Here is a 144,179-nt window from a genome sequence, read left to right on the forward strand (position 1 = left end):
TTAAGAATACACCTAACTTGGTATCAGGCATTTATGGTAATGCATAGTTGCTCAGTAAATACTTCTTTCTTTGTTTCAGGTTTTTATAGATAATAAGGGCACTGGACCCCAAAAGGATAAAGTAATTGCTCAGAGCTCTTTCTATTATATCTGAGGCCATCAGCGGTTTTCTTGTTTGGGTGTCGGTTTTTTACAATTGGGTCAATTGAAAACATATCGTCTAACTCTATCCATCGGTCACCTCTCATCCCCTTCCCCTGGCAACATACAGACACATATATTCATACATGTGGTTCAAGAGGTCCTACAATCCAGGAGCAAACAAGTATGTTAATGCTACCTCAGGATTTGGGGGCTTGGACTGCTTAACGAATCCCAGCTCTGAAAACATTCCACTTTGGAGTCCCAGACAATCTATCTACATCTCCTCTGCTATCTCCTCTATCGACAAAATGGAAAAATTCCACCAGAGATTAATTCTTGCCTGCATGGCACTTTAAAGATTAAAATGCTCTACATAAAAAAAGCAAAGCATTAACCATAGGGAGGAATAGGAAAATCACCAAGGGAAGAGGTAATAACAAGGGAATCAACCAGAAGGGAAGCCTTTGCTAAAAATGAACTACACAATTGACATAAACTTAAATTTCCTGTCTTGATTCCCTTGAGTATCTGTAGTTTGCCTGATTGAGACTTAACTAAAATCAAATTTCCAGGCAAAGCTGCTGTGTTTATATAATGGGCAGGCCCATTTTTTAAATTAGAAAAATTCAAGGTAACTTAATTCTTAGGTGAGCATTGGGGCACTTTTTAAATTTTTTAATTTTTTTTTTATTATGTTCAGTTAGCCAGCATATAGTACATCATTAGTTTTTGATGTAGTGTTCAACGATTCATTAGTTGTGTATAACACCCAGTGCTCATCACCACATGTGCTGGGGCACTTTCTCTCTCTCTCTCTCTCTCTCTCTCTCCCTGTCTGTCTCTGTCTCCCTGTCTCTTTCTCTGTCATGTGTTGACCCTCACATTCAAACATGTCACAGTTGATGGTGCTTTCAGTTGTGCTAAATACAGCTAAATATCTACCTGTGAAAAGAAGCTTTTACCCTACTGACAAAAGTGCTTAGGGGCCACCAAATATTTTGAGAACAGAGAATATCATACACTTTTGTCCCTTACTACCACTCAAAGAGTTTCCAAAGTTCCCCCAAATATATTTTACTTGGACAAATACATGCTAAATCAGGTAAATGTTTTCTAGGAAACTGCAAAATCAGCTAGGGGATATTTTTTACTTGATATTGTAAAGCTTATCTTTCCTGAAAGGTCTTCACTGTCACCTGGGACAACTAGATTTCACATTTTCATTACGGTGTGAGCCTAACTTCTTTCCAGAAATCCTGGCTGCTACAACCTACATTGGAATAACTCCTCCCCAAGTTTGTAAAATAAAAGGATAACAATTTTTTTAAACATTAAAAGGCAAATTTGGATATGATAAAAGTAATGATTGGCTGCCATTACCTGCCCGGCGTTGTCCTCAAAGATGCTGGTGGGTGGGAAGATAGGCTGCTTGGAAGGGAAAGAGGAACCTATGCAGGTACACCCATCAGGAAGCAGGGAAGCCAAGGGTGGTCTCCACGTCCCCAATTTCCCTGGATCGAGCTAATGAGATGGGTGCCAAGTATCTGGGAGATTCCTGGCATCACTACCTCTTTTCTGAAAGTCCCGTCAACCACAAGGTCCGGAATCATTCCTTGTCTATTCAAGCTGGAGTGGAAAACTGCCACCAGGTGGCACCAAACGGAGGCCAGGACCAGGATGGATTTAGATGGCACAGACCCCTGGAAGTCCCAGATGGCTAGTTGGGCAACCTTACTCTGGTCATTTCATTAATTTTGCAATATGATGCCAGGTTTTAAGCAAGTGAATTTTTTGGACCATACATCTCATCTTTTGGACCATACACGGCTAGAGTTTTGGTCTACTTACTATTATACTCAATTTTGTGTAGTGCTACTATTGAGTTTTTATGTTCAAGTCCCAGCCAAATTCCAAGTTCCAAGAAGAGAAATCATGTTTTCCATCATTCTTATATAACTCACAGTGTTCAGTGTGGTATGGATTAAGGGTAAAGATTCAACAACTACCAGTGAATTGTCTCAATATGGATTTTTTTAAACTGCCTGGACAGAAAACGGTCTATCATAGGTGCTCCAACCCCGAACACATCCCCACATGCGCAGGAGGCTCTTGCACTTGACTCCACAATTGGCCAGCCTTTCAGAACACAAGCAGTTCATTCCTTTATCAGAGAGGTAAGCAAAGGAGCAAAGTATCTTTCTTCATATCTTTGTGATTCCATTGCTCAGTTATAAACACAACTTACTACTTTTTCTGATTTTCTGGTTTTGTACATAGCTACTTATAAAACTGCTACTTTTCCTATCTAAGCTAAGTGATTGAGGAAAATAGAAAACACACACACACACACACACACACACACACACACGGTGTGTCCTTCTCAGGAGGAGTCAACCAGCACAAAAGTCTGGAATGTGCTTGGCTTTGCACCCATCACAGCAAGGCATTAGAAATATTGGATTTAGTGTTGTGCATCCACAGATATAAAATTAGGCCGACAGAAGTCTGGATCTGGGCCTCGCTCCATACTGCTAACTCGTAGAGCACTGGTAGCCAAAAGGGTTTGGAACGGTTGTCTCTCTACAGATGCTGCCATTCATTTCTGTGGGAACAGGACCACTTACATCTAATTACAGTTTCTGCTTAAATTAACAGGACAGATATGACAGCAAAAACTTCTTCAGACTAACTGGTGGGGAGACCTTTAGCTGACACAGTTTATGAAGTAGTTGGCTTACAGCAAAGTAATATCAATTTTTTAAAGTAATTTAGAATTCATATGATTCCATCTAGCAATTTGTGGCAGCCAGAGAAAAGTATGTGGGGTGGGGGGCTGGGGACACCCGAGGAGGCAGGCAGAAGCATATGCTATTTTAGAAAGAAGAATAGATGATCTTACAGTGTCGACAACTTTAGACAGATTACGTTATTTTACACAGCACCATTATGTAGCTAATAAGCTGTGGAGCTGATATCTGAACCCTGACAGTTGAACTTCAGAACTCTTTTTAGCCTTGACTGCTTCCAAGGATGGCTAAAGCCCCAAGTCATGCTGAAAATGCTACTAACAAACAATTAAATTTTGTGCTGGATTGATGAGTTTTACTGGCCTTCATTCTGGCCAGTCAACTTTATGCTGTGAGATCCAAGGTGAATTGTTCCTTCAGGACCCTACAAATCCCTAGAATGGGTCACTAAGTAACCCACCAGGTTCATTGACTGTAAAAACTGGCCTCTGGCCAGCAAAGAGCCAAGCTGCCCTTGAGAGGCGATGTCCCAGAAGATGCCCAGGGTTCAGAGAACTTGCCTCCAAACTGTCCTCTTGACTATTCTACACCACCTATTACTGTGCCAAACCTCTCCTATCCATCTACCTAACCTGCCAATTCCAGCCTTTGTCTTCCTGACCTGGGGTGTGATTCCCAATCTCTTTACCATCCCTTTGATCAAACAAGTTGGCAAACAATCACTTTGGCAGGCGGCAGCCTTAGAGCCACAGATATCCATGCACAGCCCCCAAAGACAGCTCTCATCTGAAATAGACCAACCCTGGAATCATTAACTGACCTTTGGTGGATCTGGGATGATTGTTTCACTTGGGAATCCGAAGAACGATAAGGAGGGATCTAATCTTATTCTTTGTGAAAGTAGTTACTAAAAATAAAGTTTGAAAAAGTTGTTGTAGGGTTTCACAGCATACTAGATACAAGTATGAATATATTAGATACATAGATACAATATATATGAATAAATATATATGCAAATATGTACATCTATATTTTCCTGAGAAATACACCTCACTTAAAAGTTGTATTTTAAATGAAGCACTTAAATTAAGTTCTCTTAATTCTTTTTTTTTTTTTAAGATTTTATTTATTTATTTATTCGACAGAGATAGAGACAGCCCTTAGGGGGAAAAAATACTGCTTCCAACTAATTTAAATAATTATACACTTAAATAACATTTGATCGTAATAATGAGATAGGTCTGTAAGGTAGTGGTTTCTGCCCCTCTAAAATCTCTTCTAGCCACAGAATATAATTCTAAAACATTCATAATGAACAAAGTAAAACATGCTTTCACCTCTGAACTTAAGGAGGATGAAATAAGGGGCTCCGCAAGACCATACTGTACTGATGTTGAAGAAAGCAGAGCTTGGGAAGTAAATGAAGCATAAGCTTGGCTCCTGACTATGAATAAAACCATCTTCAAACCCTTGGGCACCTGCATAAAAATTTGTCCTCTTTGAGTCCAATGCTTATTTTGTTCACTCTACCACCTTTCTCAAAAGTGCTTCTGTTTTGTTGATGCAAGATCATTATTTGGATTCCTCTTTGGTTGAGGGAAAGGAGAATAAAGTTTGCAGCATCTCTGCTATATAACTGACATTGCTCTAAGTAGAGGTGGAAAAAGATTTGGGCTGGAAATCACAAGCAGTGATTTGGGTCTCATCTCTGCTGCTTTCTAGTCGTGTGATCTCAGGCCATTTGCCTATTCTGTGCCTCGGTTCCTCATCTGAAAAATGTAGATCACAAAAAAGTCCCCAACCTACCAGAATACAAAGCTGCAGGAATAAAATGAGGTAGAAGATAGAAAATAATTCTTTAAAAGCTAAAGTTTTAATAAAAATTAGCATTTTCTCCCAAGGGTATGTTAGCTATATTTTTAACTCAATTTATCAAACATAAATTGAATATTTTCTTACCTTGAGTGTGCTGATAGTCTTAATACAGAAAACCCTAATTAATTTGCATGCACCAAGATTAGCAATTGACTTCTCTCTTCCTCCAGCCCTCATTCTCAAATTCTAACTTTCTGTGGGGAGGGTGTGAAGCTTTAAGGGAAAACACTGGGAAGCAGAGCAGCAGAGCATGGAGCCCCACAATCCCATATCTTCCCAGCCCAATCTCTCACTATTAGAGCAATGCAACAGAGGTAGTTATCTGGGAGCTTTTTGGAACTGCCGTCATTGTCTTGTCAGTCCCAGACAGCCACAAGACCCAGAATTACCCCCACTGAAATAGAAGCCAGGGTGAAAAACAGCCACAGGTGGTGCCAACCAAAGTTGGGAAAAGGATAGATTTGAATTGTTCATTTTCACCCAGTACCCAGCAGCTAGCTGAACATGACTGCCCTGGCCAATTTCCTTGTAATACTGTCATTCATATTTCAGCCAATTTATTTTTTCAGCCCCCACTCATCACATTAGGAATAGTGATGACAAAAATTGACCTAAAATGGGGTGAAAGCCAAAGATCACTAGCCCTCTTCTGAAGTATTTGGTGGTAAGAAAATGAAAAAATCTAGCATATTGGCTTCACTGATAAAGCTTTGGTGAAGAGCTCATTGCTACACAGTAGAATCCTGAGTTCATGAACAAATGAAGAGGGGATCTTGTTTAATAGGGGACCTCTCTCCCTGGATCTTAGAGTTGAAGAGCAGTCGGAAACCACCTTTGAATTTGTAGTTCCCGGAATGTCTCTTTCCCTTATCAATTAGAACTGCAAAACAACCTTTTAGGGCTCAAGACCAATAACAAGGCAAGGAAAATAGTTTTCCCATGTCTCCCTAATGTGACTATTCAGGTATTAATATCATAATGGCAATCATATGCAAAACAAGAAAATATCCATTATTGGCGATTTGTAAAAAGTGCCATTTTACACTGATTTCCAGCACATTTTGAAAGCAGAAACTGACACAGAACCCACTTAGACAGTATGACCAACAGTCTCAGATAGCCACTCCAGTGGGTAAAGAAAAAGTGATAGAAATGGAAATTTTAGCCTTCAGCACACTGGTACTATCCTCCTTCAGGCCACCAATATGCGTTATGATCAAAGGAAAGGCAATTTAAATTTGTTGGGCAGAATTTTTTTCCCCCAGCCTATGGGTAAGGCTGTTTTATTTGCTTGACCCTCTCTAGTCCTAAAACTATTTATGGTCAGATATTACCAAACGTGTGAAGAGCCACAGAACAAAATTATGTTTCTTTTAACCAAGGGTAGGGGAAATAAGTTAATTTCATGCTATTTCTTGAGGTCAGATAACAAAATGCACATTTACCCAGGCAGAGAAATTGTAGGTCTTTCTTCCCAAAATTGTTAGGGCTGAAAGTAAAAGCAGCTGAATCCAGGAAGTTGATGAAGCAAAGATCTGAGAGTGCAGCAGCTGATTGCAGAGCCCAATGGCAGCCAGTTAAGCTGCTTTCAGAGCACAGGGCCATTGATAATGACTCTTTCACTGGGTCCCTACCATGAGGGGACCTAAGAGAAGCCCCTCAAGGTCATCGTTTCCACTTCTAATGTACCCAGGAGAGAACACAGGTGTCACAGCTTCCTAGGTAGCTGATTTCTAGACCAGTGGTTCTCAAAATTCAGTGAGCATCAGAATCACTGGGGGGTGGGAGGAGGGTTGCTTATTAAAACACAGACTTTAGGGACACTTGGGTGGCTCAGCTGGTTAAGCACCTGCCTTAGGCTCAGGTCATGATCCCAGGGTCCTGGGGTCAAGCCCCACGTCAGGCTCCCTGCTCAGAGGGGAGTCTGCTTCTCCCTCTGCCTACCGCTGCCCCTGCTTGTGCCATCTCTCTGTCAAATAAATGAATAAGATCTTAAAATACGTAAATAAAACACGGACTTTATATTTTCTATTGAATTGTATTTGTATAGCGGATTCCATCATACAATATTGATGAACAACCACAAGTCCTACTAATGAAGTTCTAGCTCTGAGGTTGCCTTGGATTGATGTTTTTGGGAAACATCCCCAGGGAATTACAGACAAAGAAATGGGCCCTTTAAAGGCTGAGAGATGGGTGGACCCAAAGCTACTAAGATGGCTTGAGAGGAAACTCTGGTCTTATATCCTCAAAGCTCCATGGCTCACTCTGATTATCACAAACTACAGTGGCTTAATTTGGAGCCCTACCCAAAGTCAGATCCACAAGTTCAGGAATCCATACAAATCTTTCTGATGCCAGATTCTAGGGCAGAGCACTCAGTGAGTGATATCACCAGAAGCTGCTGACAATGACTCTTGAGTCGAGGCCTCAGGCAGACCAGAGGATGATCTCAGCACATTTGTTCTGAAATGAGCCATAGACCAAGAACAGCTACATTAAAAATATCCCCCAAATAATCCAGCCTTCTTTCATGCTATGCTGAAGAGTTTAACAGGCCTTTCCTGGAGGATGGGCCAGAGAAGGAGGTGGAAATCCCTTGCACAGCATGTTATAGGTTACAAAGCAATTTTCACATATATTGTCATTTAATTTAAATAATTCTGCAAGGGTATTCACATTGTTCCCATTTTACAGATGAGGAAATGGCAATCAGTAAGGTCTGCCCACGTTGAAGGGCTTGAGATTCAAACCCAGGCCGCACAAGCTCGATGCATGATGCCACACTGCCTCTCAGAGGCCATGAACAAATGTACAGCAGCAGCCCTGGAAAATGTTCTAAACCACTTAAAATTCTCCAAGCCTAGCACAGTGAGAACTGAATGGGGCAAGGGGCAAGCTGTTTGGCCAGCAAACAATGGAGAGGCAAACAAAAATCAGATAAAATTGGATTGCTGTTGTTGTTGTTCTAAAGACATTTACACAGTGATTTCACCATAACAAAAGAAGACATTGCTTGGAGGGCACACTTCAAGGTTCTTACATGAACTATCCTAAGGGATCCTTAAGCAGATCTCTTACTCATCACTATTCCCATAGACATATTTAATGCTCAATTTTGTGATAGCTTTTATTTTAGATTTTCCGGGAAGACTCAGTACGACAGGAACTAAAACTGCTTTTAGAAGTGGCCAATCTCTGAGAGCCAGTGATGTTGAGAATGCTTATTGAGACAGTTTTTAAATATGTATTCATGAAGATGCACTTCTCCCATAAGCTCATTCTCCTCCTCCCTTCTTATCTCTCTAGGTCCTGGGTCAGAGCCAGCCCGAGGCAAAACTGACAAATAGAAGTTTATTTTCAGCACCACCTCCTCATTCCTAATCTCCACTCCCCCCATCTTCCTACAGAAACCCCAGGTACTTCTTCCTGCCTCCCCTCACCCAAGGACTCAGTTTTCTTTCCTTCCCAATCAAAATCTGCCCTCCAGAAAGGACAGGATCAAAATTTTCACCCTCTAGACCAATGGTTCTCAACTTTGGCTGCACACTAAAATCACCTTTTAAAAATAAATAAATAAATACACACACACACACACACACACACACACACACACACACACACCCCTCAGTATCTGATGTGTGTGTATAAATGTATGTACATACATACATCACTATATATATATATATACACACAATATATAAAAATATATATATATTATATACGTGTGTGTGTGTGTGTGTGTGTGTGTGTGTGTGTGTGTGTGTATACCGATGCCTGGGCTCCACACTGGACTAACTGAATCACAATCTCTGACACATAACTCTGGCTTCAGTATTTTTAAAAAAATCATCTCCAACTGATTTTATATAGCCAGGGTTGAGAATCACTATATATACATAAATGGAAAGGTTTATTATATAAGCCTTTCTGGAGATTTGTATTTTATATTGTAACACAGCTTTAGTAGTGGCATTTTCGGGAGGCCCTAGGATTAATGCAGAGTAGAAGGAGAATTAAAGGAAGAGGAGAAGACCCTTGTGTTGAAATCACTCCGTGTCCCACGGTTGTCATCTCGAGACCTAGCGAGCTTTGTGGGACTGGTTGTTGGAGGGTCCTTCAAATGTGTATTTGGCTTAGCTTCGTTCTGTCTATGGCTTGCCTCTCAAGCACACTGCCCTTTGACTGGTGTTCACGTTGCTGGCACTCAGAGCCCCTTCATTTATCTGTTTTTCCTCCATGCTGTCAGATTATTTTCTTTCGTAGGCTTGATTCAAATACCTGCCCGTGATTTCCAGCATTTGGCTAGAGTAAGGGGCCCCAGTTTATTTAACGTGGTAAATGCTGTGGCAATGGTCCTCAGGTCTTTCTGTAAAGAGAAAAATTAAAGCTGGCTGTCACTTTCTGGACAAGTCTCATGAGGTGGCAATTTGGTAGAAAGCAGGGTCTGGTTCTCAGCTTTGTGGGCTCTGAACCACAGTTTTATTATTGCACCTGAGAGTGATCAGGCCTTCAAGAGGTGGCTCGTACTAATTTACCACACAAGTCATAATCCCAATGGACTCATGTTTTAGATATTTGATTGCTAAATAGACTACTTCCATTGTCCAGGCTATGCTTAGAAAATTTAATTAAGGTCAAAGGCTTTATTAGCCAGAATAAAGGTAGAGCCAAAGTACATAATAAAGCAGGGCCTCCACAACGTACTTCCTGAGATTCCATCTGGAAATTCTAGAAAACATTTTAGCCATACTCACTGCCTCTTTTTCTCCTTGTCTTTGAAATAGAGACTTGCTTTCTGAAAGTCAAGACTTTGGGAGTGGCAGAAGGATCAGTGTAAGAGGATTCCTTTGTTAAGGGATATTGCCAAAGAGAATCAGTTACTTGATGTCTGACATAGTCTCTCCAATCAGACCAGTGGTTCTCCAAGTCTTCTGCACATTAGAATCACTTGAGAGCTTTAAAAAATCCTGATACCTAAGCCACACTCTAGACCATTAGATCAGTGTCTGTAGGGGTGCGAGCCCAGGACATCAACATATTAGGGGTTCTAAATATTTTACAGAAACGTGTCTACAGTGAACTCAGGTTATTTTTTTTAAACTCCTCCAGAAAAGCCAAGTTTGTGAACCACTGAACTAGGTTAAACCAATTGGCATATCCACAGTCAGAGTCCCTTCCTCCTCAGACAAGTTTGGAAATAACCCCCTACTTCCCTTTTCTGTCTGCCATCTGTTTAGGAGAGTTCAGGGTAAGGAAAGCTTATATTTATACGGCAGACACTGCAGAGGAGTTTACATATGTTGTCTCGTTAGTTCTGAATATAAACTGCACATTCTAATCCACAGGGCTGAGCTTCCTAAAAATGCGTGTGTCAGCCACAGCCCTCCCCAGGTCTCCTTAAGCAGAAACTCTGAGATTGGGTGCTGGAAATCTGAAGATTTTTCAAACTCCCCAATGAGCTGTTTCAAAGCCAAGGTTGAGAGAATCACTGAGCCACATAGATCACCTAGATCTTTTGGCACTTGTCATAATATCAATGTTTATACAAAACAGATTATGGGGTGGCCCAACCAGACAACCACCCATGGTACCAATATATCAGAAGTGTCAAAAATACCACAGACTATACTGCCAGTGAACTCAGGTCTCTATCCATACCTCCTAACGTACAGGGCAAGATGCAACATGGTTCCCTTTCTACTAAAGTAGATGACCCTCCAGGAGAAATTAAAAAGGAGAAACAGAAAGGAAAGGAGAGGAGAGAAGACAGGTGGGGAGGGGAAGGGAGGGGAGAAGAGGGGAGGGCAGGGGAGAGAGGGGGGAGGGAAGAGGAGAGAAATGAAAAGAAAAAGGAATAGGAAAGAAAACATTCTTGCCAGTATTGGCCCACATCACTAAATAGATGTTGAACAAGTATTTTTGACAGCCACAGTCCTCACATAGATCAATCCAGCCCTAATTTCTTACCAGATTTTCACTGATGCTCTTCGGGTTGGTTATTTCCAGGTAGACCGTATGATAAAATAACAAAGCCAATAATGTTGCCATTTATTGAGCACTTACTACACTTCCGGCGCTAAATCTTACTATAACTTTTTACTTCTTACTAAAACTCTTCCACACAGGGAGAGCACCCATTCACTCATTTATTCATTCACTCAACAAGTACTGACTGCCTGTTGCAGAAAAAGACAGTGAGTGTCTGATAATGGTGAGTACACAGGCTTTGGAATGACACAGCTTGAACTTGAGTCCCTGCCCGGTAAGATGCTGGTCCTATGCCTTTGGACAAGTGATTTACTCCTTCCAATCAGAGTTTCCTCCTATGTGCAATAAGGACGATGTCACCATAAACAAGGAACTCATTAAAATACGGAACACAATGTCTGATAACTCTTCAGTAAGAGTAATAAGCATCGGAGACGGTTATTATTGCTACTGTGGGTATGAACTGTGGTGCTAGACACCTTTATCTCATGAGCAAATTCACCCATCCATTTGTTTATTCATCTATTTAGTAATTCAATCAGTCAACAAATCATTCTTTAGTGCTGTGCTAGGCTGTGGGAGCCCACAGGAAAGGGAAACAGACAATAAATAAATAGTGACGATTACTACAGAGAAGGTGTGTGTGAGGCGTCCTGGCAGGACGGAGGGAGGGGCCGACGACCTTGCCGAGGGCAGCAGGCATCGGTTTCAGGGCGCAGGAGATATCAGAGCAGCATCTCCGAGGAAATGTGCAGTCAGTGATGTGAGGGTGGGAGTTAGGGAGGCGAAGAGGATGCCAGGCAGAAGGAAAGCCATGTGACAAGGTAGGCTTCTGGGATCATGGCCATTGATCGCTGACCAGAAAGGAAAGTCCTTGACTTTACCCTGGATTTGGCATTCTGAGAGGCTGGGATTTAATTTTTGAGCCTGTAGACTTACGTTTACCTACTATACTTCTCAGAAAATCCTCATTGATATTTGATGAGTTACCTATAAATTGAGCAAAGCTGCAAGCAAGAAGTGTTTCCAGAAAATTTTTGCAATCACTCAATCACCTACTGGCAGGAGGCTGCAAGACCAAGGGCAAAAAGGAAACTTGGGCTTAATAACTGTTTGCAATGGATATTCCAATATGATTTTCATACAATTTTTCTATCACTTGGATTTATTTTATTAGTCTTTAAATATCAAACACATGATTCTGCAGCAAAAACAGGCTTTTGAAATGTTAACAAAAAGAAGTATTATCAACATTCACTTATTAGGTTAGAATATATTCTAAACACAAAGCATCCCATCACTGGGGTTTCTATGGGAAGCAAGCTCTGCAGATGCAGCTACAAACCACAGACCAAACCTGTAACACTTTGTGTCACCCAGCCCCACTCCAGAGGCTGCAAGGCACCCTTCCGAATTCTGCATGCTCCCAGCAGCCAGAATGTCTCCCGGGAAGTATATTTGAGCCCTTAAATCTGGATCTTTGCAACACGATGAGGAAAAAAAAATGATGATTATACACCAGAGTGACTGTCTCTGAAAACCAGGATTGAAGGCAATATTTACTCTCTTTTTATACTTTCCTGTACCTTCCAATTTTTTTTTTTTGGTAATGAATGGGTTTATTTCTTAAAACTTTCCCCCAAGTCATAATTTAAAATATCATAATGAGAACACAGGTTAAACACCAAATCACTTGGGCTTCACAATAGTTCTCTCTCACTTCTTTTGAGCCCATTTTGCTTTGTTTAAGGCAACTGTGACAGAGACATTAATGTTAGGACTTAAATGCCTTGATGAAAATTGCTCTGCTGTCACTGTCGTAAAATTCACTTAACTTTCACCCTCGCACATTTTCTTGTCTTAGTTATATTTTGGTTTGGAGTTTATAATTAATTATATTTTAATAATGCATGCTTTTAAATCAATTTATTATCACAACTGATAAAACAATAGGAATTCAATAGCAGAACACTGATGTATTCCTTACAAAGGCTTTGCTAGAAACCTTTAAATAGGAGCAGGAGGCTTAAAGGTAATTCCTAAAATTTCTCGCAAGAAGCTATAGCAAATTGCATGAAGCCAATAATGACAACATTTTGACCGTTTGTAAATACCAATGGCTAATATTATAAGAATCGAATCAGGATTAATATAATCTTACAGACTGCTTCTTTCCTCAAGAAATTAAATTATAAGGGAAAAACATCATCGCCTGGTCATAGTCTTACACAGCAAGAAACATTTTAATTGTAAATGTGCCTTTTAGAGCCTTTAAATTTCAAAAAGATGATGAGGAGGACGGATCCTGTGTACTTACTAATCTGTAAATAGAGTACCAGGCCAGAAATCAATTCTGAAATGCGGCATCAATTGCACAAGCTTCCACTTAGTTTTAGTTGAATAAAAGCCCTACTAGATACGCAAATAACATCAAACTTGCCAGATTAAAGAGAGGCCCCTCATACTCTAAATCATGATTGTCAATCATCACCCAGGATTAAGGGATATATTTTAAAAACCTAAAAGCAAGCGCTTCCTTTTAACTTCTGCCTACTGCGCATTTTGGATTATCGCCCAGAAATAGTATTACTTGAAACAAGACTGCCTCCCTCCTACCATCTATGAGAAGTGCATTGTTACCATCTGCTGTTGTCTATTTGGAATAAAACTCGGCAAGGCATGCAGCTTAATGTTCAGAGCCCTTCGGCAGACTACGCCGGTGTTTAGAATGCAGCTTCACATTTAAATGGAGCTGGTTTTCAGTTTAGTCAGTGTTTTCTCAACGTTGCTATCCTCCCCACCAGAAAGAAGCAAATTAGTCTAAGAACTAAGACGACCACAACATATTTACATTGTAAAGTGGAAACTTTAAACCCTGCAGTGAGCAGTGAAGCTTTACTTGTAAACTCTCCAGGTTTATTCAGGTGAATAATTTTCCCATTTTGCATTTTCTCATTAGCATTACCCGCTCCAGACATTCATATGACTTTTACTATTAGAAAATATTCTTTTAAAAGGCATGTGTTCTTAGTAAATAATACCCAAAAGATGTAATCATCAAAGGGTCTTAAATATATATATATATATATATATATATATATATATATATATATTGTAATATATATATTAGGGAACCTTTAAAAAGAGTTGTAAGAGGTCTCAGAAAACAACAGATTCTGTGAATTTGTATGAAACAGATGTGCAAATGATATCTCTAAAGAAATACACAAAATCTGATAACTGTTTTCTTCAGTTAGTGGTGGGGAAAGACTGACAGTCTGGAGTGGGAAAGACATTTACTTGTCTATATTATTTTGTGCTTTTTATTTTTAACATGTAAATGTATTAAACATTTTTTATTAATAACCAAGAATGTGGTTATTTAAAATGGTGAAATAAGAAAAAAACATATCCTGGTTCTTTAAATGTAAAACAAAATCATATTCCAGGACTAATCTGATCAAAAAATAACCTTTTAATAAGATTATTAAAACAAAGTGTTAACTTATGAAAAGTTCAGCATTCTATTAAATCGCTAACAAAACACTGAATTACAACCCAACAGGTTGCTTCATTGAATTCATTCATCTACTCCTGGCAAGGACATTCCAAATTTGAACTAAATTAATATTCCTTCTCCTGGTTTCCATAGTTTCTTTTTAAACATGAGTACCAGCAGAAGCTGGCAGTAACTTTACCCATATTCTCAATAATAACCTCCTCTGGCTGTCAATATGTATGAAAAGGAAAATTTTTTTTTTATACCAGAAGAGCCTCCATTTTCATGTCTTTTGTTTAAAAATATGCTGGTAACATTTCTTTCTCCTTCTTTCTTATTTTGTGTATGCTGTTTGACATACTTAACTCTTACCCTGCCTGTGGTTCACACAATGCTCAGCTGAAAAATGAATGTTAAGAGTGGTGTTGCCATTCTGGGTCCGAACAACAGCCTCCCATTCTACTTTCCCATAGCTGCAAAACTGCAGCGGTCTGTGAAACTGGGGCCTGACAATTAAGTGTTCCGGTAGAAATCACTATCATGCCTTGAAATTTATCTGGGTGTAGGAGATTCTTGTTTCTTTTTTTTTTTTTTTTAAAGATTTTATTTATTTATTCAACAGAGATAGAGACAGCCAGAGAGAGAGGGAACACAAGCAGGGGGAGTGGGAGAGGAAGAAGCAGGCTCATAGCAGAAGAGCCTGATGTGGGGCTCGAACCCATAACGCCGGGATCACGCCCTGAGCCGAAGGCAGGCGCTTAACGGCTTTGCCACCCAGGTGCCCCGAGATTCTTGTTTCTATTCTAACACCTGAATGAAGATCTCCTCAGCCTCTATAAACAAAGAAATATGAATTGGTGAGAAACTACCTATATGTCTAAATGGCACATGGGTCCGCTAAAGTGGGTCATCTGAGCACAACTAATTCACTGTATTCCACACAATTTCTCTAAGGTTAGGTATTCTCCTATAGCCCAAAGTGGAAAGAAGCAGTCTCAGACCTAGTCTCGATCCTCCTCTCTCTGCCTCATCTCCTCTTGGATCCATGCTTGTCCTGGCTGGGCTGATTGCCTTCTATGAATCACAATGTCTCCAGCAGTACGCTGCCGGGCTGTTGCAGTCTGTCAAATACTTCTGTGTCCACTTCTTTCTGCCATGATGCTGTTATTTTTCACATTTTGCTCTTATTTTTCATCTAGCTGCTCCATCTCCGTGTATTTGTGTGTTGTACACTGCTGGTGAAGATACTTCTGCTGATTAAATGTGTCTGTTGTGGTTTACGATAAGACGTATAGCCTTATTGATCTGGGATGAGTTCCATTATCCCTGGTCTGCACAAATCAAGCCTGGACCACACATCATATCAGCCACTGTGGTCTCTGCTTTTGTTGCTCTTTGCATTCAATCCCCACTGGCCATTGGTGTCAACAATACATATGTAGACTCCACCCAAGAGGCCATGGGGTTATTGACCTCTCTAGCTACTTCTTTTTGGTCTTACTGACAACCATAGCTATCCCCACAAGTAACCACAGAGCAGTCTGTTCTCATGGCCAATATAGACCTTGTCTTGACCACTACCACTCTAACTTTCAGATCTGTTTTCTCCTGAAAGGGATTATGTACCTAATTTCAATGAGCTTCAGAATAAACTTGCAAGCAAAGGACAGCTAGGAATACAACATGCGAAGAAACATGTTTCTAGTTGTATGTTTCTCCAAAATTTTCTCTCTTCTCCTATGACTGATTGTAAGTAAAAGGACAAAATATTGGATTTTTTAAAAAAAAGTTTACTTTTACTTAGTTAAGTAATTTCTACATCCAACATGGGGCTTGAACTCACAACCCCGATATCAAAAGTTGCACGCTCCCCCAACTGAGCTAGCCAGGTACTCCCAAATTTTGGGCTTTTAATATGAAAAAGATGTGCCTTGTACTGAAACTGATGTTCTCCCAGAAAAGTCCTAGGAATAATTTCATATACAATTTAAATAAATTAAAAAAGAAAGTGCTGACCCTAAATAGAAAATACCTACATAGTATCACTTAAAGACATAAAACCAGAAAGAAAAGCATACCATCTTCTTGAATGGAAAGAACTTAATATTTTAAAAATACCAATTCTCCCCAAATTAATACGCCAATACACTGGTTTCAAGTAGAATCTCAACAGACAAAAAAATTTCCTCTGCTTATACTCCCTTGTCCCATCAGATTTCACTTAAAAACCATGAGTTCAAAGATAAAATCAAGAATTTCAAGATGTCATCAGAACATCAAACCAAGGGCAGTCCTTTCTGAGCATGGGCCATGTGCAATGCAGATGGCACACACACAAAGCTAACCCTGCCATCCTGACCTCCATATTTAAAATGGAAACTCTTCCCTGCCGAGTCTTCTTTTTCCCTATATCCTGATCCCTTTCCTTCCCCAAAGCACCATCACCTTCTAATGTATTTTAGAATTTAATTAACTATATTGATTGAAAAAAAATTATATTGGTTGGCTTCTGCTGCTAGAATGTAAGCTCAACAACAAATGAGGTTTTTTTCACTGATATGCCCAAAACAGTGCCTAGTGTATAGTAGGTGTTCAGTAAATATTTATTGACTTGAATGAATGATAAAATAAATCAAGTGCTAATAGGGCCTCTATCCTAGGCTAATAAAACTCTATGAGGTAGTTTTGTGGTGATTCTTCACTAGAAATGTGCTTTGTTAAACTTCTGAATTTTGGGCACCCTTCCACAAAGAGTGGAGGAGACACTGGGACCTCTCCACTCACATACTTGTATTGCTGCTCATTTGCAGATTTGTTAATTGGGTAAAAGTATCCTTAAAATGGGCCTAAGGTGTCTTTGCTACCTGTCTTGGAATCTGGACCACGAACCAAGCTTTGGGTCTGGCCTAGACTAACATTTAGGCAACATTATCAACTGGCCAATGAATTCTTACCCTCTGGCTCTAAAAAGAAAGGCAAGGCACACTCTCCAACCTCTTCATATTGACTTAGGTATTTCCAACCTCTGCTCATGCTATGAAGGGCCACATTAATGTTCAATCTGCATACTGAAGTGTGAAAAATATGAATTTCTTAAAGGGTAAGAACAAGTTTGAAAATTTATACCAATCAAAATCCATGGCTTGATTATTAACAGAGCTGAACTCTGAGCAGTATTATTGGGATTTTTCACTTTTCAGTGTTCTGGTTCATTCATTTTGTAAATGATCTAGCTTTTGGGGGTTGCTGGATAGTTTGGATTCCTGTTAGTAGATAAATCCATTATAATCTGAGATGTACCCTTTGTTTGGGGAAAATCATCCAGGATAAACTCTTCACCAGTGGATCCTGAAGAAACATGTGAGGTCATCAGAAGTCTAAATTCAGATGTTATAATCTGAGCAGCTGATTTTCTCAAAATGTAACATGGTAGAGTTAAGAGTTATGGGCACTGATGTCTCACTGCCTATGTTCAATTGTTGATCTACCTTCCCCTACCTGGGTAAATTTGCGCTGGGTTTCTCCATGCCTTTCATCTACAAAATGATAACAATATTACTATCTATTCACAGAGTTTTTGTCTAGATTGGAGATAAAATCACTAATATAACATCTGGCACAAAGTAAGTGTTTCGTGAGTGTTAGTTATCGTTAGTACTGTTTAATAACTGAATGTGGTTGGTGTTGGCTGTGCTGGGCTCCTGGAACATTGGCAAATGCTTCCCTATTTGTAGATTTAGATAGAGGACTCTCAGTGCTCCTGTGTGGTGCTATTAAAATGAACTGACTTGGGCTTTGAGAAATCCACTCTACTGTAACTCACCTTCTAGTCCCTCTCTCAATCATTTTAAAGCAGAAAAATGAAGGGGCCTTGGAATTAGGAGTGTGGGAGGGGGACAGGAAGAACTTTGGGTCTGGATTTGGAGCATGAAAGGTCTTAGAGAATTTTTGATGGGCATTAAATTGGCCTCAACATCTGGGAGCCTGATAGAAACTCCACAGGGTCCCTGGTATTGAATTTGGGGCTCATGAACCTGAGAAAAATTACTGCCAATGGCAGAGTAAATCACTTTTGGAGCTGTTCTTTGGTCATCCACCAAGCATGCAGTAAGGCTTTATTAACACTACAACTTTAGGTTTGGGGGGGAACTGAAGGTGTTGGATTGGAATTGTTAGAATTTCAATATTTTTTAAAAATTGACCTTCTGTAGACCAAGCCAGGAAAGCAGCACACTACACTATATATTTCTGGTTATACTACATTGTATATTTCTGTAATGTTTGGAGTATTTATAGTATATAAACATTATTTTAGAAATGAGAAAAAATATTATATATACAAAGGTCTTAACCACCAACGAAGGAAATATTATGGTAAGCCTTATCTTTTGAGGTCAGATGATGTTAATTATAGAACATGTAAATGATCCAACCACAGGAAGTCATCTATATACTTCCCAATTTAAATTTTCTAAAGGACTGACTTCGATGGGGAGGGAGGGGGACAGGTGTCATTCCATTTGAGTCTACCCAATATATCTATACACTAAAATGCTAAGAATTTTTTTTTTTTTTGCCTAAAGTGAAAAACAAAAACTCAACAACTATATGATCATCAAATATTATTATTCAGATTTCAAAATCATTCCCCTATGTTTCAAAGCCAATGGAATTTTTTTTTATTCTGCTACAAGTTCCATTATTTCTGAAAAAATACAGATTAAAAAGTTCAAATTTTTTATGACCTTAACCAAGTTCTCCTGGTGAAAGAATAGATGTTTTTCTAGCATTCTTTGACTTTCCCTCTAAACCTACTTTTGCTAATGTATATGATATCATACATTATTCTGTAAACGGATAATGTTAGCATTCACCAAGATACGTAAGCTAAGAATCTTGGCATCATCTTTGATTCCTTCTCTTCCTCGCCCTCCACATCCAATAAGCAACAACAGATAGGTCCTATTGGTTTAATCTTCCAAGTGTTTCCTGAGTCATCACCTCCTCTTCACTCCTTTGTTACTCCCTAGTTCAGGCCTTCACCTTCCAGATTAAAGCAGTAACCTCACTTCTGCTCTTCTCCCTCCCTCATCCACTGCATACATTCCTATCAGTGCTCTTTTTAGAGCTGTTCACGTCATTTACCTGCTTAATCATCCATGGTTGGTTCTGTCATCTTCATGTTAAAGCCTGAACAATTAGCATAACATTTAAGATTCTTAATAAGCTAACACTGACCCAAGTATTCCACTTTTATTTGCCTTTTTTTGATAGACCATACAGTGGGAACTCTACTCAGTCTTCCCATTCAATAAATATACCAGTGACTCGTGTGCTACACCCTTGAAAGTGTGAGCCACTTCTATCTGGAATGCCCCGTCCCCTGCTCCGTATCCTGAAATGTTCCTTGCCTTTTAAAGCCCAACTGAAATGTAACCTTCTTTTGTGAAATTTTTTTAGAGGTAATAAAACAAAGTGGTTAAACCATTGGATCTGGGAGCTTGTGGGTACAGTTTTAATTCTGACTCTATTACTTTTTAGATATATAACCTTGGTCAAGTTACCGAACTTCTCTGTGCCTCAGTTCCCTCATTTGTAAAATGGGGGTAACAGTACCTACCTTGCAGTGTGAGAATTAAGTGAAATAACAAATGTATTTATTAGCAAGGCACTTGACTTAGTAGGTATTTAATAAATGGTAATTTGCGTAGCTTTAATTACCTACCTCACCCCCCCCACCAGCCCACAAATTTGGAAACAGTTCATTTGAGCTTTTGCAGCATCTGGTTCCATGCTACGAGTACTGTACTTATTACAGAGCACTGTGATTGGTTGCCTACATTCTCTCACTAGGCTAGACTCCTGAGGGCAGGATCTTTTTATCTATATTAAGATATAAAATATAACTTTTAATGCTGTACCTGGCAAAAATTGAATTTCAAAGTTTATCAAATGAAGAACGAATGAAGTGAGCCCTCAGAGGATTAGAAACTCCTTTAAAAAGCTCATAGAAATTAGTGAGAATGAAAAATAATCACAAATATCTCTTCTCCCCACTTTACAACATTTGTGCAAGGTCACAGAATTAGTAAGTGACAACGCCAAGATGCACATCTGCCATTTGTCTGATCAAGAGCCTTAGTTCTTAATCACAATGGTATATGGTCATTGCATGCTGGTAGCATTAGGGGAGGAGGTGGCTCTCACGTATTCTCAGTTGGGCTCAGAGGTGACTTCTTGAGCTATTCTATTTCTGACATCACTATAAGCTCTTAATAGAATGCCTGCATCTTCTTGCATTTAGAATTAAAGAATTTTGGTAATCATAGAGACATAACAAGGAAACTGAGAGTTGAGTAATTTGTCCATGCACAGGCTCCTATTTCACATGAAGTTCATCATAACAGGTATTAAATTCATCCCAGATATTGACCCTTTTCTCACATAAAGTCTATCTTACTTAAACATACATATAAATATTTAAGCCTACAAAACGACAACTGTATAATCATTTCCCTCTGAACTTTAGTAAAAATATCCTATTGGTATTCAGTCATCAGTGGACAAGTTTGCATTCACACAATCAGTTTCTTTGATGTACTCTTATCACTAATTAGCAACTACTCATAGTAGGAAAAAGAAAAACATATGACATGCATTTCAAATTTAATTCCTTCAAAATGAGAGTGCCGTGTTTTGGCTTAACACTTGAACCGTTCTCAATGTGACTTTACTAATTTGCTCACTACAGTAAAAGAAACCACACCAAAATATAATTGTTTCTGAGTGATGAAATTATGAGTAATTTTTATCTAGAATTTTTACATGTTTTCTGTAATGACCATTTTCATTCCCCTTTGTCCTAAAGCCAAAGCTTTGATGGCTGAATGGGCTGAGGAAGCCCTCCTGAGTGGGAGAGGCAAGAAACCCAATATAGGTGTTGGAGCTCAAGTGGAGTGAGAAGGGTGTCACGTAGAAGAGGGAGTGTATGTGTGTTTGTAAATTTTAAAAAAATATATGTGTGTGTATAGACACACATAAAACCCCCAGCACTATCCATTAGAGAGGGAGTAGTGACAGTGACATCTCAGTCACGATAAGCACATCTCATGCACAAATCATGGCTTCTAAATACCAACTCCCATTAAATGGTAGAGAAATGGCTGATTCTAGGGCTGTGGCAAGGCAAGTGCAAGATGAGTTTGGAAGTCCTGTGTGCCTAAAAGTAAGAAAGTGCTTTAAAAAATGATGGCAACATATCAAAAGGGCATTGGAGCCAACATGAAGGGGTTCACACTGGCGAAATGTGGGACAATTTGAAATTCAAAATAAGTAACAGATTATAACCCATTGACTGAAAAACCGTGAATTTATACTGGTATCAATAAACTGAAAATTTGATTAACAGGATATATACATAGCTTTAACTACTTCCCCCAAAAAATACTTACAAAGAAAAAAACAGTAACTTTATAGTGGAGAAGCCTGATAGGTAAACAAGTGATCAAAAGGAACATCATCAGAAATGGGGCAAAATGAAATTGTGCACTACCTAACAGAATACATGAGAACACAGAATCACTTCTGCAATATCCCTGCTAAAGAAGCAGTTAGAATCTAATCATAAGGAAACAGGTAAATCCAAATTTAAAGACATTTTGCAAAATAACTGGCCTATAATCTTACAAAAGTCGAGGGTAGCAGAAGTCAAAGAAAGACTGAGGAACTGCTCCAGAGTGAAACAAGAGCTACTGCAACCTAAGGCAACATGTGATTTTGAACTGTATCTTTATACAACTTTATTGGGACAATTAATGAAAATTGGATAGGGTTTGAGGGAGTAATATGTGTTCATTTTCTAATTTTGATGGTTGTATTATGGTTATAAGGGAAAATCTTTCTTTTTGGAAATATAAAAGTACTATAAGGTGATAGGGCATCATGACAGCAACTTACTCTCAAAGCGGAAAAATTTTATTTGTACAGTATTTACAGCCTTTCTGTAAGTTTGAGATTGTTTCAAATTTTTTTCTTTAAAAAGCAGAATGCAGAAAACTAATCAATAGATTGTTCTTAAAGAGCTGATTAAGTAATTCAATAAGATATATAACTCCAAAAACATAATTTTAATTATGATGAACTTTGCCCAATTCCTGTGTCCACTGTGCACATACAGGTTCTTCAAAACTGTTTGTTTTATGTCATTAATTGACCCAGAAATTTTCCACATGACTTTCACAATCTTATTTAAACACACATACACACACACAAACACACATTCTTCCTATTAGTTAGGATAGTGATATGTTCATAGGTGCTGTTCAAGAGAGAAGCTATGTGAGTTCTATTTTTAAAATCAAACAAAAATGTAGGTATTATTATAAAAATAACTTCTCCCCCTTGTGGCAAAAAATGAAAGTACATTTTACTGGTGAAACCTAATATAGAGGCACTTAGTATCACTCCTTGTAAAGTATTTTCACAGAATTTCATGTGAATCCTCTAGATAGCACACAGCATTTGCAAACAATATTAGAGGTAGTTTCACAGTTCTCTTTAGGTCAGCATTGTCCACATTCCATTTAGGTAATATTCTCTATAGCAAAAAGCTGTGGATTTGCTAGAACTACCACAACAAAATACCAGAGTTCAAAGGAACCAAATTTACCCACAGCATAAAAGATTAAAATGATAGGCAGGTAAAAAAGGGATGGTCTCACTTAAACGCACCTGCCTATTTAAGATTACAGGGGCATCAAGAAGGCTTCCTACCTCTCCAAGTTTAATCTAAAATATTTGAAAGTCCACCACTGGAGATTAATTCCTTGGAGTTGGTTCCGTCCAATCTTCAGACTTAGAATATTAGTACGAAGATACTCTGGAAGGGATAAAACATTTTCCTTCATTTAAGATTGCTAATAGTGAAAATAAAAGGAAGTCACTCATCTGAGCTATAAATAAATGAAACTTAACTTATTCATTGCAGATTCCTAACCCTATTCTTAAGCCTCCACCCTTCTTCCTGTTAAGTTACCAGTCACTGATAATTCTATGCTTTACTGACCTTCCCATGATTATAAAGTAATTTAAGTGGTTTTTCAAAGTAAATGTAATTCCAATTTCAGACTTTTAAATTAAAAGCGGCTCAGTTGGATACTGTTTCTTCAACATAGTAATTATAAATATTAGTATCTTGGCTAAAATGAATTATTGACAATTTTAATACATGTTGCACAGTACATATTAATATAGAAAAATACATGTTATAAGCAGCATAATGTTGACCATGTTCTAATCCATTCCACCTGCTCAAATATTAGTGCAAATAATTATATATTTGTAATGCATCACTGCTGTCTAACACAAATCTATGCCTTCTGAATAAATGACTTTCCTCTGAGGTTGTTTGCTGTTTGGAGTATGATGTGATATATTCATATTTAAATTGGCTTTGTATGGTGAGGCAGACTGCAACCATCTAAAACACTTAGAAAATGAACAAGTATGGTTAATTACTTTTCCCTCCCCTCAAAAGTGATATTTATCACAAGAACTGAAGTTTACTGTTACCACCCAAATAATAGTGTTAAAGTATACAGGGCCAAGATTAAAACTATCAATCTTGTTAAGCCCAGGGTTATCAGCCTAACGGCTCCAAATCACCAATTAAAATTCTTACACTCTAATGTGTCAGGTTTCTCTCCCATATATACTTGAGGAGTTGTTTCTCCCCTAAATTTGGAAAGAGAAAGGACTGATCAGTGGTAAGAATAAAAATTAAGAGTTAAGGCAATTTTTAAAAGATTAAACATGCAATTTTTGATTACATGAAAATGACTACCTATTGCTAATACACTGAGGACATTTTCCCTATATTTTCACTCCAGCATTAGTCATTTAAAAACTACCAAATGCATTAAATAATTAATAGAATTGGCAAACTTATGACATTAAAATAATCTGTTTTTGAATAGAAATACTGATTTTCTCGTATTTTCCAAGGTAGAGTTGTCACTTACTCTTATGTTATAAAATATGATACAAAATACCTAGGCTTTCTTCTATAAAAATTACTGAGCAGACATAGTACTATAATTATGTAAAATAATACTCACTAAAGAGAACTTTCTGACAGAAAGATTTCTATTAAATACAAACTTCATATTAAATTAAAATTTCATGACCACTTATAAAATTTTAAAAACCAAATTTAAAAAGTATGATCACACACTGGCACATTAAAAATTCCAACAGTAAATTAGATACTGATCCTCTGCATCAACTTCATAGTCTAAACATCACAGTGAGAACCAAACATTAGAAGAGAATTAGATTAAGCAAAAACTAATGAGCCTATCAAAACAAAGGATCTATTTAAATGTTAAACAAGAAGAGTGTACAGAACATAAAGAGTGAGTGAGAAAGACTTAGGTTTCAATCTGAGCCTTTTATTAGCTATAGATCTTGAGTAGGTCTACTTAACGTTTTTGTGGCTTAGATGTTTCATCTGTCAAATGGAGATAATAGTACCCAACTCCTAAGACTGCTTTGGAATCTAATGAGATCATGTATACAAATGGTTAGCATAGTACATGGGACATGAGTAGATAAACGTAGCTATAATTATTTTTATTATGCATCAAAATTTTTAAATTGCTGTTTTTACTTTAGGTAGAATTATTTACTCTAACAACATGGACTGGTCTTTTCCTCCAAAGCACACAATGTATTTCAGGACCGAGTTTCTCAATCAGAGAGAAGTACCACAGGAATTGAATATAGTTAAACTAATTGGATAAAAGCATAAAGTGCTTTCGATGTCAGATTCTCCAACAGAAATCAGAAGAATTCAGTACATTTCTAGGAAACATCTCACATTTCTAAGTCAATGAGTAATATGTGGGTAATATGCAGCATAATTTCGTATTAAAAAATTAAATTTCCAGAGGTGAGCTTTTTAAGTCAATGACAAATTATGCACTGAGTGAAACTTGCTTACTCTCATATAACAGTTGTTCAAGCACGTCTTAGCCACTACCTTATAAACATGACCACCTTAAAAGGTTTTGTGGCATTTCAGGAACCAAAATCTCTTTATGTGGATACTTGTAAATATTCACCATCATAGATGAAAAAAAGGCATTTTAAGGAAGCAGTAAATTCTCCACTTCAAGTCAATCTGATAATTCAATTATTTCACTGTAAGTCAGAAGGCTGATATTCAGATAGTGAAATACTTAAAGTGAGAGAGGAAAGAAAATCATTTAAATATATCATAAGTTAACATACTTATTAGGAGCTCTTTTTTTAAAAAGGGAAGGTGCTAGGGACTTGCAACCATGGTGAGGCTCAAAATGAGGCTAATATTTGTCTTGAAATAGTCAGATAGTCAGCTATCTAAAGATCCATCCAAGCGTTATTTAATCATTCTTCATAGGGACTATTCATCTACTCTGGTTGACTGTCATTTTCAACATCATAACTTATATATGCTAGACTTCTTAAACTTGTGCTCTGTATTTCACTTTCTATACCATTTTATGCAAACATAATATACTCAAGTTGAAGAAAAATAATTTGCAGTGTTTTGGAGCGTATTTTCAACTTCAAAACATTATCTAAATATTGCCTGTTAGTGGAACTGCAGAAAACTGTATAAAGATTGTCCTTATTCAATGTTGGCTAAAGTTACTAATATACAAAGTTCCATTACTGCTACCCAAAATTTTTCCACGTGCACATGAAAAACATCTTACTTATTGATCATCTCTTTTGAGTCATAAATTGTGGGCAAAATTTTATAGTGGCCACAAATATAAAAAATACTTTAAAAACTGGAATACAAAGAATGCAAGGAATGCACAGGGGTTTATACAACAACAAATTTTTTTTTTCTTAGAGAAAGAGACTAACTTTAGGTTAAATTTCTAATCTTAGTTCTAAAGTATTTTTTTCTGCTTAAAAATGGAAGTGAGAAGACCTATGCTATAAAAAATAAGGAACATCTTGAAAACTTAAATAGAAATAATTTATAAAATTAAGTACAGATATCCTAAAGATGTAAAAATGGAGTGAAATAAAAAAACAATTGCAGGGAATTTGTTTATTAAGCATTAATGTTAACACTTCTAAGTTAAGTATTCACTTATGAGTTCTCTTTGTCACTGCCTTGGTCAATGGACATAAAAATATTGCACAAAACTCAAGCATGGAAATAATAATTAACAAAATATCTAAGCAACATGTATATGTTTTACATTTTAAAAATTAATCCAAACAAAATAATGTGAAGCACTTCTCTGATTTGGAAGTCTTAAAATGTTCTCTCATGTTTTATTTAAGATTTTTTTCTTTTTTTTCTTTTCTTTTATTTTTTATTTTTATTTTTTTTTACAAATTGACACTGTGTACAAAGAGTTCAAATGGCCAGTAAAACTACTGTTTTAAAATTGTTGGCTTTAAGTAACAGAGGTATAATTTGAATTCACATCAGAGCTTTCTAAAATGGCAATAGTATAAGCATATGACTTTCTCTAGTATCCAAAATCTGTTCTGGCTCTCCCTTGGCTAAAGAATAGAAAACTAGACAGCCTTCTAAAACTGCCACGATTTACTAAAATGCTTTGATCAAAGTTGGCATACTTCATTTCTCTTCCTTACCTTGATAACACTGGGCTAAAAAGAAAATGAATATTTAGTCAATAGTAATTTAAACAGTAGCTAGCGCTGGACCTCCAAATTTAGGTAAAATTGATGACCATTCAGAAACATAGTCTTAAAAGAAAAGTAGTTTGCCAAAATTAGGCCAAAAAGGCTACATTAAGGGGGGAAAAATGCCAAGAATGAGCTGAACATTAAAGTTTATCTGTTCCTAGAAGATTATGAAAAACACAAAGGAAGCTGAAACACTACATATAGATAAGAATGAACTCTTTCAGAGCAAGGTTATAGAAATTGTAGAGTAATAGCCTTTCTAAATTTCCACTTGATGTTTAAAATTTTATAAGTGATTTATTATGTCACCATATTAAGCCAATTCAATTAACTCCAATCAGTGAGAACTGCTTCAGAAACGCCTTGAAAAAGATGACAGAAACTATAAATTTGAAAAGCAACCGGTTTTTACAAAGCTCATCTCCGGACTTAGAATATATAACACTATCTATCAATTCCTGATTCCCCTTAAAATAGATTACTTATGTTTAGCCATTCCATCTTATTCCAGTTTAGCATTAAGAAAGAAATCTTAAAGGACTGCACTGTTGCTAAACACTGTCAATATTTCTCATATTCACCTTTAGACTACACCTCATTTTACTTCCCTTATAATATTAAAATAATGAATAAATATGGTCCTTTAGTTAAGGTCCTCCACCTTATCTTAAGTGAAATATAAAGTAAGGTAGACTCATTAATTTCTTGCTAGTATTGGCTTAAAATCTGTTTACGAAATAAGAAATAGTAAACTTTTAAGTTTTTTTACCCAGAAAGCAGATGTATTCTGATCCACTCCTAATATCTACATAAAACATTTCATAATTTTAGTTTAGTTTATAACATTTTTCTTGGAATATTATTGTTGTACCTCAGGAAAAAATCCAATTAACCAACTACAGAAATTATGCTCAATTATTAACCTTTTGAAAGAGGCAAAAGTTCTCTAGGAAAACATAAATTAACCTGTTTAACAATTACCAAGTGCTGAAAAGGTCATTAAAAACTGGTAAATAATAAATGCAGTTTTGGTATATTTTACCATTAATGCAAAATAGGATGGTGAAATTTCCCAATAGAATGTTAAAGAACGTCAACTGGAACACTGAGAACATCTCATTTGTCTTCTGACACCAACATTTTCCAGGATGAAAAGAGTGACATGTAGTTTCACAGAATTTGAAATTTATAAGTTCAAGAATGGAATTAAAATTCAACTTAAGGGGAAAAAGCAAAATATGGCTGGTAGTGTCCAAATTTCAAATAAAATCTCAAGGGCAAGTATGGCTGCTGTTTCTCTAAACAGTCATTTTTCCATAAAATGTTGGCTGTGTCATAAGAAATCTCCTGTGCTTTCTATCAATCAAGGCCTGCTGAAGTACAACATGTTTCCCTTGTAAATTAAACCTCAGCTGAAATGTCGAGCAAGGCGGGCAGATCTATAGTCAGCACGAAGTTGTACGAAGGAGTGAAGAATGTTCTTGTCCAGATTAGCAAGTTGTTCTCCTGAGCAGACTTGCTTTAAATTATCTGGGGCAACTACCAGAAGATTGCAAAGTGCATGCAGAGTATCAAAAAGCTGTAATACCAGTGGAATCTGAATTAAGAGAAGAAAAAAAATAACATTGAAACAAAATAATTTCTAGTTTTACAATTAGTTTATAAACTCTTCTCATTTACATACTGTTAAGACTTACTAATGTGGGAGAGTTCAATATTAAAAATTGTAAAAGCTCCTGAAAGTGTTAAGACTCAAATATTTCAGACATTACATAAACTTGGTATAATTTTTTTGAAAAGATCCATGTCAACTTCCTTCAATAGTAACAATCATTTATACTTCTGTGGATTAGAATTAGTTACCATTAATTTAGCACTTTTCTTAAATAATTTAAGCCTTAAGGAAAACTGATTTCAGAGAGATGTACATGAAGAAAGAACATATTTTCCTGAAGAATTATGAAAGTGAACAATTTGCACTGTCGAACTGAAATATGGCCTTGTCTAAAATACAGCAAACATGTGTTAAGACTGAATATATGATTAGAACAATACTTTTTCAGTTAAGAAATGTTAGATCTGTCTCACTACAATATGGCAAGTTTTAAACTTTTCAGTAGTGATTATAAGTCAGCATGCATTTGTAATGGTCTGACTTATGTTCTTGAGCCTATTTACAAGATTAGTATTTGTGAATACATACCTTGAAGTCTTTGGCACACTTCCTATATTCAGCTACGTCACAAATTGCTAACATGCCACCCATACAACTGTAGGAATATTGCTGAAGATGCTCATAAATAAGTCGATGAAAACGTACTCCAAGTTCCATCAAAACTGTATCCACATTCTTCCCATCCATGGAATTTTTAATCTTTTCCACTTGCTTTCTTACATAAGCACAGACTTTAACACAGGCCTGTAAAATTTTTTCTACACTTATTACATAGAAATGTGTATCAGCTTAGCTAAGGAGAAAATACATATAGTGTCTCATTAATTTCTAGTATAAATGAAAAAAATCTTAGAGCACAGTAAGATACACCAATGAAAATGCTAATGAAAATATTAAGCATAGCAGATATTCTCACTAGGATACTGCATTATTATACTCACATTAGTATATTGAATCAAAACATTGTTTTCATCCTCTGGCTTAAAATCCGTTTTCTTTTGTTCTGCAGCCAAGATATGCTTCATCTGTCCAATCATACAATTTAATGTCCTAAGAGAATTAAGAACACCATATATTTGACCCATTTATTTTAAATTTACTTTAATTTATATTATTTATACTAAATTGAAATTATTTAACTTCAGACCACCATAAAATTATTTACTATTGGTAGACTTCAGATTTTAAGAAAAAATAAATTCTAGACCTTGCTATCAATGAACTCTTGGTTTTACTATCTTCCTGCTCTTGCCCAATATTTTATTTAAGGTAATCTTAAAGATCTTAAAAACCTGTTACTAACTTATTTCCATAACCACCATATATAGAGACTGGTTAGGAAGAGGGGAAGATAGCGGGTTTAAGTCCAATGGCCAATATCTGGAAGAATTAGTGAATAGAACAGGAGTTTCACGGTCTAAGAACAAGCAGGAAGCCGAACAAATGGTACTAAAGACTCAGCTGAGAAATGAGAACACGGGTTTGTAGTGGCACCGATAATGTTCAAGTTATGTGCTATTCTCCAACAGCAATCAGCCACCCAGTTATGGGAATAAAAGAGACTGCACTGATCCAAAACCTTGGATCCATAAGATAGTTAAGGTTGATGGAAAGAGATTTTAGGGTCGTTATAAGGGACGAATTTAAGAGATGGATCAAACAACCTAAGCATAATAATGAATAAAGAAAAGGATAGCAGATTGGAAAAAGATAAATGCTAGAGTTCCTGCTGAGGTCAGAAAGCAGGTTATGGAGTTGGAAGAACAGGAGGTTGTGAACAACGAGTGGGATATTCAAGTTCGAGGTTTTTGGTACCAATGATAATGAGGTCTAGTAGGATATGAGAGTAGGTAGCTAAAGTGAAGATGATCAAGAAAATGAATCAGTCACATACATGGAAGTAGAAATAACCTAAGATTTAAGGTTAAAAGAAAACTATAAGCCAGATGCCTGAATCCTCAATAAATGTAGGACACTAACATAAATGACTGAGAGAAAACAGCAATAAGAAAAGATGAAGTGAGTTTCAAAGGCAAAGGGGTTCCGACCTAACACCTATAGATAGATGGGTACTGGTCTGAAAAAATCAGAAGGGATTGGGTGAATGCTCTGCTCACCTCTTGGCCCCATGGTACATGGGTGAAAAATTAGAAGTTGACATTCATGAGACCACTACAGAATACTGTGCCTTCAATTAATCAACTAGTGCAAAGACTCTGAGATCAAGGCTTATAAAGAAAGATATTAAGAAGACACCAAGGAAATACAGCTTTCCTGTATCTCTGAAAGTTTAACATATCCAACCTCCCCATGTCCCAAATATGATTTTCAGGTATTCTGAGGTAAAGCAAGAGAAACAAATTAAGTTAATATCGGGGATTTAGGTTAGGAAAATACATACTTCTTCAAGTGGTGATTATAATGTGTACAATATATCATGCACATTATAATTATATTAAATGAAGCTCTATGTATGTATAATCTCATACGGACCTGACTATAAAAAAAGGGAGAGACCAGTTTTAGGATTATTCTAAGCATATTAATTCAGTAAATTAGTCTCAATAATTAATTTTATAACATCCTTATTTTTCCTAGTTTTATTCTTCAATTTTATTTTTCTTTCCTTCATTATCATATACTCAATGGTAATTCTTGATGTTAGTGAGAAGATAACTGGGAGGTGAGCTGCAAGTTTGATTCTACTAATAAATTAAAAATTATTTAATTTTTCGTAAATTGGGAGTAGATTCCAGGCTATCCTTATAACAGCACTGAAACTAACTTGCACTCAAATATGCTTTCTTGAATAGAAGAGAAAGGAACAGAATTACAGTAAGTGAAAAAGATATGCCCAAATCTAGTAGCATGGGTTTTAGAATTTGAGTTCCAGCTCTACACCATTAGCAGTGTAATCTTGAGCAAATTACTTAATTTCTTTAAGCCTCCATTTCCTCATCTGTAAAACAGAAATAGTATTTTCTACCTAATAAATAAAATAATACAGATTAACAGTCCTTGCACTGTGCCTAGCACACACCAAATGCTTGATAAGGGGTAACTACATCACCATCAATATATGCCCAACACATCATCTCAAGAAAAGATGAGACCCACTGCTCTACACAATTAACAGGTAATTAACTACAAAAAAAGTTACAAAAATTTTTGAATGAAGAGTTCGTATTCGGGGCACCTGGGTGGCTCAGTTGTTAAGCGTCTGCCTTCGGCTCAGGTCATGATCCCAGGGTCCTGGGATCGAGCCCCACATTGGGCTCCCTGCTCAGTGGGAAGCCTGCTTCTCCCTCTCACACACCCCTTGCTTGTGTTCCCTCTCTGTCTCTCTGTCAAATTTTAAAAAAATTTAAAAAAAGAGTTTGTATTCACTTAATGAAATTTACTTACAGAAAACAAGTATATTTATTTAAAGCATTTCAGATATAAACCTGAAAATTCTAAATGAAAATAAAATCCTCTATGTTACATACCATTTTTAAGGAGTTTCGAGAGAGAGAGGGAAAGGAGGAGGAGGAAGAGAAAGTGGTGGCCTACAAAAGTGGTTTTCACTTGAATCTAGTTTAAAAGCATACCTAAACATACTGAAAACCATTTTCATGATGCATTTATAATGGTATTTTTACAATTTAAAAAATGTAAGAGAAAGGGGGTGCCTGGCTGGCTCAGTCGGTGGAGTGTGTGACTCTTGGTCTCAGGGTTGTGAATGCAAGCCCCACTTTGGGTGTGGACTTTAAAATAAAATCTTTAAAGGTGTGCCTGGGTGGCTCAGTCGGTTAAACATCCAACTCTTGATTTCGCCTCAGATCATGATCTCAGTATCATGAGACTGAGCCCTGTGTCCAGCTCTGCACTAAGCAGGGAGTCTGCTTGAGATTTTCTCTTTCTCCCTCTGCCCCTTCCCCCAGCAGTCTCTTTCTCTCTTAAAATAAGTAAATAAATCTTTAAAAAGAAATCTTGAAAAAATAAATTAATTAAAAATAAACATAAAAAATATAAGAGAAAAGGTAAAACTAACGACTTGCCTATCAATGCCAGTATCCAATTTCATCTCCATCTGTTCAATTATTTCTTTTTTCTTCTGAAGGCATTCAGATAACTTAGGAGAAGAGCTATTGAATGTTTAAAGGGAAAAACAATCATATTAGCAGCCTTATAAAAGTTTTTCATAGGCATGTGTATTGTTATAAATATTTATAAATATACATATATTATTTTAATTTGCTCACAAATCCAAGAAGTACATAAGTAGTAATTATTATGCCCAATTTAATACTAGGAAATTACGTACTATTACTATGCCTAATAGTCACACTAAGAAAAATCAACCAGTTAAATGAGAAGGAAGAGGAAGATTTAGATTTTTTAATTTCATCTAAAAGAGGATATCCCTTAAGAATATAAACATATGTGATTTTGAAATTTTGGGATTATTTGGTTTCCTTTTTAATTAAATATCTGGATTAACAGTAAAAAAAACAAACAAAAAAAACCCAAAGAAAAGAGACTTAAGAATATAAATTATACTAATTAAAATTTGAAGACTAATAGCCAATCCAGTTGTATTTAGCTTTCCTATATTATAAAAACAAATTTGACAATCATATTTGCCTTCTGAATGCCATCTAAATGTCAAAAACACCTAAACTATTAAGGAATATGCAACCCTAATAGTTATGTGAATTCTACGGCATTATTATGTGAATGCTATGTGGCATTACAGCTCTTAAAATAGTACATTTCCTTTTAAAGTGTGATTCAGGGATCACAAATGATCTTTATCTTTGAGATTGTTTCTGAACTAATTTCTTGGCATATCAATGCATACAATAAAATGTTTAAAATTTTATCTTTTACATATTTTTCCTCTTTTTAAAAAATATTTTTCCTCTTTAATAATAGTACACATACAATTTTATAAGGCATGTTCATGTATACTCTACCTTATTTAATCCTCACATACTTTAAAAGTTCACATAAATTGATAGGAAGACATAAACCAAACCTTATTTAATGACTTACTGAAATCTGTCCTATTAATCTTATAAAATTTTTGTTGCATATCTTTATATATAGAGCATTATAATAGTCACCGAAATAAAAACAAAAATCAATTTGACTAACCTTATTAGTGGCATAAGGTGATCATTAAACTGCTTGTCAAAAAGATGAAAAATAGTATTGGCCTGTTGCACAACATCCAAAAAATAGAGATTTGCATTCCTAGAATCTGAAGAAGGAATTCCTAAAATTGGAACGCATGTACATATTAGAATCATACTTGAAGAAATTTATCTTGGTAACAGAAAAATGAATATAGCATCATGAATAAAAGTAACTGCTAATTTTAATCAGCAATGATTTTTGATGACAGAAGAGTAAAATTAAGCTTAATAACTTAGTAAAATGAATCCAAAATTTTTATCATCTACTCGGTCTCCATTATTTGCTGAGATAAACCAAAAAATAAATCAATAAATGAATCATCTTGGACTGTATCTTCTCCTTTCCTTTCCCACTCTCATGCCCGGTGGTTCCACAGTAGCCATGCATATACTTCCACCATTTTTCTTAAAACAAGGCCTCATTACATCTGATAACAGTTAAAATAATTTTTATTAGTTTCCTGGGTTCAAATCACTTTATCTTTCCTGCTATATATTGTTGCCAGACTAGCATACTTAAACTTACACATTTCACTCATCTTGCTCTCCATTATTTCCTGAAAAATATTCAAAGTATCCTCTGTGTCTACAAAATAAATTCTTGATTTTCAGCATGGTATTCAGGCGACTCAACATGCTGACTCCAAAAAAGAGAGTAGATGATGAAAATTTTCATGTAAAAATCTTGGATTCATTTTATTAAGTTATTAAGCTTAATTCTACTTTCCAGACTTCAGTTTCCTCTTTTTTGCAAAAGAGCAAGAGATAAACTCTAAGGTCCATTCTAACCTTAGATGTTTATGTTTCTAGCTAAAATTAAAAGGCATTAATGGGCTAGGGAAAATATTCACATATGAGAAAATAAAATTAATACCTAGAATTCTTTATAGGATGATGATTTTTTTTCGAAGTTTTAAAAATGAAAACAAAGGTGTTTCATTTTTCCATAAAAGACAAAAATCACCAACTGGTAAGAAAATTAAAGGCTCCAACACAAACTTACAAGAGAAAAAAATAAAGTCAGTACACATGTGGAAAATCCTTACTATTAATGAAAGATATTAAAATTAAGGTAATATTTATGTATGTTTTTAACCACTAAATTAAAGTTTTTGAAAGAATATTCAATTTATGCAGAAGAACTGGTACAACCATACATGCCAACAGCAGTGTAAAGTAGTGCTAAAAAACCCTTTTGGAAAGGTCTGTAAGTACAGAAATTTTAAAAATTGGCAACACACTTTGTGTGTGTTTTAAAGTAAACTCTACCCCCAATATGGCGCTTGAACTCATAATCTAGAGATCAAGAGTCTCATGCTCCACCAACTGACCAGCCAGGTGCCTCTGGTAACATACTTTGATCTGCTAACTTCACCTCCGGGACTTCATACAGAGAAAATAATTCAAAATAAGGAAAACACTTTAAGCTCTATAATGTTCACTGTGGCATTATTCATATTACTAAATTGCTGAAAAAATCCAACATGTCTAGTAATAGGGGACAGTTAACTTTATAATAAATACACATGACAAAATTTTATACTATCATTAGAAATAATAGCAGTAAGTGTTAACTGAATGGCTGAATGGAAGAAAATTTATGAATGGTAAGAGACATTTTCATCCTACCAGTAAATTTTCTAAGCCCTTCCAAATTATGAATACAGCTACTAAAATGAAGATGCCAGATCTCCAAACAAACTAAATAACAAATCCTTCACACCATATGGATTCAAATTCTTATTACCTTTTTTCATTATCTTCTTTAATCTTCTTAATATCTTTGAGGTATTATTATCCCAATACAAACTGCCACATTAAGTCACTTACAAATGGCAAATGTTAAATACTTGATTCAAGAGTCGGCTGTAATTGGGGTGCCTGGCTGGCTCAGTAGGAAGAGCATGTGACTCTTGACCTTGGTTGAGATCATGAGTTTGAGCCCCACACTGGGTGTAGAGATTACTTCAGAAAATAAATAAATAAACTTAAAAAAAGAGTCTACTGTAATTAGGTTAAAAAAAAAGGATACAAATGCTTATCTACAATCATGAGAGCGAACTAAAAAATGGGTAAGAATAACCCAGAAGTTTACTGAATTATGGGTAATTTTGCTTCAGTGTTAAAAAACTTTAAAAAATGTGATATACAGTCAATAAACATTTTTGAGCATCTGCTATGTGCTTTCTAAGTACTAGATAATCATGATGAACAAGCCAGATACTCTTTCTTTTTGCTCTTTCTTTTTACTCTTTCACTCCATTCAGCTCTCTGGTTCATACACCTCCTCAGAGACGCATTCTCTAAACAACCTCTCTAAAAAAAGTCCTCTGCTCCTGAATTCCCCATCCCACCTCCCAACACTTCTTTTTTTTTTTTTTTTAAAGAGTTTATTTATTTATTCGACAGAGATAGAGACAGCCAGCGAGAGAGGGAACACAAGCAGGGGGAGTGGGAGAGGAAGAAGCAGGCTCATAGCGGAGAAGCCTGATGTGGGGCTCGATCCCGTAACGCCGGGATCACGCCCTGAGCCGAAGGCAAATGCTTAACAGCTGTGCCACCCAGGCGCCCCCCCATCTCCCAACACTTCTATCTCTTACTCAATTTTATTTTTGTTCATTGCACTTTCTAGTCATTTTTCTATCTTACCCCTAAGAATGAAAGCTCCATGAGTGCAGGAGTAGGCACTTAGGTATTTGTTGATGAATGAATTCTGGTAAGTGGAGGCAGACATTAACAGATGAAGATTTCATTGTGATAAATGCTATAAAAAATTAATTCAGTGATGAAATAATGAGTAACTAGGCTGGGAGTAGAGGGCTATCTTAGCTAGGGTAATCCACAAAAGCCTATTTAAGAAGGTGACATCTTAGTTGAGATCAGAGTTTAAAAAGTCAGGCATGAGAAGAGCTAAAGGAAAAGGGATTGGGGGATAGGGGGAAAGCCTGAGTGAGAAAAAAAAAACAAAAACAAATGAAGGCCAGAGTGACTGATGGCTAAGGTAGTGAGAGGAAGTACAATATGAGAAATGGATGAATACATAAAAGGGAGGACAGATCAAAAGCCATGCTTTGTTTTCCCCCTAAAAGTAACAGGAAGTCCCTAAGGGTCTTAAATAAGGAAATGATAATCAAACTGACTGTTATGTGAGTCAGTAATGTGGAGAGCTGAGAATGTACACAGAAAGATCAGTTAGGTATGGATAAAGATGGCGGTATTTAAATTAGGTGGCATTAGTAGAGCTTGAGAAAAGTAGATGAATTTGAGTTATGTTTGGAAGTATACTGATAGGATTTGCTAATAGACTGGCTATCAGGTTTGATGAAAAGGAAGAACTACAGCAATTCCTATGTTTGGGGCCTGAGCAACCGGTAAATAGTAATGTCTTCTAAGGACATGGTGAAGAATGGGAGTGGAACAGGTTTAAATGGAAGATAAAGAGTTTCAGTAGGGATATGTTAAATCTGAGATGCACAATGAACAGGTGGAAAGTTCAAGGACGAAACTACATTAATGCGGCTGGAATTTAGGGAAGAAATCATTATTAACCTATTAATACCAGTAAACCTGAAAGACCAAAAGCAAAAGAAAAATTTTAATATGAATCTATTCTTTTCCAGGCTTATTTTGGAATATTTTCCTTTCTAAACTTTACATTACTCAATTGCTTCAACCAAAATTGCTGTTTTGCTCCTTTGACATTTTATAACTTGCAGCATTGTACCACATTCAGCCATCCTCTGCAGTGTCTTATGTAGCTTACCCTGCCCCGCTTCATGTAAGCAATATGAGAAAACTGAGTCTTTGTGTAACTTTCTGCACCTACCAAACTCTTGCATTACAGATGCTCAAAAAGCATTATTTATTGCACTGAACTGATTTCGACATATAGAGTTAAATATATACAAAACATTATGCATATAGTTAATCAAGCATGATCAAAGGAATTTAACACAAAGTATTAGCACAAATAAATATACTTACCAGCAAGTCCTGTTTCCAAAGCATAATCAATATGCTCAATGCATAAAAATTCCACAAGAATGGTAAAAATTCTAAAGGCATTCCTTGGTAAATCAGAAGGATCAGAGAGCTTTAAAAACAAAAACCAAATAATCATTCCTCAAGTCTATCTCTTAAAAAAGGGCTTTTTTTTTAAGCAATCAACTTTGTATAAGGTGTAGCCAGTATTCAGGTATCGAAATAACTTATGCCTCTTCCTCTCCACCCCCAATGCCTCTCTCACATACATAGACATACAGTTACAATGCTCCATATTTGTCTACAATTCTCCTGGCTTAGACTAGATCAATGTTTTTCTCACCTGGATTGCAATCCATTCGTGGATTGTGACAAGAAAGAGGGAAGAGAAGAGAGAATCAATAGGAAATAAAGTATAATGTACATATTAAAACCAAATACGGTTTTATGAAATACACATACACACAAAAACATCATACACATACATGTAACAAATATCCACTGGACTATTGTGTAAAATCCATTTCTTGTAGGTTGTGGTCAAAGAAGTTTCAGAGCCACCAATTTAACAAAAGTTATTCTAGCAAAACTCAGAATAGAAAGGATTCTTTATTCTATTGGGGGTTGGGAATGGGGAAATTGATAAGAAATGCACTATAAAATGTGACAGGCTCAAAATCCCAGCTTCATCACTTCCTCTTTGAGTAAACCCTTAAGATATTATTTAACCCCACCAGGCCTCAATTTCTTCATCTGTAAGGTGGGAATAATATATATTTTTTAATAATATTTTTTCATTATATCATGTTAGTCACCATGCAGTACATCCCCTAGTTTCTGATGTAAAGTTCCATGATTCATTACTTGCGTATAACACCCAGTGCACCATGCAATATGTGCCCTGGTGGGAATAATATTAATAGTCCTTACATCCTAGTCTTGAGTTGAGAATAAAATATAAAAATGCACATAAAGTATTTTTAGCACAATGTTTGGCACACAGTAAACTTACAATAATAAATGTTCATTTTGCTACTGATATTGCTGATGATTAACTACTCAGAAGAAGTATGAGTAATCATGGTGAGAAAATGAAATCTCTCTTTAAAAAGTTAGAAAACTACCTCTCAACAACTTATAACTGCTTCCTGTATTATTTATCAACTGATTGTTGCCTCTTTGTAGTCTCTATTCATTTACCTTTCTCAGAGTATGTTTGTTACCTAATATAAAGAGCTGGGAGCTGAAGTGCATAATCCCCTTTAAGAACCCTATTATAAATACTGATTTGGTATTACTCAATTCCCTTCCTGATCTTCTTAATACCACTTCAAAGTTTACTCTTCACTCTTTACTAGTCCCTCCACCACAACTTTCACCTCCCTTCTTTGCTCACTGATGCTCAATAGATGCCCTTAACAAGCAAAAAAGAATAAACTTTTCCCCCTCCTCCTGTTTACATTCATATACCCATGCATAATTGATAGAAGAGATAGACAGAAAACTGATAGGCAGATAGAAGACGTAAACAACCATGTCAATCAACTGGACCTGACATTTACAGAATACTCCATTTAACAACATCAGGATATACATTCTTTTTTCAAGTATACACAAAACATTTACAAAAATGGATCATATCCTGGGCTAGAAAACAAGCCTCAACAAATTTAAAATGGATTCACATCATACAAATTATGTCCTCTAACCACAACAGGATCAAATTTGAATTAATAACAGAAAGAACGAAAAAATACCCCAATATCTGATAACTAAAACACTTCTGAATCACTCTTGGGCCAGAAAGAAATCAAAAGGGAAATTTAAAAGTATTTTGAACTAAATTAAAATAAATACAACATACCAAAATTTGTGGTATGCAGCTAAAGTTTACCTTAGAGGGAAATTTATAAGACTAAATGTTTATATAAGAGAAGAACGGTCTCAAATCAATGACCTCAGTTTCCACCTTACAAAACTAAACAAAGAAGGGCAAATGAAACCCAAGTAAGCAGCAGAAAAGAAAACAGAGTGGAAACTGATGAAACACAAAAGAACAGAGAAAAATCAATGATACCAAAAACTGATTCTTTGGAAAAATCAATAAAATTGATAAACCTCTAGGCAGACTGATCAGGAAAAAAAAGATACAAGTTACTGATATCAAGAATAAAAAGGTGACATCACTATTGATGCTACAGATATTAAAAGGATAATAAGGAAATATGAACAATGTAATCCCAATAAATTCAAACATTTATGTGAAATATACAAATCACTGAAGACACTAACTACCAAAGCTCAATTAAAAAGAAATAGGTAACTTAAATAGTTCTGAATCTATTACAGAAGTTGGATTTGTAGTTAAAAACCCTCACAAAGAAAACTGCAGGCCCAAATGACTTTACTAGTAAATTCTACCAAACATTTAACGAAGAAGTAATATCAATTTTACACAATCTCTTCCAGAAAATTGAAGAGAAGAAATATTTTCCAACTCATTCTACAAGGCCAACATTACCCTGATAACCAAAACTAGACATTGTGTGAAAAAAACACATGTATAAGTCAATATCCCTCATGAACACAAACACAAAAATTCTAAACAAAAGTACAGCAAACCTAATCCAACAAAAACACATAGGATAATACTTGATGACCAAGTGGGGTTTATCAAAGGAAATGAAAGCAAGGTTAACATTTGGAAATCAATGTTACTCAGCACATTAACAGAATAAAAAGAAAACACTTGACAAAACTAAAAACTAAAAACTAAAAATAATTTCCTCACTCTGATAAAGAGCATCTGTGAAAAACCTACAATGAATAGCATACTTAATGGTGAAAGACTCAATGCTTTATTCTTAAGATAAAGAATACACGGTATTTGCTCTCACCACTTCCACTCATCATTGCACTGGAGGTTCTGAGCAATGCAACAATGCAAGAGAACAAAATAACAGGTTTCTATACTAGAAAGGAATAAGTAAAACTGACTTATTGGCAGACAACATGACAGTCTATTTAAAAATCCTGTGGAATCTACAAAAAAAAAAAAGCCATTAGAACTAATAAGTAAGTTTGGTTAGGTTGCAGGCATAAAGTCAACATATAAAAATCAATACACTAACAACAGAGTATCAAAAGTATAAATTAAAAAATACCACTTACGTTATATTAAAATAACACAAAAAATATTAAATACTCAGGGATAAACCATGTGTGCTAAAAATTACAAAACTCTGGTATGGGAAATTAAACAAAAAATCAATGGACAGATAAACTTTATTCATAGAGTGAAAACTCAATATTATTAAGATGTCACTTCTCCACAAACAGAACTATAGATTCAATGCAATCAAAACCCAAACATTTTTTCCCCAGGGACTGACAAACTGATTATAAGACATATGAGAATGCAAAATCATCTATATGAAAATATTAGAGGACTTATGCTACTTGATTCAAGACTTAATAATTACAGTGATCAAGACAGTGTAATATTGGCACAAAGACAAATAGGTCAATGGAAAAGAATAGAGTCCGGAAACAGATCCACATATAAATTGTCAAGCAGTTTTCGACAAAGGTTCCAAAGTAATTTAGTGGAGAAAGGATAGTCTTTCCAACAAATAACACTTAAACAACTGGATACCTAAATGTAAAAAACTCAACTTTGATCCAACATCATAGGATATGCATAAGTTAACTCAAAAATGACTATAGACTTAAACGTAAAACCTTAAACTGTGAAACTACTGAAAGAAAACATAATAGGAAATCTTTGTGACCATGGGTTAGGCAAAGTTTTCTTATATATAAAACACCATCATAACGGAAAAGTGTAAATTGGGTTTCACCAATATTAAGAACTAGTCTTTGAAAATACTGTTAAGAGATTAAAAAGGCAAGTCACAGACTGAAAGAAAACTTTGCAAATCATGTATCTGATAAATGAATTGTAACTAGAATATAGAACACTCAAAGGGTAAGAAAACAAACAACTCAATTTTCAAAATGCACGAAATACATCAAAGAATATATACAAATAGCAAATATACACATGAAAAGATACTCAACATATTAGTCATTAGGAAAATGCAAACTAAAACCATAATAAGATATCACTACACACCGTCAGGCTGTCTAAAATTAAAAAGACGGATCATACCAAATGTTGGAGATCACGGAGAGCAAATGGAACTTTAACACATTACTGGTGGGAATGACAAATGAAACAACCTTGGAAAACAGTTTGGCAGTTACTTTAAAAGAAATACCATATGACTCAGCCATATTGCTACTAAGTATATACTCAAGAGAAATGAAAGCATATGTCTGCATAAAGACATATATATCAATGTTCACAGCAACTCCATAATAGTCAAATACTGAAATCAATCTAAATATCTATCAATAGGTGAGTAGATATACTGTGGTATATTCATGCAAGGAAATACTACTCAGCAATATAAAGGAGCATATAATACAACAATGTGGGTGAATTTCTAAATAATCATGCTGAGTGAAAGAGGACAGAAACACATGTACATATTATAACACACTATATACTATTTATAAAAAATTCTAGAAAATTAATGAACCTCTTAAAGACATCCTATTTAGCTTTCAAGTCTCAGACTTTAAATGTCACCTTCTTTTTGAAAACAAATTTACAGTGACATAAAGCTGATCAGTGGTTCTCTGAGGATAGAAGTGAAGGGAGAGGAAAGGGGGACTGTAAAAGGACAAAAGGAAACTTTTTGGGGTGATGTATCTGTTATCTTGACTGAGGTTATAGCTTCAGAAATGTAGACATAACATCAAAGTTATCAAATTGTGCAGTTTAAATATATGCAGTTTACTGAATGTCAAAGGTATCTCAAAGTTCTTTTTTTAAAAAGAAAGGGAAAAAAGCACTAATCTCATTACATAGCCCTTTTTAAATAATCCTTTAAAGCTTACATCATCATCTACAAGGTCAAGTCTAAATTTCTAAGCATGGTGTACAGAGTTTCTGTTTACCTTTTCAACTTCCTTTTTCACTGCTCTCCCATGTACATTTCTATTTCAAGCATTTTATGCCATACAGCTGATCTTTGTATATTACTTTTTACATGTACTATTCCAAGCAAGAATCACCTTCTTGAAGATATCCTATGTAGCTTTAAGACTCAGGCCTAAAAAGTCCCTTCTTTTTGAAACCTTTTCAAATAAATACTTTTCCTCAATTCTTTAACCAGGCAGAGCTGGTTGCATTGTCTTGGTCCCAGCAGGGTATGCCTATTTTGCATTGATTATTTAGGTCTACCTCCTTTCTCCACACTATTCAAAAGTAATATATAGGTCTTATTTTTATATCTTCAATGCCTAGCATAGCAGCTGGTACAAAGTAAACACATGTTTCTTGGATCAGATTGTGCCAAACAAAACTGAATTTCCATCTTGTAACTTTCTAGACAAAAGGTAATGATATAGAGCTAGTTACTATGATTCAAACAACATAATGTTGACAGCTTCAGGTTCAAATGATCTTTAGAAATACTTTAACATATTACCAGCATTCAGAAAAGTAGAGATAGTAATTTACAAAATATACCCATCACCCACCCAGATGTGTCAAACCTTAACATTTTTCCAAATGTACTTCAGATTTTTTATCTTTTTGCGGGGGAGGGAGGAAGGGGAGTTCTACATATGGATAAAGTCCATTAGGTACTCCTCCCTCATGGCAAACACTACCCTGAATCTATCATGCTTATGCTTGGGCACATCCCTAAACAATATAAGGTATCCTTTTACTTTTTGAAACTTTGTATAGTGGTGTTATACTGAATATACCTTTCCCCATCTTGTTCTTTTTCACTCAACACTGTATTTTTGAGATTTATTGTTGATACATGTAACTCTAGTTTAGTCATTTAAATTGTTACATGGTTTTCTAGTGTATGAACAATGTCAGTTTATCAATTCTCTTTTCGAGGCACACTTAATTGCTTCTAATTTTTCACCATGATAAACACTGCTATGATGTTAGACATGGCATGTAGGCCTATGAGTTTCTCTAAGGAAATCTCAAGTTACTATCCAAAGTAACTATACCAATTTTTATTTCCATTGGTAGTGTATGAAAATTTCTATTGCTCCACATCCTTAACACACACTTAGTATCACCAGACTTAATTTTTGTAGACTGAAAAAGAATGAGATAGTATTTTCCCATTTTAAGTTTCATTTTCCTATTAGTGAGATTGACTATCTTACTGGTAATTTACATTTTCTGTATTTGTTTACATATGTTTATCAAAATAACCCTTCCTAACTTATTCCAAAATAACTTGCATATATTATCTCCTCTTTGTAGGTAAAGAATCTGAGCTCTAGAGACATTAGGTAACTGGCCAGAGGCAGTGGTCAAGTCAGGTTTTGAGTCCACCTCTAGCTGACTCCCAGAGATAGCTCTTGGCTATCACATATAATGGAGTCAATGATAGTTACTTTATTTACTGAGAACCCACTATGTGCATTTTTAGTCTTTGTTTTCTACTGATTTATATGTATTATTTATATTTACTGTCCATCAACATAAAATATATAGACTATATATATCAATACAAATAAAAAATTAAGACTGCCTCAACTCTCAGTTCCACTGCTTAAGAAGTATGTTATCTCAGTTTCTTCATCTGTAAAATGGAATAAAAACCTCACAAGGTTGTTACAATGATTAAATGAGCTGGTGTATATCTAAAGTGCTTTGGAACGTTGTATATGCTATACAATTATTTGCCACTGTTACTTGTTTTACATAATCTTCTGCTAGTAACATTGGTTACAAATACCTTCTTGCAGGCTATGACTTAACTGTTTCCTTTGTTAAAGTGTGTTTGTTGGACAGAAATTCTAAAGTTTAATGGACTCAACTTTTCCTTTGTTATCTAGGTTCTTAAAAATATTCTTTTTTCCCTAATGCTCTGTCTCTTTATGAGACGGCTCTAAATCTCCCTTTCATATCTTGATTTAATATATCTTACAGAAGAAAAATTTGGTATATTCAACTTTCAAAATTATATTAAAATATACTTCTAAATAATTTAAAAATAATTCTGTTCTCCAAAACAAAACCTCCATTATTTTTTATTACAAAAAATAGTTGTTCCTAACCAGAGAGCAGGTTTAGATCTTATTATAAACAAGGCAAAGATTAAAAAACACAACCATACAAATAAAATAAATTTATAACTACTCTTACCCTATGACATCTTTCAAAGGCTTGTTTGGTTTCTTGTAAAAGATTAACCACCACTTCTTGAGATAGGAAAGTTTCCCCATGAGTATCGATACTTGGCCCCAGTGGTAAGTTGGTACGTTGTCTAATTCTCTCCTTCAAATCCTGAATACTAATGCATCATAACAACAAATGAAAACACTTTACTATACACAGATTTCAATTTCAAGTACTCTTCAACTTAGTATAAATCAACAGAGAAAAATGGACTAACTGCCAGACCTAAAAGTTCTAATTTCAATAATTAGTTCTGTAAAGTGAAATAAGCCTTAATCTCTAAACAGAAGATTTTCATCAGAAAAATGAGTATATATGGAGTTATGACCTTTAAAGTCTCTTTCAGCTCTTTAATTCTGACTCAATACCCAAAAATTTCTTGTTTGGTTTCCTTATGAACTGGACTATTCCAAATAAGTTAATATAACTAAATCGTCCTACTTAAACCTCAAAAATTTAGTGCTTTTTAAATATATTTAACCATTTGAGCACATCGCACATTTCTTTATCATTATTAAATAAGATACATTAAACACAGTTTAGCTTTTCTTAATGACTGAGGGTTATTTTGAACATTATTTGGTGGTATCTTTAGAAGGTTGGATTTCTTTTGCTCCTATAATATCTAGCTGTAGACCACTATGAACTTTTTTAAAAAGATTTTATTTTGGGGGCACCTGGGTGGCTCAGTCGGTTAAGCATCTGCCTTTAGCTCAGGTCATGCTCTCAGAGTCCTGGGATCAAGCCCCGCATCAGGCTCCCTGGAGCCTGTTCTCCCTCTCCCTCTGATCCTCTCCCTGCTGCTCATGCTCTCTCTCTCCTAAATAAACAAATGAAATCTTAAAAAAATAACATATATATATATATATTTAACGTAATCTCTACACCCAACATGGGGCTCAAACTTACAATCCTGAGATCAAGAGTTGCATACACCACTGACTGAGCCAGCCAGGCACCCAAAACTTAATTTTTTTAAATTTTCATAATTGTTCTTTAGTTTTTCTCTTCCCTTACTTGCTGCTGCCTTTCAGATGTCACTTCTTATTCCTAATTACAACCTCTCCCTGATCATTCTTTAGTATATGACAAACTTGGAAACAAGAAACTGATTTGAGTGTACTCTATACTCTATTCTGCTTCATTTTAGAATCAAACCCAGACAGTTGAGATCTGGATAACAGGTGCCACCAATCCTACAGCAAAACATTTTCTTCTAGTATGTGAATAATCACAGGTTTTAAGGTATTAATTAAATAATTTTATGCCCACGTCATTAAAAAAGCTCAGGGTATCTAAACTGTAAGCTACGTGTTATTTTTTTCCCATATCTGCAACAACAAAAAATGATGTGCTTCCTAGTTAACAACCTGGAATAATTTACTCAGTCTGGGGGAAAAAAAAGGAGACTATAGAACTCTTTATAGTGCTGGTATTCTGCTTTACATTTTAATTACAGTATATTAGGTCATTTCGACATGTGGTTCAAGAGACAGGATTTGATCAATGGTGTAAATAAGCTGGGTTAAATGAGTTCTTCACAGAAAATTCACTGTCATATTTGACAACTTTGTCCAAATATAATAAAGTTTTTAAAATCTTTAGTTTTAACTACAACATTTAACAAAAACACTTACCCTCCTGTGCCAATGGATCTCTTTTGATGGTTTTTTGAGTCATAATAGCGCTGCAGGATCATAGCACTTCTGCTTTTTAAATATCCAGTCTCTACCTCAATATAGTTCTCCAAATAGGAAATGAAAATGGATTTGATAAGCTTAGACAAGAAAGTCTGTTTATCAGTACCTAAGTTAAACTCCATCAACTTGCTGGAAAGATTTGTGGTTCTTTTCATGGAAAGGGGGGAAAAAAGATTAATGTATATTTTAGGTATAGTGACAATACTAAGGAATGTATATTTTTACAATGTGATTTTAATAACTTATGTTAAACCACCATTTCTTAAACCTTGGAAGACACTTAGGATACAGAGAGCAGCTGCATAGGGTAATATATAAAGTAGAATGGATATTACAAGCAACACTATGGTTTAGAAAACTGACTAGGGATAATCTCCTAGGGATCTTAGGAGAGGAAACCAAGGCAACCGACCAGTCTAGAAATGGCAACAGTGGCAGAATGACTTCAATATGTTCTAATGCCATTCATGATATGGTACTCACATCAGAATACTGAGAGATCTACTTTCTGTTTATTTTCTTTGGTTTTTATCCCAATTTAACACAAATGTCCATGTGTGACTTTCCTCTAATTTTCTGTTTCACATTATTAAAGATAGGCTCACAATAAATGTTGTTGGGATGAACTTCCTGATTACAGTTACTTTTGAAAACCCTCCTTTCAAAATGATGACAATGATGAACAGCAACAGGACTGGAAAAAAAACTCCATGAGAAGCTAAGCTTCTAGTACAATATTTCCAAATGTTACACTTTTATTTACAAAGCCCAAGGCAAATTTTCCTATCAGACTTAAGGCTGAAGCTGTCATTTGTTAAGAATTTGTGACTTTCTCAATTTCTACAGTTTTAACTGCCAAATAAATGTAATTATACTATGTCTTAGAGAAAAAAATTAAAGAATAGTGAACTAGCTTACAATTAAAATCAGAAACAAAACTGAGTCTTAAACAACATGAAAAAATTTACATTAAAGTACATGACTATACAGCATAATATCCAATTCCTTAAGTTAGCATGCTGAGAATACTGCTCTCTACACAGTAGTCTGTATAACCAAGCATTTAATGCTAAAATGTATACTGCTATCTGACAAACTATTACTCAAAATACCTGAATACTTCATTTTCTATTAAAAAAAAAAGGAAAGAAAATCTGAGATGTTACTATTTTCCTATTTTCTAGTAATTAAAAGCATACCTTGTATATAAATCATAGAGATTTTTGAGATACTGCTCTGCATCAGACTTCCTACATTCTTCTAACTGGTCTTTCACAAAACTCTGAAAAAAAGTCAACATTCTGTCAATTAAGTAAATTATATATTTTTCTCTAAAATTATTCCACATTCTTGAATTATTCTGATTAAAATATAATGGAAAAGGCAATGCATAGAAAATGTATCAATATAAAAAAAGAAAATAGGTTTTTAATTTTTAATGCTTCTCATATTTACATGTTCATCTATAGCACTCTTGGGACTAAGTATTAAGAATTTCAAAATACCTTTTCTTTTGAAACTGGCCTTATCTTGCCTCATAAAGTACATTTAAAAAACAAAACCTGAGGCTATACTGATAAAGTCAATTCCTTAAAGCAGCATTCCCCAAAATGTGGCCTGGGTAACCCTAGGGTTCCTTGAGACATTAACAGGCATTACTCTAAAATTAGGAAATGCTGTACTTTTACACTGCTTCCAGAGAATCACAATACTTATTAGTACTTTTAAAGGCTATTAAAAGTCATGAATTGTGTTTTAAAATCAAATACTTCTTTAATGTTGCTTAATCTGGTAGTAAACATAGTTTAGAAAATGTTGCTTTAATGTATAGTGCTATGGGAATCAAGGTTGTAAATTAAAATTACTGTTTTTTCTTTTCGTGTTAGTACATATAAAAAATTCTACAGATTGCACTTGTAATTCTTACTCAATTTCACCAATGCCATCTATTGATCAGAGTAAGGACCCAATAAAAATAAAAATGTGAGGCTACCCCTCGACAACCTGTTATAACTACTATTGCTGCTGGAATAAATTTCAAACGTGCTCTGATGATGCTTAGTGATTATGATTAGCACCTTTTTTCTTGATGAACAATATTTTTTAAAAAAGCATGATACTGTCATTTCTTTCCCCTTCACTGAATAAATAGATTACTATCCCAAAGGGCATTACATGAATAAACTAAATTTTTAAAAAACTTTTAAAACACAGAGGAAAAAGAAAATCACAGATTGCCTTAAGAACTATTTAGTCATCGTTTAAAATTACCTGTAGTTTGATTTCAAATACATTTTGAATAAGTTTAGCCAGTACTGTTTCTGGATTACTAAAGATATCTCCAACTTGTTTGTTCACTCGTTGACAAAGTATTGCTGCATCTTCAAATATATCATTTCTCAAGTAAGCACCCTAAATAGAGGCATTTTATAGTGAATATATAATTTCTAAATGGTTTTAAAAACACATAAAATAAAATATAAAATAAAATAAAATCCAATAAAGTGTACTATTATGTTACCTCCTGGCACTGCTTTATATAAACATCAACACAATGGGAATAACCCTACGAAGAAGAAAGAAATACATTACCACAGTTCTGGTTTAACAATAATAGCAATAATCTCAATAAAAGAGTTATTATATGTAATAAAGCTATGTCTATGTCCTAATGAATCACCAGTAGTAATTGTTAAGAGCTTAAATAAAATTAATCACAGAAAACTAATAATATAGTATCTGCTCCCAATTGCTTTCTATGAAATTGATCACCTGGTTCATATCCTTGCAGGATTTTAGAATGAAAGAACACTGAGGTATGAGTTCTGTACAGTCATTTTGCCCTATGATCACCTAGCCATCTCTTTCAACTCTAAAACACATATACGTGTGCATGCACTCACACACAGATTCACAATCTTGAAAAAAGGTATATCTATGTATACCTATGTATGTATTTCCTTCTTTACTCTCTTGGATTCAAAGCATTTGTGTTCCCCTGCAAGAATCTGAACAGAGCTGTACTTAACTGGCATTCTGGAAATTTACTTTTAAAACGGAATCTATTTTAGCAGAGCATATTTAAACAAATAATTTGTCATATTAAGTTCTCTATAATGATTTTTATTAACAAATCATACATAAAAACAAGTAATGCAATGTACACTATTGTCTCAAGAGCCATTCTCAAAACTCTTGCAGGTATTTTACTCTAATGAAAAGTCTAAAAAAATAACTTCTATTTCCCTACTCAGATGCAGATGTAAACAGATTTTTATATATATTTTTTTGTGTGGAGTTTCTTGGGGCACCTGGGTGGCTCAGCTGGTTAAGTGTCTGCCTTCGGCTCAGGTCATAATCCTAGGGTCCAGGGATCAAGCCCAAGGTTAGGATCCCTGCTCAGTGGGGAGCCTGCTCCTCCCTCTCCCTCTGTAGCTCCCCTGCTTATGCGCTCTGTTAAATAAATAAAATCTTTAAAAAAGTTTCTTATGGTTAGACTCCCTCTCTGTTTTTATCTTTTTTTCCCTTCCCTTCCCCATGTTCATCTGTTTTGTTCCTTAAATTCCACATGAGTGAAATCATATGGTATTTGTCTTTTTCTGCCTTACTTTGCTGAGCATAATACACTCTAGTTCTATCCACATCACTGCAAATGGCAAGGTTTCATTCTTTTTGATGGCTGAGTAATATCCCAGTGTGTGTGTGTGTATGTGTGTGTGTGTGTGTATGTGTGTGTGTGTATACACCACATCTTCTTTATCCATTCATCAATCGATGGCATCTGGGCTCTTTCCATATTTTGGCTATTGTGGACATTGTTGCTATCAACCTTGAGGTACATGTGCCCCTTTGAATCAGTGTTTTTGTATTCTTTAGGTAAATACCTAGTAGTGCAATTGCTCAGTCATAGGGTAGTTCTATTTTTAACTTTTTGAGGAACCTCCGTACCATTTCCAGAGTGGCTACACCAGTTGGAATTCCCACCAACAGTGTCCCTTTCTCCACATCCTCACCAACATCTGTTGTTTCCTGATTTGTTAATTTTAGCCATCCTGACTGGTGTGAGGTGGTATCTCATTGTGGTTTTTTTTTTTTTAAGATTTTATTTATTTATTTGACAGAGAGAGAGACAGATGCAAGAGAGGGAACACAAGCAGGGGGAGCGGGAGAGGAAGAAGCAGGCTCACAGCAGAGGAGCCCGATGTGGGGCTCGATCCCATAACGCTGGGATCACGCCCTGAGCCGAAGGCAGACGCTCAACCACTGTGCCACCCAGGCGCCCCTCATTGTGGTTTTGATTTGTAGTTCCCTGATGCCCAGTGATACTGAGCATTTTTTCATATGTTTTCTCCAGAGAAATGGCTTTTCATACCTTCTGCCCATTTCTTGATTGGATTTTTTGGTTTTTTTTGGTGTTGAGTATGGCAAGTTCTTCACAGATTTTGGATACTAGCCCTTTATCAAATATGTCATTTGCAAATATCTGCTCCCATTCCATACACTGCCTTTTAGTTTTGTCAATTGTTTCCTTTGCTGTGCAGCTTTTACCTTGATGAAGTCCCAATAGTTCATTTTTGCTTTTGTTTCCCTTGCTCTGGAGATGTGTTTAGTAAGAAGTTGCTGCATCCGAAGTCAAAGAGGTTGCTGCCTGTGTTCTCCTCTAGGATTTTGATGGATTCCTGTCTCACATTTAGGCCTTCCATCCATTTTGAATTTTGTGTATGGTGTAAGAAAGTGGTCCAGTTTCATTCTTCTGCATTTTGCTGTCCAATTTTCCCAATGCCATTTGTTGAAGAGACTGCCTTTTTTCCATTGGATATTCTTTCCTGCTTTGTCGAAGATTAGTTGACTACAGAGTTGTACGTCAACTTCTGGGTTCTCTATTCTGTTCCATTGATCTACGCATCTGTTTTTGTGTCAGTACCATACTGTCTTGATGATTACAGCTTTGTAATACAGCTTGAAGTCTAGAATTGTGATGCCACCAGCTTTGGTTTTCTTTTCCAATATTCCTTTGGCTATTCGGGGTCTTTTCTCGTTCCACAGAAATTTTAGGATTATTTGTTCCAGCTCTGTGAAAAATGCTGGTATTATTTTGATAGGGATTGCACTGAATGTGCAGATTGCTTTGGGTAGCATAGACATTTTAACAATGCTTATTCTCCCAATCTGTGAGCATGGAATGCTTTTCCAATTCTTTGTGTCTTCCTCAATGTCTTTCGTAAGTTTTTTTTACAGTTTTCAGAGTACAGATCTTTTACCTCTTTGGTTAGATTTTTCCCTAGGTATCTTACAGTTCTTGGTGCAATTGTAAATGTGATCGATTCCTTGATTTCTCTTTTTTGCTGCTTCATTATTGGTGTATACAAATGTAATAGACTTCTTTGCAGTTTTATTTCCTGTGACATTGCTGAATTTCTGTATCAGTTGTAGCAGTTTTTTGGTGGAGTCTTTTGGGTTTTCTACACAGTATCATGTCATCTGCGAAGCGTGAGTCTGCCTTCGTCCTTGCTGATCTGGATGCCTTTTCTTTGTGTTGTCTGATTGCGGAGGCTAGGACTTCCAGTACTATGTTCAACAACAGTGGTAAGAGGGCACATCCCTGTTGTGTACCTGACCTTAGGGAAAAAGCTCCCAGTTTTCCCCATTGAGGATGATAGTAGCTGTGGGTCTTTTATATATGGCCTTTATTATGTTTAGGTATATTCCATCCATTCCTACTTTCTTCAGGATTTTTGTCAAAAAAAGATGCTACACTTTGTCAAATGCTTTTTCTCTATCTACTGAGAAGATCATATAGTTTTTTTTTTTTAAAGATTTTATTTATTTATTTGACACAGAGAGAGACAGCCAGTGAGAGAGGGAACACAAGCAGGGGGAGTGGGGGAGGAAGAAGCAGGCTCCCATTGGAGGAGCCTGATGTGGGGCTCGATCCCAGAATGCTGGGATCACACCCCGAGCCAAAGGCAGACGCTTAATGACTGAGCCACCCAGGTGCCCCAGATCATATAGTTCTTATCCTTTCTTTTATTAATGTGGTGTATCACACTGATTGATTTGCAGATACTGAACCACCTCTGCAGTCCAGGAATAAATCTCACTTGGACATGGTGAATAATCCTTATAATGTACTATTGGATTCGATTAGCTAGTATCATTCTTGTTGAGAATTTCTACACCCACGTTCACCAGGGATATTGGTCTGTAATTTTCCTTTTTAGTGGGGTCTTTGGTTTTGGGTCCAAGGTAATGCTGGCCTCATAGAATAGGTTTGCAAGTTTTCCTTCCATTTCTATTTTTTTGGAACAGTTTCAGAAGAATAGCTATTAATTCTTCTTTAAATGTTTGGGAGAATTCTCCTGGGAAGCCATCTGGCCCTGGACTCATTTGTTGGGAGATTTTTGATTATTGATTCAATTTCTTTGCTGGTAATGGCTCTATTCAGGTCTTCATTTTCTTCGTGTTTTAGTTTTGGTAGTTTCTAGGAATTTACTGACTTCTTCCAGATTGCCAAATTTGTTGGCATATAATTGCTCATAATATTCTCTTATAATTGTATTTCTGTGGTGTTGGTTGTGATCTCTCCTCTTTCATTCATGATTTTATTTATTTGGGTCCTTTCTCTTTTCTTTTCGATAAGTCTGGCTAGGGGTTTATCAGTTTTGTTAATTCTTTCAAAGAACCAGCTCCAAGTTTTGTTGATCTGTTCTACTGTTTTTTTTTTTTTTTAATTTCTATATCATTTATTTCTGCTCTAATCCTTATTATTTTTCTTCTCCCGTTGGATTTAGGCATTAGTTATTGTTCTTTTTCCAGCTCCTTTAGGTGTAAAGTTAGGCTGTATGTACATTTGACACTTTTCTCGCTTCTTGAGGAAGGCCTGTATTGCTATATACTTCCCTCCTAAGACCACCTTCGCTGCGTCCCAAAGGTTTTGGACTGTCATGTTTTCATTTTCATTTGCTTCCATGTATTTTTTAATTCTTCTTTAATTTCCTGGTTGACCCATTCATTCTTTAGTAGGATGTTCTTTACCTTCCTTGTATTTGTGGTCTTTCCAAACTTTTTCTTGTGGTTGACTTCGGTTTCATAGCACTGTAGTCTGAAACTAAGCAAACTCTATTTCTTTTTTTTTTGTTTTTTTGTTTTTTAAAGATTTTATGTATTTATTTGACAGAGAGAGACAGCCAGAGAAAGAGGGAACACAAGCAGGGGGAGTGGGAGAGGAGGAAGCAGGCTTCCCAGCGGAGAAGCCTGAGGTGGGGCTCGATCCCAGAACGCTGGGATCACACCCTGAGCCGAAGGCAGACGCTTAACGACTGAGCCACCCAGGCGCCCTGCAAACTCTATTTCTTTAAGCAACTTCTTTGTAGAAATACAACGCCATACAGGGATTCTTTTCCTAATTCAAATTCTAAGAAGACAATATTCCTTTGTATTACCACCTCAGATCCTCTGAATTTAATTTAAATCTTTTACTAGTTACATTCTATCTACTCTCTGGTTCCTACATTCCACCACATATTTAAGGCTAAATCTTCTAATGACCTAGTTCATAACATGTTTGACTGAAAAAATAAATAAATTAAAAAATAAGAAGATAGTATGATTTTCTGTGTCAACCTACATAAAAATTAACTGATAAAATATTAATATTGAATATAAAATAATATTAAATACTTAAAATTTAACATTATTTATGGAGATTTGAAATGCACAAATTGTTCAAAATAATAAAAATTATCACTATGATATAGTCCTACAACTATAATAAAATCAGAGACTATACTATATAGAATTTATATAATCTCCACAATCTTAAAAACTAAACTTCGTTTTTATTACTCTTTACCTTAAAATGAAGCAAAACTGCTGCTACTTCTCTCATTCTGGAGATTTCACCTCTTCTTTGAGCACTAGTAAACTCCTGAATCAGTTGGCATTCTAAATCATGGTATTTACCTAAACATATAAAGAAAGTCATTCATCTACAATGAGACATTCAAGGTATCCAAGTTATATACAAACATATGAATTATTTACAAATACAATGAGTGTGGATCTACCTTTCTTTTTAAANGGGAGGAAGAAGCAGGCTCCCATTGGAGGAGCCTGATGTGGGGCTCGATCCCAGAATGCTGGGATCACACCCCGAGCCAAAGGCAGACGCTTAATGACTGAGCCACCCAGGTGCCCCAGATCATATAGTTCTTATCCTTTCTTTTATTAATGTGGTGTATCACACTGATTGATTTGCAGATACTGAACCACCTCTGCAGTCCAGGAATAAATCTCACTTGGACATGGTGAATAATCCTTATAATGTACTATTGGATTCGATTAGCTAGTATCATTCTTGTTGAGAATTTCTACACCCACGTTCACCAGGGATATTGGTCTGTAATTTTCCTTTTTAGTGGGGTCTTTGGTTTTGGGTCCAAGGTAATGCTGGCCTCATAGAATAGGTTTGCAAGTTTTCCTTCCATTTCTATTTTTTTGGAACAGTTTCAGAAGAATAGCTATTAATTCTTCTTTAAATGTTTGGGAGAATTCTCCTGGGAAGCCATCTGGCCCTGGACTCATTTGTTGGGAGATTTTTGATTATTGATTCAATTTCTTTGCTGGTAATGGCTCTATTCAGGTCTTCATTTTCTTCGTGTTTTAGTTTTGGTAGTTTCTAGGAATTTACTGACTTCTTCCAGATTGCCAAATTTGTTGGCATATAATTGCTCATAATATTCTCTTATAATTGTATTTCTGTGGTGTTGGTTGTGATCTCTCCTCTTTCATTCATGATTTTATTTATTTGGGTCCTTTCTCTTTTCTTTTCGATAAGTCTGGCTAGGGGTTTATCAGTTTTGTTAATTCTTTCAAAGAACCAGCTCCAAGTTTTGTTGATCTGTTCTACTGTTTTTTTTTTTTTTTAATTTCTATATCATTTATTTCTGCTCTAATCCTTATTATTTTTCTTCTCCCGTTGGATTTAGGCATTAGTTATTGTTCTTTTTCCAGCTCCTTTAGGTGTAAAGTTAGGCTGTATGTACATTTGACACTTTTCTCGCTTCTTGAGGAAGGCCTGTATTGCTATATACTTCCCTCCTAAGACCACCTTCGCTGCGTCCCAAAGGTTTTGGACTGTCATGTTTTCATTTTCATTTGCTTCCATGTATTTTTTAATTCTTCTTTAATTTCCTGGTTGACCCATTCATTCTTTAGTAGGATGTTCTTTACCTTCCTTGTATTTGTGGTCTTTCCAAACTTTTTCTTGTGGTTGACTTCGGTTTCATAGCACTGTAGTCTGAAACTAAGCAAACTCTATTTCTTTTTTTTTTGTTTTTTTGTTTTTTAAAGATTTTATGTATTTATTTGACAGAGAGAGACAGCCAGAGAAAGAGGGAACACAAGCAGGGGGAGTGGGAGAGGAGGAAGCAGGCTTCCCAGCGGAGAAGCCTGAGGTGGGGCTCGATCCCAGAACGCTGGGATCACACCCTGAGCCGAAGGCAGACGCTTAACGACTGAGCCACCCAGGCGCCCTGCAAACTCTATTTCTTTAAGCAACTTCTTTGTAGAAATACAACGCCATACAGGGATTCTTTTCCTAATTCAAATTCTAAGAAGACAATATTCCTTTGTATTACCACCTCAGATCCTCTGAATTTAATTTAAATCTTTTACTAGTTACATTCTATCTACTCTCTGGTTCCTACATTCCACCACATATTTAAGGCTAAATCTTCTAATGACCTAGTTCATAACATGTTTGACTGAAAAAATAAATAAATTAAAAAATAAGAAGATAGTATGATTTTCTGTGTCAACCTACATAAAAATTAACTGATAAAATATTAATATTGAATATAAAATAATATTAAATACTTAAAATTTAACATTATTTATGGAGATTTGAAATGCACAAATTGTTCAAAATAATAAAAATTATCACTATGATATAGTCCTACAACTATAATAAAATCAGAGACTATACTATATAGAATTTATATAATCTCCACAATCTTAAAAACTAAACTTCGTTTTTATTACTCTTTACCTTAAAATGAAGCAAAACTGCTGCTACTTCTCTCATTCTGGAGATTTCACCTCTTCTTTGAGCACTAGTAAACTCCTGAATCAGTTGGCATTCTAAATCATGGTATTTACCTAAACATATAAAGAAAGTCATTCATCTACAATGAGACATTCAAGGTATCCAAGTTATATACAAACATATGAATTATTTACAAATACAATGAGTGTGGATCTACCTTTCTTTTTAAAGAATTACAAAAACAATATGAGATTATAGGCAGTGAATCTAGCCCTTATAATATACTATGATATCTAAATCTATATTTTCAAGACAATAAAATCTTCCAACCAGTAAAACAGCTGAACTCCTGTGGTCTGACTACCATTTACCACTGATAATTACAAAAGCAGCTGACTGAGATAAACCTCTAGATGTCATTTCTGACAGTAAGAGATAGGATAAAATCATAAACCTAAAGCTACAGAAAGGGTGAAGAGGACCATAAAACTCCTTACTAGAGATCAGATATCTTTACCATGAACAATGGTGGATTCAACACCAAATCTCACCTTAAGATAATACATGGTATCTGATTCACTACATTATTGAGGCTACTAATGTTCTGAATGAAAACCTGAACTTTAGACTAATCTTAATGAACACCTGAACTGTAATCAAAAACAGTTCCAGGAAGTCCAACTATCTATGTCATTTTGATGTAACTCTGATGTGGCTCTTTGAACCTTCTATTCAATGGCATCCCAAACATGACTCAGGTTACCATGGCGGCCTGCAAATATAGTGGCTTTTCCTGAAACCTAGACTGACCTACTTAAAATATAATCCAAAGATTGGAAAAAATAAAACTAATCATGTAAGGAGTCATATAGGTACTGAAATGCTCATATGAACTTGGCTTTTAAGAAAAAGAACCTACTTTAGAGATACATATATGGATATAAAACAATCTCCAAGATATATTGTTAAATTAAAAACACATGGTATAAAGCTATTCGTATAGTATGCTAGGCAATTATTTTAAAAAAACTGAGAACAGAACTAAATTCCATACACACACACACACACACACACACACACGTGATTTATGTCCTATGCTTATATATCCAGAGCATACTCTGGAAGAATACCCAAGAAACTAGTAATGACTGTTTCAAGGAAGAGGAGTTAAACTCAGGGATGGGGTGGGAGGATGACATTGTTTCCACTATCTCTCCTTTTACTACTTTTTTTCTATTACACAAGTATTTTTATCATCTATTCAAAACTAAATACTTTTAAATACTATTTCAAATACTTTTAAATACTATTAAAAACTTACTCGCAATTTTGGATTTTACTTCTGAAAACCTAAAAGATAAAAATCAATGATAAGTTTCATTTGTAGTGACAAATGTACCATAGTAATCTAAGATGTTAATAAAAGAGGAAAAAGAATCTGGGGGGTATAAGGGAAGCCTTTGTACTAAAGGTCATCATTGAGAAGGAAGGAAGGAAAAGAAGGGGAGGGAGCGAGGAAAGAACGAAAAGAAGGAAAGAAAAGAAAAAAGATAGAAAAGAAGATTTCAAGAAAGAAAAGAAAAAGAGAAAGCCTGGGGCACCTGGATGGTTCAGTGGTTAAGAGTCTGCCGTCTGCCTTTGGCTCAGGTCATGATCCCAGGGTCCTGGGATCAAGCCCCGCATCGGGCCTCCCACTTAGCAGGAAGCCTGCTTCTCCCTTTCCCACTTCCCCTGCTGCTGTTCCCTCTCGCTGTGTCTCTCTCTGCCCAATAAATAAATAAAATTTTTTTAAAAATCCTTTACCTCTTAAAAAAAAAAGAGAGAGAGAAAGAGAGAGAGAAAGAAGGCCAGAAGGAAAAGAGTACAGACAATAAGCAGACCAGGTAACAAAACTGAATTTGGGCAATTCAGATGGGGTAGCTGGTTCTCATTATGAAATTCATATTGAATAACCAATAACTTCTTAAAGAGGGAGAAGTTCTATATGAGGCATTAACAACTCCACCAGCCCCAACACTGAGCTGCTGTCTCAACACATATTCATTAACATTTTAGATTCCTTGGTAATTGTCTATTTGCCCCTTCTGTTGGGATTTTTTCATATAAAATTTCATTATTTTTATTTAAAAGAAAAACAATGATAAAATAAATATATGAAAAATAAAAGAGAAGCCATAAAAAGGACCCAGCAATGTGTCTTATAGACTGACCATTCAATCTTTGCAAATTCAGAAACTAAAATATCACATACCACCATACACTAGAAATTTTTAAAATCTTAAGTATCAAGGGAGAAGGTAAATCACGGAAAATTAATGTTGAGAGATTCTACGCAATCAGTTTAGAGAGAGGAGGGTGGCTGGCAAAAGAGATGCAAAGACAGATAAAGAAGGTAATAAAAATTTAGAGAGTTATACTAAATTGATGTATCAAAGTCATGGTGGATTAGAGTGCATGTAAGGCCATATGATCTTTCTGAAAAAATTAACTTTAATTAGGATATATATACAATTTCAAGTCTCAGTAGAGAGGCTAAAACAAAACTATAAGTGTGTAACTGAGAAGTGAAAGAAGGTGAGTATATGTAGACTAGGATGGAGAGATTAACCAATAATTATTAAGCACCTGTTGTGAGACACACATTTTACCCACTTAAGTAAATGGTCCAACTCTGAAATGAGATAGAGGTTTTTGTGGGTGATTTTAAAAATCATTACTAATGAAGCACCTAGCTGGCTCAGTCAGTACGGCATGAAGCTCTTGATCTCTGGGTTGTGAGTCTTTCAAGCCCCATGTTGGATGTAGAGATTACTTAAATAAATAAACTTTAAAAATCAATCTATCAATCAAGGAGATAGGGATGATAGTTCCTGGTGAGGATAAAGCAATATACTGAAATATTTATATTTTGACAATCCCATTTCTTTTCTAATTTATTTTTAAGTATGTATTTATTTTAAAGATTTCATTTATTTATTTGAGAAGAGAGGGAGCAGGGGAGGGGCAGAGGGAGAAGCAGACTCCCACTAAGCAGGGAGCCTGACAAGGGGCTCGATCCCGGGACCCTGGGATCATGACCTGAGCCAAAGGCTGACACTGAACCTACTGAACCACCCAGGTGTCCTTCAAAGTATATTTTAACACAAAATATGAGCTAAATCTCTTCAATAAATTGTAGTAATATAACAAAAGTTTTTTCCCATATAACCATGTTTTAATGACTTAATGCTTCTTTAGAAAATAAATGAGAATATCTTTTTAACCCTAGTAAAATAATATTTTAATAAACAAAACAGAACTATTCATAAAAAAATCATGAGTCATAATGCTGGGAAAATGTAAGATTATTAGCAATAGCTAAATGATACATGACCATCACTGCTAATCCTATATGATGATTCAGAGTTGGGATAAAATAAGATATATTTTGGGGGTAGGAAATTCATTCTCACCCTATGTTTGTATTGTTTATATTTACATTCTACTCGTACTCAAGAATCCTCAAGTACTGCCAAAAGTAGTTACAGATATATTGTCTATTACATGAAGACTTATTTTTTTCAGACATTCATATGAGGAAACTACTACTACCAAGATTTTATTAAAAAGTCTGACATTCTATGGACTAAAGGAAATCATGAAAAAAATCTTCTTCATAAAGTTTCTTTTAAAATGAAACCATTAATACCTGACTTAGCAATGGCCCTAGGGCCTTGCATCTAAAGCAAGGTTTCTTAACCTGATGTCCCTAAGGAGTCTGTGGATAGGCTAAGAGCCTAAAATCTCATGAAGATGCACATAATAATCTGTGTATCTGAGTTATTTGAAGAAACTTTATAGCTTTCATCAGTTTTTCTTTTTTTTTTTTATTAATTTTTTTAAAGATTTTATTTATTTATTCGACAGAGATAGAGAGAGACAGCCAGCGAGAGAGGGAACACAAGCAGGGGGAGTGGGAGAGGAAGAAGCAGGCTCATAGCAGAGGAGCCTGACGTGGGGCTCGATCCCATAACGCCGGGATCACGCCCTGAGCCGAAGGCAGATGCTTAACCGCTGTGCCACCCAGGCGCCCCTCATCAGTTTTTCAAAAGTGTCTAAAACCCTAAGAAGTTTAAGAATTCTCATCTAAATATAAGAAAAAAACAGCTGAATGACCCCATGTTTAAATTTTCCCTGTCCTCTCCCACCCAGGATATCAAAGTCCAAAAAATAAAAATTCAAAATATCACGTTAGTAAATTTCAAAATTCTCCTTCAGCAATTTCTTTTCAGAAGAAAGGCAAAGGATTAAAAGTATTTCAAGGTACATCATTACATGCAGATATTAAGAGACCATATTTTTTCAATGAACTACTATATACTATGTGTTGTACAAAGGGGGTATTCAATAAATTCTTGTTGAATAAGCAAAACCATTCAGGGAAAAATACAAGTTTATCTATAAATTACAGCACATATCCAAATTAGCTCAAAGAAATAAACTTGCCTGTCAAAAGGTAACTCCTGGGCAATTAGGTGCAACTTCTGAATGATGTCCGCTGCCTCCTTTATCTATTCAAAAATAAATGAAAGCAGTAATTTAAAAAAAAACCTTATGCATATCAAAAATATTTTTATACTTGAAAATAGCCCATAGACCTTCACTCCAACAATTTTCTTTTAAAATCCACAAAAATAAAACCTTGCAAGCAACAGAAAGACATCTGGGATATCACCAATAATGAACCAATAAAATAAAACATAAACATTTGTCTTTCTGGTATTGAAATTTTGTAACTTTATAAAATGCCACAGTCCCTTCCCAATGAAACCTGCAGTTCAAATTTACTTGGAAAAAATTCAAGCCCTTGCTTGCTGAAAGCAGGAATGTTTCTTCTGGTTTATGAACCCAAAAAAGACAACTAAGATTTATGAAAAAAATTCAGATCATATTGCTGCATTTATCTCACTTTAAGCTAAATGCATAAAACAAAAACACCTGTCATTTAATAAATACGTAACTTCATAAAACTCGTTCTAAAATCAAAGACAGAATTTAATATGAAGTCTCCTCAATGAAATATGATACAAAAATGTGTGTATTTATTTAAGTTGTAGAACAAAAGGACTAAAGTCAAGGGTCTAAAGTTCTTAAAATGCAAATATGTGACACTGCTTATTTACACTAATGTGTAGGGGAGTTATGTAATATTCACTTTTTCTTTAAATGTCACATAAGTACTGAGTTTTAGTTTTGCACACCTTTAGTAACTGATTTTATAATCACTCACTTTCTTTTACACTAAAAAATAAAAAGACATTCCTAAAAACATGAAGGAAGAGCTAAAAACATTACTATAGTTGCAAGTACTCATGTGAAGACTGGCAAGCAACAGTGGATAACAGTAGGGCCAAAGAAAGGGTATCACTGTTGTCAAACAATAGTGAATATAACATTTCAGTTTCAGTTATCTCTTCTCTCCTAGTCAGCATGTCACTGTCATTTTCAGTTGTCAAACACTCACTCAATCCTGCTGCACATGGGCACATGGGCAGGATCACTTTTCAGCATGCCATTTAGTTGGACTAGCAATGTCCATCCTTTTCTCCTCACCAATATCCCTTTCAGAAAAGACCTGCCTGGTCCACAGCCAGTTCTGCTTCCATCAGGAATTTGTTCTTATCTTTTAAGAGATGGAAGTCCCTATTGTGTGCTGTCTGCAAACTCTGCTTAAATGTAGGAGGAGTATAGTAGCAAATAACACTTGATTTTATTGAATTTCTATGGGTAATTATTTTGTAAAAATCACGGTTATCCACCAGTTAAAATGTACTACAACAGTAAGTACAGAAGTTGTCAAATCCACAATCTAATCATTTGCTTACTTCTAGAGTGAGGTGAGACTACCCATGCTGGCAAACAGTGTTAAAGATAAGCAGAGTCATCAGGCATTATCTACATGAAGCACAATAAGCTGTGATTCTACGGAGAAAAACTAACATATTTTGTAAGAACAGAGTTAAGAGAAAATATATAATATGAACATAAAATAGGTCTTCTCTAGAGAAGAAAATCAGAAGATTCTGACAGATAAAAAAACCAAAAATGACTATGGAGCAGGAAGAAGATATGTTGATTATCTTATCCCATTCCAATTCCTTCCACAATCATACACTTCCCTAGCTATGTGGGTGATTTTGCTTTTCTTTCCTTTGGGAAGGTAGAAATTGAGATAACCAGAAGTTTACCTGATAATTAGCAATCTAATAACATATATGAGTTCCTAAGTGTAGTTAACTGTGATAGTACCAACCCAAAAATAATGATTCACAATTAGCAAACAGTAACCCAAAACTTATGGAAGACATGAGAGAAAAACCAGACATTCGGGGAAAAAAGGAAGAAAATATAAGAAAAAAGGAACATAGGCACCTGGGTGGCTCAGTCAGTTGAGTGTCCAACTCTTGATTTTGGCTAAGATCATGATCTCAGGGTCATGAGATTGAGCCCCACCTTGGGTTTCTTGCTCTGCGCTCAGCAGGGAGTCGGCTTGAGATTCCCTCCCTCTCCCTCTCCCCCCTCACATGTGTGCACACTCTCTCTCTCTCCCGAACAAATGAATATTAAAAAAAAAAAAAAAGGAACACAAGATGCAAGCAAATGGGATGTAGAAGAAAGTGAAGCAAAGAAGAAGAGGAACTCCTTAAAAACTATTAGTCTATATTTGCACCTCAAAAATTACAGATAGCTAGGTGACCAAGCAAATGAACTAGCAATATGAAGACTTTTTCTTTCAATTAAAACCTCAAAACTTAAGAGGTCACAATAATACCAAGAACTATACAATTCCCTGAGGATAATTAAAATGTTTTTAAAAAGTGTAAACAACTTAATTTCATGATGTAAAATATTACAAGCAATCACATTCAAATCACATACAAATCACATTCAAAATATGTATGATCAGTCATATTTTTTTCCCTAGATCCTAAATGGCTGCAACAGGAAAACTCACTTTGGATAAAATATCTGTATTTGGTTTATAACAGAATAAAGAGATTACATAATCCTACAGGTATAATTCAAGGTAATCAAAGTTATAAAATTTAGATCATATATAATTTTTCATGTTTAAAACATATTTATAATATGCATAAATATATACTTTTATATTATAAATATATATTAGTAAACATAAAATAAAAGCATTCCATAAACTAACCTGGAAAGCAGTTCATTGTTCAAGCATTGGAGTGTGTGTATGTATGTATATTAACTCTTACACTTAAAAATCACATAAATCTAATAAAAGCTAGCTACTGCCACTGTTTAACAGTGTTTAAGTATGATAATATTCTTAATGTTAATCTTGTCAATTCAACTTTATACTATAAATATAATTGCTTAAACTAATTATTTAAAATACTATCTTTTCCTTAGAGGAATTATGTGTAATATGTAACTGTTTTTTCAAAGGTCTCTAAAAATTATAAATTCTATAAGCTTATATAGTCCCTACTCACAAAAATGTGTAGCTTAATTCAAAATAAACTTCAACAATATTTAACCTTTAACATTCCACTATCAAAAATATTCCATGGAATAAACTTGGAATAATTCAGGAAGACTGTATTCATATATTAGTGGACAATGTTGCCATATGCATATCCTATCTACAAGAGTATCTATTTTTTCATGCATTTTGATTTTTCCCCCTGGGAGGAAGAAAGTCAGCTAAATAACCTCCTTTCAAGATTGTAGAACAGTCAATACCATGTGTCCTTAGACCAGTATTAAGCGACTAGTGCTATGAGAAGGATTAACATAAACAATTTGGATTTTTCAATTCTCTTTAGTCCAAACTATGCTTGAATTCTTTAGAAGAGCTCTTTATTCAAGTAAGAAATTAGAAGCTCTGAATTCCTTGTTCAGAAATACTTCAGCCTGTCAGTGATTCAGGTCAGACTATATCCTCACCCAGTGGAATATAACCATTTAATTCTGTTAATATTAAAAGTCAACTATGGAAAAGAAATACATATTAATACAGTTACTTCAGCATTTTCAAAACATACATAATTTCATAAACAAAAATTCCATACAATGCTGCAATTAAAAATATGAATATACACACTTCATCAGTAATCTGCAGGCAAGTGTACTAATACACACTTCAGAACAATAAAAAGTTTTAATAAGTCAGCTACTAGGTGTTTTGAAAGTAATAATTGGAAAGTAATAAATGTAGTTCATAATTTGGGCACTGTTATTAACGATGCAGGTGTTTTTATCCTTCTGACAGTACTCACCTTTTCAGAATTTGTAAAAACATCAGATTTCAATTCTCCATCTAGAAACTCATTAAAGTATTTCATCAATTTCTGAGCCTCTACTGCCCGTTGTCTAGGTGTGTTTACCCCTTCCAACTGGTCTCCAAGGTGACAGACCTTGGTTGCTACGTAGCTGATGTGCTCATCTAGTTCTTGGAAATGTTGGAAGGCAACCTAGGAAAAATGCACATAAGCATAAAATACAATCAGAGAACACAGTTTATAAGTGAATTCATATCAAGACTAGACCATCATCTCATTCCTACTCTCTAACTTAGGTAACTAAAGATAACATAGAAGTTACATGTGAGCTGAACTACAGAAACAATTTATGCCCATTAGCACTACATGATCTGAAAACTTTTTAACAAAGTTGCACACTTTTATACCTTTAACTATTAAAATAATATTTTATCATGAACATTTGTTAAGCAATAAAACAGCATCCTGTTTAACAATATTCCCAGTACAATTTAGTGCTAAACAATGATTCTGAAATCAATGAACTAAGTATCAAAGGGACCAGTGATCTGAACAATTTGCTTGCTAATACACTGAGTCAAAAATGTCAGAAATAAAAGGCACTAATTAAAAATAGAGCATTTAACATTTATTTTACATATTTGAAGAGCAATGCTAGTATTAGAAATAAGGTAAGATGGTTCTTGCCCAGTTTTGAAAACATAAAAGACTATATCAATCGAAGCAAAGGTACAATACTTCTTAACATATTCTTCCTTTTTTTCCAGGGTACACAGATTATCCTGTGGTATTTGAAAATTATGTACAATGAATGCCTTAGAATTGCCAATAACAAAATTGCTGATAATTCAGTTTGGCACTTTTGTTCTCACTTTAAGTTAAGAGGTGAGGGAGGTGGGAGCTGTAAACATTCACAAGGACTTCCTCTGTGCCAGACACTGTTCTAAGCATATTACATGTCTTAACTTATTTAATCCTTATAACAACCTATTTTATAGATGGAAAAAACCAAGGCACAGGGAAGTTAAGTTGTTTGAGATTATATAGCTAGTAAGTGGCAGAGCAGACTATCTCCAAAGCTTGTTAGATTAACTATTAATACTATTATTATTACCAAGAGAAAACTGCTTTATAAGTATTTGGAATCTATCACTCTGACTACTTAAAAACACATTTTCTATCTTATGTAAATTACTGACTTTATTAAATATTTTTTCACAGCCACATATACTCAAGTGAAGGAAATCAAATACATAAAATTTGAGCAGAAATCAGTTTGTTAATCCCTAACACTAAAGAACAAACAGCCCCTGGGAGGCAGCAATGCTAAACAGGACTTCATGAACTATACTTATCAAGGGCAATCAAGTTCCAGATCAGGCTGAGGCTGTAAAAGGGGTTCACAGGTTCCGGATTCAGTTTAAGACTTAAGAATGGCTTAGAAGTTTAGCCTACTTATCCCAGGGCCAGGCTAGTGATTTGATTTTACTCCAAAATGGATTGAGAAAGAGTTCTGTACCCACTCTCCCCATAGTTATATTACAGTTCTCATGGGGGTATATACCCCAGGACTTCTGTAAAACTTCCCAGATTAGGGAAAATCTGATCCAGGCAAAAGCTGTTCTGGTATTACTTTGTTTTATGCTTAATGAGAATACAAATGACTACCTAAATATCCAAGCTAATCATGAGCCCCTAAAAATGCAGGTCTGCTTAAGTGTCACTCTTCAAAGTTTGCACTGTGACTGTACTGGATACAACTCCAACCCAGGAAGGGAGTACTGTGATCCCAAACCACAGTCAACAGCAAGTCAGTGCTGAAGAGTGCCTGATAACAATTCACTGACATTTTTCCCCAGGGATGGGAACAGCTGAGAGAAACCTCAATGGTTACTATTATTTGACTGGAGTTTTTAAAGAACTTAATAGTGGATGGAAATAAAGATATTATAACCTGTGTAAACTATTCATAGCTTAACTGTTTACCTGATTGCTCTTCTGGAGCTCCTGTACCTTCTTGGCAAATTCCTTGGCTTCTTTCTGACACTGTTGCTCTAGTTTCTCTACTTTCCTTTGAATCCTTTCATCCATTATCTGTAGTTCCTGAATATGATTTACAAATTCTTCTAATAATCTAATAGAGGAAAATCAGAACATGTATCAATCCATCTATGATTAATCATTAGGAACTGGCCAGTTCACTTGTAGTTAAGTATCAATTAGCATTCCTTGAGGTAGGGATGATCATGTTAATTTTCTCAAGAGCATCTTAGGGATTATCTTTGATGTGAATGAAAATCTCACCCTGAATCTCTACCTTCCAGGACAGAAACCACTATTATAGAAAATGGTCAAAAAGATAAAAATACATATATTTTAATATATATAACATAAAAATATTTTTATAAAATATATAAAAATAACATTGTACATTGCAAGGAAAGGTCACTTTCTGTTCCTCTGATTTACAACTATACTTAAAACAAGATATTCAACATGTTTTTATTTTAGAGATATAACCAATCTTCTCTAATTTATTACTAATTGGAGAAAATATCAAATTCTTATAATGCAATAAAATCCCTCTCCTCACACCAGTTAAAATCCTTCTCTAAAATAAAAGAAATATAAAAGAAAATAAACCCCTAATTTCTAATGCTTGTGTCTTTATTGGCCAAGAATTATTAACTAAAATCCCTTTACACATTGGAAGGAATTTCAATAGTCACCTCTATTCCAAACACAAATTTGTACTAGATTGAATCTATGGGGGAAAAAACATTTTTACTTCACCTTTTAGGATCAAAAGCTTCAGGACCCCCTCTAGAGCCACCTCCTGGGGTTCTCCACACAAGTCGTTCAATATACTCATCTGCCACAAAAGGCTCCTAGTTTACAAAATAAATGTTCTTTAAAAAACTTTCACAGATGATAACTTAATGCTACTTGCAAAAATGAGATAGTTTATACTATGTGAGAGCTTAAAATAGAATTAAATTACCATTTAAACACATCGATATTATTAAAATGTACAAGGCTTTTTCATTTTAAAAAATCAACAAATTGATAAAAATTAGGATATTAGACTACTAGAACGGTATTATGGCTACTTAGAACATCCCAAGGAAAAAATGAACAAAGGACACAATTTATAGAACACATACAAGAAACATGAAACATCTGTGGCCTCACTAATAATCAAATAAGGTCAAATTATCACTTTTTTTAACCTCACACACTGACAAAGTGGGGTTTTTTTTTTGGTAATTATAATATGCAATATAGGAGAGGGTAAACTGATATTCACACTCATTTTTATTAGAAACGTTAACAGGTACAATATTTTTGGAGGGCAACAGATAATGATTTGGTAACATCAACAGTATTACAAATGCTCATACCCCTTAACCCAGTAATTCTACTTTTAAAAATTCTAAGGGAGGGGTGCCTGGGTGGTGCAGTCGTTAAACGTCTGCCTTCGGTTCAGGGCGTGATCCCGGGGTTCTGGGATGGAGCCCTACATCAGGCTCCTCCGCTGGGAGCCTGCTTCTTCCTTTCCCACTCCCCCTGCTTGTGTTCCCTCTCTCGCTGGCTGTCTCTCTCTGTCAAATAAATAAAATCTTTAAAAAAATTTAAAAAATAAATAAAAATTCTAAGGGAAAAGCAGATATGAACACAATTTTTGCAGAATGTTCACTGAGTATTCTGTATAATATCTAAAAATTGTTTACATAAATATTAAATAAAATCTTTATTGAAAAATGATGACAAACTTACAGGATGAAAAACTATGTTCCTATTAAAATCATGCTGAAAAAAATTAAATGCAATGAGAAAAATGTTTACATCTAATACTGATGAAAAAAGCAGGATACAGTTCTCTACACTGTCTCAGAAAAAAAGCATTAATTATGAAAAAAAAATATTAGAGTAGAAGACCCAATCAAGGAACTAAACATTCAAATGTTCACCATTCGCTGACAATGAATTTCTTAGACTAATACACACTAATTTACATATTTTTCATACTACCTTCTTTCATGCAAATGGATATCATATATTGCCTCCCACTTAGCATGTAACAAACTAGTAGCAACTGCTGGTGATTTCTGTTTGAATTCTCATATGTGCAAAATTTTCCATTTGTTAATCATATTTTAAAAACACATTTTTATTAATAAACATTCACTGAACAATAAAATTCCCAGTGCCACCCATTCTGTTAAGCTTTGGAATAAAAAGATATATTAAAAAAACTGTAGCCTCAAGAAACTCACAGCCTAATAGGGGAAAAATTACAAATAAAGAATGCAATCATATGGGATAAATACAGTTAAGAACGTGTGCAAACTTTATTATTAACACTGCTGAGTAAGCTGTCACTTCAACAGGTAGTTGGGCAATAGAAATGTGATATTTATTAATTCAGCAAATTTTGCTGAGCAACTGCTATGTGCTGGGCAAAGTGGTAAGCACCAAGAATATAGATGTTAATTCAACAGACAGGGTTCCTGCAAGGCCTCATAGAAATGATCTTTTAGGTAAGGATCCCCACATTAAACAAGTACAGACATAACTAGTTACAACTGTGTAAGTGTAAGCGAAAGAAAAGTCCTGGACCTAAGACTATACAACGGGAACAGACATCATGGGAAGACAGTAAGGGATAGAAGACTGGCAAGAAGTAGGCATTACATCAGGCAAACTTTCTGAAGACCTAACACTTAAGCTGAGACTAGAATAAAGAAGAAAAATCAGCCAGACAATAACGGAACAAATATTTTTCCTGACCATTCATTAGGAGTAGATAGAACTTCATCTATTAGAGGATCTGGGAAGTAAGACGGACTAGATCACAAGAACCACACCTGGAGGAACATGAGAGGTGACAATTAAGCCCAACAGATAATAATCTTGTTCTTTTTTATCATCATCATCATCATCATCATCATCACCACCACCACCACTGGGACTTGAAAGAATCGTTCACCAGTCTGATGTGAGAGGAAGAATGAGAGGATGAATTTCAGTCAGACTAAGAATAGCCATCATGATAAGAATAGGAAGATGTACCAACAAGAATAACATCTCACATGAACACTTTACATGTATTACCTCATTTACTACTCTCTTCATTAAGACCTGTAAGGAAGGGCCTACTTTATCTACACTTTATGATGAGGAAACTAAGATTAAGAGAGGTTAATTACTTAACCAACGTAACACAAGCTGAGTTGAGATTTAAATCATTGTGTTCTACTGCTATGTAAAACTGTTCCTTTAGGTTCCTTGTACCTAAAGTTAGATGGTAAGGATAACAGGTGAAGCTAAAAAGGTAAGAACTGCCACATGAAGGCATATGCACATCACTGATCATGTCTTTTAAAATTTCTACTTGTATTTATAAATATTCTAATCATATGATGCACTAATAATGCAAACCAATAAGTTTATCAGACAACTGATACACTGTCTATGCCTATCTGTAGATAGAATCCAATATCAACTTTTGAACTGGTTCATATTTTATAAGAAAACCATATAATCTTTATGACTATTAAAATCACTAATTGCTAAAAGAAAAAAGTAAACATCAAGTAGCAAGAACACAAAACAACGGAAATAGGTATTAAAAAAATTTAAAGGCTTAACATTTACTATAAAAGTCTCATTCATAGTAGTCAAATAACTGAAAAATAAGAGCCATATTAATGCAGTTTCTCTCATAAGATTTCCATTATAGGAAAGCTATCCCATAGGATGAACGCATAGAAAGTAAACAAGATTGTTAGCTACTTAAAAAAAAAAATCAGTTTATCCATGTGCTGACATGTTTGAGAATTAAGTCCTAAGGGTAAATTAGATATCCCACAAAGGAAAAATTTTGGCCCTCTGAAATATAATTAACTCATTTAGCAAACGTATCACCATTTAAATAATCATACCTCTTCTGTGTCTACTTCGTTTCTGTTGAGACAAAAGCTAGTGTATGTCTAACAATTCCTAATTTACATATATAAATTGGGAAACATTGACTCAAGATAAAGGAATTTATGTTTAGAGCTGCTTAGAACTTTAGAAACTGAGCTACTTAGAAACCTAACAAAATCTGATAAGCATATGAAATACTCCTAAATAATGATGAAATGTTGACAACAGCTAATTTTTAAGTACTTACTATGTGCCTAACACCTTACATACTTAATCTCATTTAATACTTACAAATTTATGAGGTAGGTTTTATCAATATTGATTCATTTTATACCTATGGAATTGTGTGATACAAAAAGGTTATTTAATCCAAGGTCACAAAGATTTATCTGATTTCAGAGGTCCAAATTTTCACTTCTGGTAAAATCCAGAGCCTTTTCTTTAAAAGAGGCTAAATTAATTTAGGAAGTAGTCAGCTCTTCCAAAAGTCCACAATATTCCCATAAATAACTTTACATAGTAATCATGGTCCTTTTCCCTATCACTTTTTACACATGCACACTTATGTAAATACTTAATAATCGTTGTTCTCATGTGTTATTAATTTCACTTATTATTCAGTGGTTGCAATTTTCAACTTTCAAATTTCACTGAAATTTACACTGTTCGTTAATTTCAATATACCAGTTTTACTAAATGATGTATGTCCAAAAATGTATACATCAACAGACAAATATTACTGACATGATAAAAAATAAGCATTTTTTTCATATGAAATATTTCAATTTTCTCAAAATACAATATTCCTTCATTTAACAAGTATTCATGGAGAGCCTACTACCTGTTACTGACTACTGAAGGCAGGAGAAAAATCTCTGCCCCTATGGATGTCATGAAAGGGAGTGACAGACAAATGAACAGATACATGATAAATAAGAAGTATGAAGAAAACTAAAGAGGATACAGAGTGATGGATTAAAGTAGTTATTTTGGTAGAAGTGATCAGGGAAGACCTCTCTAAGAAAATAAATTTTGAACAAAGACCTGAACGCAGCTAAGGAATAAGCCATGTAGGAAAGCAATGTTCAAGTACAGAGAACAAACTTAGTATGTGATCAATGACAAGAGGCCAGTGTGACTAAAGCAGAGTAAAGGGGAGAATAGTTGTAGATGAGGTACAGAAGAGGTAGTGAGAATCCAGAGCTTGTATCAAGGTCCTGTAGGATGTCCTATAATATACTTCCAGCTATTTATTGAAGAAAAGGCCAGGTTCCTGGAAGGGAGGACTCTGTAATATGCTAGCAAATACATGCAGAAATGATTCTACTCTTCCTTCCCTCCAAAAGAGCTAAAGGGGAACACTCAAACATTTTGAGGTCTGTTGTATACAAGGTCCTAGGTAATACTGATACTTGACTGACTCCAAGTATCATGAACTCAAGACAGTGAGGACATATAGGAACCAAGTAATAAACAGATTCCTAGCCAAGATCCAATGGATCCATTAGCCCAACTACTGGACATTTCCCCAGTCTGCAAACATGTAACAGTGATAGACACACTTGATGGCTGATCTAACTCTCATATGGGATCCTTGGTCTATAGAGTAAGAGCTTTTATAGCGGGGAAGTCCAAGAAATCTCTGAAATTGCCACTACTCAGTGTAGTAAATCAAGTGGAATGGCAAAATTTAATGCCACTCTTAAAGCTCTAAAACAAGGATCAGCAATTTTTTTTCTTAAGGAGCCAGACAGTAAGTATTTTAGGCCTATAAGCCATATAGTCTTTCTTACAACCATTCAACTCTGTAGCCATAGTACAAATGTAGCCATAGACAATTAGTAAACAAAAGGGCATGCTGTATATCAATAAAACTTTAAAAACAGGCATCTACCCCATGGGCTATAAGTTTGCCAACCCCTTATCTAAAGAATGCTGGTTATGTTCCCCATTACTTTTTCATTTAATTCATTAGTTTGGGTCTTATAGAAACCAGACAAATCCTAGAAGGTGATTATCCCAAAATCAACCAAAAAGTAGCCCATTACATCTGTCATGCCAGATGTAGTATCTCCCAGCCTCATGGTATATGGTCAATGATTTGGCAAACACATTATTTTCTATCCCTATTAAAAAAGAGGACCAGACAGTTCAGTCACATAGAACTGACCATGATATACGTTAATAGTTTTGCTTCAAGACCGTGTGAACTCTCCTACCTCTATTATAATACAATCTTGGACATTCTGTAGAACATCTTACTGATCCATCATACATAACTGACATCACTGGAGGGGTCTTGGTAAGATACACGCACTCAAGAGACTGGTGTATACTATACAAAGATTCAGGGGCACACTGAATCAGTAAAATTTTAAGGTAGTCAGGGGCATGTCAAGACATCTCACCCGAAGTAAAGGACAATTATTGTACCTTGCACCTTCTACCACAAGAAAGGACCCACAACACCTGATAGGTCTTTCCAGGTTCTGGATGCAGAGCACACATGCTCTTCTGGCACATATATCAAGTGACACAAAAGCAGGAAAGGGCTCTGCACAAGTGGGGGCCAGAAAACCAACCCTGCTGTCTGGGCCATACACTTCACAGACCCTATAGTATTAAAGGAATGAGTGTTTACTAAAGTACTAAAGGTATCAGTATTGGAAAACAATGTCAAGTGCAGTTGTGGCAAGCCCCAGTAGGATAATCACAACACAGATTGCTGGATAATAAAGCAAGATCATACCATCTACAGCAGAGAATTATAGACCTTTCGAGAAATAACTCCCGGTGTGCTACTGGACCCTGGTAGAGATAGTACACCTAAACACACGGCATGAAGTGAACATGTATCCAGAACTATACAACATGAGCTGGGTTCTAACAGACTCACCAGATTATTATGCCAAGTGGACCAAGGAACTATTCATCTTAAGATGGATGTGGTAAATGCAGAATCAAACACGAACAGAACGAGAAAGCAAACCGCTTAAGCAGAAAGTCCAAACTCCCAGGACTTCTACCACTATTGTGCTAGCATCCCTCCTTCAATTAACATGTATAGCTCTATGGGGGATCTCTTACAACCAGCTGATGGAGAAGGAAAAAGCCTGAGATTGGCTTGTGGAGAGCTGGCTAGGTATGCAGGTATCAACTAAAAATGGACAGTAGCTGCAATTAAAACCTTACTCAGGTGGCCTTGAAATTCAGTGGCAAGAAAAAATCCTCTCAACAGGCAAAGCTTTGGGAAATACAACTGGTCATCAACTTGGGTGGACAGAGAATGGACCTTAGGTTAGAATATATATGGACTCAAAGGCAATGGCAAAGGGCCTGGCTATGAGAGAAGAAAGATTAGAAGACTGAGGATGGAGAAATCTGGGATAGAGGCACGTGGATGGATACATGTAAGTGGGCAGAGAGTGTGAAGATCTTTGTATCACATGTTAACACCACCAGAGGACATCTACCATGAAGAAGAATCAAGCAACCAAGTAGACGAAATGACTCTGCCAGCTGACATCAGCCAGCCTTTGCCCAGCATTAGCACCCTGGGGACACGAACAGAGAGAACACAGAAGAGAGAAAACACGGCCCCAACAGGTCCTACTTACCAAAGCTGATCCAGTTATTGTCAAAGCTCAGTATCTAGCCTAACAATAACAGAGACCAACTCTGAGCCCCTGAAATAGCCACATCCTTCAAGTAGACTAATCAACCATGTGGTGGCATGTTGATTACATCAGTTCCTTTCCATTCTAGATGAGTAATTCATTCTGACAGGAATAGAAACATTTGAGTTGGGTATGCCTCTCCTCAGAGGGAGTGTTGTTTCTATGGCACTGGATCCCACATATCATACCTATCATATCAGCCCAAAGGACCCATTTTACAGCAAAGGAGGTGACCAGGGATCCACTGGTCATATCACAAATCATACCACCCAAAAGCTACTAGTCCAACAGGGCACTGGAACAGCCTGCTGAAGGCATAGCTGAAGTGCCAGTTCAGAGACAGTAACTATAAAGATGGAGCACTATTCTCCAAGATGCAGTATATATTCTGAATTTAAAACCTTTATATGATGCTGTGTTCCCACAGGAAAAACACGAGTCTGAGAACAAAGCACAAAAGCTTAAGTGGTCCTGCTTATAATAACTCTCAATTTGTGCTTGCTATTCCTATAATTTCGGGGTCTAGACGGTTAGAAGTCTTCATCTCCAAAGGCAAAGATCTCCTCACCTGGGGATATAATAAGAGTCCCATTAAACAGTAACTACGAGTGCTATCTGGGCACATTGGCTGCTTATAGCCAGTGGATAAAGACAAGAGGAGTGACCATCTTTGGCAGAGGCAACTGATTCTAATCAGGAGGTAGGGCTCCTATTACTTAATAGGTGCAGGAACAACATTTGTGACACACAGATCTCTGCATGGAGATGTCTTGGTACTCTTTCCACCAATTCTGAAAGCACACAAACAAGCATAGCAACCCTGGCCTAAGAAGGGTATGGTAACCAGTAAGGCCACCACAAGAGGCAGAGGCATTAGCTGAAGGTAAGAGGGTATTAGAATGGAGAATACAGAAGAGAAACAGAGACTAAAGAAATGAGTATCAGTTGTAACCTGAAATGAGCCATAATAGTGGGAGCCATAAGTTCATCCCACTAACCTTCGAATTTTCCTCCCAACTGGAATGCCAGAGGAGCTGCTCCCCAGATGTATATGAAAAAGTAGAGTCTAGTGGCACAGGAGTGGTCTGTGGTGGACATATTAACATGTCATCCAGAGTTCCCTTGTTCTAGCAGCTGGCAGTGCTGTGCTATCAGCAAAGAGCCTTCAGCCGACAGTATTTTCAGGGATCACCTCAGCTGCAGAGAACCAATTCACTCAATGTCATACTTTCCCAGTGTGATCTAACAATACCTAAGGTAGAGATATAAAGGCCTGACCACTTTGGTCCAAAGCAGGACAACTCTGACAGTTCATTTTTGTTCCAGAACTCCCCACTGGGGCCAATAACACTGTCATTGGGCCAGACCTGTAGCTCTATTTCTCCATAGGCCCAATCTTGCATCTTTACCTTGCCCCTTCACAGATATTCACCCCCAAGGGTACCTCCTAGTAAATATTCCTGCACATTAAACTCTGTCTCAAAGCCTGCTTTTCAGAGAATTCAACCTGCAACACTGCAGTAGTCGAGAGATAATGATAATTTTTCAGACAAAAGTGACAGTGGTGGGGCGCCTGGGTGGTGCAGTCGTTAAGCGTCTGCCTTCAGCTCAGGGCGTGATCCTGGCGTTATGGGATCCAGCCCCACATCAGGCTCCTCTGCTATGAGCCTGCTTCTTCCTCTCCCACTCCCCCTGCTTGTGTTCCCTCTCTCGCTGGCTGTCTCTGTCAGCTAAATAAATAAAATCTTTAAAAAAAAAAAAGTGACAGTGGTAAAGGTGCTAAGGAACAATCAGGTTCATGACATTTTAAAGGATGTATTCATACAAATTGCTGGATTGGATGTGGGGAGAATTTTAAAAAGGAAATCATGATTACCCATGGAGGATTGCAGCCTGAACAACTGTGCGAATGGTGGGTGGTGTCATTTACCAAGATTGGAAAGAGATGGAAAGAGGGAGTAAGGAAACAAGTTCTGTTTTGCATATGAACCTGTTGTGGATGTCTATTCGATATACGGTAAGCAAAAATGTAGAGCACATAATCAGAAAAATAAGTTTGTATTACAGGGATGAAACTAGAGCTAGATATAATTTTAGAGGTATTTAAAATCTCAAAACTAGATGACATCTAGGAAAGAGAAGAGCGTGTCAACAACATTCAGACAGACGGAAAAAAAGGATCCAACAAAAGAGACAAAGGAGGAGGGACCAGTAGAAGAAGGAAGAAAAATCAGGAGAACAGTGTCCTGGAAGCAAAGTACAGGTTTTATCCTCAAAGGCAACTGAATCATCGCAAGAGCTTAAGATAAATCAGCTACTACTCTCAATAGAATGAAAGTTCCAAAAAGGCAAAAAGCAAAACAAAACAAAACCTTTCTCCTTATAAAACCAAATAAATCCCAATAACTTGCTCTCTAATACTTAACCTTGCTGCAAAGGCATTTACAATAAGAAAGATAGCCAAACTAACAGATTCTAAGACTTCCAAATGATCAAGTTATCCCAAAGGATTCTCGAAGATACCTATAAACAATTCCCAAAAAAATCTTTTAGAATTTCACAAACCTGATGAAGTTATATCCTTACCTTCTATTCCACTACAGTAATTAAAAGCAAAAATTGCCCCAACAACAACCAAAACCTCAGAAGTAAGCACTATGGACTAAAATAGTATCATGTTAAGTTCAACTTTACACTGGCTGTGTCAGTCTGTTACACTGATTTCATATTTTTTACAAATGCTAGCAATTGTAAGGAAAACAGGCGGTTGTGGTCATTTCTATTAAAAATTAAGACATCAAGCCCTTCAACAGAAACATAAATCCATATTTAACATTGTTTCTATGACAAAACTAAACTTTTATATTTTCTTATAGAATCTTTCCTAAAAATAGATTCAATGCAATGTGTTACAACCACCCACAAACTAAAAAAAAACTGTAATATTTTCCTCTAGCCTAGGTAAAAAAAAAATAAGGCTCAGAGGATTTCAGAAAGAAGTAGCTCTGGGTCCGATGAAACCAACTAACCCATGGGTTCACAAGTACTACCTATAAAGTATTTTTCTCAAATTTACTGTGCAAACCACTGCCAAACTAATCTAAAACATTGCTTTCTTTTAGTCAGAAACCTCCCTATGCAATTCCTAAGCTATAAAGTTCACACTCTTACGTCTACCCTTTAAGGTTATCTGACACTTCCTACCCAATTTCTTTTACCCACAAAAGAAACAGCCACACTACCATCAGGCTATTCAGTCTTCTCTTCACATCCATGCTACTTCTGTTTCCTTACCTGTGGCCAGGTAACTCATCCCACAAGGATACTCTTTCTTCCAACAATCTAAACACCTTTTTATATTTACTCAAAGCCCAGCTCAATTCCCATTTCCTTCTTGAAGAGTTCCTTCCCTACATGACCTCCCCTGATTTTTCCACTCTTAAACCCCTATAAGGCTTAAAAATTCAAATCTCAACACAGAACGATATACTACTGTTGTTTTTGTCATTTGTTTTATAATAACTTTTTAAGTTTCACTCTTCTCCACATTTAAATTGAAACCAAGGGTAGCATCTGTCATACACTTCTCTTGCTTTCCAACTGTGGTCAACAGAATAATGTTGAGCACCACAGATGCACGGTAAGTCAAAACACTTGCTAGTTTGGGCCATGGCCAAATCCCCTGCAGAGGATATTGAAAAATCAAGCCTTGATCCATACATCCAAAACCAAAAAGGCAGTACTACCACCCCACACTACAAAAATAAAGAACATGCATTCTCAATTTTGGAAAACTCAAAATTTTAATAAAAACCAAATATGAACCTTATGGAATTCTGACACTGGAACTAAATGAATTTTATTTAGCTTCTCCTTTTAACCTCATTTGATTTGGTTTTCACGAAACTGTGTGTTTTATGGGGGATTGACAGATGAACTACATTTAATGAGTATTGATTTTTTCTTTAAAGCACTAAACTTTCATTTTGTGTCAGACTGGGAAAGTGGAAAGGTAAGAAGATAAAGCACATTAAGACACTTAAATGCAACTAAGGCAAACTTTGCAAAAGTAAGTCTGAAGATTTTATTTATTAGAGAGAGAGAGATTGAGCACACAAGACAGACAGAGAGAGAGAGAGAATGAGAAGAGCGGGTGCACAAGTTGGGTGAGGGGCAGAGGGAGAAGGAGGCTCTCTGCTGAGCAGGGAGCCTGACGCGGGGCTCGATCCCAGAGCTCTGGGATCATGACCTGAGCCGAAGGCAGATGCTTCACTGACTGAGCCACCCAGGCACCCCAACTTTTTTAAAGTCAATTTTAACATTTAATATTGAAGGGGATGCCAGCTCTTTAAACTATGATAAAATTAGCCAATTAATCATATTAGAATTGTTTTGAAGATGATTAAATGGTGGTTCTTTAGAATTTTACGAAATATTTTATATTCTCTTATGTAAAATCTCTCTTCAGAATAGAATACATCTCACTTATGACAGTAAAGTAATATCTGATTTCTATGCCCCAAAGAGAAAGGTAACAGAATGTTAAGGTATTTATTTTATACCTGTCTCAAAAGAACCACAGACTTAGGTTTAAAAATTGCAAAGCTAGAGGGGTGCCTGGGTGGCTCAGTAGGTTAAGTATCTAACTCTTAACTTCGGCTCAGGTGATGATCTCAGGGTCTTGGGATCAAGCCCCACTTCAGACTCTGTGCTCAGCATGGAGTTAGCTTGTCCCTCCCTTCTGCTCCACACCCGCCCCCCACCCCTGCTCATTCTCTCTCTCTCAAATAAGTAACATCTTTAAAAAAATTTTTTTTAAAGCTAGAATGGTCATTAAATATCATCTTACTCTAGTCCCTTCATCTCATTTTTATATATAAGTAACTGAAGCAATGAAATTTAAGTCTTGTCAAGGTATTAAACCACTATCCTGATCATGAGAGACTAGACTCCAGGAAACAATCTGAGTGTTTGGAGGGGGGAGGAATGGGCTAGCCCGGTGATGGGTATTAAGGACGGCACTATCGCATGGAGTACTGGGTGTTATATGCAAACAATGAATCATGGAACATTACATCAAAAACTAATGATGTACTGTAGGGTGACTAACATAATAAGATAAATAAATAAATAAACACACTGGTGTTCTAACCAGAGATTTTTCCACTCTATTATAGTGTCTTTTAAAATTGTACAAACACCATGAAAGTTATCACCTAAAGTATCTAACAAAATCTTACATTAGCATTTCAAATCAAATTAAATATATTTACAAATTTACACATTAAATATATTTACACACACTTAACAAATGCCTCCAGGATCAAATTAAGCAAATGGATCCAAAGAATCACTCACTTAAAAAAAAATTATTACAGATTTATTTGTTTTAGAAAGAGAGCACAAGTGGGGGGGGGCAAAGGGAGAGGGAGAGCAAGAATCCCAAGCAGACTCCCTGCTAAGCACAGAGCCCACCACCCTAGCTGAAATCAAGAGTTGGAAGCCCAGGCACCCTGGAATCATTCACTTTTTTGATTCATTATATCCTTAGTAAGCAAAGATGTATACACATGATAAAGTTAACTACATTCTGTTATTACTGTTTTCATATTTCAATTCCAAGAAAAGAAAATAGCATCAGAAAACAGCACAAATTTTTAAAATATCTTTTATATAAACTTTTAAACTATGTACCACTCAACTCCTGAGCACACCAGGGACTTAGTATTTTACACTAATTACACACACACAGTCAACAAATGATCCCCAACTTAAAGACTTGTTCATTTCAAAAGTTCACTGCCAGGTTGGTTTGACTAGAGAATTCAGACTACAAAATACTTAAAATGTAAACCCATTACTCTTCAAGCAACCGCCTCAACTTCCACCATTCTAATGAGAGTGGTAGAAGCCTACTAAATCTTGGTGTAGATAAGGAGTTGATCAGCGCCTGTTCCAATCATTTATTGCTACATAATAACCACTCCAATAAATCAGTGGCTTTAAATAAGAATGATGATTACTTTGTTTACAACTCTGCTATTTGGGAAGGGCTCAGCAGGGAAAGCTCATCTCTGTTACATGTCACATCTGCTGAAGCAATTCAACTTGGGGCCAGAAGACCTACTTTCAAGCTAACAAGTTGATGTTGACTGTAGGCTGAGTTCAGTCAGCTGAAAGCCTGGATTCTTCTAATGGACTATGATGCATAGCTGCTGGGTTCTAAGAGGGAGAATCAAAAGAAGGTCAAGCATATTGCCTTTTATGACCTAACCTTGGAAATCACATAAGCAACACTTGTGATACAGTTACAGGCCTGCCTAGATTCAAGAAGGGAGCATGGGCTCTACCTCTCTATGGGAGGAGTGTCAGCATCCTATTATAGGATAGCAGATCTGTAGCCATCCTGAAAAACACAACCTTCCACAGTGCCTTTTCATAATTCTCTCCTACTGTAATCTCCTACCTCTAAGAATTATTTCCTACTAGTCTCCGTTGAAGGCTTTTTCTCCCTGACCTATTCTCTTAAAATCCCCACACATCTGGTGTCAGAAATGAAGTACTGAGACTAGTGGTAGTGCTGAGAGAACACAGTTCTTTTCCTTTCACTCCCCCAACTAGGTTTTTAACTTAAACCATCTTTTAACTCAAGTACTTCAGATGACTTCTGCCCTAGTACTCAATAAACGTTTGCTGAATGAACGCATTTTCTCAAATACATGATAATTAATTAATTGGTAGCCAGGTTCCACACACAATTATCTAACAGCTAATATGGCTAAAACAAGTAGAATTTCAGCAACTAAAAGGTAAAGGGGGTGGTCCTCACTTATATATCTCATGTTCATTAATATATATTTAGCTAATTAATTGGACAAGAGAGATCTTTTTTCAGTAACTGTTTAAATACTTCTGTAACTTAGTTTGAAAATCCAAGAAACATAAATGTATTTGTGGGCAAAAATATGTTCTTGGCTATTTAAATTCTAATCTGGAGGTCAAACAACCATTGTTACCATAGTCAAATTACCTGACCTCAAATACGATTATCAAGGCGCCTACATTTACAGGAAAGAAAACACTTAAATTCCTAAACCTGGCATTTAGGACCTCCACAATTAAACCCCAATTTACTTTACATGGAATTCCTCTTCTTCATGCATGCTATACTCCAACCAAAGTGGGACTCTTCCCTTGCCTCAAGGATCTACACTTACTCCCCTTTGTATCTTGGATTTTATTGTCTGCTTTATTCGAAAGTCCCTCCCCCCCCCTTGCACAAACTCAAATCTAACAGATCTTTAATAGATCATTCAAATACTACTTCCTAATCCTTTCCCACTTCTACAGGTAATCTTCCCATTCTCTCAACTCCTATAGTACTTTATCTTTGACACCATTTATAACTTTATTTCAAGTGTACACAGTTATATATCTTTATTCTTTCCCCATATTTAATAAGAAGGGCAGGTTCTATACGTAACGCAACATTGTCCAAAGTACATTTCATGGAATTCACAGAATTAACCAGCTGTAGAAAATACAACAGTCTCATGGTCAACTAGTTTGGGAAATAAACTTCTCAGAACCTTTAATACACTAAGGTATGTTGTAACTCTCTAACAAAGTACGCCCATTTCCAAAACTTATTTGGCCTCTAAACCATTCTGGGTTTTTTGCCTCACATTTCATAGTATTACTATTTCTATGGCATGCCTTTGAGACATGCAGCCTCATTAATCTTGGCACCTTATCTTGAACTTAATAGGTATTCAACAAATATTTGTTGAATGAATGGCTAATTGACCGTGGTTAACAAAGAACTCTACCATAAAGGCAGCCTACCCAAAAAGAAGACTCCAAGAATGACAGGAGAGAAAAATAGCAAGTGAGAGGGGAGTACAATGTCCTTAGTAGTGCAGTAAGAGAAGAGAGGAATACTTTTGACAACAGAAGAATTTACTACTTTTTAGATGCCGGGAACATAATCTAAACCACATAGGAATGCCTGTTTACAACGTCCATCCTGAGGTAATCATTCAGAATCACTGGAGATAGAATCTTTCAGAAAATTTGTCAACAATGGCTGAAACTATGAAGGTACTCTTGTCAATTTCCAGGATACACACTATCAAAGTAACTGAATCATCTATTACTAAAGCATTTCTGCCAACTGAAGAAATATCCTGGAGTTTGATTTTGTTGTATAAGGGTGTTTATGTTATAAAAGGAAGTCTCATAGGATCAACAATAAGATTTTAAAAGAAGTAGAGTCAACACTTATGAAATTTCATGGATTCGAAGCATAATTTTGTATTGATTTCACCTCTTTTTTCAAAGCGTAAATGAAACCAGAATTCAACCTAATCATGCATTAAAACCAGGATGTATAAAAACAAAATATCCTGACTACATCCTGACCTCTGTTTCCTACAGTTCTCCAACTGTGACTAAGAAAGGGAAGAGAAAAAGACACTCCCTGACATGTCCTACAATCTAGATCCTATGGTAATAACAACAGGAAATGGCAGCGATGACTGAGGTTTGTTTTTTGTTTTCCTCCTCACTCTAAAGCAAAGACCAACTTTTCACTTAGGGATGAAAGCTAATTCAAGAATAGAGTCTAGGTTGAAAAGATAAATACACTTCTTAATTGTAACTATTAACATTTAATTATAACTTTTACCATAATAGGCTTTTAATTTTGATGAAGCAACAAAAGGTCACATGAATTAAGATCTATAAGCACGTTTAAGGTAGCCCTGTAAACCCTTTGGCCACAGGACTGGTCTGTCTCTCATCCCTGATCAGTTAAGTGAATACTACCAGCTATACATAACAAGCCACTCAACTAAGTTAAACCCTAATTTGGTTCAACTACTTTATTTAATATTCATGACCCTAGAGAGCAAATATATATTTATTTCTTAAAAAATATATATATACAATATATATGTATATATACATATGTATATGTATGTATATGTATTTATCTCTTCCCCTTTACCCTGGGGGAGAAGCGGGGGGGGGGGGGCAGAAATCAAATTTCAATAAAGTTAGGTGGACTCATGTGGTCAAACAATTAAAGAAAAACAGACATAATATAGTCTGAGATACAGCTGGGAATGTCAAGCAGGATTTATTAAGTCACAGGTTAATGCCTTATGACCCGTGTAAGAAAATATTCAGTTTTCTATTAATAGCTGGCTGGTCAAGTATTTCATTTAGCAAATTAAAGATCTGAACTTCATAAACAGTTTTCTACCATTATAAGATCTGAAAGATAAAACAAGGAATTACAGAACTATGTAGTATCTTGCCCAGAAACACACAGTAAAAGCTTTTAACAGAAGAGTGTCTCCCTGCTCCTGCACCAATCAATAAACAGATGGGACAATTTTGGAATTAGAAAAGTTAATGCAGTATACCTCCCAACACTTACATCTGAGAGCATACAATTAATATTTCCAAATTCTTTCTTGTAATTATAATCCTTCACTCACAAATTACTATATATTAGTTACTATAACAATGGTATATGCTATTCCTCTCAACAAAAGCATTATCTATCCAAGAGCTGACAGGAACCCAAAATATAGTAACAGTAACAAATGAAAAGTTCCCAATTGTTGTAAAAACTGTGGCATTCAAATTTTAAGCCAAAAAAAACTGGTGACTCTTAAGCAGAAAAAGAATCCAATCTTTACTTGTGGAGAAATTCTCTATTGTCAACGGTAATCTTCTCACTTTTGCTATTCAATTTGAAACACAAGCACACACAAAAAGGGTCTTTGCTTCCTTTTTCTTCACCTCTCTTTTCATTTCTTTCACAAAAAGAGATCTTTCATATATTTCATTGTTTGGTGGTTCAGTTAGAACTGTTCTGTTTATCTCAAACATCACAGCTTCTTCTTACATTGAATTTCACTGAATTAAATTTTAAGTTTTAAAGAGTGAAAACGCTCAAGGAAACACGTTTGAATGTTCATTGTCTCAGGCGCTAAGGATTCTCTAGTTTGCCGTTAGGTGGTTTTAAAATACATTTAAATTCCTTGAGACCCGAACATAAATGTTAATTTCCAGTTTCGCCTCCCCCTTCAGTCTGAAGCGCTAAGTAGGCCTTTGTTGTCCTAAAACACACTTCAGCCTTTACGAATGTAAAGGAAAACTGGCAGGCACCTGAGTACCACTTGTAACGTTTACTAACGGAATAATTTTAATTACTCAACAGCAAGAAGCCCCTAGTCGTCTCAATCTCAGGTGGTCCCCTTAGAATATTACGCGAGGATCCAAGCGACAAGACGGGGCTCGCCCAACCTGGGGCTGCTGGCTCCTCTCTCCGCGCCCTGAATCAGCCTTTCCCACTTCTCATCCCGAGTACATCTTCCAACCCCTAAAGCTCCGAGACTCCCCTCCAGCCCTGCGGACAAAACCAACCCTCCTCCTTTCGGACTCCACGTTCCCTTCCCTGCCCACCTCCCCACCCGGGTCCCCAAGCCACCCCTCCCCCATTTCACGCTCCGCCCGCGCCGCCACCGGAGCCGCCACCCCACCCCTCGCCTTTCGCACCTTTCCTCTCTGGGCTGTGTCCGCTCCGCCGCCCGCCCACCTCGCTGCCCGCACCCCCGGCCTGCCACTCTCCGAAGAGCCGCCGGGACTCACCTCGAAGAGCTCGGCCGTCGTAGCCATCCCGGCCGGCTGAGAGGCTCGCCTCGCACTGGAAGCCGTCTCCTCTTCACATGCTGCGCCTCAGCGGCGCCGCGCACACGTCCCCACTCGGCTCGCCAGCTCTGGCTCTGGGCCGCCGCGGGCTCCCCCACTCCCCACAGAGCCCAGGCTGGGCGGGAGGGCGGCCATGAAGCGAAGCCGCAGACGCCTGTCAGCTGCCTCCCGGCGCCGCCCGCGCCGCTCCCATTGTCACCGCCTCGTACGCCGGAAGTGGAGCTGCGCGCTCCGGGTTGGTTGTCGGGAGGGGCCGAAGAGGGAAGCCTGCAGCCGGCGAACGGCAGAGAGACTTGTCGCCGGGGCTGTGAGGAACCATGATCCTTGCGGGCCACCGTCCCGGAAGTGGACCTTAGAGGAAGAAAGTACGGGGGTTCCTGGGGAGGAATGCTCGGCATTCTAGGTGAGGATTCACAGAACTATTGTGGCAAGTGTTGGCAGGAGGGACCCAGAGGTTTTAGTAACTTCACCTGAAGGAGCCAGCGTCTCTGCTGAGCCTTACCTGTTTGTGGTGGGGCAGAAGGTGGCCCAGGTTGGGTGAGCCTCGGGTCTTCTGGTAGGAGCCCATCTGAGAAAGCCAGTCTGCGTCCTTTCTCCGTGGCGACCTCAGGGATGAGCTGATGCTTTAGTGGCTTGTCATGGCCCAGCGGGCAGTGTGGCTCATTAGCCACGAGCCGGGAACTCCACTTTGTGGCACCGTCAGATTCTCCAGGTAAATGCAGTTTGAATTCTCAGGGGTGATGGATCGGAGGGATGGATGATGTACTGGAGTTTGGGGATGTGTCTTTGCCGCCTTGGGCAAGTTACTTAACCTCTGTTTCATCTGTTAAATGGAAATTTTAACGTCGCTACTTAATAGTATTGTGAGAATTAAATGTGTTGATATTTGGCACATATTAAGCATTATGTTTTTCAATATTAGTATTACTGTATCTTAAAATTAACTTCACCTGCGTAGGATTGAGATGGAGATGACCAAAGGAAAGGAAAGGAAAATTATTGAGCACTAAACAAGTCTCAGATTTTTCTACATTCGTAATGAAGGTCATTCACAGACATTTTAGCTCATTCTTCTGGAAAATCTTTGCTGAGCAGTTAAAGACTTAATATTTTAATATTATGTTTCATTCTTAAACACTTTCAGATGGGTTAAAGTTCCTGATTTTTTTAAGAAAACTGGAAAAGTACAAAAAAATTGTATTCACTTTTTCTTAGATGGTGTAAGCTGATCTGGCTCCACTTTTATCAAAATAGCTCTCTAATGAGAATTATGCAATAACTCATTGTAAAATGTAAGTGGCAGTTCTGTAATCTGTATCACCTTTTATTCTTAGTGGCTATTGACTGTTCTTTCTTGCCAACATATTTATTCTTCCCTGAGGAAAGCTGTGTAGGGAGGTAGCATAGCTCTGCATTGACATTGAGGCAGATAAAGATGAGTGTGATTTTAAATGAAAGTGGTTGGCAATGCGGATATGAAAAATTCCCTCTTCACAACCTAAACTTTTTTTTTTTTTTTACTAAGGGTATCAGAGTTAAAGTTTACCATTTTCTCCCAAGATACCTGGCTTGCTGTGTTGTTGTTGTACCTCAAGTAAGGAGTTTAATAATATTTAGTATGGTTCAGGAGCCTCATTGGTTCATCCAAAGTACTTACATATTCACTTGAGTATCTTTATTTCTGCCATTCTACTCTTCATCCCAGGTAACTCTTATTGTTGCTCTCCCTTTATTTGCATGTTTGTCTATGCATTTTTCAAATTACACAATTAAGTGTGCTTTAGACTTCATTTTTTTATATTTGCCAGACTTCTCAGCACTGTTTTTAAGAAACATCTATGTTACTGTGTGTTCATCCAGAGCAGCACTGTCCAACAGAATTTTCTGCAATGATGGACATGAGAAATGTTCTAAATCTATGCTGTTTAATATTGTAGCCACTAACCACATGTAGCTATTGTGCTTTTGAAATGTGACAATTATAACTGAGGAACTCAATCTCGTTTGATTTTAAGTTTAAATAGTCACATGTGGCTAGTGCCTCCTATTTTGGACAGTGTAGATCTAAGCCATTGCTCTGTTGTACTCCATGGTTTACATCCTCCATGTTTTACCTGTCTCCTTCCCCTAGTGATGATAATCCCAGGCTGCCTCCAACTCAGCCATCAGAATGGTGATGTGGTAGATACCCTCAAAAGTCTCATAGGGCCTTTCTATGCTGACTTTGACTAAATATTGCCAAATAATTAGCTCTTCAAAATACTTTCTCCAGTCTACACTCTTCTCATCATCAGTGAGCAAATGTTCCTATATCTCCATTCTTTCCTAACCTTTATTCTAGTTTTTGTCAATATTGCTGTAAAAGATATCTCATTTTCATTTGCATTTCTCTGTGTAGCAGTGATTGTTAGCCCTCTGGATTTTCTGTTCTGTGGATTGCTTGTACATATCCTTGTCCCTTTTATCTTTGAGAGTTGCTACGTGTCTGTTTGTTTTCATGTTACTTTTCTCCTGAAAATCCCTAGTGTATTCTTGTGTATTGGCTGTATTTGCTTGATACTGGGCCTTTGTCATTTTTAGCTACTACAGATATTTTCTCTCATTTTGTCATTTTCAGCTTTATGTATCACTTGATGAAACAGAAACCATTAATTTTATTTCAGTCAAAGTAGTTAGTACTGGGAGTTTTGTTGAGGTCATACTCTACCCTGATTTTCCAAAGCTTCTTATATTATCTTCTCTTAATTTTATCATTTTATCTGTCATGTTTAGGTCTTTAATCCATCTTCAGATGTGGTGTTACTAGAGGAATCCATTATATTTTTCTCTATAGTGTGGGCCAGTTTTCCTGTATGTTTAATGTATTTTTTCAGTATATATATATTTTTTTCATTGATTTGTGGGCCTATTGATAGTTGATTATATTTTCTTATAAATACTGGTCTGTTTCAGTTCTATTACATTATTTGTCTGTTCTTGGACCAGTACCATACTGTGTTTATATCTGTGGCTTTGTAACTTAACTTAATACCTTACAGAGATAAGATTTTTTTCACTGCTTATAAAAATAAGTTCCTTGAGGAACATCGTTGTTTTCAGATTTTTTTTTCTCATTGTACTCAGGATATTTCAGAAGAAAAATTCAGATATATTTGGGTGGGCTTTTCAACATCTCTGTGGAGGCATCAAGTTGGGCTCAAATAACTCATCTGTCACTTACTAATTCTGTATCATTAAAGAAATTACTTTTATTATTTTCCATTATCTGACCTCTTGGGCCTGGTGTAAGGGCTAAACATACATACTCTGGCATATTATCCACATATATGCCAAAGGTTAATGGCCATCATTTAAGATTTTTAAAAGCAGATGGTCTTTTCTGTATGTAATTACATTTTCCCAAAACAAAACTTGATTTAGATCCTCATTTAGAAGTTTGCTGTACAGATATATAGTAATAATATCAGCTTAAGTATGGCTTAGGTTGTCACTGTACCCCATAATTATAGGGCCAGGGTTTGAGCCCTATTTTATTTTATTTTATTTTTTTTGAAGAAAGCCCAAACACTTTATTAACACGAGAATATTAATGTGGGAATATTAACACATTCTCTTGGTCATCTTAGTAAATTTCCTCACAGTTTAAGGATCTTGACAGTAGAGGAGAAGACAAAGCATCTAATTTCTCCGGATGCCCAGGGAAGTCTTCTCTGTTTGTCTTCTAGGAGTGGTGCCCTGCAGGGCCACATCTGATAGTAAACAGAGCAGGTAACTGGAAGATAAGGCCTCTTGAACAGAAATGATTATCTAGTTGCAAAAAAAAGAAAAAAAACCCAAACAAAAGCAAACAATATGTTCATGTTAATATTTTGCACATTTAATAAGAGATACTGTTTTCTTCTTTATACATATATCTCATTGTCACTGCACTGATCTTATGAGCCCTATTTTAGAAAAAGTCTGGAATAAACCTGAAATGATAGGTTGAGTCATCCAACAAAAATATTTATTGAGCACATATCAAGGTATTGTGTACAGTCCCAGATTAACTTCTTACCTTTACATCCAATATTGAGATTCTTACACTTAAGAAGGACTTAAATTATCCTCTAGATAACCAAAGGATAAGACATTGTGCATGAGTTTAGTCCAAAGTTCTCAGCTATTCTTATCCAGAGACCCAGAGAAGGAAATGGCATTCAGCTGCTAAGCCATTACTGGAAGGCTAGCTAATTCTTTTCCTTTCTCAATCAAGAAAGTAGATCAGAATGTGAGTGAGTGAAGTTTACTAATATACAGATAACTTTGAATACATTCCTATTTTTCTTTTAAAAATTATTAGTAAACATCAATGTCTTATTAGGGGTATTAGTGAAAAAAAATTGCTCTGGCCAGATGTGTTTTTGATTCTTGATCAGAATTGCTGATATATTGTTTCAATACCCCTTTATTTTACAAGTAAGAAAATAGACTTAGGGAAGTTAGGTGACTTACCCAGAAGTTAATAGCCAATAAATGACTTTGTTCTGGACATTAGAGTGGAGAGAAAATTAATAGGGAAAGTACATCTTTTTTTAAAACTAAGAAAATGTGACGTAACATTTTGTAAATGAATAAAAGCATCTTGTAGTCTTTTTTCCCAAAAAAAGATAAATCAGTAACTTATTGTTCAGTCTAGAACGTGTAAACCATAAAAAATTATTCAAATTTTATTTTTATTACCTCATAATATTTTTCAGGGCCATAGAGATAAACATTTTTATTTCTGAAATATTCTTATATTTTAAGGAGTTGGCAAGAAGACTTGGTATTTGTTACTCACTATTAATTGCGTAGACTAGAACATTCCTTTTACATTTGTATCATCTCAACTATTGAATCCAAAATTATGGCAGGTTAAATTGAACCACTTCTTTTGATTCTGCTCTACTAAAATGGAATCAGAAAAAAAAAAAAAAGTCCTTATAGATGCCTAAAAAGTGTCCAAGTATACATTCCTGGCCTACCAAGCAGGAATCTGAGTGGCCAAGAAACTAGAATTTTGAATTAGAACTATGTGCTCTACCTATTTAAAAAATTAAATAAATTGAGCCATTTTCAGTAATAAATAATGACATTGTTATTTGAGATAATATACCAAGTATACAACAGTTAGTTACTACAATAGAAATTTAATGTGTGATACATTTTTTTGGTTGTGGTTTTTGTGGGTATATGTATTTGTTATTGTGTGTTTTGTTGTTATTACTGTTAGCCTTGTGTTTGGGGTTTGTTTTTGTTTTGGGGTTTTTTTGGATTTTTCTATTTTTGTTTTCCTTGGAAGAACCATTTATAATATTTTTGTTTCCATAATTCAGACGGTATCCAACTGTTGAAAAACGAGCCAAAGTCTTCAATGGAACAAGTTATGTGCCTATTCCTGAAGATGGTCCCTTTCTTAAAGCACTGCTTTTTGAACTTAGATTATTGGATGATGATAAGGACTTCGTAGCAAGTCGTGATAGCTGTTCTCACATCAATAAAACATCTGTCTATGGACTCCTAGTAGGAGGTGGAGAACTCTGGCCAGTTGTTGCTTTTCTGAAGAATAACATGATATATGCTTGTGTTCCGTTAGTTGAACAGACTTTATCCCCTCGTCCACCATTAATTAGCATTAGTGGAATTTCACAAAGCTTTGAACTTCTTTTTGGGATACAGGATTTTCTTTACTTGGGTCAAAAAAATGACACTGAGTTAAATACAAAATTGAACCAACTGCCTGATTTGCTTCTACAAGCTTGTCCATTTGGAACTTTGTTAGATGCCAACTTACAGAATTCATTGGATAATATTAATTTTGCTTCTGTGACACATCCACAAAAACAGCCAGCCTGGAAAGTTGGAACATACAAAGGAAAACCACAAGTTTCTATTTCTATCACTGAAAAGGTAAAATCCATGCAATATGATAAACAGGATATAGCAGATACATGGCAGGTTGTTGGAGCAGTCACTTGCAAGGTGAGATTTTCTCTGACACTTGTTTTATCATACCATTGAATACCTATGGAGAAAAGTAAAATTTTCTAACTTTATTTTACATTGCTATATGACATTCTTAATTTTTATCATAAACAGCAGTCATTAAATATGTGAAATTTTGCAACATTACCTTTTTGCATTCCTTATGAATTTAATTTTTTAAAAAGATTTTATTTGAGAGAGAGAGAAAGAGAGAGTGCAGAAGGCAGAGGGAGAGGCAGAGGGAGAGGGAGAAGCAGAAGCCCCGCTGAGCAGGGAGCCCATGTGGGGCTGGATCTCAGGACCCCGGGACCATGACCTGAGCCAAAGGCAGATGCCCAACCGACTGAGCCCCTTCTTATGAATTGTATTAGTTATATATGGCTGCATACTGAATTGTTCCATTATCCCCAAAATAAACATTTATTATCCTCAGTTTTCTGGGTTAAGACTTCAGGAGCAGCTCAGCTAGGAACTTCTAGTGTGGAGTCTATCATGAGATCACAGTCAAGATTGTAGCTGGAGCTATAGTCACCTGATAGTTTGATTGGGGCTGGAAAATCTACTTGCAAGGTGGTTCATTCACATGGATAACAAGTTGGTGCTGGTTGTTGGTGGGAGGGCTCAGTTCTTCTCCATGTGGACTTCTCAATAGGCTGTTTAAGAATATCTTCACAACTTGGTGACTGGCTTCCTATAGATCAAATGATGAGAGACAAAAAGAAGACACAGGTAGAAGCTATCCTTTTTATTACCTCGGCTGAGGTCAGATGGCATCACTTTCACCGCTTTTTGTTCATTAGAAACAGGTCACTGAGTCCAGTCCACATTCAAGGGGACTAGAATTAGGCTTTTTGAAAAGAGTAATGTCAAAGAATTTGTGAAAATATTTTAAAACCAACATACCTATTTTGCATTTTCTCTAAAAGGATGAAATTGACAAATCTTTGAATTAATATCTAAAACCATTTTGAAGGGTTCTTACATTATTTAAACAAGTTTGTAGGTTAATGTAGGGTTCTCTGGTTTCAGGATAGAAAATAGGAAATGACAATAGGAGTAACAACATAATTGAGTGCCATTTTGAATAATGATCAAAAGTTAAAGCCCTCTATAATTTCTACAAGTACACATCAATAATCTTAGATGTCTTTATTTTTCTGATATCCTTTATTCTCTGCACTTATGAATATAAAGCTTTTAATCAAACTTAATGTTGAGGGGCTATATACAAATGCTATAGATAAAAGTAGATTTCAAGTACAGGAAATTAAAACAGTCCTGGCAGACAAATTGGGTCTTTCTTTTCTGCTTTAACCTTAAAGTAACTTAAGGATTTATGTGTCTGTTTTAAACTCACTCCTATCATGATCAAAAATACATTCCAGTTATTAACTTACTAGAAATAACTATTATAAATGATGGGGCACCTGGATGGTTCAGTCGATTAAGCGTCCAACTCTTGATTTTGACTCAGGTCATGATCTTAGGGTTGTGAGATGAGGCCCATGTCAGGCTCTGCACTGGGCATGGGGCCTGCTTAAGATTCTCTCTCTCTCTCATCTGTCCCTGCCCCCAATAAAAAAAAAAAGAAAGAACTATTATAAATGGCTCTAAAATAGAGGTGTTCGTTGATTATGTCATAAAGTAGTTGAATCCTTTCTCATAAGTCTGTGAAATAAAAGGAAAATTCACCATTTTTGTTTTTTCATTCTGTGGCAATAAACAGGGAATATGTTACATATTATTTGCTACTAATTAATATCATGGTGTTTAAATATCTCAGCTCATTGGTAGGCTGACCCTAGTTTATTGCTTGTGGGAATTTTAGATTGGTTTCTATACAAATTATCATGATGGAGAACTTCATTCTTTAAAAAGCTTTCTGCTAAAAATAAAAAGAATGGGGGTGTGCCATAATCCATGCACTAAATGTTTAAGTTTGTATGTAAGTAGTACATCTGTTAGCCAAACATTTTTTTAAAAGTTCTTCATGAGCTTAGTACTTAAAGTTTTATTATGAAGTCTATTATAAATGGAAATAATTATCTTCATTTTGAATTTTGTGAAGCTCATACCAGGTGTTAGAGAAGTTGAGAGAATAAAAATACTGATTTTCTGCATACAACCATACAGAAACAGTCTCTAATGACTTTAGTCTGGAGAAGCCAGAATTCATAGATAAGTCTGAGATGCCGCCGTGTCTATCTGTTAAATTCATGGAAAGTTCTGAAAAGTGCTGCATCTGGCCACCACATCCTTAAAGCAGGAGCAGAGAGGTCTGTGAACCTGTCATATCCAGCTTCCATAACCTTCCAAGAATACTGGCTTTCCAGTTGCAGGGTAGAAAATTATTAAAGAGGTAGATGGGAGCCAAACAATGAAAGGCTTAAAAGTAATGCAAAACTGAGAGGGAGCTATTGAAAGATCTTGAGCATGGAACAATACATTTAGAGTTCCTGTTTTGTTAAGTTAGCTCCCAAAGATGGACTGATTAGAGGAAAACGAATCTAGATACAGTTAGAGGGCTGTGACAGAAATTGTAGGGGCCTGTACCAGTGTGTTTGCAATAGGAATAGAGAGATGTCAATGGACTTAAAATAGCTTTTTAAGGGTTTAGATGTAAGCAGAGCACTCTAGGAAGTCTCTCCTAGTTCCTGCTTGATATCTGAGAGTATAACAGAACCACTAACCTGAACACAGAAAGCAAGAACAATACCTTGAAAGAAAAATGAGTTAAGTTCTGGGAAATGACTCAGATAAATTTAGAAAAGCCTCACCCAGAAGATGTATTCTTCTAAGATCTTGGTAATATCTGTTTCTGTTTCTATTACAGTGTGATTTAGAAGGAATCATGCCAAATGTTACCATCAGCTTGAGTCTTCCCACCAATGGATCTCCACTTCAGGACATTCTAGTTCATCCTTGTGTGACTTCTCTTGACTCTGCCATTCTGACTTCTAGTAGCATTGATGCAGTGGATGATTCTGCATTTAGTGGACCTTACAAATTTCCATTCACTCCTCCTTTAGAGTCTTTCAACTTATGCTACTATACTTCGCAGGTAAACAACATTGGAAAAGTTGAGACTTTGCTAATCTTCGTACTTATGAATTTATTCTGTTGTAAGTAAATCATTCATACTTTTGGCCCACATAAGAACTTTTCATTATTTTTTTTTTTTAATTTATTTGACAGAGATAGAGACAGCCAGCGAGAGAGGGAACACAAGCAGGGGGGGTGGGAGAGGAAGAAGCAGGCTCCTAGCGGAGGAGCCTGATGTGGGGCTCGATCCCATAACGCCGGAATCACGCCCTGAGCCGAAGGCACACGCTTAACCGCTGTGCCACCCAGGCGCCCCAGAACTTTTCATTATTTACAAGGCAGTAATTGATGAATGAAGATGAAGATTCAGGTCCTAGAATAAGATACCTCTTCTCTGTCTGTAACAGCATTGAATGGTTTTCAAAGTAATGGGATTTTTTTTTTTTTTTTAAAGTGTTCCATAATAAGGACTCCATGGTCATAGGATAGATCCTGGTATAATTCAGTCGTGGTTTGAATTATGAACATAAAATTCCTGTAATTCCAGTCAGCTGGGGTGACAAATACATAATATTATTTATAGATACTGTTTGTTAAATAACTGTTGTGTCAGACATTGTCCTAGGCGCTTTGCATGTGTTTTCTCCATACTTTTAAAATCCTTAATATTGGTATTACTGGCCCCATTCTACAGATGAGGAGAGTCTCAGAGAAGTTAAATGACATGCCCAAGTTCTTACAACTGTGATAAGTAACAGAGTCTGGATTTGAACCCAGATTTTCCACACTCCAAAACCCAACCTTCTTTTTATTATACCATTTGTCTTTTGTCCTAATTTTGAATTAGTAGTTTAGAAAAACCCACTCGAGCTAGCTTACATAAAGGGAATTTATTTTGATAAAGTAAGAGGCAATCCCAGTGTCATTCAAGGTAGACTCAGCCTGTACTGCGAATAGAACCAGAAAATCAAAATTAAAATCACTCTGTACTCAATGTCTATGTCTGTCTCATCTCTGCTACTCAGTTTTCTCTTCCAACTGGCTTTCTCTGCTTCCACATGACCTGTAACTCTAAAACCTTATACTACATAAGTAGAGTCTCTTTATCGCTTCAAATGTACCAGAAAGAGTGATTGGCTTACTTCAGCCTACAGATAGTTTCTCCTTCGATCAGTTATTGATAACCAGTTCAGGGGAGTCACAAGATACACATGGGGAACTGTGAGCAGCAGGAACTATGAACAGGGCGTCAGTGGACAGTATGTCTAGTGCACATCTTAGGTTGCAGGTCATAGAGAACCTGAAGGAGGGGAACCTGGATGAGCAAGCAAGGAAAAACAATGTATTGCAAACATTTGTAAGGCACCTTTCTTATCTCTGGAAACAGAGAAGGAAAAATCCCTGCCCTTAGAACAATAATGGCTCCCTCATCTGTTATCAAAACAGTGTGGAGTAATCTGTACATAATAACTACATTACCACAAGGCCTTTTTCTCAATCGTCATTGGTATTTTAGACCCATAACCTGAGAATTATACAAAGATTTGTTTATGTTTGTTTCCAGGTTCCAGTCCCACCAATTTTGGGTTTTTATCAAATGAAAGAGGAAGAAATACAAGTAAAAATAACGGTTAACTTAAAACTTCATGAAAGTGTGAAAAATAATTTTGAATTCTGTGAAGCTCGTATACCTTTTTATAATAGGTAGGAATAAAACAATGTGATGCCATGATTTCTGCCTTAGTACATTCCCATTGCCCTACAGTAAATTGTTTATCTTTGTTTTTTACTTTATTTTTAAGATCTAAAAACTTTATTTTATTCAAATGAATGCTGATTCTGAACCAAAATTCAGTCATAAAAATAATCTCTTTACCTTTAAATGTGTCTTCATTTTTCTAGTTAAACTTACTAGTAAATACAGGAGGGCATGTGATGTAATGAGCACTGGGTATTATACGAGACTGATGAATCACAGACCTGTACCTGAAACCAATAATACATTATATATTCATTAATTGAATTTAAATTTTAAAAATGTTAATAAATAAATAAACTTACTAGTAAATACAAACTTAAGCCAACGTAAACCAATCCCTTCTTTAGGGATTATTTCACTGCTGGCTTTATTTCTAGCAATTTCTCTGTGCTCTATATACAAGTCAAACCCAACTGTCAGCTACTTGGTGAATTAAGCCAATGATAACATAAGATTACTTCCTCAACAGTTCTTTTTTTATTTTATTTATTTTTTTTTAAAGATTTTATTTATTTATTTGACAGAGATAGAGACAGCCAGTGAGAGAGGGAACACAAGCAGGGGGAGTGGGAGAGGAAGAAGCAGGCTCATAGCGGAGGAGCCTGACGTGGGGCTCGATCCCATAACGCCGGGATCACGCCCTGAGCCGAAGGCAGACGCTTAACGACTGTGCCACCCAGGCGCCCCAACAGTTCTGCTTTTAAATTTGTTCTACAGCATAGTTCTTTTCATAGGATGCCTAAACATATAGTAAAATCATAGTTTTAATGTTATATCAATCCATAGAACTGTATTAATATGTTCTATATGATCTAATAGTTGTCTTTAGAATTAATAAATGTTTATCATCACCAAAAACTTTTATTGTGTTTCTGGTGTTTTTTGAGATATAATACTTGTTTTTTGTTCTACTTTATTCTGCAAACTTGAATATAAATCTGCTTTTATGCTGTCCTTCTATTAAGTAACATTAGCTAGATTTGATTTAGATCTCTTCAAACTCTTCTATGATCATTTTTTTCTTTCTATTGTGTCCTTTTCTTTTTTAAAGAGGTCCAATCACACATGTGGAATGCAAAGTTAGTTTTGGCCAGCTTGAAGTATTTCGAGAGAAAAGCTTATTGATCTGGATTATTGGTGAGCTTTTATTTATTGACTTTTTTCACTCATTTGTTGTAGAATCTACTTACATTAAAATAGTTAACTGGTACATTTGTGTTTGTAGGACAGAAGTTCCCCAAATCGATGGAAATTAGTCTTTCTGGAACTGTAACTTTTGGAGCCAAGAGTCATGAGAAGCAGCCATTTGATGAGATTTGCATTGGAGGTACAGCATATTTAAAGGTAAATACATTTATGTGGATCACTACATTAGAAACCCTACCCTTGTTTTTAAATTTCATATATCTAATTGATTTTTAATGTTTTCTAGCTATTTTTTGTGGGGGAACTTCTTGTCTGTGCTAAGTCTTTTTTTAGATTTTTGTAAGATTTCTTTTTGTTTAGTATTAGTCATTTTCTATTTTACTTAATACTTAAAAAATTTTTAAGGTGAAACAGTTAAGTATAACCTTAACACATCAAAGTAACCAAGTTCTATTTCCCAGCACTTAGTTATCACATTCAAGATTCGTATATAAAAAATATAAGATGTAGCCCTTGCCCTCTAGAAATTTTCCACTGCTGCATGTCAGTAATTGATCAATTCTAACTGCTTTTGGTATTTGAAGGAAACAGTGAGCACTTCTGACCAAAGTGGTCAAGGAAAGCTTTGCAGTAGAGATGGAGTTTAAGCAAAACTCTGAAGCCCAGATAAGCATGAAAATGAAACTTTGAAGACTGACCAACATTTATATAGGTAAATAAATGACTTAATCAAAGGAAAGAAAGATGACAAGGCACACTTAGGAACCAGTGCTAGAAATAGTCGTAACACATTAGGCCGGATAAGTGATTTAGGTCTAGATTGTAGCTTTGGAGGGTTTGCATTCTGACTTTTCTTCCTTTGTTAGAAAGTGTTTACAGTTTTTTTGAGTATGGGAGTGGTCTTTCAGAAAACAATACTTTATGAAGATCAATCTGGAATGGATGTGAGAAGGTGAGTAGGAAAAAAATAATAAAACTTGATACCCGATGAAAGGTAGTAGGTTAATGATGCTGAGTGTCACAGAAAGAAAGAAAGACTGCTGGAGAAGCTGTGATAAAGGTAAAGCATTGGTCACTAATTAAATATAGAAACAAAAGCTTTAAGTCCAAGATTTAAAAACATTAAAAAAAAAAAAGGCTTAAATCAGACTTTAAGCTCCAAGAGGGCGGGGACCAGATGAGTGTCATTCATTCATTATTTTTAACACCAACATTTTGTTCATTACCTACCATGTAAATATTTGATGAAGGATGAATATACTTAGAAAAAGTACTAATATGGAGAAAGTTGGGAAGAAGTGGGGTACATATTATATATGTTGCTGGTGATAGCAACATATCCCAATATAAGTGTCCAGTAGGTAGGTAAAAACCTGGAGCTCGGTTCTCAAGAGAGCATTCAACAGTGTATAAGGATTTAAGAGTTACCTGTGGAGAAAAAATAGTTGAGGCAGTGGAAATGAATAAGATCAGAAAAAAAGAAAATAAGTAGATGATTTAGAAGACCCAGTGAGAGGAATTGAAGGGATGATCAGAAAAGTAGCGGAAAAACCTAAATAAAAATGGTAGAGAAATCAGAGATATTGAAATCTACATAATAAAAACAATTAGAAGAAATGGTAGTGAAGTCAGAAGTATACTAGTGATACTCATTTCTTCTATCTTGGCTTCAGATATATCTACAAGCTTTGTTTCAAGGATTATTTTTTTTTTAAAGATTTTATTTATTTATTTGACAGAGAGAGAGACAGCCAGCGAGAGAGGGAACACAAGCAGGGGGAGTGGGAGAGGAAGAAGCAGGCTCATAGCGGAGGAGCCTGATGTGGGGCTCGATCCCATAACGCCGGGGTCACGCCCTGAGCCGAAGGCAGACGCTTAACCGCTGTGCCACCCAGGCGCCCCTGTTTCAAGGATTATTATAAAAATTCCTACCTCCAGATATTTTTTAGAAAAAATATGGGATGTTACTACACCGTAGATCTTGCAAAGATAGGGATTATGACTTTTTTAATTCATTTCCATCGCCTACTCAGTTATAATCTCATTGCAAACATGTAATACATATTTATGTTCACTGAATAGTTTTTTTTTTTAGTATTTAGTTATAGGAAATGAATCTTATTCTAACTTCCAGAATCCAGAATTATACCAAACAAGCAAGCAAAAGTCCTTTACAATTAGAAATAATATGAGTTGCAATAGGAAAAAAAATTGCTTAGATGGGAAAATTTACATTCAGTGTATGTGGATCAGTTAATTTGGCAATCAAAAGGAGAAAGTTAGGAAATGGGAGAAATTTGCAGGGATGGGAGATGAAAGAAGAAGTGTAGAAAAGATAGCAGGATATGGCAAAATCAGGAGCTTTTAAGCAGCAAATATGAGTACCACAGCAAAAGGAGACTGGAGCTCCCTCGATAAGACACAGATCTTTGATAGTTCGTGTGACTATCACTGTGACTCAGACACCCCACCACTATGCCTTCAGAGAAAGTACTACTAATGGCTCTTTCTACAATAGCACAGTATAATAATTGGCATTTATACTGATGACGCCACATTATCAATTAAATCCAGATTTAGAAAGGTTTCATAGGTGAGAGAAAGGATGATTTCTAAGCTTAGTTCTAGAAATATTGAATTTCAGTTTTCCAGAAAATTAAGCAGAACATCTCATTCCCTCCAAACATGAGATAAACTGTTTCAGTTTTAATAATTGCATTCTTGTGTTTTGCTAGAAAGTGTATACATTTCTGCCTGTAAAAGAATTATGATCTGGGGGCGCCTGGGTGGCACAACGGTTAAGCGTCTGCCTTCGGCTCAGGGCGTGATCCCGGCGTTATGGGATCGAGCCCCACATCAGGCTCCTCCGCTATGAGCCTGCTTCTTCCTCTCCCACTCCCCCTGCTTGTGTTCCCTCTCTTGCTGGCTGTCTCTATCTCTGTCAAATAAATAAATAAATAAAATCTTTAAAAAAAAAAAAAGAATTATGATCTGAAATATAACACAGTCTATAGCCTTAGAGATAGAAGAGAATATGCAGGGGCGCCTGGGTGGCACAGCGGTTAAGCATCTGCCTTCGGCTCAGGGCGTGATCCTGGCATTATGGGATCGAGCCCCACATCAGGCTCCTCTGCTAGGAGCCTGCTTCTTCCTCTCCCACTCCCCCTGCTTGTGTTCCCTCTCTCGCTGGCTGTCTCTATCTCTGTCGAATAAATAAATAAAATCTTTAAAAAAAAAAAAAAAAAAGAAGAGAATATGCAGAATACCAGAAACCCTAAGGGAAGAAGCACCAGCTTTTGTTGTCAGTTGAGTCTGAGTTCACCTGCCAGCTCTGCTACTTACATTCTGGGATGCTAATTCCTCCCATCTCTGAACCTCAGTGCCCTCATTTGTAAAATAGGAATGCTTTGCAACATAGATTAGAGACCATATTAGTGAAGTATCTGGTGGGTGTTAAGCACTTCATAATAACAGCCGTACAAAGAAATGGTCCTAATGCGAAGGAGAAATGTGTATGTGTGTATGTATGCACGCATGCACACACACATTTTTTTTTTTTGTGAACTATGTGAAATTCCTAAAATTGTGTCAAGGGAAAAAATGTGGTCGTCACTTTTATCAAATAATCACCTCAATTTGATATATTTCTCTTCTTTTTCTAGCTTCATTTTAGGATCTTAGATTATACACTCACTGGTTGTTATGCGGATCAGCATTCGGTTCAAGTTTTTGCATCAGGAAAACCAAAAATAAGTACACGTAAGTTGTACAGCTTCAAATTAACTTGAGGGAATTAAAATGATGCTATGCAATTATTACCTCAGATAAAATTAAAATGTAACAGAAAGAGATCAGAGAATAATCCCAATTTATAAAAATTCTGACCTGATCCTATCCTGTAACAGTATGTGTACTTTACATTGGCTTCTGCCTTCTCTTGTTTATAAAATGATCTGGGCAAGCAAGGATTGGCATAGAGGTGGCCTTTAGTATAAAGTTGGATTTGTTTTGCTCTGGTTATAATATACTCTTTTATTCAGAAGTTGTTTCCAGGGGCTTTGGTATTGGATAGACAAGGGTTTGAGGTTGGCTCAGACAATTTATTAGCTGTGTAAATTTGGACAAGTTAGTAAACTTCTCAAAGTTTTAGTTTCCTCATCTGTAAAATGGAAATAATAGTACTGTTTATCTCGGTTTTGTTAGGAGATTTAGATAAAATTATATTGACCAAGTGCCTAGCATGATACTTAGCATGTAGTATCAATAAATGTTAGATGTGATTATTATTTAAAATTTTAAATATTTTTAGCAAATGCTATAGTCAATCAGCATTATTTAGTGCCCTCTCCGTTTTATGAGTAGGATGGCAACGGAAAGAAGTTTTCCAGCCTTCGGTGAATTTATTGGTTGTAAGTAAACATATATACTGTATATGAAAACACAGGGAGGGACAAAGCAATTTATAAATGATTTCAGAATTATTTAATGCAGATCAAATATTTATAGTAGCATAGAACAGAAAAATAACTAGAATGAGGTTAAATGTTAGCTAAACATAAGCAGAACTCTTAAGTTTTATTTATTTAAGTAATCTCTACACCCAACGTGGGGCTCAAACTCATGACCCCAAGATCTTCTGACTGAGCCCAGGTGCCCCTAGATAAATATTTCTTAAACTAGGGATTAGGATCCCCAGAATAGGTAGGATAAGACAGGACTTTGTACATGAAAGTTTCAAAAGGATTACAGAACTCAGAACTACAGAATTCTAAACAAGTACTTGTGAATGACAATAATAAATTCTATGTAATGTAATCAGAATAAGTCATATTCTTTACCTCCTTAGGATTTCCCTATGTTTTCTCATGCATCATTTTTTGGTTGTATTTTAAAGAAATGCATATACATGGAAGAGTCTTAACAATGCATTTTTTTTTAATGAAGCCATGATATATCAATTTAGACAAACCAGTGGTTTTGTCTAAATGCAAAGATTTTGGATTCTATCTGTGGGATACTGAATGCAAACAGACCAATATTTTAGATTGTCTATTAGGTGATGTCTAAAATATTTTAAGTATCTTATTAATATTAACTAAACATATTGTAGCAATTCTCAGAAAGCATAATATAGGATGGGGCAGTTCAGTAATGTACCTACTTAATATAAAATATTAATATATTTTAATATAAATTAACATAAAATATTAATTTATTGAATAAAAGAGGTCATTTTGTAATGCATAATTATGACCAGTCTTTTATTTCCTTCCTCTGTTTCAGAACACAACTACCACTGTGTTCAACTATGTAGGACCTTTACTTTGCCATCACCTTAACAGTACAATCTGTTTTCAAAATATACAACTTAATTCTGAAAATATTAATTCCAATAGTAATGCTAATTTAAACAGTAATAGCTAACACTTATTACTTACCTGTGCCGCACAATTCGAAGTATTTTATGTGTGTTAACTCATTAATCCTCGCAGCAGCCTATGTGAGAATTGTTATCTCCATTTTACAGATGAGGATGCTGATGGGACAGAGGGATTAGGGCTACATAGCTAATAAATGTCAGGAGTGGGAAGCAAACTAAGCAGTCTGGCTCTGGAGCCTGCCCGCTTAACCAGTATGCTGTGTTGCTTTTCAGTGTTGCTAGGTTCTCAGACTGAAAAGATAAATAACAAGGTAATGCATCCTACCTCTGTCTTTTTCATTATGAAGAAAGGCATGAAGAAGAAAGGCAGAAAAGGCAGAATTAGATATTTACTAATGTGTGTAATAATTGGAATTTACATGCATCTAGCTCCAAGTGAACATTATTAGCTCAAATTTACATATCAGAAAACTTTAGTTCAAAACGGTTGTCATTTGTCCAGAGCTACAAAGCTATTAAAACAGAAAGATTAAATTTGACCAGAACTTTAAGAAACCATTGAAGCAACTTTTTAAAAGTATTACTAGAAAGTGGGATGTTTATTTCTATCTCTAAAACTCGGAATGGATAAAGAACAGCAAGATCAGAATAAGAACCATGGTGAAAAGAGGTCACAGAATTGGAAACCAGTAAAAAATTTTAAATTTTTTTGTGTCTGATGTCATGATATTGGCATAATTTGGCATAAGTAAGCTCAAAGATGGATTTAAATATTTAATAAACCCGTATTTCTAAAATTGTAAAAATTATAATGTCTTGATAAAGAGAAATTCAAATGAATATTTCAAAGTGTTGCCTTTCTTGAAATCATTGTGTTCCACATTTCTAAAATATCATGACTTTGCTCTCTCATTGAATTTTTATTAACGTAATACAGTCTTATCATTTATTTGTTTTTTTTTTATAGACCGGAAGCTAATTTCTTCTGACTATTACATCTGGAATTCTAAAGCTCCTGCGCCAGTAACATATGGATCATTATTACTGTAATTATATTTAAATAGGATTTATATAATGTAACATAGCTTAAATTAAATCATTAAGTCTTTTATTTTTAATGTGTGTGCATATAACCTATGAATGAAAAAAGTCATTGATTAAATCATAAAATGCTCTTGTTTAATGTGTTTATCCTGACATAGTTTGAGAGAACATTTTAAAGACTAATGTTTCCTATTTTGTTACCCTTTGATTTTACTCAAATATGATTCAGAGCATAAAACAGTAGTGATTCACTTTAGGCTTATTTTAAACTAGTCCTGCGTCACCCTATCATATATACTTTTCCTGTTCCCATGGCAGACATGGCTAATCAGTTGTAGCCTTCTTTCTACACTGAACCTTCCTGGGTATGGGCTCAGGCTCTTTCTCATTGCAGAGCTGCAAACAGCCACTCCTGATGGATTGTAGATAAAAAGATGGATGTGCAAGATGAAAAAACCTCTTTGCTCTTTCAAACCTGAGTAGTAAGCTCCTGGTACAATGTATTGTTACGGAATACCAGAAACCACCGTAAATTTCTTGGGGGAAAAAGTCAATGAAAACAGGGAAACAAACTGAGGGCTTCAGAGGGGAGGGGAGTAGGGGAATGGAATAGGCTGGTGATGAGTATTAAGGAGGGCACATATTGCATGGTGCACTGGGTGTTATACGCAAGTAATGAATCATGGAACTTTACATCAAAAACTAGGGATGTACTGTATGGTGACTAATAAAAAATTATTATTAAAAAAAGAAAACAAAGGAATATTGTTTAAATAGTAATCTGTTCTTAATCAGAACTATCCTATTGACTAATAAAGAATCTGAATAATTCTATTTAAGGTGTTTGTTCATCTCTGTTCTAGAGTTACTTTTCAGGTAAGCTTATTAATCTGCCACAATAACATTTTGCTCAGGATGTCAGTAAGCATACTAAGAGGGGTGGGATACCTTCAGAAAATGAGTGTAGTGTTTTGTGATCACTTAATGCCTGCAGCCAAATTTTTAAAGATAAATTTAGGTATAATACTGTTTTTCATGTTTATTGTATGAAAATTCTTAATGAATTCAGGTAAAGATTCAAAAGCTGTTCTGTGGGTAGAGAGTATTACTTAATCTTATTTCAGTGTCGTGTAGCCTATTTCCTTTAAATTTGTCACTCCTGCTTCTTTATTAGCATTCTCTTGATTTCTTCAGGAACCACCCAGTCATACTTTTTATTCTCTGTCTTTACAAATTATATGTCTTATTCGGTTTTCAAAGCAGTTCCTTGTCAAGTTGGACTTTAAGTGACCATTCAAGAAAAGCTGAAATCTCAAGATCCTCAAAACTTAATCCATGTCAAGTTTCTTTTTATGGAACAGAATTAGAAGTGTTATGAAAAAACATGCATTACAGATTAATATTCAATTAAATTATCTCTTGGTTTCTATTTTTTTAATCAGTCTCCTAAGGAAAAGCTTAGAAGAAGCTTCTAACTCCTTGAAAGAGAGCTATGATAGTTTGAAGGGAGAGTGCATATAAATTTAGGATTTGAAATATGATTTTTTAATTAAGGTCAATCTCACTCATTATAAATTCTCATTTTCTGTAAGGTATTATCATGGCAGAATACTCTATGTTCAAAATTATCCCAAGTAACAAAGAAAATAGAATAACTGCCTGACCAGGACTTTAATTTATTATTCTGGCTTAATCATAGATAATCAGTAGTAAAAACTTTCCTTTTGGAAGCAGAAAAAAGCCCATTTCGCTTAAGTTATTTGATCTCTCTTAAATTCAAAGAAAGCTTAACGTTTAACTTATGTTAATATTAATGGAGCCATTTGGACATCTTGATTGTATAAATGTTGAGTAAAGTACACTAAGATAGGCAAGAGACATTTATCTAGTAAGTACATAGATCCTCAGTATAATAATCCCCTAGGGAAAACTTTCTTTATAAGCAATCAGAAAAACCAGTGAATCTTTGATTTGATATTTCTAGAAGCCTGAGGAAAATCTAGGGAATACTGGAAAAGTGTAGGGCGAAGGGGAACCTGATGCCATCTGTTGCCATTCCATTCTAACATAACACTACAGAACTAAAACCAACTCATGTTTTCATCCTGTTGAGATCAGCTGGGCACACTGTGATGCTTTTGATTTTGTCTAGAAACCTGTCACTTCAGGATAATTTCTGAAGACAAAGTCTGTTTCCCGTTTGGTAGGTGACCTGTTTAATGTTTTCCCTGTGTCTGGGAACTCCTTAGTGTAATTAGCGACCTTTGAACTCCACAACTAATCCTGAGCTATTTTGTATTCCTTACTCATCTTTAAGGCTGGACCTTTCTTTTCTTCAGAGTCTGCTGCCACAATTAAAGAAGAAACAGCTGCATTTCAAAGGGATTCCGATTCCAGAAGCTTAATCGTGATTGACATGTTCTTATTCTAAGCTATAAGACACTCTAAGAGTCCTTTCTTGGGTTAAAACTTCAATCATTTTCTAAAAAATTATCTCACTATGGATTTTATTCATTTTCTTTGATAACTAGTCTTTGCATTTTTTAACTTGAAAGATGCTTTGCATTTGCGGTGAGTATGAGCATCTACTTCCAGTGGAAGATTTGGATGGTGTCAGACATACTCTAGATGCAAAATTGCTAAATTCCCTTTTAGTGCCAAAATATGATTATGAAATCTGATGTCTATCACAAGGGTAATTATTCTTCAGTAGACCCAACAGGTACAAAAAGTGTTAAATTTCTGAAAACGTACTCTAAAAAAAGTGGTTCTTGATTTTCGTAAAACCCTTCTTCGTTTTTTACTGAACAGTATTTTTTAAACTTTTTAAAGCCAGCAATGCTCTTACAGTGTATGGGCACTTTCTATTTTTCCTTTTTAAATTATCTATTCGAATGTCAGGTTTGAAGGAAATAGCCTTATCAGGAATTCTTGAGAATTATTTGTGTAAAAAGGTTTTTTTGATTAAACAATAGTCTGTCTCATAAACTTTATTTTTTTCACACCAACTCAGTATTTTGGAGTTAAAATTATTGTGATTTTTATACATTGTATGATTTAAGGTCTCAAAGCACAATTTTATACACAGTAATAACTAATATTTTATTTTTTATTATAGTATTTCATACTGCTTTAGAGACATTCATAGACTCCTGTACCACCCCTGAGAGGCAGGTAGGTCGAGTTATCATCCAGAGCCTCTGTGGGGACTGCTGCCATAGCAGAACAGTTGTTTCTAAGACAAAGGTCAGAAAAGGGATGTTAATAAACAGTCCTCAGGTTTAAGGGACTTTTTTAGGATTACATCTTAAATTCCAACAAATCAGATTTAGGAGTTACTGAAAGTGAAATTGATCCATCCCTCATCCAAACTTTGCAATACTTTCCTGTTCTGACATCATTTAGATAGTTAGCTGTATTATCAGATTAGAAACCATTGTGCCCGGCTGCTGAAAGGAAAAGGAGGCAAAAAGCTAAACATGGGATGAATTCTGAACCTTTTAACCTGGCTGAAGTACGTTGGTCCCTGTTATGCAAATACCTTCAATCCTCTGCTAAGTTCAGTGGAAATAATTTTCTTGAATGACAGGTTTATTCAGCAAGGATTCAGTTGGTGATTAATCCCCCTTTGATCTAGGGTATTTCACTTAACTACCAGTTACCTCGTTCTGACAAAGTGCAACTGAGATTAGGAAGATCACTAGAACACTACCAGGGTGTGCGTTTATTCTCTCTAACCTTTTAAAGCAAGGGCCAAGAATGCAATTTATTTTCAGTATTTGAAGATGTAAAGTCCTGTCTGCTAAGTTAGAAAGTCAATTGAATACCAAATGAAGTTTATTTCTTACGTAATAGAACAAACATTTCTTTTTGCTTTGACTAACAATGATTTTAGGAAACAGGCTTTGAAGAAAGAAGAAACAAAGACTACATTCTAAGTATATCTTCTAGTTTTGTTTCATGTACTAGAGTGTATACTTATTGGCCCTGAGATAAACCAAAAATCAAAGCAGTGGCTACAACTTAGGTTGAGAAAACGCTCCTATTTTATTAAACTGCATGGTTTCTCCCCGCCCTCCCCCCATTAAAAAATGTCATGCTATGTGGTAAAGAAATCCAATGGGGAAAACATATTGTAATACACAATTATTCGTCTTAAGACTTGCGGTTTCAAAGCTTTATTTGTTAACTTTGCCCTTCCTTGAGGAAAAAGGGCTTGTTATATTGCCATCGTAAGAATAATCACATTCTTTTTCAGAATGATGGTTTTTTTTTCCATGAAAGTAAATGATGCCATTACAAAAATAATCCAAATTACTTTAAATTATCAAAATAACTACTCTCCACTGTATCGTTTACTATTTCTTCTTATGCCTTTTTCGCATTTAATTGGATACCTCTTCTTCTATAACTTTAAACTTTAAAATACTTTATGGAATTTTGCATAATATTTTAAGAATAAAATTTTAAGATGTGTTTTATGCTGGGCTTCATAAAAACTCACTTTTAAAAACTATTAGCAACATTAGTGTCAATATTCATCTTCCAAGATATCAAATTTGGAGATTTATTCCTTAAGTATATTTCAAGATTGACTCTTAGAAAAAGAAACATAATGATTTGTAACAAAAATAGTTTTAAAATATTAAATTATTATTGATTAATTTTTTTATTACTGACAAGGCATTTTTTAGATGCTTTAGAATTGTCCATTATTCTAGTAGCAGTTTAGAGTACAAATTACATAGTTAGGTAACTTTCCCACACATTTTTTGTCTCAGACATTCTGTGATCCAATTTCTAAATTGAAACAATGACTTGTACACATCTAATTCATGTTGATGCCAAACCAGTCTCTCTAGTTTCAATTTAGTAACCAGTCTGTTTCTAAACATCTTTTTTTTTTTTTTTTAAGATTTTATTTATTTATTTGACAGAGAGAGACAGCCAGTGAGAGAGGGAACACAAGCAGGGGGAGTAGGAAAGGAAGAAGCAGGCTTCCAGCGGAGGAGCCTGATGTGGGGCTCGATCCCAGACCACCAGGATCATGCCCTGAGCGGAAGGCAGACGCTTAACGACTGAGCCACCCAGGCGCCCCCTAAATATCTTCTGATAGCAAGTCACTTAACCAAAGCAAAATTGATGTGCTTGCTTGGGCAGCACATATACCAAAGCAAAATTGAGAAGCAGAAAAAGATTTAAGTTAGAAGGGCAGGATCCCCTGGCTGTATTACTAAGAAACTAGTATTTTTAATAATTAACTACTCTATGCAGGCAATATTTAGTTAATAAATGTTGCAATATGTTTTGAAGTATGCCATCAGAGAAAGAATCTATATGAAACGTATGTATACACTTATGTGTGTGTATTTGTGTAATATATATGTTAGTGTGTCTGACTTGGTGGGTTTCCCTATGAAATGTTTGTGTATCATGTCAAAGGAAGAATATTTAAAGTCAAATACCTTCTCTCCAGACATGTTTGTTAATAGTAATGGAGAGGTTCATTAAAATGAAAATTAACAGAGAACTCATGCAATTACTCTCAAAAATGGTTACAGCTCTTAGGAGCTGAAGTCTTCAACTGTCTTCTAATTTTTTTCATGAACTGTTTTATGGAGATGATAATATTATTGTCTGTGTATAGCCTGGAGCAGTCAATGCCTTATCTGTATAACTCGTTTACTCTGAGGTCCAGATTGATTTCTCTAGGCCCTGACTCATCTGTGTAATTGATGGCAGTGTGGTGCTAATGTGTGATGCACAGCGTTTACGGACTGACAGGTATCCTGGGATGGAAACTACCTGCTGAATTATTTTTTCCAGTAAGACGCTGAAATTTGTATGTCTTAATAATCCATTAAACGTTTGAAGTCAAACTGTATATTTCCTTTAAATGTCTTCTTTTTAAATGATAGTATCTGTAAAAACAATATTGTTTCGTTAACATCCTACTAATAATAAAAATGAAAAATAAATCATTGTTACTCCTCTTAAAATTGTTTACTTTTTCTTTCAAAGGACTTGAGTGCCCTCTGCAGGCTATGAAGAGATAATTAATGACTATTTAAACCCTGTGATTTTTCCCCCCCTTTTAGAAGCATAGCCTGCATTAAGTGGGATCGATTTTATTTATATTGTTAGCTTTGTTAATTTGTCAGTGATTGAAGCAAGAGTTCCTTTGTCTGTTTTATAGTTGTGTTTAGTGTCAAGAATATTAACATTGATTTTCCAAATCACTTAGCTGGGACTCTTTAATGTTGGAACTATACACATTGGAATTAATAATAACATTCCCTCACAGAAAGGAGATCAGGAAAACATTTAGCTATTTTGAAATTTATTGGAGATGTAGAAAATAACTTGATTGTTTCCCATTACATTTTTAGGGTATTATACATTTGATACAAAGCCTTTTTCAATATGCGTCATGTAAATTTTTAAATTACATACAAGTTCTATGTAGTGATCTTGTGTGAGTGATGATGGTGTTCAAGTTTAAAAACAAGGCTTTTTAGAATTTCTTTAAAGAAAGAATTGAACAGATAATGGTTTGTTGTGTTATTGTGTAGGTCTGCTAACTAGAAAGAACATTTCTATTTGAAGAGCAAAAAGCAGAGGTTTCATTGAGTCCCTCATTTCAGTGTACCCATACTTTCTTAGCAGGTGTAACAGTTCTGTTCCTAAAGGATATAGGAGTTTTTTTTTGTATACAGACTATAGAACTGGAGTGCCAGTGGCACTTTTGATTCACTTAAAGCTGCCAGGGAAACTAAATGTGATGAGAACAAGGGGAATGACTGGGTCAGATTAATAGAAATAGATCTTTTTGCAAGCAACATAATGATTCTGATCATCAACCTTGAAAAGTAAATTAGAACAAGCAAATTGCTGTTGAAAAATTCTTTCAGCACTCTGCTGTTGCTACTCAGCTAGTCAGGGCTCAGCCAGAGGCAAGGAAAAAATGCACTCAGTTTTGTATTAACAAAGGCAACATTATTAAAGTGAATGTTTACGTTGTGTTTATTGAAGTGTTCAAAGAATATTTGTTGCATCTTCAACCTGCTATTCTCCAGACTGGTATATATAGTTCATGAGTGATAGTAAAAATAAGTCGTGTGCATTTTAGATGATAATTGACATTTAACTTGTGTTTCTGAACTGTCTTCAAAATGTTTAAGCATCAGACTTCAATACTTTGTCTTTTGAAGATTTTCATCTAAGAAATGTATCCCATAAAAAAAAACCAACCTCATTTGCTTGAATATACCTTCCAATTACTTTCAAATGCTCAATTTTCCTCCCAGAAACAACAATGCATAGGGAATAATGGGCTGAAAACAATCAAACAAAAAATGAAAACAGCTGTGAAGTTGCTGAAGTGAGTGTGTAACAATACATAGTATGTGCATTGGTGAAACAGCATGGTAAGTGTGAGCACTTGTGTGAGCTACAGTTGTCTTGAGCTACTTCATAAAAACCAAGTTGAGAATAGCCAAGATAGTGAATGATAGCATGTCAGTCTGACATTTAAAAATTTAAGAAGTGTTATATGTGTTGGTGAAATGGGAAATTAATAATTTAAAGTTCAGAAAGAATTTTAGCTTTCATCTGTCTAAAATGAACAATTTAAATCACTTTTATATTTTAGAAGTAAGAAAAGTATAGTACTTAATGGGAATTAAAGTACCATGTTTTATTTGGTCTCTTAATAAGTGTTTATGAATGCAATTCAGTATTCTGCAGTCTCTTATGTGTTGACTAATTTTTGAAGAACTGTTTTCTTAGATTCACCAACAGGACAGGTTGTGAGTCTTGTACATTTCAGCCCCCAAATTTATCTATCACAATTAGCAAAGATTATTAGCCCATGCTGTAGGCTGTTGAGAACCCCTTAGCCAGATATTTTATTACTTACCACTTCTATAGCATATATTTACTGAGTATTATGTGTTTATTCCTTTAAAGTCTAAAAAGAATTGATAACAATTACTTAAAATTCATACTGTATAGAAGTTTATATTTAAAATGAATTTTATGTAACATTTTCCTAAAGAACTTTGTCCATCATCTTAAAAAATTTTTTTGAAATAAGGCAAATGCCAAGCCTCCAGCTCTGCTTTTGCTAAGAAAGTAACCAGGGAAAGTAGTAATGTGCATAGCTTAATTACTAGTGGCAAGAGGACTTTTTAACTGATGTGAATATCACTGGCTTCATGCCGATAATATATATTTCCTTCAATTAAAAGAACATGCCATTTTATTTAATATTAAAGACCTAAACACAATTGAACATAAGGTATGCCTTGAAATTAAAAACTGCTGAGTAATCTAGTTGAAATGGTGACCTTAATTTAGTCAATAAAAACTCAATGTTAAACTTTATTGTATTATACTCTTATATGCTACTCTACAACTAGGCACAAAGACAAAAAATAGTCTCTGATTTTGAATGGCATCTTATGACTCTCACAATGTATTAGCATTGTAATATGGAAGACTACTTCTGTACATTTGTTAATACAGAAATTGTTCAAAGAAGTGATGGTTGAAGTTCCCCAGGCAAACAGGACAGAAGGGCATCCCAAGAGCAACATCGTATCTGTGAGGTCTGACAAACAGAATTCCAGAAACCCGGACATCTAACATAGTAAGTGTATACATGGAATATTTTTTTGGTTCCAAATGTTTGAGATTTGGATAGATAAATATAAATTTCTAAGGAAATTAATTATTGCTCTATTTAATTTCCACCCTCATATACAAGTACAAAAGCACTTCTGCCTACTAAATCTACATTCCTCCACTCTGTCTCTCCTTCCTTGGAATTTTGAATGCATATTCACATGTGCTAATATGAGATTTGCCTCTGTATGATCAATGAATAAAATAGAATGAAGTATAAATAGGATTATAAAGAAAATATATAAGTGAAGAATTTATATAACTTGATAGGGTAATATGTGTTATATTTGATAAGCTAACATTTTCTCCAGTTCACCTACTGTAGAACTTCTACCTTTGGAATATATTCTTAGCCTTGTTTCACTTGAATATGTATACATGCACATATATATGTGTGTATAAGTAAAACGAGAAATATAAGCTCTTAAGGACTGGTCTCACCTATTAGTTTACAAATCTTTCCCCCACCTCCCATGACAATATTTTGAACTCCTTGAGGACAATGACATTTATCTTCCCATTTTTGTATTCCCAGTGCCACCAGAAACACAAAAGCAGCTTAGTCTTGATTCAGTGAAGTAGCAAAATGTTAAATACGTAATAAAGCAGAGTGTCTTTCCACCTAAAACAAATCAATGATGTTTGAGTGATTATGGTTTTGCATGTGTGTATAAAAAGTTAATTGTGCAAACAGTGGTTCAGTCCACATTCAGCACAGGTGATTTCTGCTCTGTGATTGCCATCTGTCACACTATTCAGAGAAATTGTCACCATTTGTGACACTTCTTCAGGCATACTGTGCAGTGCTTTTGCTCAGCCTGTTAGACCAGCAACAGCTGAGGCCTGCAGTTGCTGCCCATCATAGGACACATTCTTTGCAGTTATGCTTCAGTGAACCTTAAAGCCCTTGGCACTCCCTTTTTAGAAATCCTTTCTGGAACTCATTCTACAACGGCTTTGCGAGTTCCCCACTATTCACCAGAGTTGACCCTGATTTTGTTCAATATAATATGACCTGATATGCTATGACTTCTCTCATCCCATAAAGCCACAGCTTTCAGTGATTTCCGTACTGATGAAAATAGAGTCACCAGTATCCAGGAATTCCAAGTGGTTATTTTGAACATATCCATTAACCACAAAGGCAGAATGGTGTAGAGGAAATATACAATCTTTGAAGTCATACACAGCTGATTTTGAAACCTGCCACTTACCAGCTGGGTGGTCTTGGATAAATTACTTAACTTCTGTGATCTTCCCTTTTCCTCCTAGCTTCATAGAGTTATTGTATTAAATGATACCAAGTTCTCCGCATAGGTATTCAGTCAATGTTTTTTCCCTTCTAGATCAAAAGTTTAAGAATGCCCTTTTCATGTAACTGTCTCTGCCTATAATTAGACAGTTACACCTTCAGATTGTCAAAATTATATGAGTTGTCCATTTGACCTTGGTGAGGTTTTTTGGTTTTGTTCTTATTTTTTTAAGTAAGCTCTACGCCCAACATGGGGCTGGGGCTCACAACCTCAAGATCAAGAGTCACATGTTCTGCTCTTTTTTGGTTACTGCGGCAGGAGGAACCGCAAGCAGCAGAGTCTCCCCGGACACCCTGAAGGAGGCAGTGCGGGAACTCCTGCGCGGGAACCAGCGCAAGCGCCGGAAGTTGTTGCAGACGGTGGAGCTGCAGATCAGCCTGAAGAACTTTAGCCCTCGGAAGGACACGCGCTTCTCGGGCACCATCAGGCTGCAGTCCACTCCCCACCCCAAGCTCTGTATGTGTTTTGGGGCACCAGCAGCACTGTGATAAGGCCAAGGCAGTGGATGTTCCTCACATGGACATTGAGGTGCTGAAGAAACTTATCAAGAGTAAAAAACTAGTCAAGAAGCTGGCCAAGAAGGATGATGCCTTTTTGGCTTCAGAATTTCTTATCATGCAGATCCCACGAGTCCTGGGCCAGGCCCGAATAAGGCTTGGAAGTTCCCTTGCACGCTGACCCACAATGAGAATATGGTGGCCAAAGTGGATGAAGTAAAGTCCATCATCAAATTCCAGATGAAGAAGGTGCTGTGTCTTGCAGTGGCTGTTGGCCACGTGAAGATGACAGATGATGAGCTTGTGTACAACGTCCACTTAGCTGTCAGTTTCCTGGTGTCCTTGCTCAAGAAGAATTGGCAGTACATCCGGACTTTACATATCAAAAGCATCATGGTAAGCCCCAGCGCCTGTGCTAAGGCACAGTTTAATAAACCCTAATGCTACCACTTAAAAAAAAAAAAAAAGTCACATGTTCTACTGACTGAACCAGGTGGGTATCCCTTTTTGGCTTGGGTTTTGAAAGTCCGGGTGTATGTTATATTGCAGGTATTCCTACTCCACTGCTTGACTGAGTCCTTGGAATTAATAAAACGGCTATAGAATTGAGTGGGTGTGTTTTATTTTTTTATTTTATTGTTTTATTTAAGTTTTGGTTAGTTAATATACAGTGCAATATTGGGTTCTGGAGTAGAATTCAATGGTTCATCACTTATGTGGGTGTAAGTGTTTTATAACTTCACTAAAGCTTAACAGTTCATCATTATTCATAGGAGGACATTCCCTCAAAATTCATATTATAAGGTTTGAAAAAACAGTCATCTGTCAAAAGTGAGACTGAATGAAAATAAAATCCATCCACAGGAACATTGAACAAATACACTAATAGCCCACAAACCTTTAATAGAGCTTGATTCTAGAGGGCTTTTCTGTATGTTGTCCAAGATGTAATCTCTGCCATTCATAACTGTTATATGTGAAAGTCATTTCTTCATAAGATGAAACATTGATTAAACATGAGTGTGGGGGCGCCTGGGTGGCACAGCGGTTAAGCATCTGCCTTCGGCTCAGGGCGTGATCCCGGCATTATGGGATCGAGCCCCACATCGGGCTCCTCCGCTATGAGCCTGCTTCTTCCCCTCCCACTCCCCCTGCTTGTGTTCCCTCTCTCGCTGGCTATCTCTATCTCTGTCGAATAAATAAATAAAATCTTTAAAAAAAACATGAGTGTGATGTCTGGTAAGGAAATGAATATATCCAGAATATTCTGAAACACACATTTATATGACATTCTGTACTAGACGATAGGAAAAAATGTGATTAAGTGCTTGCTTTCCCAGAATTTATAATCTAAAAGATAGAGAAATGCTTTAAGTACTAGCTGTTATCTCTGGGGTTTTCTTAAAATACTTTTTCCTATAAATAATAGAAAAAGTATTGATTTAGTTGACAACATAATTTTTTTAATGTCAAATTGCTTGATTTGTTGGTATAATAAAGCACTATTTGAGTTGTCAAATTGAGCTTCCTGGAAATCTGAAGTTACAGAACAAGGGCACTTAAATCTTAGAATGCTAAAAAGGGTTGAAAATAATTTGTTCTTTCCCCCCCACAGAATAGGGACATTCTGTTTTGTTTTGTTTAACTGACCCTTTTTCCCCAATTAGCTTGACAAGAAAATACCCTGAGCCGCAGCTGCAGAGCTCCGAGTAGGTGGGCGTATTCCTTCGTCTTTCCCCGGTCTGAGCCTCGACCCAAGGCCACGCCTCTCTGATGTCTGAAAGTGGAGAAGTGAATGGCAGGATAACACTGAGGCCTCTGAGACCCTCAGGGAACTCCCGCTGAAGACCACTCCCCTACACCCAAGGAGGTGAGGACCTTCTTAACTTCCTAGTCCTGCATAGGAGGGTTCTGTAGGGATGCCCAGTTGGTGGCGCCTGAGAGCTTCCTAGGAGCTGCATGAAACCACAGCTACAAATAGGTGTTTCTCTGTGTTTCTTTCTAGCAAATACACTGGTTTTATATTTTTAATAGTTATAAAAAGTTTCCTCCTTAAATTTAAATTAAAAATGAATATATAACAGTATTAACTATACTGGAATTAAAATTAAATTTAAAAAATAAATTGAAAATGAACATATACAAAGAAAGATATTGAGTAAATAATAGTTCAGATGGTGTATGGTGAGCAGAAAGGTGGAAACACAGGTGAGCGCACAAAATTTATTTGGGGGCGTTTTGAAGATCAAAGTTGAACACTTAGGGAATCTAAAATAGGAATAACTCTTGGGGCACCTGGGTGGCTCAGTCAGTTAAGCGTCTGCCTTCAGCTCAGTCATGATTCCAGGGTCCTGGGATCAAGCCCCGCATCGGCTCCCTGCTCAGCAGAGAGCCTGCTTCTCCTTCTCCCCCTGCCTGCCACTCCCCCTGCTTGTGCTCTTTCTCTTTCTGTCAAATAAATAAATAAAATCTTTTAAAAAATAAAATAGGAATAACTCTTCATTATGCTACTCAAGATAGTTTTTCAGTAAAGTCTTCAGAGGGACAAATAAGCAATGTAGTCTGTGGACAATATACTCTGGCTTTTGGGTTAGGCAGACACGTTTCAGTTGCCATCTCTGCGTAAGTCAACCTTGGGCCCAGGGTCCTCATTTGTAAACCAGGAGTCTTACCTCATAAGATTGGTGTATGAATTAAACAGCAAAGCACATAGAAAGAGAAAGTACATAGGTGATGCTCATTCATTCCTTCTGACTCACTCTCAAATAATGTCAGCTGTTTCTATTTTCTTCATGACTTCCGAACTGGAAGTAGGTCACAATTATTTCCGTTCCTTTTTTTTTTTTTTTTTTTTTTTTTTATTNTGGTAATGTGCTGGCAAAATAGGGAAAAACAGCATGTTGAATTCCCACATTTACTGCAGTACAGAGAAGTTAAAAGTTTGTGTTAGTGGCAAAGTCAGATGTAGATTTTCATCTAGTTAAGCTAACGGGCCTCACTGCTGCTTCTATGCACACAGTAAATGAACTTACACACATATACATTCTTGTAACAGATAATTTTCCTCTCTGCTTTGGTAACTAAAAGCTAAAAGCTGAAATGTTGACCTTTATTTGACCTTTCTAGAGCTTTTCAAATATATTTTTGGTTATTACCTTTGTGTTGTGTTCCTTTTACTATTCTCTATTTTCTCTTTGCCTCAGTGTATCTATTTTTTATTTTATTGTACTACCCTATCCTATTATATGGATCTTTATTAATTGATCTTTATTGTCATTATATCCTTTATTGTTGGTTTCCTTAAATCATTTTTGGAATAAGGTTAAGAATAGTTATATGTGCAAAATAGTGTCATTAATCTACCACTGATAATGTTCTAGGCAAAATTTAAGAGAAAAAGATTGGAGGGAATTTAATATGATCCTGAAACTGGTCATGTCAGACAGTTCCCTGGTGACTTCTAAACTTTAAGCAGTTCATTCTTGCTAAAACACAGTGAACTTAGTTGATGCCACCAATCATTGCTTTTCATCAAAAGCCATTAGAATCTGTTTGACTATTTTTTTTAAATGAGACTCACTTCACTAACTCTACCAGCTTATGTATTCAAATACGTATCGTCTTTCAAATTAGTCTCCTCTAGAGATGATTCTAGTGAATCCATCATAGCTAGAAAAATAATGAGGGAACTTCTCTTTGCAAAAGAGAAGCTAATTTAGAAGCTACAGAAGAAAAATGAACTTTATGATTGCCTCTTCTCTTTAAATAAAACCTACTTTATCTAGCTTAATCAACTGTCTTATATTCATGGGACTCAATTTTTAAGAAATCAAATATTTGGAAGAATATGCCACTTGATTTGAAGGCCATTCACAAAGAAAAAGGAATTTCCAGAAAGATTTGGTATGATGACAGCCTCAGTGGAATAAGTGTTTAGTTAACCAAAGAGACTACTTTGAAGTTGCAAGTTTGGGTATTTGTTTCTCAATGCATCTCAGTAATAAGCACATCCCATACAGCATAATTTACATGTTTCTAGGATGCCAAAATATTTTCAGTATCAGGATTTATTTGAGTTTTGTTTGATTAAAGCATAAAAATAAATTTTTTAAATAAAAATAATAATTTGGGGGTCTTTATAGCAAAGATCTATTTTGACAGGAAAATTGCAGCAATTGAACCTGTAGTGTATAAGGCTGGGACTGCCTAAAATGAAGGGAAAATAATGGAGTACTTACACATGTGTTTTCATATTCTAATTTGAATACTCTACCAAGAGAAACTAAAAATTATGTTTTATAGGTCATTCTCATTCTTATAATAATCTTGTGATTATCTGTATTTAATGTTAAATATTATCTGACATCTTTAGTTCAATTTTTTTTAGCTGTTCACCCACAAAGGCAATAAGGCTGACATAATTAACCCCTTTTAATTCACAAGAGACATGTATTTAGCTATTTGTTATAAGGCTTTTCATGCTAGCATGCTGTTACTGTGACAAGGCTACTTTGAACACACAGTAGGTAAAATAATATCGTCTATTGCACAGCAACCTTGATAGCTGAATGTTAATTTAACCAGTAAAGACAAAGTAATTGTAACAATAAGAACTCCTTTCTTCTGATGAAGTTAAAAATGGAACTCAAATTGTACTTGTATGGCTCATTGGCTTAGTAATCACTGGAAAAATCAAACACAGTGCAAAGCCTATTTGCAAAGCTGCAACTAGTTACTAGAGGTCCTAGTTGAAGATTTCAGTATAGAATCAGTGTAGATATTAGTGGCATACTAGAGTATTTGGCACCTGGAGTGGATTATTTTTAATACCTATCACCTCCATGTGACAAAATTATTTTCAGTGATAATCATGAAAGGAATAAGAATAATGTCCAGAAAAGGAGTTCAGGTCATAAAAATTGTCTTTTATTGACCATATGCATATGGATATTTGGGGAGTTTGTTTTTCTTTCTTTCTTTTTTTTTTTTAACTGGCATAATCATTCCAGTGGGGGGAAAAATAAAATGAAATATTTATTACAGAACAAATAAAAAATACGAATACTTATAAATCACACTGATGCATTTTAAAAGGGCGAATTTATACCTACATAGTGGTCTGTCACAGTAATGGGTAATAGCATTACAGTAACTGATACAATTTTAATAAAATCAAAACGTCTGCAAAAAGTACAATTTAGACAACTAAATCATACTATGTAGCGTTCTATTTCCTTGAGTTATTCTCTACTTTAAAACAAATGATTAACAATAAAAAGAAGTATTCAAATTTAGTAAAAAATCTGATGTTTGAGATAAGATGTACACTTCTCAAGCAGAAAGTTCATACTTCAGATTTAGTATGTTGTCTCACTGTTGTAATAAAAAGCTTCCCAGAATGACTGGATCGAAGTGACTCAAGTTCTGTTTCTTAATCTTTAAAATCACTGTGCTAAATTATTGATTTCAAGTATACTATTTAAACACAGAATTATGTAGTACCATGAAGTTGGAGATAGAATCGCCTTCAAGGAAGGCTTTAACAATCCTCAACTGCTATTACTATGGCAGGAAATGGTTGCAGCCAAGTCCATGTGTGGGGGCTGATGGTATAATTGGGAGTTCTCCAAATTAACTTACATGCAAGACGCATTGTTTATTAAAGGATAGATTATCAAAATGTGCTAATCTGTAATTTACATATATTTTATTTCAACTCAACCACAGTAATTATTTAGAATTTAGACCGATAAGAGGCAGTTTTGGAGAGGATTGTTTTGTCACTAACTTTGTTTAGAATTGTTGGCACATGACAATAAAAGGCAGCCCAGTGTTTGGTCAGTTTTAGTATTGTGTTTAAGCTTCTCTAAAGACAATGCCTACAGCAGGAGGTGACCACCCTACCTTCAACATATGACAGCACACTTTCATTTCGTCTCCACCTACAAAACCGGCTTAGTTTTGTGCCAGGTACATCAACTGAAGAAAACATCCAGAGATGTTCTGCACCAATCTTTACCTGTTCATCAGCAAACGGGGCATCATGAGTTTATGGGCGCTTCTGTCTTGATGAGGACAGGTTTTCAAATCTTTTTATAAAGTCATGAGATTTTTCTATCCCAAAACTAAAACAAAAGACAGTGCTGGTGGCTGTATAATCATGACTATATCACTTATTGTCAGTTTCTTCATCCAAAAAATGTGGGAAGAAGGCAAGATGACTGGATGATCTCTAAGGTCCCTAGCACCTTCTATATTTCTATTGTACATATGAAATAAATTTTACATAAGCCAAATTTTATCATTTCTAGGCACATAATTTTGGGAAAAGAGAAGAGACAAATTGTTAATAATAGGAAAATGTGATGGTGGTGACAATGATCACAGGACTCGTGATTAGGAAAGCAAGTTGTGGAGTTATAAAAATCTTTCCCTTATGGAAGTTTCCTGATTGGGTTTCTCTCTCTCTCTTCCCTTTCACTTTCCCTTATATTTTTTGTTGAACCATGGTCCACAATCCCATACCCTGGGGCTCTACTTAACAAATGTTAACAAAATCACAACAATAAGTAAAACATGTAGTATGTCAGTAATGATAAATTCTTTAGAGTTAAAAAAAAGTGAAGGAAGAAGAACGAAGAGTTCTGGGGGACAGAAGTGGGGTACGATTTTTACAACAGAATGATACACAATTGTCATAGAAACTGAAGGCAGACGTGGCAGGAGGCAAGAGTGAAGCTTCTGGTAATCAGGAAGAGAGAAGCAAGTACTATGAAAAACAGCTTTTACACCATTCAGGAAGTGACCTTGCTTGTCACAAAGCAGCAAGCGTCACAAGGACAGGTGAAGGTATAATTGAGAAGTGCTTTTACTTTTCAAACTCAGTATCTTCATAGACACTAAATGATTTTAAAACAGCTGTGGTGGAATGTCTGGGTGGCTCAGTCAATTAAGCGTCCCACTAGACTTCAGCTCAGGTCATGATGTCGGGTGGGGGGATCAAGCCCCACATTGGGCTCCACACTGAGCATGGAGGCTGCTTAAGATTCTCTCTCCCTCTCCCTCTGCCCCTCCCCCATGCTCTCTAAATAAATACTAATAAAAACCTCCCTTAAAAAAGTAAAACAACTGTAATTTCACAAAACATCTAAATTCTGACTGCAGTTGCAAACTACCTTCTGAAACACCAGCAAAATCCAGACACTAGGGATAATAATGCTTGAAACACCCTATCCCAGGGAATGCTGTTTCTCAATAAGATACAGTCCGCTATTTGACTGGACATTTTTCTGTTCAGCTTTCTATCAGTAATTATAGCATTTAAACTGAGAAGTTACCTGGTTCCTGGAGGTGTGAACTCCAGGGAAGGGTGGTGACAGAGGCTTCTGTGTTGAACCCATTCTGATCCAGAGTTATGCCAAGGGTGTCCTGGCAGTCGCGGGGTATAAAACAGGAAAAGGCTTACACTGGAGTAGACCTTTGGTCAAAGCTAGCTTCGGGGAAGAGGAGTTGGCCTTCATCTAAGAACTGCTTTGTCCTGCCCAGAGACTTCCTTGTGCTACAGGTGGGGCCTGCTGGACAGTGGACAACCATTCTTCAACAGCAACTCCATGTGGCAATAGGAAGCAATGGCAGTACATTCATGTGATCAAGGTCAGTATTCCACTTCGTAGGGTGGAGAAGTTGAACCAAGCAAAAGCCTCTTGTGCCATGGATAATGGGAGTGGTGGGGCACCTGTTATCTGTCCCTATTTATCCATACATTTATGGATGATTTGTAGAGCGGTTCAGATACCTGCATCCCCAAATTGCAAAAACATCTTTTCCTTCTTAAATTGAGAGAAAGAAAGTGAACTGTTCACTCTCTGTCACCCAAGTAAAGTTTAAATCTTGGTCTCCAGAGGGAAATTTTGAGTATTCATTACACACAGATATTTACTTACACCATACAAATGCGTGATGTTCTAGGCTGATTCTGAATGTAGATCATAATAACTAACATTGTTAAGCACTTACTGTTGATTAATCCTTAGGCATTTTCTCTTTTAATCCTCCCAATAACCCACGGAAGTTTGGTACTTCCATTTTGTAGAGGAGGGAAATTGGAGTTTGGCGAGATGGTGTGCTGGACCAGAATCTGGGCACAGGGCAGCCGGTCTCAGGAGCTCCCTTCTCTATACAGGGCCTCCCAGGAAGCAAACCTGATTCTTTGGCAGTTGGAATAAGAGACCTCACATCTCTTTTTGGCACCTCCCCTACCAATTGGTCTCCTTCCTAAGACAGGTAAGAGTGAAGTTACTCTAAACACTGATTACTAACATTGATCCAGTCCATTAGGTCAGTGTGACCATTTCTCTGCTTCCACCTTTCATAACCCTCCCTTTTACAAACTGTACCATTCAGTTTATGTGTACTTTCCAGCAAGCCTGCCAATGATACCTTATTGTCAGCTAGTAGATAAACTTTTAGTCCCAACTCCATTTCCACAAGCAAATGACTCACTAAAATTTCATAGTCAAGAGGTGAGAAACATGTAAATGTAATTCTTTGAAATGTCTCCTTTGGGTTCAGGGAACGTACATTGTAGGGGCTAATTGTCAGAAAGTTTAATTGTTACCCTGTGTCGAGCTTCCCTTGTGTGCTGGGGCACACCATAGGTGCTAATAGTGAGAAAATTTGACTGTAGCTCTGCTGTGCTCTCTTCATTAAGCTAATGGAACATTTTCCTTTCATTTTCTCCCTAGGGTGGCTGTAGGAGTACGACCTTATAATTGTTGCTCTTACTGTAATTGGAGGTAGTAGGAGTATATATAATCTTATTGTCTTTCCTATGTGGCGGTAGTTTATTTATGACCTATGGATAATTCCCAGCCAGCAGCAGAAAACTCAGTGAGTATTACATTAGCATTCCCTCCTAGGAGAGTGCCTACCAAACAAAGACTATTATTAACCAGAAGGAACATGTACTAGGGATGGCCCATCATACCAAATATAAACTTCGTTACTGCAAAGATTGACCTCTCTGGGTATCATGGGTGTTTCTTTTTTTCACTAAAATTAATGAAGCCTTCATCTTTTCCTTTCTTTAGATGTATTAACAAAGCTTCATGCATCTTTTGGGGAGGCTCTCAAAGGCCACTGCACATCTTCAAAGTAACGGGGAGTCTTATTTGGCTTTTGAGGTCCTTGGAGTACAGTGGCCCATGAGAAAAACATCAAAATTTAAGATCCACCACCCTGATTCAGGGCACTGGAGTGTGCTGAATACAGCCTAAGTTCAGGAGGACCCTCCCCAGAGGAGGGATGTGGGGATGCCCTAGGAACCTGTTGGCAATACAAATGAGGAGATCTGCTAAGGCACAAATATCTGTATTGCCAAATCTTGACCTCCTACAGTATATTTTGATGAAATAACCTTTTAACTATCTTTTACAAGCTGAAACGTTTTTTAAGACACAGTATTCTCTGAAAATTCTCTACAACCTATGTGTTTTGTTTGGCTTTCATTAAAGGGTCACTGTAGAGAACTTGCATATTAACTATTTTGCTGTTTAAAATAGTTCCATTCAAGGACTGTCCTTTACTTCTGAACAGAAGGTATCTTCTAAGGTCAGTACACAGAGCTCATAAATACAAACAAGTTAGGCTGGCATCCATGAGAACATAGAATTATGTACCCCACCCCCACCAGATTATTGAATATGTAAGAAATGAATGGTGGACTGGATGCATAGTCAAATATCTGAATTGTCAAAACTTAAAATCTGCAAATTGGCATTTGGTCAAGTAACTCTTATGTGGCAAGCACAACACTAAAAATCTGCACAGAGATGATTTTGTTTTATACCCCTGTAGTGCAGAATAACGGCCTCCAAACGTGCCTGTGTCCTAATCCCTGAAACCTGTAACTCTCTTATCTTCTATGGCAAAAGAGACCTTGAAGGTGTGATTAAATTAAGGATCATGGTATTGAAAAATTAACCTGGATTGAGCCAATGTAATCACCAGGATCATTTTATGAACAAGGAAAGAGAGTCAGAGCCAGAAAAGAAAATATGACCACAAAAGCAGAAGTTGGAGTAATGTGGCCATGAGCTAAGGAATGTGAGCAGCCTCTGCAGGCTGGAAAAGGCAAGAAAATGGATTATCCCTCCAGAGACTTGGAAAGAGTTCAGTCCTGACAACCCATTTAGGACTTCTGACCACCAGAACTGTAAATGATAAGTCCGTGTTGCTTTAAGCCACTAAATCTGTGGTAATTTGTTATAACAGCCATAAGGCACTATATAACTCTCCACGGTTTCACAAAACAGACTCATCATCTCCATTTTACAGACGACGAAGCTGATATTTCAGGGATTCAAGTGGTTTAGCTCACCGTGCTTCCTCTCACAATGCAGGGGGAGTGTAGCTGGTTTTGAGTGGAACTGCGTTCTTTCTTGAAGCAGATGGGTTCTCCCAAGGCAATAGAAAAGCTGCAAAGTGCATGCATTAGGTAACTCACTAACTTCCCATCACCCTTTTGTCTTCAGTCATCAGGTTAGATGATTTACTTATTTATTTATTTATTTATTTATTTATTTATTTATTTATTTATTTATTTGAGAGAGAGGGAGTGTGCACGAGTGGCGGGGGGGTTGGAGCAGTAGAGGGAGAAAGAGAATCCCAAGCAGACTCCCCACTGAGAACAGAGCCCAGTACAGGGCTTGATCCCAGGACCCTGAGCATGACCTGAGCTGAAATCAAGAGTTGGACGCTTAACCAACTGCACCACGCAAACACCCAGGTTAGATGACATTTTAATGAGCTTAGCTTAGTTTTTTATTTTCTAAAAAGTTGGCAGTTTTGTGAAGATTAACTCAGCATTTCTGAAACCAGAGCTTCTTGTATTGCTCCCTCTTTTGGCAGACATTTTCCTTTGTCTCACCATTTAAGTTTAGACTCGAAAACTATTTATACCAGGAGGGAATAAACAGTTTGTGAGGGGAAGGGGCTTAATGTGTTTCCCAATTTGCAATAGTACATTCAGGTAGGGTCTTAGAGAGAGATGTCATATTCCAGTTTCAACTTTGCAGCCCACATAAATGGAGAGCATATTTTGGGATAGTTGATGGTCATTTTCCATGTCCCTAGCATCACGGTTCCCTGGGTTCTGCAGCAAGTCTAGATATAAAGGTCTGAGGCTTTAGGTTTGTTCTGGTTTTAAGCACATTTGGCTCTACAGAAGATATGTGTTCATTACACATCTCCCCTAGCTTGGGAGAATAGTCTTCCCCTTTCTGTGTGGTCCAAGTGAAGGCAACCCCATGTGACCTAGGCATGGCCAATCGTAGTACAGTATGTTAACTCCTGACCACAGTGATTGGTTCAGGGATCAAGAAGGATGGCCCAGAGTTCTTAGACCTTTACTGCCAGAGGAGGAAAGATGTTTTTTCTTCCTGGGAAGCTATCAGAGTAATATAAGCCTATGACTCATGCATCTTGTGGCCATTTTTCCTGAATATTTGAGGCAGTCATCTACTGCAAGAGAGAGCAGCCAAAGCCCAGGAGCTGAGAGTTGACAGAAATTCCAGTACATAAGCCAACAAAACGACCTTTTCAAATTTAAGTTAGATGGATACAGATTTCTCGTTAAAATAGTATACGTTTTTAAATTTAATTTTTCAGGGTGCTTGGGTGGCTCAGTCGGTTAAGCATCTATTTTCGGCTCAGGTCATGATCCCAGGGTCCTGGGATCAAACCCCGCATGGGGCTCCCTGCTCAGCAGGGAGTCTGCTTCTCCCTCTGCCCCTCACCCTGTTCATGCTCTCTCTCTCTCTCTCTCACAGGCTTTCTCTCTCTCGCAAGTAAATAAATAAAATCTTTTAAAAAATAAATTTAATTTTTCAAAAATGGGATATCATACCTGAAAAAATGGCATAAAGCAAAAGCCTCCTTTCCAGGTTGTGTCATAGCTCTATAGATTTTCTTCATGCACATACAGGCAACTATAAAAATACATCTGTATTTTCTCTATTTTACCACAGAAAGTATCATATTAGACATACTGTTCTCCAACTTGCTTTTTTCACCTAACAATGTATCTTGTCAATTTTCTCCTTTCAGTAGATAGAGACCTTCATCCTTTGCGCAGCTAGATAGTGTTACAGGATCCATTTTATCAGAAGGATCTTGGAAAATCGGGTTGGTTTTGAGGAGTTAGGTCCACTCTATATGAGAAAATAAGTTGCTCCGTGGCAAAGAACATACAGAATTTCTAGGCTCCCTTCTTACTAGATCCAAATCTCCTTTTTTCACATATTAACAAGCTTACTGTTCCCCAGAAATTAACATCAAAATTTAGGGTGACAGTTGCCATGAAAATTATGAATGACCAACCCTATATAATCTTGAAAAATGAATCCAGGATAAACAAACTGTGGCATAGATTGGAAATCTACAGTTCAGTTTGGTTCACAAATGTTTTCTTTGTACAGTGTTTAAAATTTTTTTAACTACTTGCTAATATTTAAAAACGTTATATTGGGCCATTTCATATTAATATGTTAGTATTTAATTTATAATATCATATTTCAATATTTCATATTAAATAGAGATTTCTGGATTCCCTGCTCAACTTGGACTGCTCATCCCCACCGGGCAATAGCAGGCTAAAGTCCTGTAGCAAGTTCCGGGTAGGTGCTCAATGTAGGACTTCCGTCTAAAGATGGCAGGTTAAGCATACACATCTCCTCTGACACCCTTACCAAAAGTCACAGAAAGTGTTATAGTAGGATGTTTTCGAGGAGTTTTTGTTTGTTGTTTTTTTTTTTAAGAGCTATAAAGCCTCAAAGGCTATAGGAAAGATGATAGCAAGAGAATGTTGGAAGCTGGAAAGCCAACAACAGGCACCTCACCTAGTAAACCAGAGAAAGTTGAGTCTTAAGTCAATGGTGAGAAAGCAAAAGCCCCAGCATGCTTTGCACAGTGAATTTCTAAAGCCTCAGGAACTGATGGCTCCAGAGACTTAGGAAAATGTCTATTAAGATGAACTGCAAACAGGGAAGAGTGGTAGAAGGATGTAACTAGATCCCATCCCTCCTTCTACCTGGTGGAAAACCAGTACATGATTCCCTTACAGAGCTGGGAGAAAAAGAGCCTCTGGACGTGGGGGGAGGGGAGCCTAGGAGCAGTTACTAATGTTGACCCTATATTGAAAAGAGGAGGATGAAGTGAAATATGTATACATACTAAATGTTGAAACTACTAGCAGCACACCTCCCAGCCTGGCTTTCAGAAAGCGGACAGCTTTATAAACTCAGGGAGGAGTAATAAAGGTTCTTCTTTGGAAATCTGACCCTACCAAGAAAAGTGACCGAGAAATACTTATGTAGGCTGGGAGTTCTCGTAAACAGAACAGCCTGGTCACTCTGCAGCAAGACCGTAGTCATCAAGCCTCCCAGGCTAACCAGAGAACTTCCACTGAGCTCTTAAGTGATCCATTCTTAATTATTATCGAGCAGCTAGGGATTCTTAGATATCTGAGGGAAACTTCCAACACAAAAGGTAAAGTCCAAAATGAACCAAACGATAAAAACAAGTAAGTTGCAACTTGGAGGAAACAAAGACTACAGAGGGACATGAAAACTTTCTAAAAAGCTATCATTAATATCTTCAGAGAAATAAAAGATGATATTGCATCCATGAAACGGGATTCCTTTCTATTACAAAGGAATATCCGGACAAATGTAAAAGAAAAAAAGTCTTGGAAATTAAAAGTATAATAACAGAAATGAGAAATTCAATAAATGGATTAGAAGAGAAATTGAGAAACTCTCCCAGAACTCAGATTAAAATACAAATAGAAAAATCTTAAAAAAAATACAAATAGAAAATATAGGAGTAGGCTTAAGAGAAATACAGGAGATCCAATACCTGAATAATAGGATGACAGGGAAGATGAGGTAGAAATCACCAACAAAAACATTCATAAAAATTTCCCAAGATTAAATGAAGAATGTGAATTTCCACATTGAAAATGTCCAGTCAATTAATAGGCTCCTAAATTTGAGACTTCAGAACTCAGAGTACAATTAGAAGATTCACAGTGTTTCCAAAGGGGAAAAAAAAAATCAAGATTCAGAAGCAGATAAGACTTCTCTAGAGACCACAAGAAGCTAGAAGAAAATGGAGTATTTCCTACAGAATTCTGACGGAAAATAATTCCATTCTGGCATTCTAAGCTCAATCAAAATATCACTTAAATGAGACATGTTCAGAGATTCAACTTCCCCAAAATTTGGTGTTTTTTTTAAGATTTTTTATTTATTTATGAGATAGAGACAGCCAGCGAGAGAGGGAACACAAGCAGGGGGAGTGGGAGAGGAAGAAGCAGGCTCATAGCAGAGGAGCCTGATATGGGGCTCGATCCCATAACGCCAGGATCACGCCCTGAGCCAAAGGCAGACACTTAACCGCCGTGCCACCCAGGCGCCCCCCAAAATTTGTTTTTTATGTATCGTTTTTCATAGTAACTACTGGAGGAGACCCCCCAAAAAGGTGGGGTAGACAATTTTAAAAACTTGGAGTGCAATGGAGTGGGGATCCCACACATTCAAGAGGCAAATGGAGTCCTCGGAATAAAAGCAATCAGATACCAATGCCCTCTAGTTATGTCAGAATCACAGTTCTAACCTGTAATTCACAGCCACCCACATCTGCCATGTTAACCATTAGCTTAATACAAAACACAAGACTTCTTCAAACCCAATTTGCGTTATAAGCCCTAATATCCAGAAGGGTAAAAAATTTGGGGTGTGAGATGGGAGCATTTTTCACATATTATTTGTGCTTTTTCTTTAAAAAAAAAAAAGTCAGTTTTTCTGTATGAAAATTTAAAACATGCTGTCTAAAGGAAGGATTAGTCCGTCTGTCACATTTACCTGTTTCCCCACTCTCAGCTTCCCCCAAACCTATCAAGACCTACGTAACAGAAGTAGGATCTTAAATACCTTTTGTTTTTTTTAATAACCTTTTAATTTTAGAATACTTTTTTTTTTAAAGATTTTACTTATTTATTTGACAGAGACAGCCAGCGAGAGAGGGAACACAAGCAGGGGGAGTGGGAGAGGAAGAAGCAGGCTCCTAGCAGAGGAGCCTGATGTGGGGCTCGATCCCGTAAAGCCGGGATCATGCCCTGAGCCGAAGGCAGACGCTTAACGACTGAGCCACCCAGGCGCCGCCAGAATACTTTTAAAGTATAGAAAAGTTGCAAAAATAGTAGAGAGTTCTCTGATAACACCTCATTCAGTGTCCCCTATTGTTAACATCATATAGTGACTCATTTGTCATGACTAGGGAATCAACACCAGTACTTTACTATTAAGTAAACGCCATAGTTATTCTGTTTCATTAATTTTTCCCTGTTCTGGGATCATATTGCAGGATATCACATTATATACATGTCTCTTTAGCCTCCTCTGGTCTGTGACAATTTCTCAGACTTTTCTTCTTTTTGATGACTTTGGCTAATTTGAAGTGTGTTGATAAAATATTTTGTAGGATGTCCCTACAATGGGTTTCTGATGTTTATAATCATGGTTAGACTAGGGATTATGGGTATTTGGGAGGAAGACCAGGGAGGTGACTGTCATTTTTGTCACATCATATCTGGGATACATGCTATCAGTGTGACATCACTGATGCTATTAACCATGATGAGATAGGCCAGATAGCATTCGCCACATTTATCCACGTAAAGCTAGGATTTCTTCTTCCCACGCTCTACTCTTCAGAAGCAAGTCACTAAGCTTAGCCCACACACCAGGGGTGAAGGATGAAGATGGGTGGTGAGTATCTCTATAAATCATTTGGAAATATTCCCCTCTCCCTTTTTTATTTGTGTTTGTTCAATTGTGTATTTATTTTATATTTTGGATTATGATCTAATCCCGCCTTATTTATTTTGTTGCCTAAAGTTTTCCAGGTTTGTCCATTGGTAGCTCTTCTAGGTTGGCTCCTGTTTCCCTTGGTTATGCCTCACTTCCTGTTTGTGTTTTGAGTACTTCCCTACTCTCTGGCATTACAGGATCCCCTGAGTTCATCTTGAATACTTTCTCCCTCAGCCCTATAATCAGCCATTTTCCCCAAGGAGCCTGGTTCCTTTTATTAGAGAATATCACATACCCCTAATTATTGCTGTGATTCTTTTTTTCTTTTTCTTTTAGGACTTCACCCCTCTGTCAACATAAGAGCTATTGGGAATATCAGGGAAAGAGAAAGATTTTGATAACTTTCCTCAGGATTAATGTAGACTTAATTTTAACACCTTACTCTAGCTCCTTACAAGACAGAGACTATATTAGTTGTCCCTTATCCTAGAAGAACAGTATTAGAAATTGGAATTTTCAGTCTTAACCTTATACCCTTAGAAATATTATTTGACTAACATTTTACAATCCACCTGAAGCATGCTAAACAGGTATTCCAAGAATTAGATTCAATGATACTACGTATTTTAAGAGCAGGAACCCCATAAATACATAGGATAGTTAACTTCTTAGTCTTTGCATTTTTATTAGGACTATCTAACAGATTTTATAAATCCCATACTCCGACTTGTTCAGTGTGTGCATAGCTAGTGTTGTTTTTCTTTTTTTTTTTTTTTAAGATTTTATTTATTTATTTGACAGAGAGAGAGACAGCCAGCGAGAGAGGGAACACAAGCAGGGGGAGTGGGAGAGGAAGAAGCAGGCTCCCAGCGGAGGAGCCTGATGTGGGGCTTGATCCCAGAACGCCGGGATCACGCCCTGAGCCAAAGGCAGACACTTAACGAGTGAGCCACCCAGGCGCCCCAAGTGTCATTTTTCTTAAGAAAAAAAAGATGTTTTCACTCAACACATAAAATGAATAAAAAACACTAAAATTAAAAAATTATTTTAGAGACAGTTAAATTAATCTGAAATCTATACTATATAAATGTGAATTCGAAGTTAATTGTATTCTTTCTCCAAAAAGCTACATTTGCACTTACAGATACAAGGCTCAACTCAACTGTCTGTGTCAAATGACTTAATCTGGTCATTAGACTTATGGGGAGATTTAAGCATTTTAGTGAAAGGAGACAAATACAATATTCTTTTGTTTAAATTAAGTTTTGCAAGTCAAAGGATTTGTTCATTTGGGCCTTCAGGTTCCTTCTTTCAACATGAGAGAGTCTTGAAGGTAGAATCTTTGCTTGAAAGGCTTTTGCTTTTGAATCTAACTTTTACTTTGAAACTAACCAAAAAGAAACTAAGTGTATCAGAAGCGTACCTAATCTCCTAGAAGTCAGCATTGCATCCAGTGTATTAAAATTAAAACCTTTTTTTTTTCCTCCTCCTTAAATAGGCATCTGGTAATAAAAGGCCAATCATCTGGGTTAGGATAAAACAGGCAATGTTTTTCCTTCACTAGTTCATTTGGAAAAGTCGCTTTGCTAATTGAGAAAAATTTAATGAATTTTACTTGTATTAAAATAAAGGTGATTGGCAACAATGTACTCATTTGAGAAAGTCATTACATTTATGTATTGTGTTTTCGTGTAAATACTTTTGCCAGATGTATTAGCAAGGAATATAATATTATGGTTCATGGTTCTTGTAGTATCTGAAAAGAATAATTGTATAACTAATCAATGAAAACAAAGTAAATGTTCCTCTTGGGTTTCTACAATAAAAATGGAATTAAAATTACTCAGGCTCAAAAATGCAAATACAATGCATCTCTACCAGTAGAAAAATAAAGTTCTAAAGGCAGAACTTGTATAGTAAGGCCAGTATTTCAAGTTCTCTGAGAGTCTTCGTTTGATTCCAGAACTGATCATTTCAAAATTCCCTTCCATACATTTTTATAAAGTGATCAAATATTTCACTGTTTTTAAAACAAAATTATCATTCATTTTCCTGAACAGCCTAACTGGTATTCAGAACACATTCTGGGGGAAATTAATGCTAATCAGTTCAGCGGCAGCAACCAAAATAGCACTGTAATGTATTAGACAGTAACATAAGATTAAATTCACATTAAACTCGAGAGCAAATAACCCATATCAATTTAAACAGATTAAATCCTGGGAAAGGGCAAAGGTTAGAAATGATCTGAAGGATAACCAAATTGTATTGTGAACAATAGACCTTATATTAGACAACAGCACCCCCTACCGGAAGCTTGAGGCTGCCTGGACAGGCATTCTTGGAGGCTGCTGGGAAGGAGAGGCGGGGGGAAAAGGAATCTGTGAGGATGCTCAGACCTCCACCTGGCAGGTAGGGCCTCCGTGGAATTCAAGGGCATCATCAGTCCCAGAATCATTTCTTCTCTATTGTGTCATCACAAACCTTAGGCATATCACCTAGAATTTTTATTATTTCTCAACTACAGGTGAGCAAGAAATGGATTCTGAAGGTTTTATTAGTAAACATTTACAGCGTCTTTTTTTTTTAAAGAAAGGTCAAATTCTGTGATAAATATTTGATATGAATAAGCAGTATCTCTTCATGCGATGATTTTAATTAGGCCTCCTCAGAATTTCCCCACAGTGCTCAAAATTATTCCTGTCCTTGGTGGAGAATGTTTCTTAGGATGCTTTGACCTAATACTCCAACAAGCATGCTGGCTATATTTAATACATCTGTATGTGAATGCATATATACACGCCCACAGCCTATATATACACACTGTGCAATCCGTGGTTCAAAATGGAGCCTAGAAAAGCCTTGGTAAGGTGGCAAGCCTTCAGCATCGGTTTGCCCCTTAGGGTTCGGGTTTATGGCTTTTTTTCTGTTATTCTTCGGGTAAGTAAACATCTTTAACGATCACAAGAAATATGAACACTCCTGAGAAATAATGAAAGCAATCATTTGACAGACAAACTAGCCATCTATAAGACATCCTCTTTTTAAAATTAATGTAAAATACCCAACAGTCTTTTGAATTCAACAATTCAAATAAATATTTAAACTGGGTTATGTTCTATAACTAAAGGACACCTCAGTCAAGCTGACTTGTTAAACATGTTTAAATGCCATAAGCAATAAGTATAGTAATCAGAGAAATAAGCTGAAGACAAATCAGGAGACATCATTTTTACAGATGGGGGCCGATACACAGAGTGACTAGGGGAGAAAAGGAAATAGAAGCAGGCACTAAAACCAGGTTTGGCTTGAAAAGAAGCAGAAACTATTATGAAAAATGATCATGGAAACAGCTCTCAGCTTTGCATTTTTTTTCTGAACACCCACCCCACCACCTCCAGCACCAAATGCTTTCGTTTCGTGACTGACCTGAGAATGGTTTTTATAAAAACCTACCAGGGAGACGCATTACCCAGCCAAATGGATCCTAGCTCAGAGACCGTGTTCATGTTCCCAGCCAGACGAGAGGAGAAGGTGACTTGCCCTTCCTCAGAATTTTTGAAGTGTTTGGAGGAGGCCAGGGCCAGCTCAGTTGGAAGGTCCTCCGTTTAACCCCCCTGCCTAAAATATGGAGTAAAATCATTTTAGAAAGGAGTTAAACATCTATTGGCAGTTGTCTGCAAGGTGGGAGTGTTCATTTCCTGAGGCTAGAACCACTCAACACATTCCTCAAAGAAACAAGATCAAAAGTATTTGAAATTACAGTTTCCTGATGGAAGCAGCTTAGTAGTGGGGGGAAAAAGTCAGGACAGAGGAGACCAGGATCCTAACCCAACGCGGCTCTGCTGTGTGCCCTTGAGTGTCATATAACGTCTCTGTGCCTACTTTCTTCATCTGTAAAAATGAAGACATCTAGGAAATTTTCCAGCTTTGATAGCAAAAGAAATTTTCATGAGGATATAGTATCCAAACGAGACTTGTGCTTCATAGAACCGTCATTGTTCAAGAAGAGAATGGGTGCACAGAATCAAGGAACTAAAGTTAATGGCACACCTTCCCTGGATTTACGCATTCGTGTATTTATTCTTTGGTAGGTATGTATTAAGGGTCTACTATGTGTCTGACTACAAACCAGGGAATGGAATACAAATTTGAAAAAGACCCAATCTCTTTCCTCAAAGAACTTGCAGCTTAGTAGGGAAAAAGACAAATAGATGTGTTTTCACAGCATAGGGCAGTGAGTCCTCCGCTAGCATAAACCACGGTGCTGTGACAGCATGTCTGGAGGAGCCCAGCCAGACAGGCACAGGGGAAAACTATCACCAAAGGATGTGTGGAGCAGCAGGACCCAATTTCCACCTTACACCATAAACAGAAGTTAGCCACTAAAAAAGGGGCTGGGGAGTATTTTAAACAAATTGAGCAGCCTAGAGCAGGAAGAGAATACAGTTTAGGCAACTGGGGCTGCTCAGTGTGGCTGGAAGGCAGGGATGTGTCCAGAGAAGGGCTGCAGTGGGAGCAGAAGCATCCCTAAAGTGCTAAAGGAAGCAGCTCATTCTATCCAGCGTGAGGGTGAGCGTGGGAACAGAATGGAACAGAGTGGAGGTTTTTCAGGCTGGTGGCAAGAAGACCAGTTAAGAGCTTGTGGTAAAGAATTGTACCAAGGCCACAGCAGTGGAAATGAAGAGAAGAAATTTGCAAATATTCATAAAGTAGAATTAATAGGGTTTAGTGACCGATTGTGTTTGAGGGCGAGAGAGACGGAGATGTTGAGGATGACTTCCAGATTTCTGGCTTGGATGGCTGGTGCACTGGCAGCAATGCAGGATGATAAGTTGGGGCTGGGGGAAACGAGCAATTCTGTCTGGGCCATTGGCCGATGAGACGTTCAGGTAGAGATGTCTATAAAGATTCTAGAGGATAAAGGAGAGATTAGAGCCAGAGATACCAATTTGGGAGTCATTCAGAGCATTGTCCAGGATAGTGTCTTCTCAGGTTCATTGCCTGGAGAGGAACTGTCTTCTTCCTTCTACCACCCACTTGCCCAAGTACTGGGAAATCTTGTGGAAGGTTTCTGATTGGTTTGGATGGTATGCCGAACCCTGTGGCCAAGACGGTAGGTTGCCTTGATTGGCAGCCTCGACTAGGGCCATTTACTTGGAAAGATTATTTCCCAAAAGATAGAAGAGCACTAAGCAAAGCAACAAATGTTACAACAAATGTTCCCCAGTCCACTTCTTTCTTCTCATTAAGTATTCAATAAATATTTGGCAAGCAAATGATATTTTCAACATATATCCATAACCTTTAAATTTTTATTCTGTAAGCATTTTAATAAATAGACTGAAACTTTTCAATTCTCTCTGCCAAAATGCCCAGCCAACAGGGACCATTAAAGAACACGCTGATGAAGAAGGTACCCAGTTACCCCAGGAATTAAATTAGTTGTATCTATATAAAATGAACACGCACAGCCATCTGAGAAGGAAAACCAAGGCAGTGTCTGTAAATATGTGACTTATATCCCCGCAATTAGGAACCCCCACAATTCCAAACAAGGTGATCTGGAAATTGTGTTTAGAAAAGGGTAGTGAACTATACGGTACCAGAACTGGAGATGGAGTGTATGAACTGTTTAGGAAAGAGAGTGACCCCTCTGAATAACAAGGCTCCATACATACTAACATTTTACCTGATTCTCTGTGTTAGTGACCTCTGAGTTTTTTGTTAGTGGTAGTTGTATGACTATAAGAAGATGTGCCAGTTTTGCAGATGAAAATGCACCATCTTCCTAGCAGTTATATTTCTCATTGCCAATTAGAAATTTTGTATTATGGGGCGCCTGGGTGGCTCAGTCATTAAGCGGCAGACTTCGGCTCAGGGCTTGATCCCAGAGTCCTGGGATTGAGCCCCACATGGGGCTCCTCCGCTGGGAGCCTGCTTCTTCCTCTCCCACTCCCCCTGCCTGTGTTTCCTCTCTCGCTGGCTGTCTCTCTCTCTCTGTCAAATAAATAAATAAAATCTTTTTTTAAAAAAAAAAGAAATTTTGTATTAATTTGGCCGCCTCTGCTGTGAGTTTAGTTATGTGAGCTGGCATCTCCAAATCCTGACTGCTTAGGTGGCGGTAAGTTGCGCAAAACCTCAGCTTTAAAAGCCGTAGGAAAGTAAATGCCACCTTCTGGGACCCTCAGGCAGAAGGCTTGCTAACCCTCCAGCCATCCACTTGGACAGGACCCCTGCAGGGTACCTTCTATAATAGTCGAAAGGAACCCCAACTGATAAGTCAACAGATAATTATAGACCACCCTAAACTTATGTGTGGTGATAGTCAAAATGGAATTCCTAGCTGTTGAATGGCTAAAACGTGTCAAGACTAGCTCTAGGTACGTTTTGGAGATGCAAAAAAAGTATGTAAAATGTCTTCCTTGAAATCTTGTATGTAACAGTGTGTACAGTCTCATTTGTAATCAGACTGAATGTTTGTCTTTCCAAAATTCAAATGTTGAAGCCCTAATCCACACACAGTGTTACTGTATTTGGGGGTGGAGCTTTTGGAAGGTGATTAGGTGATGAGGACGGAGCCCTTATGAGAAGGGAGAAGGCAGCATCAGACACCGTGTCTGCCAGGTTTTTGACCTTGGACTTTCCAACCCCTGGAATGGTGAGAAATAATAAATATTTGTTGTTTAAGCCATCCTGTCTATGGTTATTTGTTCTAGAAGCCCAAGCTGACTAAGACGGTAAAGAACTGGAATTAATTTAAACATTCAACGGTCAATAAATAAAATGTGATCCCAATTGGCAAAAGCATATAAATGAAAAGACTGAAGAGCTATACATGGAAACATTAACAGACACCTTTTTTTATAATCTGCTTTGTTCTTTTATGTATTTAAATTTTTTTCTATGGTGAGCATATATTTTATAATTGAGATGCTTTCATTCCCTATTAATTCCTAAGAAGAAACTGCCATATTATTGTATAAGTCTACAGAATCTTCTCTAGATTTTATTAGCTCAAAAGAATGTAGGAGTTCTTACACTGAATTTTTAGAGGAAATGCAGTTAGACTGTCTCTTTGGTTTACGGAGACTTAATTTGTCGCTCTGCTTGCACGTGTTTGGTCCTTCATTCAGAACAAAACCAATAGAGCAGCCTCAGCCCAATTTTGCCTCATTACCATAGCAACAAAATAGTGGCAAAAGCACAGAGCCCCTTCCTTCTCACATATGCGCCCTCTTATTGTTTCTCACCTACTTTCATTCATTGCCATTGCTTCTATCCTTTTTTTTTTTTCATCTTTTTTCATAGGTTAGTTCCTTCCTCCCAAAGAAGGTCATGTGTGGGGAAAAAAAAATGCATGTGACTAATCAAAATGACCTGAATTCTAAATGTCAACTTGTTTTCTCTGTTTTATACTCTTCAGGGATCCTTTTCATTCACCCTAAGTAAGGAACAGATGATATATTTTTCCTGGGAAGCTTGTCTAATCCCGATTTCTGAATGCAAAGAATTTCAATATTCAGAACTTAATTCATATGAACATATTATTGAAGATTTTATTTATTTATTTGAGAGAGAGAGACTCAGTGAGAGAGAGCAGGAGCAAGGAGGAGAGGGAGAAGCAGGCTCCCCCTGAGCAGGGAGCTCACGCAGGGCTCCTGAGATCATGACCCAAGCTGAAGGCAGACGCTTAACCGAATGAGCCACCCATGTGCCCCTCAACTGAACTCTTAAGTAGAAGGAGAAAATGAATAATGGGGGAGCTGCTGGCAGTAACTGCGTTTGACTGGACTTTGTTCCCCCCCCCCTCCACACAATAAATCCATGATTTATCTGGGGAGCTGTGAAGAGGTGAAACTATAACAAGAACCACCACAGGTATTTCAATATTACTTAAAATCAGAGATGTGGATGTTGTTGTATTCCACACAGAAGGGTGTGCAGGTGACCTTGCCTACCACATCCACTCTGGGCCCCTCTTTTTCTATGCCCCTTTTCCCCTCTTACGAGTTCTGACTTTTGTCAGGTGTCTGCTATCTTTCTGGAAGCCATGTCTGTTGGAAGAGGATAATCCCAGCCCCAAATCTAGATGGTGAGTCTTGATTGATACAAGCTAATTATGGCGGTGCCATTCCTTTGCCAGGATTGGCCCAGGCATGGGGCATGCAATGCTTCTCTGGCCAATAAGACATAAGGGGAAGTCTGCTGGTGGCTTCTGAGAAAGGCGGCTGAGAGGTACGAGAATGTGGCAGGGACTGCTTCTTGTTGCTCACTGTACGTGCTTCACTTAGTCCATAGCGGTAGAAAGTCTAGCTGGGCACATGGACATCCAGATTAAAGAATACATTTCTGATCACCTTTTGCAGCCCCTTGTGGCCTGATAAGCTCTGACCAATAGGATAAAGGCAGAAGTGTGATGTGGCAACTCCTGAGAATCTTCTCTATTAGACAACTGACATATGCCCTTTACCTACTCTTTCTTGTCTCCTTTATTCTGCTAGGGGAAAGGTGGATGTGATAGCCGGAGATAAAATAACCACTTGGGTTGGTGGATGACCTTGGAAATGGAGACCATGTCAGGAAGAACAAAAAAGCCACACCTGAGCCACTGTCACTCTGGGTTTTCTGTCATTTGCAGTCAAATCAAATACTAATTCAAAGAAAGGGATGACCTATTTTCAGCCTCTAGATGTTGTGTCTAGACGAGATGTCTGGAACTGCTGCAGCGATTGTGTAACCATGAAGGAACTAAGCCTGAAGCCAAAGGCAAACTTCAGGATGGCAGGTGGTAAGATGGAGCTGTCGAGTCAGCCAACCCTCCAACTATCTTCCTGTGGATTCTATATTATGTGAGAAAATATTTTTGTTATTGTTTAAGTTACTGAGTTGGTGATTTCCGTTTCTTGAAGCTGAAAGCAATCTAGCTGATACAGAGTTTAATGGTTTCTAATGGTTGCAAACTACATGCTCCTTCAGCAAAGACTTAGCTAACCAAAGATTAGGAAGAAACAGAATTAAATATGAAAAGTTGAGAAAGATGTGTTATAAAGCATTTAAAAAATACAAAATGAGGGAAGAAACCATAATCTCACCAGTCCAAAATCACCAAGGTGATAATTTTGACCTTCTGGTCTTTTAAAAAAAAAGTTTTATATACAATCACATATATTTTTTGCATATACATAATCGAACTATATGTTTAACTTTACGTCTCCCATTGAATACAAATACAAACTCTGATCAAAGGACAAGAAGCAGCTACCCGGAGACTCTGAAAAGTAAAAAAAAGAATAGGGGGCAGTCTGGGTAGCTCAGCCGTTAAGCATCTGCCTTCGGCTCAGGTCATGATCCCAGGGTCCTGGGATCGAGCCCCGCATCGGACTCCCTGCATCGGGCTCCCTGCATCGGGCTCCTTGCTCAGTGGGAAGCCTGCTTCTCCCTCTCACACTCCCCCTGCTTGTGTTCCTTCTCTTGCTGTCTCTCTCTGTCACATAAATAAATAAAATCTTTAAAAAAAAAAAGAATAGGGCAAATTAAGGAAAGAATTCAAAGTTTGAAAAATAAAATAAAATTTAAAAACCCCATTAGGTGGTGACAATTTTTCTGCTGGGATTTTTGTAGGGCTTTGGCCTTCTGTTTTTTTGTTGTTTGTTTGTTTTTGTCTTTTTTAACTTCTTGACCTCTTAGCTTTTACTGGAGGGGGTGCCAAATCAGTGAAATGCTCCCTCTCTGACCAGAAGACTGGGAGGAGGAATCCCTGTGAGCTGAAAAGCAAGGGAAGAGTCTCATTTTTCTATTTACTATTTCGTCTCCCAGCCCTAACCTGAGGCCAGTCATGGATCTGCACTGTCGTTGCAGGAAAGGGGCTCCTGTTATGTGAAGGGTGTGAAGGAAGCCCTGTTATTTTTCTTTCATTTTTTTTCCCCTCACCGCTTCCCCCTGCAGGTGGGTCAGTGTGTGGACCTGTGATCTCCTTTAGCACAGGGGGCTAAAACTCTTAGAGAAAATCATCCTTATACCCAGAGGAGCCTGAGAAAAAGACCATGGGAACTGAAGAGTAAGAAGAAAATCTCCGAGAAGAGAGATCTGAAGAGTGAACCCAATTCTGTGAGTGAACGGACACAAGTCCTAGGCTCTTCTCCAAGCATAGAGAAGGCTTTGAGAACCGAACTTCTATGTGGAACCACTGTCCACAGAAAATGAGCTCGAACTTGTGATCTAAACCTATGCAGGCTGATAACCTGCTGGCAAAATAAAATCAACATTCTCTAGATATGTTAACAGGACCCAGAGAATCACAACCTAGTATTTAAAATGTGCAGGATACAATCCCAAATTACTTGACATACAGAGAATCTTGAACTCTGACCAACCCTCGCGAGAAAGACAATCAACTGATGCGTCTCCAAAATCATCCAGATGTTGGGATTATAATACAAAGACTTTAAAGCCACTTTTATAATGAATCCCTATGAGAGAAAGGTAAGTATTACTAAAATCACGAATAGAAAGAAATGTTTTCAGCAGAGAAATAGAAAGCATAAAACAAGAACCAAATGGAAATCTTGGAACTGAAAAATATAATATCTGAAATTTTAAAAAAATTAGTGGATGAGCTCCATAGCAGAATAGAGATGGCAGAGTAAAGAGTCAATATACCTGAAGGTGGATCAATATACATGATCCCTTTGGAAGAGAGAAAAGAAACAGAGCAGGGACCTGAAGGACAATACTGAAGGTCTAACACTCATGTTATTGGAGTCCCTGAAGGAAAGGAGAAAATGATTGGTGCAGAAAAAGTATTTGAAAATATAATGGCTGAAAAGTTCCCAAATTTGGTGAAAGATACAGATTTACAGATTTCAAAAATCTCAATGAATGCGAACAGGATAAATTTCAAGAAAACCATGTCCAGACATAATCAAACTACTGAAAACCAAAAGGTAAAAAGGCCATGACAGGAAAGGAGTTTCAATACGTGACAGTTGATGGTGAAATAGAAAGATGGAAACAAGACATTCACTAATTCTCAATAAATTCTGTGGTCCTACAAGGTCACCTCCATCCTCCATATTGCATGAAATTCAGTGCAAGCTGTAAAACTCCCTGATGTTTTGTGGCTTGTGCCTGCTTCTGGGAAATCAGACCCGAGTCTTGCCTCAGCTTCAAGGAGGGTGAGAGAGAGAGTGACCTGTGCCTTGTCTCTTCTGGTCCCACTTGCTTTCCTTTGACCTTGCTGCTACCTGCTGTTCACTCTCTCCCCTTCTGTCCTTTGTCCAGTGGGCAGTGAACAACATGTTCTGCAGGATAGCCATCTCAGAAAAATTAAAATCTGAAAGGATATTAAACAATTATGTTTTAGATAAAAAATATAATATCTAAAACCAAGTGTAGGTATTGAAGCATTTTTTCCCCTTTCATTAAAGTGTTTCTTTTTTCCTGCTTTTTCTTTCTATCTCTTCATTGTGCTTGAAGTTCAGAAACTATATAATTAATGCACATTGGAACACTGATTATACGTTTCTTTCTTTTTTTTAAGATTTTATTTATTTATTTATTTATTTATTTGACAGAGATAGAGACAGCCAGCGAGAGAGGGAACACAAGCAGGGGGAGTGGGAGAGGAAGAAGCAGGCTCCCAGCAGAGGAGCCTGATGTGGGGCTCGATCCCAGAATGCCGGGATCACGCCCTGAGCTGAAGGCAGACGCTTAACGACTGAGCCACCCAGGCGCCTCTATACGTTTCTTTAAACAAATTTTATTGTTACATTGTGTTGGCATCTTTTTTTTTCTTGCCTCTTCTTGACTTACCTTTCAGTCTACCTTCAAGACAGTGTGGTGCTACCTTTTAGTCTGCTTACTTACAGATATAGATACCTCCTTAGGCCCCTTAAGATTGTGCTTCTTAAAACAGGAGATTTTCTCTCCATTTAAAATAAGACAAACAGCTATGTACTAACACTCAGAAGTACTCTTTGGAGTGGAGGAAGGAGTTAAATGGCGGAGGAGTAGGGGACCCCTTTTTCAGCTGGTCCCCTGAGTCGAGCTGGATAGGTACCAGACCAGCCTGAACATCCACGGAATCAGCCTGAGATGCAGGAAGATACATCTGGATCTCTACAAATGAACATCTCCAGCGCTGAGTATCGAGGTACGAAGCGGGGAGCCGTGAAACCGCGCACAGATATCGGAAGATGAACAGAAGGGGGAGGGAGCCGCTGTGTCCGGGCCCCGGGAAACGGTAGCCACCTGCACGGGGGAGCGGGCAGACTCCTGGACCGGCACCTGCGAGAAAACAGACTGAGACCGTGAGCCGGGAGCTCGCGCCACCAAGCATCTCACGGAACTCCAGTGTGCTCACTGGATCCAGACTGAGACCAGGAGCTCCGGGAGCATGCGCGGGGGGCGGCTGGCGGCTGGCGGTGTTAGAAACAGAAAGGACAGAGACGTGCTGGCCCTGGAAGTGAGGGCTGGGACGCCGGGTGTGGGGCGCACATCCCGGAACGCTGCAGGGTTGAGCAGCACCAACAGAAACAGAGTTAAAGTGGCCAGATCATCAGTGGAGAACAGGCTGCGATCCCTCTGTTCAGAGACAGAGGCTGAGATTCAGCCGCTGCTACTCTGGCTCTCAGAAGAGGCACAGCAGACCAACAGGGAAAGCCGCCAGAGAACAAAAGCCCGGAAATACCGGCTCACAGGCTACCCATCCCCATCCGCCCTCGCAGGGGACACAGAGACTCTACCCAAACAGGGTTTCCTGAGTATCGGCGCGGCAGGCCCCTCCCCCAGAAGGCAGGCTGAAAAATCAAGAAGCCCACATCCCAGCCCACATCCCAGGGCGCCTGGGTGGCGTAGTCATTGAGCGCCTGTCTTCGGATTAGGGCGTGATCACAGCGTTCCAGAAAGGAGTCCCTCATCGGGCTCCTCCGCTGGGAGCCTGCTTCTTCCTCTCCCACTCCCTGATGGGTTCCCTTTCTTGCTGACTGTCTGTCTCTCTCAAATAAATAAATAAAATCTTTAAAGAAGAAGCCCACATCCCTAAGATCTCTATAAAACAAGGGCGCACGGCCTGGGTCCCAGTCAATAATTTGGGCTCTGGACAACCCCTCAATCTCTCCTCATCAGAATGATGAGAAGGAGAAGTCCCCCCCAGCAAAGAAAAGACAATGAGTCTGTGGCCTCTGCCACAGAAATAATGGATATGGATATAACCAAATTATCAGAAATGGAATTCAGAGCAACAATGGTCAAGATGATGAGTAGACTTGAAAAAAGTTATTAACGAAATGTTACTGAGAATATAGAATCCCTAAGGGCAGAAATGAGAGCGAATCTGACAGAAATTAAAAATTCTATGAGCCAAATGCAGTCAAAACTAGAGGCTCTGACGGCCAGGGTCACCGAGGCAGAGGAACGCGTTAGCGAATTGGAGGATGGGTTAGTAGAAGAAAAAACGAAAATAGAAGCTGGTCTTAAAAAAATCCACGCCCACGAATGTAGATTACGGGAGATTACTGACTCTATGAAACGATCCAATGTCAGAATCATCGGCATCCCTGAAGGGGTGGAGAAAAACAGAGGTCTAGAAGAGATATTTGAACAAATTGTAGCTGAAAACTTCCCTAATCTAGCAAGGGAAACAAGCATTCGTGTCCAAGAGGCAGAGAGGACCCCATCCAAGCTCAACCAGGACAAACCTACGCCACGGCATGTCATAGTGCAATTCGCAAATATTAGATCCAAGGATACAGTATTGAAAGCGGCCAGGGCAAAGAAATTTCTCACGTACCAAGGCAAAGGTATCAGGATTACGTCAGACCTGTCTACAGAGACCTGGAATGAGAGAAAGGCTTGGGGGGGCATTTTTAAAGCTCTTTCAGAGAAAAACATGCAGCCAAGGATCCTTTATCCAGCAAAGCTGTCATTCAGAATTGATGGAGAAATAAAGACGTTCCAAAATCGCCAATCATTAACCAAT

At 36.6% G+C, this 144,179-nt stretch overlaps 2 protein-coding genes, 1 long non-coding RNA gene and 1 pseudogene across 5 annotated transcripts; 3 read left to right on the forward strand and 1 right to left on the reverse strand.

Annotated features, from left to right (window-relative positions):
* Positions 1–22,208: 22,208 nt before the first annotated feature.
* EXOC5 (exocyst complex component 5) lies at positions 22,209–85,665 on the reverse strand. 2 transcript variants are annotated; one of them, XM_011225325.3, is made up of 18 exons: positions 85,398–85,662; positions 67,921–68,015; positions 67,114–67,261; positions 65,125–65,319; positions 61,322–61,386; positions 58,158–58,186; positions 56,840–56,949; positions 49,313–49,357; positions 49,063–49,203; positions 47,991–48,073; positions 46,729–46,938; positions 45,059–45,206; positions 37,810–37,918; positions 33,785–33,905; positions 32,686–32,772; positions 29,587–29,695; positions 29,174–29,389; positions 22,209–28,567 (listed from the first exon to the last, which is right to left on the reverse strand). In XM_011225325.3, the coding sequence occupies exons 1-18, from the start codon at positions 85,422–85,424 to the stop codon at positions 28,379–28,381; spliced, it is 2,127 nt and encodes a 708-aa protein (XP_011223627.1). In that variant the 5' UTR covers positions 85,425–85,662; the 3' UTR covers positions 22,209–28,378. The 2 variants fall into 2 exon arrangements, with proteins under 2 accessions (XP_011223627.1, XP_019655456.1); XM_019799897.2 differs by lacking the exon at positions 22,209–28,567 and having other exon boundaries at positions 29,327–29,438; positions 85,398–85,665.
* An 87-nt stretch (positions 85,666–85,752) lies between these two features.
* AP5M1 (adaptor related protein complex 5 subunit mu 1) lies at positions 85,753–108,843 on the forward strand. Of its 2 annotated transcripts, XM_011225334.3 has the most exons (8): positions 85,753–86,169; positions 90,815–91,460; positions 94,297–94,524; positions 96,070–96,209; positions 97,316–97,401; positions 97,490–97,608; positions 101,073–101,169; positions 103,758–108,843. In XM_011225334.3, the coding sequence occupies exons 1-8, from the start codon at positions 86,096–86,098 to the stop codon at positions 103,838–103,840; spliced, it is 1,473 nt and encodes a 490-aa protein (XP_011223636.1). In that variant the 5' UTR covers positions 85,753–86,095; the 3' UTR covers positions 103,841–108,843. The 2 variants fall into 2 exon arrangements, 1 of the variants encoding a protein (XP_011223636.1); XR_004620476.1 differs by lacking the exon at positions 103,758–108,843 and having other exon boundaries at positions 97,495–97,608.
* A 5,216-nt stretch (positions 108,844–114,059) lies between these two features.
* LOC100475777 lies at positions 114,060–115,369 on the forward strand (annotated as a pseudogene).
* A 6,067-nt stretch (positions 115,370–121,436) lies between these two features.
* On the forward strand, positions 121,437–123,346 carry LOC105237754. Its single transcript, XR_002142803.2, has 3 exons — positions 121,437–121,982; positions 122,512–122,612; positions 123,074–123,346. It is a non-coding gene; the product is annotated as an uncharacterized LOC105237754 (long non-coding RNA).
* Positions 123,347–144,179: the final 20,833 nt, after the last annotated feature.

The sequence above is a fragment of the Ailuropoda melanoleuca genome, chromosome 14 (genome assembly GCF_002007445.2).
Source record: "Ailuropoda melanoleuca isolate Jingjing chromosome 14, ASM200744v2, whole genome shotgun sequence".
Classification (NCBI taxonomy): domain Eukaryota; kingdom Metazoa; phylum Chordata; class Mammalia; order Carnivora; family Ursidae; genus Ailuropoda; species Ailuropoda melanoleuca.

Bases quoted from the DNA above. Each gene is read 5' to 3' on its own strand.
- EXOC5 (XM_011225325.3), bottom strand. From the start codon at position 85,424: ATGGCTACGACGGCCGAGCTCTTCGAG. The intron at 49,204-49,312 runs GTAACATAATAG...GCCTCTATTTAG, and splicing joins ATATAAAGCAGTGCCAGGAG to GGTGCTTACTTGAGAAATGA. The intron at 48,074-49,062 runs GTAATTTTAAAC...ACTTTTTTTCAG, and splicing joins TATTTGAAATCAAACTACAG to AGTTTTGTGAAAGACCAGTT.
- AP5M1 (XM_011225334.3), top strand. From the start codon at position 86,096: ATGGCCCAGCGGGCAGTGTGGCTCATTAGCCACGAGCCGGGAACTCCA. The intron at 97,609-101,072 runs GTAAATACATTT...TTCTTTTTCTAG, and splicing joins GAGGTACAGCATATTTAAAG to CTTCATTTTAGGATCTTAGA. The intron at 101,170-103,757 runs GTAAGTTGTACA...TTTTTTTTATAG, and splicing joins AAAACCAAAAATAAGTACAC to ACCGGAAGCTAATTTCTTCT.